This window comes from Palaemon carinicauda, chromosome 1, assembly GCF_036898095.1.
Source record: "Palaemon carinicauda isolate YSFRI2023 chromosome 1, ASM3689809v2, whole genome shotgun sequence".
Lineage (NCBI taxonomy): Eukaryota > Metazoa > Arthropoda > Malacostraca > Decapoda > Palaemonidae > Palaemon > Palaemon carinicauda.
The window spans coordinates 243,539,530-243,664,528 of NC_090725.1; the positions used below are offsets into that span (position 1 = coordinate 243,539,530).

At 42.7% G+C, this 124,999-nt stretch overlaps 3 protein-coding genes and 1 non-coding gene across 4 annotated transcripts in view; 3 read left to right on the forward strand and 1 right to left on the reverse strand.

Annotated features, from left to right (window-relative positions):
* LOC137638603 (tubulin polyglutamylase ttll-5-like) overlaps positions 1–8,259 on the forward strand; it is a 194,022-nt gene extending 185,763 nt beyond the window's left edge. Inside the window, exons 6-8 of the mRNA XM_068370826.1 lie at positions 5,520–5,638; positions 5,995–6,164; positions 6,441–8,259. Of these exons, the coding sequence (XP_068226927.1) occupies positions 5,520–5,638; positions 5,995–6,164; positions 6,441–7,445 (1,294 nt within the window). The 3' untranslated portion in view covers positions 7,446–8,259. The remainder of the gene's footprint in view (positions 1–5,519; positions 5,639–5,994; positions 6,165–6,440) is intronic.
* Positions 8,260–37,697: 29,438 nt separating this feature from the next.
* LOC137638608 (uncharacterized) lies at positions 37,698–38,456 on the reverse strand. Its single transcript, XM_068370854.1, has one exon. The coding sequence runs from the start codon at positions 38,454–38,456 to the stop codon at positions 37,698–37,700; it is 759 nt and encodes a 252-aa protein (XP_068226955.1).
* Positions 38,457–40,722: 2,266 nt separating this feature from the next.
* Positions 40,723–113,923, forward strand: LOC137654634 (transmembrane protein 208). Its single transcript, XM_068388439.1, has 5 exons — positions 40,723–40,883; positions 51,201–51,359; positions 73,747–73,883; positions 86,944–87,028; positions 112,692–113,923. Exons 1-5 carry the CDS (start codon positions 40,878–40,880, stop codon positions 112,830–112,832), a joined length of 528 nt encoding a protein of 175 aa, XP_068244540.1. The 5' UTR covers positions 40,723–40,877; the 3' UTR covers positions 112,833–113,923.
* A 546-nt stretch (positions 113,924–114,469) lies between these two features.
* LOC137659136 (U6 spliceosomal RNA) lies at positions 114,470–114,573 on the forward strand. The gene has a single exon (XR_011047466.1). It is a non-coding gene; the product is annotated as a U6 spliceosomal RNA (small nuclear RNA).
* The last annotated feature ends 10,426 nt before the right edge of the window (positions 114,574–124,999 follow it).

Genomic DNA, 124,999 nt, shown 5'->3' on the forward strand with positions numbered 1-124,999 from the left:
GTAAAAAAATATCCCCGAAATAATGACCCACGGGGCTAGCGTGCACAGGTCGACATGTGGCCCAGCGCTTGCCAAAACATAGGAGATGTAACGTTAATTTTGCGAGCATAGCGAACACGGCGAACCAAAAAACATTAGAAGGACGTGAAGTGAATCATAAATTATTATGATACTTTAATTTACAGCCACTTATTTTTCCAACTGGTTATCTTATGTTTGTTTGCATTTCGAGCCATTATTATTTTTGAAAATTACTCGGTTTTTGGGGGGGCGTTTCTCCACCCCAAAAGAGTAAACAACCCGGTTTCAAATTAATGTCCCCCATATTGTCTTTATATAATGGGGCCCAAAACCTCATAAAAGAATGGTTTGCCCCAATAATCATGGTCAGAAATTCATAAAATACAAGATAGCAAGTAGGAAAAATATATGGTTCATGTATTTGGATAGAAATTGAACTATCATATAATTACAAATTTGAACACTTGACAAATATATTTTACGTCAAAAGTACAGTCTCCTTACAGTTACTATATTATGCATGCAAAGGAAGTTCTATTTCCCTTGCCATATGTTTACGTAAATTCAAAGTTTCCCTCCCTATGAAGATATTCTAATTTCATTTTGACCTTTAGGCTACCAATTCTCTCTTGGTCTACAGTAGACAATATACCGTTCCCTGGAGAGAGAGGATAAGCTTGCAAAGTATTATTTAGTTCTACCTAAAGAGAAACTTTACTTACATTTGAATTCAAAACACAAATATAATTGCCAACGTAATGTCATGGAGTCAACCTGGTCTTGTCTCCCTTCCTGTGTGGCCGAAGTTACAGGGAGTCGTATTAAGCCATTATTTAATGGTAAACGCAAAAACTTTTTTAAATTCAAAACGTTAAATTTATTACTTATTACACTACAAACTTTCACTGCAAGGGTAATAATGTTGTGTCGCACTGATAATGATAAATATACTGCAAAAGTAGGCTACACAAACAATTGTTATTCCAATCAATTAAAGGTTAAAACAAACCAAAATAAACAAGCAACTCTATAAAATGGTGTAAGATAACTACTACGGAATACATACCTTTTAATTCACTGCCAGCTCTTACACGGAAACGCTAAAATACCGAGTCTTGCATTTGTCACTGTTTACACAAAATATCAAAATCCAAGAATGAATGGCAGTAGTCGTCTTTACTGCGTCCTTAACACTTCACGAAACGAACTGTAGATGGCAGCAAAATGGAAAGTGTTACACTATTGTGTTTTCCAATATTTACCTCCTTGATGTGATTAGAATATTTATACCAAAATGGTGATATTTATATTTAAAATTTACCATTCTGTTGAAATAACATCACAATTATTAGTTCAAGCGTAAGAATTTAGAGTATGTAACCACGACATACTATACCAAGTGTTTTCAGAAAGAGTGTCGGTCGCGAATTTAATGTAAGAGCATATTCCGCCTGTTATCACATTATCAAAATTTGTAGGGAATGTATTTTGCCACCTTTTCTTATTCATTTTCAATTAATAGTCGGAAGTAGCGTATTTAACCTTTAAGGAGAAAAGGTAATGATATTTTTCAAGTTGTCGCTAAAAGATTAATATATTAACTTAAACAATCGAAGTAGCTTGAATTAAACAAGCTATTTAACGGCATACAGTGTTCCAAATATCTAAGCCAGACAAAAATAAAATTTGTTTTGATATATTCCGTATAAAAATTTACTGTAAACGAATAAACTTTGTTTCTTTTGCATTACCATTAGGCCAAGGGGAAGGTATCTTATAATGGTTTGAATTTTCCTTTTAAAGAGCAACATTGGAAACAATTATTTTACGTTTACTTGGAGAATAATTGATGTTGGTCAAGGGAATGTTCAAGTTATTTAAATTTATAATTTAATTATATTCAACTCATTTTAAATTATGTGTGCTTCTTGGTTGCAAACTTACTTTCGGGACGTACATCCGGTCTGTTTCTTCTTCAATTGCACAAACAATGGTTTATTGAAAGACTTAATATTTTCGGTGATCAGTCTGATCTTGAAAAATGTTTCATTTAATCTAACCAGTTTCGAATAATGTTCTCATGTCTGGTCTTCAGCTGCTGACTCTCACCTTAATTTGTTGGATAGGAATTCGCGCTTTATCAATTTACTTATTCCTGACCTGGATATTAATCTGTGGCATCGCCATTCAGTTAGTTCATTATTCATGTTTCAAAAAAATTTTCATGCCTCAGGTCATCCATTGCATTTAGATTTCCCTAGACAGTACGATCCCGTATGCAGGAATTCTAACTGTTGTACCTTCTCCACCAAAAGGCACAACACTACACAAAAGTCTAGAAGTTTTATTCCATCTGTAACCAGACTGTAGAATGATCTTCCTAATCGGGTGGTTGAATCAGTGGAACTAGTAGTTCAAACATTTTGTAAATTCTTTTTTGTGGAACAGATTGACGTATGTCTCGTTTTATATTTTATTTATGACTGATCTATTTTAACGTTGTTACTGACCCTAAAATATTTTATATTTTTCATTCATCACTTATATTATAGTTTATTTGTCATTCCTTTATTTCCTTTCTTCGCTGGGCTATTTTCCCTGTTGGTGCCATAGGCTTGGGCTAGTAGCATGCTACTTTTCCAACTAGGATTGTAGCCTGGATAATGATAATAATAATGATTTTAATTTCTATTTTTCTAATAGGAGATAACAATGACAGATGAAGTTTCCATAGGTAAAATAGAAAGTGAGTCGATTCCAGGATAAGATGATAACAATGCCGTTAAACATTTTATTTTGATCATTTATACGGGAAATAGTTCCTCATGGATACCACGTGGATGTAGAGAATGATAGTTAACATTTGATAATTCCAAAAAGTATTTACATCTCATTCCCTACAGCTGATTTATAAACTCAAGCAGCTATTTCACCTATCTAAAAGCACATCTCTCCATTTTTATCAGTCTTAGATAAAAAAAAATTGAGTTAAGATAAAATTAGCATAATTACTAATATTGGCCATATTGTATCTCAAGAAAACTCTCCAAAGAATAGATTATCGCCAAGTTCTTCTTCTTCTTTTTCCTCCTCTTCTTCTTCCACACCGTTATCCCTACATTAAGGGGTCAGTTACCTATTGCGCCCACTCCAGTGCCCTCTATTAAAGGCATCCTCTTCCACCAAACCTCTTCTCTCCATATCATCCATCACCTTATCTCGCTATCTAATTCTCTGCCTCTCTCTTGATCTCCCCGAAGCCCTCCTCACTCCCTCTACACCTTTCATCCTCAACACGTGGCCACACCATCTCAGTTGTGACACTCTTATCATCTCTGTAATATCTACTACACCGGCAATTCTTATTTCATCATTTTCCAATCTTTCAAGCAGTGATATTCCCATAGTCTACCTTACCATTCTCATCTCTATTCTCTCGAGTTTTACTTCCTCTTTTCGTCTTAAAGCCCAAGCTTTTTTTATCCATTAATCATCTCTGGTCTTATTACTGTGCTATAGATCTTGACTTTTACTTTGATTTGCATTTTCCTATCACATACCACTCCTGCTACCTCTCTCCACTTTCCCAATACTGTTTCTATCCTATTCTCAACTTCAGCCTCACATCCTCCCTCTGATTAATAGTAGATCCCAAGTATCTAAATTGTTCTACCTGTAATATAACTGCTCCTCTACATTCATGTATGGCTATCCTGCCCCTACCTTCCTTACTGCACACCATAGCTTCAGTCTTATCCACATTTACCCTCAATCCACCCCTTTCCAAAGTCTCTTGCCACGCTGCCACCTTTCTCTGTAATTATTCATAATTTTCAGCAGTAATCACCAAATCATCATTTCTGATCCCTTCACTTACCCATCTAAGCCCAACACAAATAAAAAGCGGGCTTAATGCTGATCCCTGGTGTAACCCAACACTATCTTCAAAGGTTTCTGTTTCTCCAATAGATGTCATTACTTCAGTCCTTGTTCATTTGTATATTATCTCTACCATTCTAACCAACTTCTCCGGGACTTTCCTCTTCCTCAAGCACCAAAACATCATTTTTCTTGGTAGTCTATCATAAGCCTTCTCTAAATCTACAAAAGCACAGAAGAGATTCTGGTTTCCCTCTAGTCTCTTTTCCTGTTACTGCCTTATTATAAAGATGGCATCTATAATCCCTCTCTCCCTCATGAATCCATATATCTGTTTCCCAATCCTTACTCTCTCTCTCTCTCTCTCTCTCTCTCTCTCTCTCTCTCTCTCTCTCTCTCTCTCTCTCTCTCTCTATATATATATATATATATATGTATATATATATATATATATATATATATATATATATATATATATATATATATATATAAAACACTTTCAAACCATGGTCTGTTACTTTAATTCCCCTTTAGTTACCACATTCCATGATGCCACATTTCTGCTTAAATATAAATACCTATAGACTCTTCTCTCATTTTTTAGGCATTATTTCCTCTTCCCATTTTGCTCTCAATAAATCAAAAGCATTCATCCTTCCCCCTCTGTAGCTAGTATGTTGACCATTTCAATTTGAAACTCTGATGGGCCTGGTGCTTTACCATTCTTCAATTTACTCAATCACCGCTTCACGTTTGTATTCTATATCGCCATCACTGGCCCTTCCACTCTTTGAGTTTCCCCCAGCTCCTTTTTCTCATTTTCAGTTTTCAAAAGCTGCTTATAATATTTTCTTCATCTCCTTTTAATGTCATCATCCTTATACAATATGTTTCCATCTCTATCACTGATGCCTAGCAGTTGCCCAAAATCCTGTCTTTACTTTTCCTCGAGTTTGAAATAATTATAGATATCCTTTTTTCCTTCCTTTGTTCCTAGCCTTTTATTTAACTACTCTACCACTCTTCCAATAGCTATACCTACTTTCCTCCTAGAATCTTTTTCCTCTTATCTGTACTGTTCCTCTGCTCAATATGCCTGTCTTATTTTCCAGTCTTTAGATGCTTTTGATTTCTTTAATTGATTCTTGCACCTCCATTCCATCACCACTTTTCTCCTTTCGATACGCCATATCCGCTGGTTCTTCCCACTAATTACGCTGCTTCTCCTACACATATCCTTTCATACCCAACCAAGTACAGCATTTTCCACTCCGTTACCCTTTCCCATCTCTAAGCTCAACCTTTCCAGTCGTCTGTTTTTCACAATCTTCCTAAATTGCTCACGCTTTTCTCCTTCAAGGTCCCAAACCTTGATTCTAGATATCCTCTTTCTCTTCTTGGGTTTTCTACCTCTCATTTTAAAATCCATCATTACCAGTCTATCACCAAGATGGATGTTGACAAATACCTTCTTCTTCGATTAATTACCTTAACATTTCCATGTCATTTGAAAATAGAAAACCAGTTCTTTGACAACAAACTTCAGACTTTACCTAAATAGATGAAACAAAGAAGAAAACTGAAATGTCATCAAACTATCACTGATTTACTGTTTTTAGGTTTGGAACTGAAAAATACAACTTATCATCCCTTGACAACATCTTCAGCCATCTTACCAATACTTCACTCAATAAACTGGCTCCCGGATACAGAACCGAGAAGGAAAGAGTCGGGGCAGGTAAGAATCCATTTCTGAAAACATTACAAAGGATTTACTGTCAACGCTTCCTGTTTCAGATCTTGATTGGCTCTGGTGTTTTTTTCAGTCATACCAGTTTTCTGTCTTTAAAATTTTACAGGGTATGTTATTTAAAGATATTTAATGCAAATGGTGTTTAAATACATCGCTGCACAATAAGTACCATTCTGTCAACATTTTACAATAGAATATGCAGCGTCTGTTGAAGATGTCAAACTTAACGAAATTAAAAGCAGTACTTAGGAGCTAAAACGTTTGGATTTCCTTTGATGTTGATAACATCAAAAAAAGAAATGTCCAATTTACAATAACTATTAACATCGTCTTCCTTTCAGGGTGCAAATGGACAGTTCGAGAACTCCGGCGTTACTTAGATAGCACTGGCCAGCGCGACTGGCTGCTGTGGCAACGTGTATGTGTCATGGTTTCCCTGACCCTTATAACACAAGTTGGTCATGTTCCCCATCACCACAACTGCTTCGAACTCTATGGTTTTGATATTCTGGTATGCAATCCTCATCTTATGTAAAGCTAACTTAAAAAAATAAGTATGTTCATAAAATTTTAGTCAATAGGAAAGTGCTTTGAAATGGCACTGGCTACTTCAATAAAATACTTCATTATCTTTTGTCTCTACCAATGTGGTTTGATCAAGTCCTCTTGTGGTTCTACATTTACTACTGAATTCAATTTATCTACCTATAACATTATAAAAGTTTGACATAGCTGTCTTTAACTACAAAAATACTGCTTAAGATTATTTTCTTACTTTCTTCAATAGATTGATGACACCCTAACACCAACTTTACTGGAAGTGAATCGATGCCCATCACTAAGTTATGACTGTGACGTTGATCGAGTGGTGAAAAAACCAATGCTGCATCATCTATTTGATCTTCTGGGTCCGCCCAAAATTTCTGAACCACTTGCACGAGCACTTAAGCCTCCAGTTCTCATCTTATTGACTCGCGACAAAAATCATAACAAGAAAGACGCTGAAAAGGAGATTGCTGTTATAAATAGTGATGTTTATAGTGCCTTTGAGTCACATAAGTATGATAAACTTATGGACAACGTTGAAATTTTCAAGCCCATTAAAAAGAAAAGAAATGCTAGAAGCAGTGTATGTGAAGACTGTGAAGACAGCTCGTACAGAATTACGGAGATTCCTTCTGAAACACGGTTCTCCTCTTCAGCTAGTTCTAGTGTCGAAAATCTGAGAGACAACAAAAAGGAATCATCGAAATCCTCTAACTCCAAAGCCTTGAGTACATCAAGCAGCTCTCGTGGTGTTGGTAGCCGGCGCCGTCGCTCTATATCTTCATTTTCTGGAACGTCTCATGACCCAATGGTACCTGAGGAACTCAGCCTCGATACTTTTGTCCCCGTGACCTTCAACACAACCTTCCAAAGGGTGCGTCGCCAGTTTCTTAACAGCCAAGGGGGTAAAAATTTCTCATCCCTGAGCAAAGTGGGCCGAGGACAATTTTTGGACCTCTCGGGGCGACCGCGACCACCATCATCCAGACGCGGTGATGGTCGAGGTCCCCAGCGATGTCCAGCTCGATGTGGAGACTGGGTGAGAATATTTCCTTACAATGCAGCAACACTGCATGCAAGCAAAGATCCCCTCTATACCAAGACCCTGGTAGCCGAACTTCACAAATATAAACGCTTGTGTGAAAAAGTGTTCAGAGAAAATCCCAGTGGCTCTGATGACTCCCTCAATGCATTGGTTCAGAAAATCTTGTGGAGAGATAATGTTATATGGATTCCGAAAACGTAACCTATATTGCTCTCTAGCATCTGATAAATGATGTAACTAGATATAGTTTTAGAAAAATAGACATTAGCTTAATTGAAACATCTGTATTGCCCCTATCTCATAGTTTAAGCCATATGACCACTGCCAAACCATCTTACTTATATATGTAGCTTATATAAGCTAGATAATCTCACGTGATTTTGTGCCTTTCCATGGGAAGTCCATTTGAGAGATGGACTATTTAGTGATATTTTATGAGTTTCCCATTGAACTAGGTATTTAGGATATAGTGACTGATATTAAGTGTTGGTAAAAGCCATATTAGTTACTTACAAGTCCCTCATGATAATCTAACAATGACAGAGAAGCTAATAAAATGCTTTTGGAATCAACTTCATCCTTTTTTTTTCGAATTATATACAATGCAAATTAATTCGGATTTAACCAAAAGCATGTAACATTCTATAGGCATGAACCTGTTATTTGATATTTCTAGTGTGCTTCAAGGCCACAAAGATTTTTGGTGACTAACATTATGACGTAGCCTTTCTTCAGTTTGCCTTGGAAATTTCAGTATTTTACGTCATCTGCTAAAGTTGGTAAGAATTGAAAAAAAAGGTAGAATACTGGGACTGTTTTTCTTCTATACTGCCACAAACTTCCACTTTCTTCCTCGATATACGTATGTCAAACGAACAGAAATAGTCTAAGAGTTCACCATGGCTAAGTGTTCAGTTAAACAGCACTATGAATTGTGTTGTGAATGATAACGCTACCCTGTCTTTTGGGGGTGGAAGCTATGGTGTTAGAATTAGTAAAATCTGATTAGCCTATATCATAGTTACTCTGCTTTTTTCGAATCCTGTATGTATGACCGATTTTGGTGTCAAAGGTTACTGATGTAATTACAAATAGCTCTGCAAGACTAGAACTAAACTTCCTTGACATAGCTATAATAGACTGTAAAGACGGCAGTGCAGTATAGAAATTCTTGCATAATTAACAAATAACAGAGCGATTGCTTCTTTCAGTATATTTAGAAACAATGACAATCATTCACTCATTTTATTTATGGCCGCAATTGCGAAATCCACTGTATATAAATACATATAGACAATTTTATTCACGATAAAAGCTGTTAAATTCAAATTACTAGATAGAATAAGAGTTCCATCGACGCTATTTATGTATATTTTGCCTTTCAAAAGGCATAGTATTTCTTTGCATTGCTGCAATCAGGCAATACATGGCTTAGCTTTCTGAATGGAAACAATAATAGGTAATTGCCTCATATTCATCATTTATGATAAACAATACAATGTCTCCCATATATTACATGTTAAGAGTCAGTAAGCGTGTTATTGACTATCCTTAGATTTATTGTTTAGTTTAGCTAAATCACAGGATGAACAAACAGTAGATTTAGCTCTTTAGTAAACTACCTTATGATTTGCTGTAGTTTAGAATTCCATAAATGAGATAATCAGTTAGCAACACTAACCACTTTACACCAAACCCTACTTTCTTGCAGTCAGATCAATGGGATTATGAAAATTCCTAATTTCTTTGGAAGTTAGGGAGAGCCATTAAACAATATTTCTCTAATTAGTACAAAATATTAAGAGAAACTGTAGTCTTCATCAAGCCACATAGACAGCTATTTGATGCCTAAGAACCTTAAAATTCTGAAAGATAATACCATGATGTAACCTCACTGGGACAGTCCTTTCATGAAAATATTTCTTGACATCCGTGATTTTCAGAGCATTTTTCTGTCAGGGAAATAAAACAAAAATCAAAGCTAGATACAGCTTGTATGAGCAGACTTACTATTTACATTATTTCACTTTTGCAGAATGGTATAGAAAGGAAGGACTGCCCAGTCATGTCGAATTAAACTGCCAAACATTAGGCTACAGTATGTTCCTTTTATTCATGTCTTTCAGTCAACTATACTGTGCTTACCTGACATATACTGCAATAACTTTTCAGAGATAGCGTTTCTAAATTGTATCCAACACTAAGTTTTGAGACAGGAGAAATATTTGTGGCATTGTGTTGCCTGACACTGTAGGATTGCCACATTTCAGGGGAAGTTTGCTAAGATAAATTCATAAAAAATAAAGGTGATATAACGGATACCAGTCTGGATATAGTATTTGTGGAACCTCATAAATATGGTGCACTTTTTTCTCTCACTAAATCAATTTTATTACTTTTTTTATGGAACTTGTAAGCACACTACTGTGGCAAAGTATACAAAATCATATGCACTGACAATATTGGACAAATAAAAGAAATAAGCTGTCAATTTTGTATCATCAAACAGCAATTCAGGACAAAGTAATCATGATCTTGTCATCACCTAATCCAAATCACTACTACCGCTAGGTGATTTCGATACACCAATATGGCAACATTCACAACTAATGTCTTCAGAGGACAAACTGAATAGGAAATAAGGTTTTCCAAGAGAAATGTTTACCTTATTTTTTTCAAGTTACACTACATCAGTTAATTAGGGAACACCAGGCTTTTAATTGTAGTTGTCAAAGTTATGGGTAACTTCATGAATATCTGCAGCCACCATCAGCTAATTATGAAACATTGAATAGTTTATGGTTAATCAATACCATATATATTAATTATTTAATAGGTTACAAATACTTTGTTTAAACTCACGAATTTACAAGGATTATCAATTTCTTACATGTTTTTCACTCTTTGGTTAAATAACTTTCTCAATAATGTTCCCTACAAGCATTAGGGCGGCAAGAAAGAAAATAATCCAGTGAGTAAAGGAAATAAATATGAGAAGTAACCAATAATGAATATAAAATATTTTAATATTGTTAACAACGTTAAAATAGATCTGTTATATATAAACTATGAAGAGAGACTTGTGCAAACATGTTCAACATAAAAACATTTTCGGCTAGTTTTAATCTCTGAAATTTCTACTGACCAAATTATTGGTCAGACTCTATATCATTTGATAACTGATAGGTGGCAAGAGACTATCATTTGCATATGTTTAGTCGGTATTCTGTGGCATTTCAGTTCAATTCAAATACAGCTGTTTAAGATTACCGCATTGATGTCAAATTTCAAATGCAAATGGCAAACTATGTAGGTAATTATTATTCACTTCAAAAGTTAATTATTCAGTAGAATATATCTGTGAATTAGTAATCTGGAAGATTCTTTATAACAATTTGTTTATCTGTTGACAAATATTTGTTTCGTTCTCCGGAATGTACTGTTTTGCCTTGATGGAAATTCTCTGGCGATGCATTCCATAGAACTCATTTTGACAGCAGGTTTCCTCGTGCTATTGCATGTAATAAAATTGTTGTAGAACTGGGTGTTTTTTTCTATTCTATGCTTACATATACACAAACATGTATAGTAATTTGGTTATGATGTTTTTAAACGACTTCACTTTTAGGTAGTTAATTTTATATTTATTTTTTTTCCATCATGAAATGTTTTATTTTCTAAAAACAATAACGTAAAGCGTACATTTGACTTAAACTATGTTCCTAGTAAAAGATATGCAAAGCGAACCTTCTCTCTCTCTCTCTCTCTCTCTCTCTCTCTCTCTCTCTCTCTCTCTCTCTCTCTCTCTCTCTCTCTCTCTCATTGATATCAAGAAAAGCATTTTAAGAGAGGTTCTCCTGGATGGAAAAATGTGATATGGAGATACATATTTACTGATACTCATGTTACAACAACTAGTAATTCTCAAAAATACATTATCAGTAGTTGAATATTACCAATATGCCACTGCCTTACCGAAAACAATTCTACCAATGCACTGCACCCCAAAGAATCTAACCTTTACCTGATACACTTGAAAACAGGAATTAAGAACTGTACGAGAAGTTGCTACAGACTATTGTATTATTATTGTTATTATTATTACTAGCCAAGCTACAACCCTAGTTGTAAAAGCAAGATGCTATAAGCCCAAGGGCTCCAATAGGGAAAAATAGCCCAGTGAGGAAAGGAAATAAGGAAATAAATAAATGATGAGAATAAATTAACAATAAATCATTCTAAAAACTGCCTTGTCATAGTTACTTATTCCATTATGCAATGAGTATTTAAGGATATCATAGGTGCAATAAGGAACCAAGATTCTGACCAAATTGCAGTTCAATTTTACGAAATAGAAAAGTACTTGGAGGGTCAACAAATCCCCGTGTAGGGAGAAGGTGCATAGGCTACCATCTTACGAATACCACAGTAAAATATTTGGCTTTTCAATATTGCCATGTAGAATGACTAACTTACTCCATGAGTGTCTAAAAAGAGATTATTTTAACGTCATTAGGCTTTATATTGTCCAAGTTGAGACAACACAAAAATAGCAAGACAAGATCAAAATGATATTCTTCATATAAGCTGACAAGTAATCCCATCGTCGAACCTGCTTATATATATATATATATATATATATATATATATATATATATATATATATATATATATATATATATATATATGATTTGATTCGTTCGTGTAATAGGTTGACCGTTGTGGACGAAAGCCTATTTAAAGTTGTAGCCTAATAGCCTACAGGAGCAGACACAACGTGTCCCGGTCAGTTACTTACATGATGATCATCTGTCAACTTTCGACGAAGTTGAGAGGTTGTTTGATAACTCTTCTGGACATTGAAACTATTGGTGCAAGCAATGTAGTAATTCAACAAATTGTTTCATCAATAAAATAGATACATCTGATCCACCAGGAACTTTACCTAATGTTCAACGAAAACCAAGAGTGCTGCCAATTCAAAAGGAGTTTGTATGAATATTGAGTGAAAAGCTGACCAACCACGGAAAGCCAGATTCTTCAGAGACCATGTTCTTTCTCCCTTATCATTAAGCTGAACTTAGCGCATTCTGGGTTATACTAAGTACTTCAACTTCCTACAAAAAGGGTTCATACTTATCTTTTTTTTTTTTTTTAATGGAACATTTAGCTGCTATGGAGCAACGATTCGCTAGCCTCATCTGAAAGTAGGATCTGTACTCATGTAGCATTTTATTAAAAGAAGAGCACTGTAGACTTCAAATACAATAAATGGTATCATATTGGACTGCCATCCAAATAGGTTCTTGAAAATTAGGGCAGAAGTGCAAGACACATAACTTCTGAATTATGCCTTTGAAATTTGAGTAGGCTATACTTAGAAATACATTTAGCTCATCACACATGAAAAGACTAACCGTATTACAGAAGAAAACATCACAAAATGTGAACAATTGATTACTGTGGTAGAAGACATTATCTTCAGTGAAAATCAAAATAATCTGTTCTTTTCATAAATCCTAGTTGTTATACAGCGAACCCTGGCTGATATATGTAAAGGACCACCAAAAGCTTTTCCAAATGCTGTTAACTGACCTTGGCAGACTGTGAAATCACAGCTCCATCTCAGCAAAAACGAGACAAATTGTTATCATACACTTGAAAACCTCAAATGAATAGCAAGATACTTACTGCATAATAATTTATTAATAAAGGATATACTAGGTTTAAAAAAAAAAAAAAAAAAAAACTTGGTCATTTCTGTCAGCCCTACAGGGCTTTCGCTAAGCAGTGAATCTCAGAGAACATGTGTCAGCGACATGACTATCTGTGCCGAAATGATACAAAGCACTATGAGGGTAAAATGACAGTTCAAGAAATCTTACAATTTTGTCATTCTTAATCATTAAGTTTTTCATCATAAATGATTTATGACCTGAAAGTTGCTGAAAGTATATGAAACTGCCTGCGTCTTTCTGTCACAGCTTATTAATATTTTAGAAATAAATGTTGAAGACCCCTTCTGACTCGAGATAACTAAAATTGGTACGTTTGAAATAGCGTATTATCAGTGGTATTATTGCTGGTTTGTCTCCAGCTACTTGTTCGTATTTCATATTATATATATATATATATATATATATATATATATATATATATATATATATATGTATGTATATATATATATATATATATATATATATATATATATATATATATATATGAATTAAAAGTGTTTGAATAGATATAGCTTACTGTTTCTTCAAATCAATAAGCTATGTCCAATTTGAGGGAGCACGGCAATTTACAGCAAAGTGGAAAGATCATAATTGTGTTCTTGAGACAAAAGGACTAGTTATATATATATATATATATATATATATATATATATATATATATATATATATATATATATATATATATTACATAATCCATAATAAATCCTCCTGAAGTGATTGAAGAAATTAAGTTTTAGATTTTTCGATTTTTGGCAGCAGTATTTTGTCTGACTGTTTTGCATTAGTGCTATCCTTGAGTTTAATCTGTCTACAACTAAATCAGTGATTTTGCGCTATTTAATGGTTTCAAGGCCGCTCATGAATGGCAGAGGCAAGGGACAGTAACATTTCCTTATCAAGCTGGACAATGCCCTAGAATCTAACCATATATCATATGATCAGCACCCAAGCCCCTCTCCTTCCAAGCTAGGACCAAGGAATGCCAGGCAATGGCTGCTGAGTACTCAGCAGATAGACCTATAGGCTCCTCCAAACACCCCATCCTTAGCTCACAAGGATGGTAAGGTTGCAGCAACCAAAGAAGAAACTAATGAGGTTGAGTGGGACTTTACCCTTAGTCTGGTGTTCACCACTCAAGGACGTTACCACTTCGGCCACCACAACCCTGAGGGTGAATTGTTAGAACACTCATAGAATATGCCTGCTTTCTTATTGGGGTTCAAGGTAAATGCTTCAGTCTACCTTGAAAGTCAACGTTCTTGGGTAAAACTTACTCTTCCGCCTTTGAAACAACAATGTTGTTTTATGCCCTTAACGTTGGAAGACTATTAAAAATCACCATGTAAACCAGTGGTGGGCTTATATATACCCAAAGAACACCTAATGATTTGGGTGTTACGCATGCTAACTCTACTTTATGACACTAATAAAAACTACACACACCATGAGCCTTTTCAATTACTTCGCATAACATTGAATTGACGATAATTCTACTTGATGAGTCTAAAATGTTTTTATTGCAACTATTTTAATATGCACAGGGTGACCAGATTTTGAAAACTGAAATAAGGGTATATATATATATATATATATATATATATATATATATATATATATATATATATATATAGCATAAGCCAGTAGGAAATAACAAAAAGCTTTAGTACCAAGCGCTTTCGTGCATTTTAATACACTCCAGGCAACAATAAAAATTGAGACACAGTTGAAGGACGTCAATAAGTAAAATAGGATAAAAAAAAATTGAGCAATAATAGAAGCTATAGAAAAACCTTGTCAGCTAACTAGCATTGTCAGACAATCAAACAACCCACAGCCAAAATTTGTACTTGAACGTAAAGTGATCATAAACACAACACAGGTAAACTGAAATTACACAATTCTGAATTGTTGAACAATATTGGTCATGATAAGATTATCCAATTTATACAAACCAGCACTAATATTAAAAACACAATCAGACTTTATCTTTTTAATACTAGATTCGATAATATTTATTTTTACGAATCTCTACAGTAGAGCAGTTCTATTGAGTTCTTCTAGTCTATCAAATGATTATATTTATTCATGTGAACAAACAGCAAGCTCGGACTTCGTAGAAGTCTGTGACGCAGGTTAAAATCCGCAGCCGACCAGTCAGAGAGGCGGACACTTTGGTATCCATGTAAAAACCTCAGGATAAGTTTGCTTAAAGCAAATGGATGTTACAGACTAATAAACACACACAAAAAGCCACTCCAACACCTAAAAAATATAGAAGACACTTCGCACGTCTCGAACTGTCGATCTAACTGTGTCAGGACTCCTCGCTGCTGGGAGGTGGGCCACTAGTGACTGGTACAACACACCAACATATGCTACCAGGTTTTAAGGGATGTCAGGCAGGGCAGCCGATCAGGACTACGTCTTACCTCCAAAGAGCCAAAGCAAAGTTCTTCAAAAAGAGGGCAACCGTACTTAACCCATACAAATACGAAAAAAGACGTTAATAGAAAAAGATATATATATATATATATATATATATATATATATATATATATATATATATACCTGTGTATATATATATATATATATATATATATATACCTGTATATATATATATATATATATATATATATATATACCTGTATATACTGTATATATATATATATATATATATATATATATATATATATATATATACCTGTATATATATATATATATATATATATATATATACCTGTATATACTGTATATATATATATATATATATATATATATATATATATATATATATAGTAATACCTCAACATACGAGTATAATTTGTTCCTGGACCATGCTCATATATCAATTTGCTCGTATCTCGCGTCAATTTTCCCATATAAAATAACTTAGAAAAAAAAATAATCCACTCCCAGGTCACACCTTCTTAAAAACTCCCAAATCAATGATAATAACAGTGAAATAACATATTTTATAATTACTGTACCATATAAACATACTTTACATATAATCACAAAATTATATAAAATATTACTGTGATATGCAATAAGATGTATGGAGTTCTTACCTTCGAGATAAACGATAGCAGCTAATGGCAATGTGTGTGGTGGAGGAGGGAGGGACGAAGGGAGGGAGAGAGAATTGGACCTCGTAGAAGTCTGTGATGTGGGTTCAACTCCGCACCCGACCAGTCAGAAAGCAGGACACTTTTCTATCCGTGTAGACACCTTAGGATTAGGTATGTAATCGACGTATAGGTTTGCATAAAGCAAATGGGTGTTACAGACTAATACACACACATACACAGCCATTCCAACACCTAAAACATAACAGGGACCTCACACGTCTCGAACTGTCGACCTAACTATGCCATGACTCATCACTGCTGGGAGGAAGGGCGATGGTGGCTGGTACAACACAAACATACGCTACCGGGGTCTAGGCGATATCAGGCAGGGCAGCCGGTCGGGACTACGGTCCACCCCAAAAGACAAAGCAAAGTCCTTAAAAAAAAGGCAACAGTGTCACCCCATTCGAATGGGAAAAAAGCACGCTAATAGAAGAAGAGTATACTGTTCCTAACACAAAGCCTAACACTTAAACTTAAAATTTACTTAACTTACTGTATTTTTCTAAATTTGTTTTCTTATCTACTTTTTAATCTTTCTTTTTTTTTTTACTGTTCTTCGCTTGTCTTAGCTCTTTTTGCCTCACTTTCACTTGCTGCAGGCCTTTTAAAAAAATACCCTTCTAAGGAGTTTTGTTTCTGCCCCCATTCAAAAATGTTGCGGAAATGAGTCAGGGAAGTGTCTTTAAAAAAAAAAAGCTGAACTATGACCAGTAAACAATGGTGTTTCTATTCATTGAAATTGGAAACATCCTGCCACTTAGCTAACACTTCCTTAATCTTCCTTGAAATATAAATTCCTCTAATTTGACCTCCTCCTCTCTACTGATCTCTTGTAACACCTCTGAATGTTGCATCATCTGTAGCTTGATTAACTCCGCAGTTGTAAGTTCTTCTTGATGCTCCTCGACAAGGTCGTTGACATCTGCCTCATCTAACTCCGCCCCTATGGACATTCCTAGAGACACAATCTCTTCCAACACAATGGGCTCAGGGTCAGGCTGTGGATGGAACCCTTCGAAATCCCTTTCAGCTACAGAATCTGGCCATAATTTCTTTCATGTTAAATTTCAGGCTCTTCGCATTACACAGTGCCATACATCACTAGTAATTTTAAAACAATTTACAACATTGAAATGGTCCATCCGAAATTCATGAAGGGTGAGGTTGGTACTATCTGTGACACCAAAACATTTTTGGAACAAATGCTTTGTGCACAGCTTTTTGAAATTAGAAATAACCTGTTGGGCTGGAGGAGTGGAGTGGTGTTGGGGGGGGGGGATAGAGAATCTTAATGGAATCGAATTCATCAAGAGTGCCATCTTTAAGACCTGGAGGGTCGTCAGGGGCATTGTCTAGAATGAACAGACATTTAAATGGTAGGTTCTTTTTTTCATCAAATATCTCTTGATTGCAGGACCAAAGGCCCGATTCACCCAATCTGTGAAAAAATATCTGGTAACCCATGCCTTTGAATTAGCTTGCCACATCACTTGAAGTTTTTCTTTCAAGATCTTGTGACTCTTGAAAGCTTGTGGGTTTTCGGAGTGATACATCAACAGTTGCTTGATCTAGCAGTCACCGCTGGCATAAGCATATAAGGATAGAGCCAATCTAATCTTCATGGGTTTATGGCCCGGCATTTTCTTCTCTTCAGCCATGATGAATGTCCTCCGTAGCCTTTTTTTTTTTACAAAAATGCCAGTTTCATCATGGTTGAAGACTTGTTGAGGGATCTGTACCAACCGTGTGTCACACAATTGTACATAATTCCTTTTGTATATATTATGCTTGTATCTTCGCTCTTCCCTCGCACTAAAACGAACATGAAAATTCATGTCTGGTTTTGCTCTGTGACATTGTCTGTCTCTCGAACATGTTATGTCCTGTTGCCTTGAGGTTTTGTATATAGAGGAGAGTGTTCCTTAATAAACAACTCACTACTCAGTCGATTGCATCCTGCCTTTGAGTTCACAACCTTTTCTCGGCTCGTCACATTGGTGAGAGGCGGGGGGGGGGGGGGGGTGAGGAAGGCAGGAGGAGCGAGTCGCTCCGGGGTAACCAATGTGACGAGCCGAGAGAAGGTTGTGAACTCAAAGGCAGGATGCAATCGACTGAGTTGTTTATTAAGGAACACTCTCCTTTGTATACAAAACCTCAAGGCAACAGGACATAACATGTTCGAGAGACAGACAATATCACAGAGCAAAACCAGACATGAATTTTCATGTTCGTTTTAGTGCGAGGGAAGAGCGAAGATATAAGCATAATATATACAAAAGGAATTATGTACAATTGTGTGACACACGGTTGGTACAGATCTAACCTTTCGCAACAATTAATAATGCAAAACGTTCAACGTACTCCTCAGTAGCTTTCACATTTGAACTCGCAGCTTCTCCATGCATCACAACCAAGTGGATCCCAGTTCGCTTTGAAAATTATCGAACTATCCACGACAAGCTTTGAATGTCTCCACTGACGTTGATGTCTCCCCACACTCAGCTGCTTCTCCTTGTTTCAAATCTTCATAGATTGTACTGGTCTTCTCACAAATGATTGACTCAGTAACACTATCTCCGGCCAGCTGCTTTTCCATAATCCATATTAACAGAGGCCTCTCTATCTCATCATTTATATTAGTCCATAAATTAGATATGATGGTTAGGCCTTTGGAAGGCTTTGTGCTCTTGATTACATCCTTTTGTTTGAGGATTGTACATATCATCGTTGTATTCCTCTCGTAATGGTGGCCCAACTCACTAACACAGACACCACACTCATGGTTTTTGATAATTTCATGCTCCATCTCTATCATCATCATGCGTTTTTCTTCTCACTGCCAACCTTACCACTCCCTTTCTTGGGACCCATCACTTATTATGAAGAATGTTCACCAATATATGGTTAAAATCACGTAAATAACACAAACAACACAGGAGATGCTCAGAAGATGCGTACAGAAGTCGGACATCACACAAAATGAGCAAATTTACTCTTGAGAAACATATTAGGTCTGTGTCTTCTTCAATTGCAAAAAAGAAAAAAAAGAAAAAAAATTGGCTTAGTGAGAAAGTCTTTTAAGATTTTTGGTGATCAATCTATTCTGAAGAAGTGTTTTAATTCTTTCATTCTATCATGCTTCAAGTAGGCCTATTGTTCTCCTGTCTGGTCTTCAGCAGCTGATTCTCATCTTAATTTGTTGGACAGGAACTTATGGTCTATTAAATTTCTTATTTCTGATCTAGATATCAATCTCTGGCACTGTCGTTCAATTAGTTCGTTATGCGTGTTGCATAAGATTTTTCATAATTCCGATCATCCCTTACTTCCAGATCTTCCCCGGCAGTTCCATCCTGTTCATGATACTAGGCACGCAGTTAGTTCTAATATTCAGGCTTTCTCCACCATGAGGCTCAATACTACACAGTTTTCTAAAAGTTTTATTCTAGATGTAACTAAATTGTGGAATGATCTTCCTAATCCGGTAGTTAAATCGGTAAAACTTCAAAAGTTCAAACTTGCAGCAAATGTTTTTATGTTGAACAGGCTGACATAAGTATTTTTATAGTTTATATATGAAATACGTTTTGATGTTGTTACTGTTTTTAAGATATTTCATTTCAATTGTTCATTATTTCTCATATCATTTATGTATTTCATTATTTCATTTCGTCACTAGGCTATTTTTCACTGATGGAGTCCTTGGGTTTAATAGTATCTTGCTTTTCCAACTAGGGTTGTAGCTTAGCTAATAATAATAATAATAATAATAATAATAATAATAATAATAATAATAAAGTGATGCGGACTTAGAGTGCTCCCAAGTGCTTGGCCACCTAGCGTTAGCATCTGTAAGCATGCTCATACTGTATCTCAAGATTGTGCTCGTACCTCAATGCAAAAATTTGCTCGGAAGTGGCTCGTATTTTGGAACGCTCATATGTAAAGGTATTATTATATATACGTACATATCAATACATGCTTATGCAGACATATACAGTACATACCTTTATGCATAGCCTACACACACACACACACACACACACACACACACACACACACATATATATATATATATATATATATATATATATATATATATATATATATATATATATACACACACACACACACACACATATATATATATATATATATATATATATATATATATATATATATATATATATATATATATATATATATGCAGACATTCCTTTGAAAGTGGAACCATGGAAAAACAATTTTTTGGGCTCAAGCCATGACGTCCTGATGGAAGGTTCTGTAAGGACAGTGAGACAAGCGTCACCAAGATCAACTGATACTTTATTCAAATGTGCACGGAAGTATATTACAAGGTGCGGACGGAAAGGTAGGATGACGTTGGCGCCAATTCAGATTGAAGTGCCCGCCAAAATATATGTGTTTTCTTACACTTACAAATATATGAATTATGGGTTAACAGAAACATGTTATGAAACGATACATATATCAAAATGTAGCTCTGGTAGAGCGGAATATATATACATAGGAAACCACAGTGTGGCGAAGAGAGAATTTAAATAAATAAGTAGTTTGTCGATTTTCTGGACGACGAAGGGATCGGTGTCCTTACAAGTACTCCCCCCCAAGACATCGGGCGGTGTAGAGGGCTGATGATCAATCTTCGTATCTTTTCGGGCGTCGGAGGGCTCCTCTTTTGTTTTTGAACGGAGGGGCGCGCTGGCGGTCGGTGTAAGGATCTCTTCCTCTTGTCGTCGTTTGATGATTTTTCTTTCGTTGGGCGGCTTGTTTTGAGGCGGAACTCTGGGTCTGCCAGGTCCAGCGGAGGCGGTGTCGCTTCCTTCGAGAAACGCTGGTTTCACGCGGTCTATTGAGACCCATTCCTCTTGGCCATGGACGTCGAGAAGGAAGGCTTTCGTTGTCTTTTTAATTACCCGGTAGGGACCTCGATAAGGTCTAGTCAGTGGTTGTCGATGAGCGTCGACACGGACGAAAACGTACCTGCAGTCATCCAGACTTTTTGGCTTGAAGTGCTTGGTTCTGTCCTGGTAAGTTTTGAGACACGGCCTAAACTTCCTGGCGATGTCCCTTAGGTGATCCAGCTGCGTGTCGTCGGTTGATGAGGGAAAGAATTCGCCAGGAACTGCGAGCGCTTCCCCGTAAACCTTTTCGGCGGGCGAAGGCTCGCCGTCTGTGCGAGGGGCGGTGCGAAGGCCGAGGAGTACCCAAGGAAGTCGTTATTTCCAGTCCCCGTCGGTGCAGCTCGCCATCAGGGACGCCTTGAGGGCGCGGTGAGTTCTTTCCACCATGCCGTTTGCCGCGGGGTTGTATGCCGTGGTGCTGTGGAGCGTCGTCCCCATCAGGTTCGCCAAAGCGAGCCATATTTCTGAGAGGAAAGCGGGGCCTCTGTCAGTCGTGATGTTGTCAGGAACGCCAAACCTGCTCACCCAGCTTGACAGGAGGGCTTCGGCACATGCTTGAGTCGTAGCTTCGGTCATCGGCGATGCCTCCAACCACCTCGTGGAGCGATCGATGATCGTAAGTAGGTAGCGAGCGGATCCAGAAGGGGGCAATGGTCCCACGACGTCGATGTGTATATGGCCGAAACGTCTTTTTGGCTGGGGAAAATCGCCTACCCCCGATTCGGTGTGACGGCTGACCTTGCTTGACTGGCAGTTGATGCATGACTTCGCCCATTCCCGGGCGTCCTTTTTTATCCCTGGCCAGACAAACTTTTCAGACAGAAGGCGAGCGGTGGTGCGTCCTGAGGGGTGCGAGAGTCCATGGATGATATCGAATATTTTCCTTCTGCAGGAGGCTGGTACCCAGGGACGTGGGCGGCCCGTGCTGGTGTCGCAAAGAATAGTTACTCCTGCTGGTCCGAGGGGAATCGCACTTATCTTGAGCGCGGATGGCTCCGTCAGGTGATCCTGTGCTTCTCGGTCGGTGCGTTGTTCGGTTGCGAGATTGGCGTAGTCGATTCCCAGGTGGATCGCGTCAATTTTAATCCTTGAAAGGGCGTCCGCGATTGGGTTTTTCTTTCCTGGGACGTAATGTATGGTGCACCCGAATTCGGCGATTGATGCGAGATGACGTTGTTGTCGGGAGGACCATGCGTCCATCGATTTCGTGAAGGCGTGTACGAGGGGTCGATGGTCCGTCGCAATTGTGAAGGGGGTACCCTCCAAGATGTGCCTGAAGTGGCGGACGGCGAGGTAGACGGCGAGGAGTTCCCTATCGAAGGTGCTGTATCTTGTTTCGGCGGGTTTCAATTTCTTGCTGAAGAATGCCAGCGGTCGAGGAGAACCATCGACGAGTTGCTCAAGCACAGCCCCGCAGGCGACGTTGCTGGCGTCAGTCGTTAGTCGCAGGGGCGCGTTGTCGTCGAAATGAGCCAGGGTGGTGGCATTCGCAAGGGCATCCTTCGTCCGAGCGAATGCCTGTTGCTGGGGCAAACCCCACTCGAGTTTTTTTGCTTTTCCTTTCAGGACGTCGTCGAGGGGTGACAGGGTTTGTGCGATGTTGGGGATGAAGCGCCTGTAGTAATTGACCATTCCTAAGAACTCCTGAAGTTGGCGGATGGTCGTAGGCATTGGGAACTTCCTGATGGCGTCGACCTTGGTTGTCATGGGTTTTACCCCGCGCGAGGATACGCGGTGACCAAGGAAATCCACTCCCTCCGCACCGAACGTGCATTTGTCGAAGCGTACGACTAGGCCGTTCTCCTGTAGGCGCTTTAAGACGGTGCGGACGTGTCCCCGGTGTTCCTCCTTGGTTTTCGAGAATATCAGGATGTCGTCGACGTAGCAGACGCAGAAAGGTAGGTCACCCAGAATGCTATCCATTAGTCGTTGGAAGGTCGCCCCGGCGTTGCGTAGACCGAAAGTTGAGTATGCGAAGGTGTAGGATCCGAACGGCGTTACAATGGCAGTTTTCGGGATATCTTCCGGGAATACGGGGACCTGGAAGTAAGACTTGAGGAGGTCCATTTTGGTAAAAAACTTTGCGCCGTGCAACGCGTTCGTTAGGTCCTGCATGTTGGGCAGCGGGTAATGATCGGGCGTTGTGATGAGGTTGAGGCGCCTGTAGTCGCCGCAAGGTCTCCAGGACCTGTCCGGCTTTTTAACCATGTGCAGGGGTGATGCCCAGGGGCTCGATGCTTTCTTACAGATACCCATGCGTTCCATGTCCTCGAAGGCGCGTTTGGCATCCTTCAGCTTCTGAGGCGGGAGGCGGCGGAATTTGGCGTGAGTGGGAGGTCCTGTCGTTGTGATGTGGTGGTAGATACCATGCTTGGACGGGGAACCTGGCGAGTGTCGGAGCTCGGGCTTGAAAACCTCGGGAAACTCTCGTAGGAGGTCGGCGTAGGGGTGCGTCGTTACGGCGGATACGGACATTGTTGCAGGGCCGTGTTCTAGGGCACGAGACTGGCAGGTTCCCGTGTCGATGAGACGTCTGTTAGCGACATCGACGAGGAGTCCATGGTGGGCGAGGAAATCCGCACCGAGGAGGGGGCGATTAACGTCGGCGATAGCGAAGGGCCAAGAATACGAACGGCCCATGATAGATATCTTGAGGGTCTTGATCCCATAGCACCGTATGGGAGATCCGTTGGCGGCGATGAGTGAGGGAGCGTTTTTGTCGGGACCACGGTCTAGGTCGGACTTCGAAGGAGGGAACGTTGACTGCATTGCGCCGGTGTCCACCATGAGTCTACGGTTGGAAATGGTATCGAGGATACAGAAACCAATCTTGTTTTGGTTAACTGCGGCTGCGATGGTGGCAGGTGGATGCTTCTGGCATCATCTTCTAGGGAAACTGCATGGTGCTCTACATTTCTTGGCGTCACTGCCGAACTGTTGGTGATAGAAGCACCATGCCGGGTTAGGCCTAGGGTTCGGTCGCGTCGGTTGCGGTGGTTTCTTTCTTGATAGAATGTTGATCTCGTCGTCCTCAAGGGCCATTGCCGTGGAGTCTATGGAAGAGCAGCTGCTGAAGGAGGAGAACGGAGGCGGTGTTGACGATGATGCTCCGAGGCGAGATGCTTTGGAGGCCTCGTGGAGCTTCTGAGCCTTCGACAGGAGTTCGTTCATCGGGAGCGTATCGGCGTCTGTCAATTGGGCCCGTACGTCCTGTGGTAGGCGTCGAAGAAAGATTTCGCGAGATAAGCTAATCTCACGTCGTCGGCCGTTGCTGTCTGTTTCAGGGAGCATAAGCAGGCCGGTTAGCTCGTCCCACGCCTCGACAGGAGAGGTGTCACCCATGGGCTTGCCGGCGAGGTCCAGTACTTTCTGTGCCCTTGCTGAGACAGAGAGGGAGTAGATACCGATGAGTTTCGTTCTCAGGTCGTCGTATGAAACTTGGCCGGCCTGGGCGTCGAGCCATGGGGAAATCTTGTCAAATACTTCTTCAGGTATGGAGGTGAGAACGATGTCAGCCTTGGCGCAGGAGTGGCTGAGTCTAGCGACGCGGAAGAGTACGTCCGCTCTCAGGAACCAGGAAGCGGTGTTGTGTTGAGAAAAGGGCGGCAGTTTGACTTTGGGCGTGGAGGCGAGGCCGTTGGGTGCGATGGGCGTGTTGCTTCCTGCATCGTGGCCAGACGGCGAGTCGGCGAAGAGGTGAGAAGTTGATATGTCGGTTAAGCTCATCCTACTGCCTTACGTTCACCGAAGTGTGGGAGAACCAAAGGCAGGCTCGTGCCTAAGGTAACGGAGTATGTAGAAGGTAGCACGGCCGTAATAAGTCCGTTAATGGCAAAGCCAAAACCGCTGATGCTACTTTCAACTCCGGGGTCACCAGTTGTAAGGACAGTGAGACAAGCGTCACCAAGATCAACTGATACTTTATTCGAATGTGCACGGAAGTATATTACAAGGTGCGGACGGAGAGGTTGGATGACGTTGGCGCCAATTCAGATTGAAGTGCCCGCCAAAATATATGTGTTTTCTTACACTTACAAATATATGAATTATGGGTTAACAGAAACATGTTATGAAACGATATATATATCAAAATGTAGCTCTGGTAGAGCGGAATATATATACATAGGAAACCACAGTGTGGTGAAGAGAGAATTTAAATAAATAAGTAGTTTGTCGATTTTCTGGACAACGAAGGGATCGGTGTCCTTACAGTTCCTTCAGTAGCTTCCTAGGGTATATCTAACTACAGTGGATATTCCCAGAGAATTAAACTAAAGGTTATCACAGAATTCTAACTTCTGGTGCGAGTACCCTAAAGGTTTCCCTCTACGATATCGTATATCAACAGGGGACGCATGTACTAACACGCCACATAGCTATCTGCACCCCATATAGAGTTAACACTTCGATATGGAAAGGTGGCTGAGTAACTGAGGAGCCATTCCAAAGTTACTCTCATCCGTGGCTACTTTTGGTACTCGAGACGTAAACAAACGGGCGCCATTGCTAAATGACGTCACTTCCGTCCTCATCCTTTCGCCTGTAGCTTCTACTCTAAGTCGGATTTTTCCCAAGTGACTTCTTTATCTGCTTACATTGCCGTAATGTCGCAGCCTTCAGCCTCGCCTTCTTCTGGAAAGTTGAGTACCAGGTCCTAGTATTGTTTAAATAAGCTCTGGCCGTAAAGTAACTTCTAATTTTCTTAAAATTTAGTGTTTTGTGGCCGAGCTGTGCTGATACCGGACGCGCCAAGTCGGCGTCGCTGTTCACGTTGCATGCCTTATTTAGTTAGCCAGAACAGCCTTCCCCGGTCCTTTAACTAATTAATATTATTAGTTATTTAGTCTTCATAGCTAGGGAATCATTATATCGTGTTTTAGCGCTCAACAGACTACGGTTGCTGTTCGACCCCATACTAGATCGCTAGCTTAGCCCCTAGGCTGGACAGCCTAGTGCTTGTTTTCATGCATGATATATATTAGTGTTCCTAAGTTAAGTTATGAAGATTGTGGCATTGTTAAACATACTATTTACTGTGATGTAAGTGTTTTCGCCTTCGGGGACCATATAAGGGACTGAGTTGATTGTGTATCAACCCCTCCTAACCTAATGTAGGAACCCTTGTATGCTCCCTATTCCCCCTGCCTGCGGGTAATTCCCTCTGGGTAGACTTGCTTTCCCTTCTATATAGGGGGATCTCGTCTACAACCAGAGTATTTATCGCTTCTCTGCCTACCCTAAGGGAATGAACCCCCCTTAGGGTCGTGCCTGAGACCTTAGGAAGGGCCCTGCCCTTTCTCCAGTTGCACTTGGTTGGGTTTCCCTTCCTCCCTGCAACTAGCGATGTGTCTTTCAGACTTTCCTAGCCTAGGAATTAGTCCTCCTACTCTAGGTTAAGCTCTGGGGGTAGACTCTGTCTTATTATAGTTTGGGACAGTACATTAGTACTGTACTTGATCTGGGCTACCTATCCTAGGTTAGGGAGCGTTCTCACTTGCCTTGGTGGCCGCTCTCATACATTGTCTCCCCATTTTGAAAGACCCCTTCTTCTCCCTCCCCACTCTATCCCTTTGGTGTAGGCCTGCCTACACACCTCTGTCCTTGGTCCTACAACTCCGCCCTTGGGTGGAGTGGTAGGGCTAGCCTTGTTCTCCTGCTGAGCTGGCCGCTCTGGTACACATACCCTTCATAGCGTTTATAAGGGTGGTTGCCGGCGGGGTATTCCCCCTCTTTGAGTGCCCTCTATCCCTCCCTTGGGTTACCACAGGCCCCCGGCCATCTGCCGGCTCCCTGCCGCCAGATGTTAGGAGTATCCACTCCTATCATGAGTGCACTCTCTCCGGAGGGATGCCGGAGGGGTATAGGATATTAATAACCCCTTCCATCCCTCCTTACCTTTTTCTCTTTCTATCTTGGTGCCGGTCCCTTGCCGTCTCTACTGCCGGCGATAACTGCCACTACCTCAGGTGACCTTCATTCATAAGATGCCTTCCCCCTCTAAGATGTCAGCCTACCGAGTGCCGGAGGCTCCCGCCTTCCGGCGACATACCGCCGACATCCCACCCCTTATATTTACCTAGTAACAGCCGGCCGACTTTTGGAGTCTGCCGCCCTCATGCCAGCATTGATTGCCGGCAATCTAGGTATACACCCATATATATATATCTCTTATAAATTGATCCAAGGCTCACCATGCCGTCAGCCTTCGGCTGCCGGAGCCGCCGTCTCTGCCGGCGATCCGCCACTGTGGTATTATCCATCTCGGTTGCTCAGTGTGTCTGCCTTGATGCCTTCCACCCTGCAGGACCAGCCTCCGGTGTGCCGTCGGTCTGCCGGAGCCCCCTCATGAGACGTTAAGGAACATGTACCCCTTCCCTGGCTGCCGGCAACATGCCGGCAGTCAATATGTTCCAGCCAGATAGCCTGGCCACCTCCATTTAGGTATAGTTATACCAACCAAAATAGTGGCTATGCTGTTTGATTGCACATTACAACAATTCCAGCATATTCTGTGTATCTCAGTGCAGTCGATTGCCGGAACCTACATTCACTAAGTGGTTTATCCTATTTTCCCCTCTCCCCCAAGGCTCTGAGTGGTCTCAGACCCTGGTACACTCTGCGGACAATTCCTGTTAAAAGCCTAGCTTGGCTCATCCATACGGATTTCCCTCATTGTGACCCTCGGGTCCAAAGGAATTGTCTACGGATAAGGTTACGGTAACCGGCTGGGCAGGATTCACAAGTATGTGTCTATCTACTTCCTTTCCCGCTCATCAATCTTGAACATTAATATGCTTTTATAGATTAAGTTATTCTTAATTTTAGAGTAATGTAAGTCATTCTTATACCTTCCATGTACTCATGATCTCTTTCTTTTACAGGAGGAGTACATGAAGTGCGAGAGCAACTTCTGCGGAGTGAAGCGCCCGGACTTCTACGGGCACAAGGCGTGCCGGACCCACGCCCCCTGCGCCGCCAAGAAAGGCGACCTTAAATTTTGGGACCCGCAGAACTGTACAGTCTGCAAGAGTCTTCTTGTTGAGGCGTTCGACGATCCTCCTACTGCGGAGGTAAGGGACATCGCTAGAGAGAAGCTACGCAAATGGGTGCGTGGCTTCCAAAAGAACGCCACTGGACCGTATCTTCCCAATGAAGACTTGAGGGCTTTGCTTTTTCCGAAAGCATCCAAGGACTCGGTGGTCCCTCGTGAACAAATTCCCACCGTCCAGATCGTGGTCGAACCCGACGTCGTCATGGCACAGTCCATGCGTGAGTGCCATCTTGATTCCGACAACGTGGAACGTATGTTGGAGGTGTCTGAAGAGACGGAGAAGAACCTCATGGGCGAGGAGCTCGACTATGAGGAAGATCAGGTGGAATACCCTGATTCGGAGAACGAGGTCGCTCCTGCTCCCCCAGCAACTCCTGCACCGTCCGAGGAACCTGTTCCTTTGACTTCTGCCACCCCGGACCCTCTTCCATCGGCCACTCAAGAGGTCTTCAGAATGCTTGAAGCCCTCATGGACAAGAAGCTGCGCGAGACTCAGGAGCAATTCCGGACGACTCTCGTCGGCTTCAAACAACCGAAGAAGATTTCGGTTAAGGACCTCCCCACCTGCTCGGAAGCTAACCCTTGGAGATACGCCGAGCATATGCCAATCACAACTGGCAAGATCTATATTAGTGAAAGGGTTGGCTCTATTTTGTTGGAAGAAGTGGAGTTCTTCCCGAATTTCGAGGCTTATCCGGACTGTTATGTCCGGCTCAGGTCCGAACCAGCCTCAAAGGAAGAGACCGAACCGAAGGAAGTGATTGTGTTCGATCTCGCGAAGGCCCAAGCTATGTTAGCTCAGGCAGTGAAGAGCCGGGGTTTCACAAACTCCAAGATGCCGGCGCTGAGTAAGAAGCATCCAACCTTCGTTGCGCCAGCTACTGTGACCTTCCCCTTCATTGAAAAGGCCTTCCAAGCGGTCATGAAGGCTGTGGAGGAAGGGAAGCCTTGCCCTGCACTGGAGGAGTGTAGACCCTTCTCCATTACTCTTCCCCCCGATGATAGGCACTGGAAAGACATCCAGTCGACCTTCACGGTAGGAAAACTGGAACCTGATGTGGCCGGTCGTCAATTCAATGAGGACCTCCCACGGCTGAACGATCACCTCCTTCGTTGGGAACAGGATACGAAGGAGAGACTCGCCGCTTCGCTGTCCCATCAGGTACAGCTGGAATCATGGCCGGGGATACCAGAGTCCCGGACTTTTACATGGTCCTTGCTAAGTCCCACCTGGCGACCGTGACCAAGGACCTATACAGTTTCGCTAGGGCTTGTAGAGCCTGTAGAGAATTCGTATTCGCCAGTGCAACGGTGAAACACGAACCCCGGAGACTGATTTCCTCCAATATCTGGGGCAAACATCTCTTCCCGTCTACCTTGGTGAAAGAGATAGTGGATAAAGCTGCTACGGAGAACAGGAACCTTCTCCATAAGTGGGGCATGTCCCGGAAGAGGAAGTCCTCTCAGGACGATGGCCTTCAGCCTAAGAGGAAATCCTCGAAACCCAGACCCCAGCAACGTCAACCAAGACGACAGTTTCCGGGTCCCGCTAACCCCCAAGTGGCTACGCAGCCACAACAGACCTTTCAATTGGTCCCCCAGCTGGTGGTGTCGCAGTCGCCGGTCTTCACCCCTGCCTATGAGCAACACTCGACTACCTTTCGTCCCAGAGGTAGGGGCTCAGGCAGAGGTTCCAGCAGAGATTCTTCTCGCCGTCCCTCCAGAGGCAGAGGAGGAAGGGGAGCTAGCGGCCGAGGTGGCAAACCCTCGGGACACCAGAAGCAATGAAGTGCTTCCGGTGGGAGGAAGACTCCGCCAATTCCAGGATCGTTGGACCTTCGATCCCTGGGCACACAGTATCGTCAAGAAGGGACTGGGCTGGAGCTGGATTCTACCACCCCCATCCTTCCAGCAATTCTTCCAACAGTCAACCCCCCTCCTGGAAGAATATGTCCTGGAACTCTTGAACAAGAAGGTGATCAGGAGGGTAAAGTCAATCAGGTTCCAAGGGAGACTCTTTTGTGTTCCCAAGAAAGACTCAGACAAACTCAGAGTCATTCTAAACTTATCCCCCCTCAACAAGTTCATTGCGAACAACAAATTCAAGATGCTGACTCGGCAACAAATAAGGACCCTTCTGCCTCACAGGGCCTACACGGTCTCCATAGACCTGGCGGATGCCTACTGGCACATTCCAATGAATCACTATGCTTCCTCCTACCTAGGATTTCGACTCCAAAGGAAAAGTTACGCCTTCAGGGCCATGCCCTTCGGGCTCAACGTGGCTCCACGGATCTTCACCAACCTGGCAGACGCAATCGTCCAACAGCTACGTCTTCAGGGCGTCCAAGTGATGGCCTACCTAGACGACTGGCTAGTCTGGTCGACATCGCCCGAAGATTGTCTGAGAGCCTGCAACAAAGTCACCCAGTTCCTAGAGCATCTGGGCTTCAAGATAAACGCCGAGAAATCTCGCCTCTCTCCAGCTCAGAAGTTCCAATGGTTGGGAATCCATTGGGACCTTCAGTCACACTGCCTTTCCATTCCACAGAAGAAAAGGAAGGAAATTGCAGGGTCTGTCAGAAGGCTTCTAAAATCCAAACGGATCTCAAGACGACAACAGGAACAAGTTCTCGGCTCTCTACAGTTCGCTTCTGTGACAAACCCAGTGCTTCGCGCACAGCTAAAGGATGCCGCGGGAGTCTGGAGACGTTTCACATCCATCACTCGAAGAGACCTCAAGAGGCGGCTTCCGAACAGACTTCACTTACTTTTAAAGCCGTGGTCATAAGCAAAGGCCCTGAAAAGGTCCATCCCTCATCAACACCCGCCTCCATCGATCAACATCCACATGGACGCTTCACTGGAGGGTTGGGGAGGTCACTCCCACCAACAACAGGTTCAGGGAACATGGTCTCCCCTATTCAAGACGTTTCACATCAACATCTTGGAGGCCATGGCGGTTCTTCTCACCCTGAAGAAACTCTCCCCGCCTCCCTCGATCCACATCCGTCTGACTCTGGACAACTCGGTGATAGTCAGATGTCTCAATCGTCAGGGCTCGAGATCGCCCCAGATAAATCAGGTGCTTCTTCCGATCTTTCATTTGGCAGAAAGGAAGAAATGGCACCTGTCTGTAGTTCACCTACAAGGATTCCGCAACGTGACGGCGGACGCTCTATCAAGGACAAGCCCAATAGAGTCGGAATGGTCTCTAGACGCAAGATCATTCTCCTTCATCTCTCACCAAGTCCCGGAACTTCAGATCGATCTCTTCGCGACGAGCGACAACAATCAACTTCCTCGATATATGGCCCCATACGAGGACCCTAAGGCAGAAGCAGTGGATGCCATGTCCCTGGATTGGAACAGATGGTCCAGGATATACCTGTTCCCTCCTCCCAACCTTCTGCTGAAAGTCCTATCCAAACTAAGAACCTTCAAAGGGACAGCGGCCCTAGTGGCTCCCAAGTGGCCCCGGAGCAATTGGTATCCCCTGGTCCTGGAGCTGCAGCCCACGCTGATCCCCCTACCGGGCCCAGTTCTCTCTCAACAAGTACAGAAGTCGACTGTCTTCGCTTCATCACTGAAAGTCAGGGACCTTCATCTCATGATTTTCTCTCCTTAGCCGCAAAGAAAAGGTTTGGGATCTCGAAGAAAAGCTTAGACTTCCTCGAGGAATACAAGACTGAGTCTACCAGACGGCAGTACGAATCTTCCTGGAGAAAGTGGGTCTCCTTCGTCAAGGCAAAAAATCCTACGGAAATCACCATTGATTTTTGCATGTCCTTCTTCATTCACCTTCATGGACAAGGCTTAGCGGCCAACATGATTTCCACTTGTAAATCGGCTTTGACTAGACCACTCCTATATGCCTTCCAGATTGATCTGTCCAGCGATATCTTCAATAAACTGCCAAAGGCATGCGCTAGACTACGCCCAGCACCCCCACCAAAACCTATCTCCTGGTCCCTGGACAAGATGCTCCATTTTGCTTCTAGCCTGGACAACGATTCGTGCCCTCTGAAAAACCTGACTCAAAAAGTTATCTTCCTTTTTGCTCTCGCCTCGGGAGCCCGAGTCAGTGAAATAGTGGCATTATCAAGAGAAGAGGGTCATATCCTGTTCGCCGAGACAGGAGATCTTACCCTCTTCCCCGATCCGACGTTTCTCGCTAAGAATGAACTACCCACCAAGAGATGGGGCCCTTGGAGAATCTGCCACTTGAAGGAAGATGTCTCTCTATGCCCAGTGGAGAGTCTTAAGGTCTATCTTCGAAGAACTTCAGACTTCGGTGGAGAACAACTCTTCAAAGGAGAAACATTGGGTAGCGACCTGTCACTGAAACAGCTAAGAGCGAAAATCACCTACTTCATTCGCAGAGCGGATCCTGACAGTACACCCGCAGGTCACGATCCGAGAAAAGTCGCTTCTTCTCTGAACTTCTTCCAGAGTATGGATTTCGAAAGCCTCAAGAGCTTTACAGGCTGGAAATCATCGCGCGTTTTCTTCAAGCACTACGCAAAACAAGTGCACGAAGTAAAGCATTTCATGGTAGCTGCAGGTAGTGTTATGAAACCTGCTGCTTAAATCTGCATAGAACAGTGAGTTACTTGGGACTCGAACTCTACGGGTGCCTCTGTTGACCCTATTGTGATACATAGTGATTTAATGGACACTTAGTGTTTCTAATAGATTGTTCTTTACCAAGGTGAAATGTCATAGACTTTACATGAGTGCCACATGCCCTAGGGCATGATGTGTTTTCTTTGAATTTTAAAAGACTGGCGTTCCTCTGGAACTTGTGTTTCTAAAAAGCAAATTTTTTTTTTCAGAATCAAGATTACCGTCTTTCATTTCTATGTACATTATTCTTTATTATTGTAAATAAATTCTATATTCATTATTGTAATTACTGCCATAATGATCTGCAATCCTAAAAATAAAATGTCTATTTTATTTCCATGTGCGTCTCTCTTCGCTCCTATTCCTTATCAAGAAATATACGATTGTTATAGTTTCATTTACCTCTTTCCTGATGATCAAAAAGAATAATATAAGTAATTATGTTATATACTCACTCATGCCTTGATAATATTCCTATTCGAATATTAATCTTTGTCCTGTCTCCGAGACCAGCATGATCTCTCCTCCAGGGGGAGTAGTAGTTATGTTATATACTTACCTATGCTTGATAGTATTCCTACCCGAATATTAATCTTTGTCTTGTCTCCGAGTCCAGCGTGATCTCTCCACCGGGTGAGTAGCTCTTCAATGATTGCTTCGAGATGTCCTATTGTCCACCAGGACTTCCCTGCCAGGGGGGCAGGAAGCTAGTTTACCATAGACTCTCTGGTAAGGACATGTTCTATAATACTGTTTGAAGCCCTTGGCACTTGGATTAAAAGGGGAAAAAATCCACGATACATTAATTCTCTGGTACACTTCCATCAGGACGTCATGGTTTGAGCCCAAAAAACGGATTTTGAGCGAAGCGAAAAATCTATATTTGGGTGAGATAGCCATGACGTCCTGATGGACCCTCCCGTCTATTCTAGTTCAGCCTTTCAGGCCCCTCCCGGACCTACTGTATCGCGGAGATTGGTAGAAGCTGAGCTCAGGATGAGGACGGACGTGACGTCATTTAGCAATGGGGCCCATTTGTTTACGTCTCGAGTACCAAAAGTAGCCACGGATGAGAGTAACTTTGGAACGGCTCCTCAGTTACTCAGCCACCTTTCCATATCGAAGTGTTAACTCTATATGGGGTGCAGATAGCTATGTGGCATGTTAGTACATGCGTCCCCTGTTGATATACGATATCCTGGAGGGAAACCTTTAGGGTACTCGCGCCAGAAGTTAGAATTCTGTGATAACCTTTAGTTTAATTCTCTGGGAATATCCACTGTAGTTAAATATACCCTAGGAAGCTACTTAAGGAACCTTCCATCAGGACGTCATGGCTATCTCACCCAAAAACAGATTTTTCGCTTCGCTCAAAATCCGTTTTATATCATCTTAGCTAGGGAGATTCTTAACTGAGGTATCCTTTTACAAACTTTTATGCATGTCTTATCATTTATTATTGATTTTTACTCTTAGTAAGTTATTTCTTTAGGATGTGCAATAATACATTTTTTTTTTGTCTGCTCTGTTGCCAATTTTGAACGGCCGCCTTTACTTTACCTGTTAATTTACAAAATTTCGCTAGTATATTGTATTATTTTCCCTAATGTTGAAACATGGGACAAAACGCGTCCCAGGGAGAATCGATATGGGACATAAGACAAATGTACTAATTGTGGGACAATCCTGTCAAATGCGAGACGTCTGGTCACCCTGAGCATGGCTAGTGTTACGTGTATTTCCAGATTCCAGGTTCTTCGTTGCTCTTTGCACCACACTGTGATTGTGGGCACAGTACTAAATGAAGCGTAGTAGTTGCAAAGTGCAGCCATCTGCAGAAAATTCATTATCATTAGTTACCTTTTACTTCTAACTTCTAGGACCTTTGCAATATACCAGGCAACCTCTTTAGTAGGGGTGAAGTAAACCCGGTGTATCCAGAACTAAGGTTTTATTCAATTAACAATTCCACTGCAGTTGTACACTGCAAACAACAAAACAAACATCATCAGACAGTCATAAACATAAATAAACATTTGTGTTAACTAAGAAGGTACATACATTACAACACTCCTTATGAACAACAGGATAATATAAACAGGTTTATTTTTACCACATTCTTCCCTTCTGAGTTAAGTTCACGTGGAGTAATCCTGAAGGTACTTTGGAGGTTGCCTCACTCTCTCTGACCTTCGAAGTGGAGGAGGTGAGGCTACCTGTTGAGGCACTGTACGTGATTCGTGAAGAGTGTCATTCTGAGGAGCAGTATCCACATGGGAGAAACCACGTGCAATCTCCTGGGGAGCATTTGCAACTGACAATTCCTCAAGAACCTCGGACTGAGGTGCAGGATCCCCAGCATCTGAATTTTCTCTGTAGTCACTAGCCATAGGAGCAAGATGTCTTAATGAAACCGTAGTCGCCCTACCATCTGAAAGCTTCACATGAGCATACTCAGGGTTCGTCTCTACAATTTCAACCTCATCTACCAAGGGGTCGTTCTTACTGTGTCTTACATGGCGTCTCAGGAGAGCACGTCCTCCTTGGATAAGCCAAGTAGGCAACGATTGGCCGGTGGTGGACCTTCTACTATGCAGGAAAAGGCGCTCGTGAGGAGTACTGTTCGTGGAAGTGCACAACAAGGAGCGTATAGAATGGAGAGCATCTGGGAGAACAGTTTCCCACTGGGACACATCAAGGTTTCTTGTCTTAAGGGCCAATGTTAGAGTTTTCCATATAATTCCGTTATATTTTTCAGCCTGACCATTCCCTCTAGGGTTATAAGGTATAGTGCGACTGGTAGCTACACCTTTCTTCATCAGGAAATCCTTCAGCTCTTCAGACATGAAAGATGCACCCCTGTCAGTGTGGATGTATGCTGGCATACCAAACAAAGCAAATAGTTGCACCAAACAACTGATGACAGTTCGAGTGGTCATATCAGCGCAAGGGAAAACAAAAGGGAACCTTGAAAATTCATCCACAACCGTGAGGAAGTACTTGTTTCTAGATTGAGAGGGAACTGGGCCTTTGAAATCTAAGTTCAGCCTCTCGAATGGCTGGGTTGCTTTGATCAGTTGTCCCGAGTATTTGAAGAATCGAGGTTTGAGCTCTAAACACACTTGGCAAGAGGTGGTAATTTTCTTCACTTCTTCTATCGAGTAAGGTAGATTCCGCCCTCGGACGAAATGCATCATACGAGATATTCCTGGGTGACATAGGATTTCATGAAGTTCTCGAAGTTTATCAGAAGTAGTGGCACCACAGATGCGGGAGAGAGCATCAGCTGGTATGTTCTCTGTTCCTGGACGGTATACTATATCATAGTGAAAACATGAGAGTTCAACTCTCCACCTTGCTATTTTGTCATTCTTTATTTTACTGTTTGATTTAGAGTCAAACATAAACTTTACACTACGCTGGTCCGTGATGAGCTTGAAATGGTGTCCAATTAAGTAGTGTCTCCACTTCCTCAATGCCTCCACTATGGCATAAGCTCCCTTTTCCACTGCATAATGTCCCTGTTCACTGCGAGTGAGAGTGCGGGAGAAGAAAGCCACTGGGCGATTATTCTGTGTCAGAGTAGCTGCTATTGCATGACCTGAGGCGTCCGTTTCCATAGTGAAAAGAGAGGTGGGATCAATGGCTGTTACCACAGCACTAGCAATGTCTTTCTTCAAGTTCCCGAGAGCTTGCAGTGCTTCAGTAGATAAAGGAAAACCATTGGCTTGTGTGAGAGGGCGGATTTTCTCTGAAAAGTTTGGGATCCATCTAGAGTAATGTGCAAGCAATCCCATGGTCATGCGAAGAGAAGCTGCATCCTTTGGGGGTGAAAGATTCCACAGTGGTTGCAAGCGTTCTGGGTCGGGTTTGATTTCCCCATCCGTTACTGAATACCCAAGTAATTTAATGGTTCTGACTTTGAAGTCACACTTGCTGTGGTTTAGAGTCAGGTTGTATTCCTCAGCCACCTTCAAAAACCCTCTTAAATTCTGGTCATGCTCCTCCTCTGTCTCACCACACACAGTAACATTGTCTACATAAGCAAATGTACCACCTACTTTTTCTTTCTTAAGGATTTCGTCAAGCACACGTTGAAAAGCAGCCACTCCATTTTTCACTCCAAATGGAATGCGATTGAACTCGTAAAGTTTACCCCCAGCTTCAAATGCAGTGTACGGTCTCTCCTCTTCTCTTATTGCAACCTGATGATAAGCACTTTTCAGATCTAAGGTACTGAACACCTTGTACCGTGCAATGTTGTTCACCATCTCGTCGATATTTGGCAAGGGGTAAGCATCAAGCTCAGTGAACTTGTTTATAGTACGAGAGTAATCTACAACCATCCTCCTTTTCTGATTCTCCCCTGATGTCACCAGCACTTGAGCTCTCCAAGGAGAATTGCTGGGCCTTATTATTCCTTCCGACATCATACGCTCAATCTCCGCTTCAATGAACTTCTTGTCACTCAAGGAGTATAGTCTTGACTTATTAGCCACTGGTCTACAATCTGGCGTCAGGTTCTTGAAAAGGAAAGGAGGGGACACCTTAACAACACCTAGTGAACATATCTTCAAAGGAGGTTTCTCTCCTCCAAAATCCATTTCCAGACCAGAATGTTTCCTTAGGAAGTCATGGCCTAGAATCACATCACTACATAATCTTTGTAACACCTTGAGTTCAACACCGTGATAAGTCTCTCCTTTTAACTCCAAGTCCACACTGCACAGACCTAAGATGTTTGAGGACAGGGATTCATCAGCCATGGAGACTTTTCCATGCTCTGGAAACATAGTTAGTTTGTTTAGGTCCACTAAATTATGACGCACAAAGCTGTCCGAACTCCCAGTATCAATAAGGGCACTGACAGGGCTACCATTAAGCTTGAGAGGAGTTATATATTTTTCAAGACACTTAGGGGAGGCCCCCACTATAGAAGCTAGCATTGCTGAAGAATATTTTGGGCTAGAAGAGCCACTCGCCTATTTCACAGAGCGGCACACCTTAGCATAATGTCCTTGCTTCTTACATTTCAAACACACTGCGTCCTTAGCAGGACACTGAGTTCGGGGATGCCGGTTGTTCCCACAAAAAAAACATCGAGCACTAGAAGTAGCAGCAGAAACAGACACACTGTTATTTTCAGCACTAAACGATTCCTCCTCTCGATTCATTGCTGACACAGCAGCATTAACAGGTTCTGCTGAAGAGTAGGAGGCTGAATGCTTCTGGGCCATTTCTAGAGTGTGGGCCTGTTCATAAGCAGTATTTAAGTTCAGTGTCAAATTCTCCAACAGACGCTGGCGTATTGCACCAGAGACCAAACCATTAATGAAGGCATCCCGAACATAACTGTCACATGCTTCCTCCGCAGTTACACTTTTGAATTGACAGTCCTTAGCAAGTAGCTTCAGTGCCTGCAGGAACTGATCCAGGGACTCACCCGAGTTTTGCCTGCGAGTGGCAAGTAGATGCCTGGCAAATATTTCATTGTTTGGTTTCACGTACAAAGATGTCAAAACCTCTTCAGCGTTCTCATAAGTCTCACACTCAGAAATGTAGTCATACACACTAGGAGCCACATAGTTAGTGAGAAGAACCAGTTTGTCAAGCGTAGGGGTAGTCAGCTGCACCGCTTCAACGAAGTTTGTAAATGTCCTCAGCCAGTGTGTCCACTCCTTGGCAGCCTGGGCAGAGTCAGGGTCCACATCAAACCGGGATGGGCGCAGAAGCCGTTCCATGGCGACTGAATTGATTAATTGAATAAATGGAAGTAAACCCGGTGTATCCAGAACTAAGGTTTTATTCAATTAACAATTCCACTGCAGTTGTACACTGCAAACAACAAAACAAACATTATCAGACAGTCATAAACATAAATAAACATTTGTGTTAACTAAGAAGGTACATACATTACAACACTCCTTATGAACAACAGGATAATATAAACAGGTTTATTTTTACCACAAGGGGTTTCTAAATTCCTTATTTCTATGTTGTTATTTCTAAATTTCCTTAACTTTTATCTCTAGGTCTTCCTCGTATGGTTGTTGTAGCTCAATTACTTCATTCCTTTCTTTTCTATATTCATTAATTAACACAGGAGTCCTTCGTATTCTCTTCTACCATTACTAATCACAAACCTCAGGTAGGTCATCCTTGCTTTCTTTCCTGCTGTTTTTCTTTTCATTTCATTTACCACTTTACTTTTTATTTCTTTTTTGAGTTCTTGCTTTTTATGTTTTCCTCTTCTATTTTAATATCATATTTATTGCATATTTCTGTGATACTTTTCCCCAACATTCCCCATATGGTTCTCTTATTTGATCTTCCACTACCTCCTTAATTATCCGTTTGTCATCTGATGTTATGATATAGCATCACCATTTTATACTCTATTCTATTTTCAACTGGCCATATTCCTGTTTCAGCTATTAGCGCCAGTATGGCGTGGCAGCAACCTGTTCAAACATTCCTTTCATAATTTTGTACTGTATACTCTCGTTTTTTTTTTTCATTGATTTTTCTATTATTACACCCCATGCCTCAATATTTGTAAACATAGTAGGTACTACTACTGTCTCATAGATCTTTATTCTCAATATCAATGCTAAATCTCCTAGTCTGTTACTATCTCCATACTTCCTAACTTCCTGTACCATGTATTCTATTTTTGCTTCCCCTTTGCTTATGCTGAGTACCATCTCGTAAGTATTCACATTCCTTAACTGTTTCTATCCTTCCATTTCTGACCACTACATTCACCCTTTTAACCTCTTCTTTTTTGTTGATTGGATAGGGTTAGGAATAGTAGTAGGGCGAGAGCGGTTGTGAGAAATTAATCAACAGCTAAGGTGAATACGAACATGTTGAGGTAGTTTGACCATGTAAAGAGTATGGAAAATGGTCGTCTGTTGAACGTGATGAATGTAAGAGTTGATAGAAGTTCGAGAGGAAGGCTAAGGTTTTGGTTGAGGGATGGAGTGAAGAAAACTCTACAGTATATGAGAGGAGAATAGATGTGCGAGAGGCAAAAGAGCTTAATAGAAATAGGAATGGACGTTGAACAATTGTGACACGGTTCTAATAGGAACTACAGCAACCTCGGGTCACGTGCCCACTGAGGTAGCGGCAGTAGGCGAGTCAACATATATCATACTTGAAACTTCGTTTGTGGTGGAAAACGGGGAAGGATGAGCTGTGGGCCTGTGACACCTTCGCAGTACCAACCAATGTCTCCTACCTCCCAGAATTGAGGAGAGTGCCATGGTAGATAGAATAGAATAACCCTACTGTGATAGTTTTACTCCTAAAGGTTGTAGCCTACTGTTTAGTACATACACCAGCATAGACAAGAGTCAGGTTTGTGTGTGTGTTATACATACCTATCTAGTTGGATAAGATGTAGACAGTAGCTATCTACATTTTATCTAAAGAATTATTCGCCTGAATCTTTTAATTAAAATGACTCTGATGATTTAATTCTAAGGCTTAACGGCAAGACTGTAATATTTAAAATTTTCTTTGATATAATATGGACTAGAAAGGGATATATTATTATCATTGGTCGTTTGTCACCCAATCATTTGAAAAAAAAAATACTTGCGATAGAATCCCATTTTTATTCTATCTTCTTTTTTTTCTAAAATTACGTAGTCGTTTCAGTACATCTCTAGGTAAAGAGTTAACACTTTATTCAGGCATAAAATAACCATTTCAGATAGAACCAGCATATCATAAAGTCCATATTTAGGATACCACTGAATATTTATGCGATCTAGTTATTTAAATCACCGACACCGTGACTAAAATATTACTTGATCTCCACAATTGGAAGAATGACGCAATCGTTTACATGAGACTATTTTTCGTTGAAAAATTATATTATACTGACACCTGCAATTCAAACAATTCAAAGGGTAGAAATAAGACATAAAATGTTTAATTAATGTACACCTCACCTGCAGTTGTAAGAATTTACGTGTTCTGTAATGCCAAGCAATCGCACAGTTTTCATCAGGTAAAACTTCAAGTTACTTGAGTCAGATAACAAACGTCAGACACGACTGCAAACTACAAACTGCTCTACTGCACTGACTCTCCAGTCTCCACCAGTCTATCTTTCTCTTTCAAGTGTTGTTCATCTCCCAACAACCTTCAAAATGATGGTAAATATTTACTGTTTTTTATGTATCGTCCATAGGCTTTTCATCCTATTTTCTTCGCATCGGAAATGAGAATAACCACAAAAACTTGATTGCATCTTGGTTTTTATTGGAGAAATTAGATACAGATAGTAAGGTAAGCCTATTTATGCTGAAACTCTAACCCTTAGCCTATTGATTGACAGTGTTAAAATTATAAAGATTTTAATTATACTTTACCGACTGTATAGTTGTAAGTATGTCTTAGATTCATAAGCAAGTTCACAATTTTTCACCAGGGAAAACTTATTTCAGTCAGTCGAATTTTAAAAAACGTCTTCCTTCCGGCCAGTGTATTAGTTGATCTCTCAACATCTTTCAAAATGATGGTAAGTATTTACGTTTTTTATTGGCTTAACAGCATCCTCAAAAAGGAGAATGAACAGAAGTAACAGAATCTTACTTTTTTTCAAGAGTGAGAAACAGACTGGATACAGATGTTAGGATATAGGCCTAGTTATGCTGAACCCCTTAACCTGAGGAATGGACAAAGATATTATGGGTGAAATTATAGAACAAGACAGGACAGCTTTTGTATCAGGAACCACAGCTTTTCCTACAGTAAATAGTGTGTTTCCAAGGAATTTGACTTTTATTTCCACTGCAAATAAGCTGGTCTACCGTTATGGACCCCCCTTCTTGATAGACACAGGTGTGAACTTGGGAGGTTGGGTGTGCGAAGATAAGACCAAATGTGATTATATAACACTTTCGAGATTTGTTGTGGGCCACAAACTTAAAAAACCTACCTAACCTAACAGAGTAGTTCTCAGGTCATAGACCTAGTTATGGGGTAAGCTCTCCAGACCCCACCCCCTTCCCAGGTCTCAAACAAAAAGTCAATCACAAATAAATCCTTACATTATAATAAAGTAAATTAAATAAATCCTTAGGATCTTTTCGGTTTGAGTGCCTATCGAATTTAAAGGTTTTTTTTATTCCAAAGTATGTATTTTGATGTGGAAAACCCTAAAATGATAACCATTTTGTGGAGAAATTATTTATTAACACTTGAATTGGCTTATATCAATCAATATCTTACTGAAATGCTGCGATTTCTCTGTGCACTTTCTTGATTTTCAGGGCACTACTGAACCTAAGAAAACCCACCTAACCTAGCATAGGGGCCCTGTATCCCTACCTAGGCCTACCAGGGGGGGGCCTCCGCCCCCCCCCTGCGACCCCCCCTTAAGGCCACAGTGATTTTCGGGACACTACCGAACCTAATACAACCACCTAACCTAGGGCCCTGTACCCCTACCTAGGCCTAGCCCCTGCGACCCCCCCCCTTACAGCCACTACCTATCACATCCATCAATAAATAATTTCTCCATAAAATGGTTATCATTTTTGGGTTTTCCACATCAAAATACATACATTGGAATAAAAAAAACATTAAAATTCGATAGGCACTCAAACCGAAAAGACCCAATCCTTAGATTATGATAATGGTAAATATATGATACTTTAATTTCTAGCCAAATACATGAACCGTATACTTTCCCTACTCCTCGCTATCTTGTGTTATATGCATGTCTGACCATGATTATTGGGGCAGACCACCCGTTCATGAGTTTTTGAACCCCCTTACATAAAGACAATTATGGTGAACCCCAGTGGGAAACAGCTTTTTTGGGGGTGGGGAAATGCCAAAAGAAGAGTGATTTACAGGAATAATAATGGTCAGAAATGCCAAATAAAACACAAGTTAACCAGTTGGAAAAATATATGGTTCTTGTAAGTGGCTAAAAATTAAAGTATCATACTTATCTATGATTCACTTCACGTCCTTCTAATGGTTTTTGCTTCGCCGTAGGTTCACTTCACTCATGGAAAAATAAAAACTGCTAGATCGGTATATACTGGCAAGCGGTAATTTTGAGCTGCGCTCACAATCCCCGTAGCTCATTATTTCGGGGTTATTTTTTATTTTCACTTGAGTAGCAATAGTTATACACTGAACAGAAAGCGTTTCCATCCTACTTAATTGCCGACATAGATGAAATTTAGATTTTGAAATTGATTGTTCTTCCCTTAAGTTCCCTCTTGGAGACGTCTTTATGTGATGGTGGTATAACTCAGACTGAAGGGAAGGGTGGGAAAAAAATGGCTGTTGTAAAACAACATCGGGAACTTGGACATAAATTATTGATTAAAAAAGTCCCGTAATGATTGTCATACAAAAAAAAAAAAAACAGAAAAGCGGGCCAAAGAGAATGCAAGCAACCCACGCGCAGTAACTCGACATCTGTCTCCCAGATGTAAACAGTGGACTTAAGAGTGAGAGGTAGACTTCACATTTCAATAGACCGATACGTAAGTTATGATGCACCAGCCCCTTTTAAACATAGAGAAAAATACTAGCTAGCGCTTGGCCATTTCTCATAGCGAATTTCAGCTTCACTAGTAGGCTACTGAAAGTATCCTATATTTACGATCATAATCATCATCTCCTCTTACACCCAATGACGCAAAGGGCCTCGGTTAGTTGTTCCCATACTAACAAACCTTCCGTTATTTATGTGGATATTCTTTCAGAGGCAGCTGGAGGTAGCCATTAGACTTTATTTGTGAGGTGGCAACTCTGCCTTACCGCTTAGCGGATTGGCTGGGAGTGGCTGGGGGGTACCCAGCCGCTTCTATGTATACTCTCACAGCGGTGAGAGACGTCACTTTTTCTTTTGGCTTGGAAGAGATCAGACATGTCTGCTCTCCTCCTGAATATCATTGGACTTTTTGATTTTTGCTTCCTCTTTCCAGGTGTTCGTGTTCTCCTTCTGCGATCGCCTTCATCATGCGAATGTGTCGAGGGCGAGAGGGTGCCGTGTGCGGAACCTTCATGTCGTTGTTAGAGACCAACCCGCACTCTCTGTGTCCTACGTGCCTAGGGCATTGTTGCGTGCAGGTTTCGCCCTGCGCAGAGTGTAGGGAGTGGTCTGCCTCCCAGTGGGAGAAGTTTGGGCGGCGTAGAAAGAAGACGACTAAGTACGTTCATTTTCCCTCAGGGGTGAGCGGTGCGAGTTCTTTTTCTTGCACCCCTTAATCCAGTGGTTCCCAAACTATCTTACCTGACGCCCCCTTTTTGCTTCCAGTAGACCCGTACGCCCCCAACTCCTCTCTTTTTTTTTTTATATGAAATGATTCTTACATTTATTTCCAAGCATTGTATAGGAAAATAGATTTCTGTTTGTATTACATTTTAATAATGAAAGCCACTCAAACAAATAATAGTACATTCCAGTAACTAAAAACGAAACATTTGGTTCAAAGTGAGCGAAAAAAAAGTTTGAATATTAGCAAATTGGCAAAATTGAGTTGCAATTTTAAGAATAGATAATTTGAAAACATGGCATATAATATTTGGAAATACTTATGAGACTAAGTCACAATTTCTGGTCAAATTTAGTGAGATGGATGCATGTATGTAATGACAGATATTTGTTCTTTTAATGATTTTATTCTATCAAACAAGTAATTTCGAGCAGATGACTTCACGCCCCCTAGTGGGGCGCGCCCCCCAGTTTGGGAACCACTGCCTTAATCTCTCTCAAAAGCTTGTTCTTGCGCGTGCTCTCACGAAGCACGTGCGAGTAGGAGCGCTTATTGCTTATTTCCTTGGCAATCCCAGGGCACCGGGAAGGGGTTGGTTGTTGCTTCCCCTAGAGGAGCAGCTTCTCCTCAAGCCGCTGGCAAGCCTTTCTCCCTTTCAGATTTGTTTATGGAGACGGCAGACACGGTCAGAAAAGTGATAAGACCACAATACTTCGTGTACACTGGTCCTAAAGGACGGATACTTCCATATCCTAATCTCTCCGTCTTCAAGGAAGTATCTGAGAATCATGCTCGACAACAAGAATACCAGTTCAAGGTGCTTTGTTTCGGTCTTTCTTCAGCACCTCAATTCTTCATGAAATGTTCGTCCTACTGTCATCTTAGGCTCACAGAATCGGCATCTGTGTCCTACGCTATCTGGATGACTAGCTGATTCTAGCAGACTCGGTGGAGACCCTTCTTCAACACTGGGATAAACTTCTGAGGCTTTCCCAAGATCTGGGGATCATGGTAAACCTCAAGTCGTCATCACTGTCTCCCTCTCAACGACTGGTATATTTAGGTATGATAATAGACATTGATCTTCAGAAAGTCTTCCCATCAGATGACAGGAATGTGATACTGAAGAAGATTGCAAGACTGTTCTCAGACGAGAAGAACTCCCAGCCCAAAGGTGGTTGTGTTTGCTCGGGCACATTTCATCTCTGGCCCGTCTAGTTCCCAATGGCCGCCTCAGGATACGATCTCTCCAATGGCGGCTAAAGTCCAACTGGAATCAGGCCATCAATTCCCCGGACATCCTGGTCCCCATGGGACTAGGAGAACAGACGGACCTCAAATGGTAGGTGACAGACGAGAATATGCTCAAGGGCGTTGATCCTCTGGTTCCCCCGGACTTGATGCTCTTTTCAGTTACATCAGAAGAAGGGGTGCCCCACATGCTGCACCATACGACTTCAGGCCTATGGTCAGAATCCGAAAAGTACCAGCACATTAATCTCTTAGAGATGAGGGCGGCCTTCCTGGCCCTTCAATAGTTTCAACAGTTCCTGGCGGGCCACTTGGTTGTGGTATTAAGTGACAACACCACAGTACTGTAGGGGCTTACATCAACAAACAATGCGGTACCATTTCGCAGCCTTTATCCCATCTGGCAATAGAGATCCTGAGATGTACAGAAGACAGCTCGGTGACCTATCAGCTCGCTTGCCCAAATGTGCTCGCAGACAATCTGAGCAGAGCGACTCAGATAGTGGACTCCAAGTGGTCTTTGAATCATTTAGTAGCCAACAAAGTCCTGACTTTTTTGGGGCTCCTCGACTCTAGACCTGTTGGCAACGTCCCTAAATTTCAGGCTTCTGCTGTACTGCTTCCCAGTCCTAGACCCCAAGACTCTCTGGCTAGATGCATTCCTACAATGGTGGGACAACATCGATGTTTAAGCCTTTTCCCTGTTCTGTAATGATGAGAAGAGTACTCAACCAGACCAGATCATCCGGATGGTTCCCAGACCTCCTGCAGCTCCTGACAGAGCTTCCAAGAGAGCTCCCTCCACAAGACGATCTATTCAGACAGCCTCATGCCAACATATTCCACAAACCCGTAGCTTTGCTACAACTTCACGCCTGGAGACTATCCAGCACCCCCTCACTTAGAGAGGATTTTTGCAATAGTTGCAAAGTGGATGGCTGGGGTTTGGCAAAGGTCATCAGCATCAGTCTACCAGGCAAAGTGGAATGTCCTCTCGATGCCACTATTTCAGCAATAGTGGAGTTCCTTGTGCATCAACGGGAGGAAATGCTCCTCTCGGTTTCATCAGTAAATGGTTACCGCTCAACCTTGAGTCTCGCCTTTAAGCTGAAAGGAGTAGATATTTCCTCTTCTCTGGAACTTTCTCTCCTCATACGAAGTTATGAACTTACATTTCCCCAATCGGAAGTGAAACCTTCTCCATGGAACATGGTTCGGGTCCTTCGGTCCGTGAAGGGTCCTCCTTACTAACCATTATGCCAGGCAACTGATCGCCACCTCACTCTGAAGACGATATTCTTACTTGGCTTCAGCCAAAGGGGTGAGCGAACTTCATGGTCTCTAGTATGACATCGCCCATTCAAGGGGATGGGGAGAGATAAGCCTCAGCTTTGTCCCCGAGTTCGTTGCAAAGACTCTAAAATCCGGGATAGCGGATCCTAGATTTGTTTCCTTCCAGATAACGAGTCTGTTCTGTAACTCATGACCCAGATTAACTGTTGCTATGCCCTGGAAGGAGTTTGAGGTACTGTATTACCTCAAAAGGACATCAGCAGCTCGCCCCCGTTTGCCAGCACTCCTTGTCAGCATGGCGAAGGTCAAGAGGAGTATCACGAAGAACACCATCTCTGCCTGGAATCGCAAGGTCATTGACCTGGCGCTGAATCATGATCCTCCTTCAGCACGTTGACCCAGAGCACATTATGTTAAGGGCATTACTTCATCCCTGGTGTTCAAACAAAACTACTCTGGTGCAGGTTCTACAGGCGGGTGTGTGGAAGCGTCAGGCGACTTCACCGCCTACTACTTGCAAGACGTAATCCACAGGAGCATGGAAACTTTTTCCATTGGTCTTGTGGTGGCTGCCCAACAACTAGCTTAACACCTCAAACTCCTTGATCAACAAGTAGTAGGTGGTTGAGGCATTGGTTACCCGAGATTAGTCGGAATGAATGATTGAGAATGACAGGCTCCTTCTTTTCTTCATACTCTCCTCTCTTGGAACTTCTGCAGAGCTGACCTCAACCAACTGCCTGTAAACCATTGTTCCCTTGTGTAACATGGTATTGTGTCAATACTGTACTTTTACGTCCCCATTGGGGTGCTGATTTGCAGCGTTCGTCAGTGTTGAAGGTTGACCCTTTGGCCGTCGTTGATGTCGTGGTGTCAGAGTCTTCGTCTGCTGACTTGCCAGCTGACTCTCCAGTTTCGTCTGTTTCTTCCGCCACTGCTGAAGACTGTGCCTTCCCGTGCCTTCCCCCTTGCTGACCATTTTTCAGGGGTGGGCGAGAAAAGTCCTAAGCTTTTCCTCTTGCACGTGTTTCCTCCTCCCAAGGGTCCACTCATAGACTCCTCTTTGGAGGCCTGCTGCTGCTTCTTATCAGCTTGCTGATCCTCCCTCTCCTGTGGTCGTAGACCCGCTGTACCTGTCCGCCACTTCGCCTTAGAAGTGTTCCTTCACCATCGGTGAAGAGATATCTCTTTGGTACGTCAGCCTCATCTTCGCATTCCTCCTCGAAGGAGGAACCTTTTCGTCCTGCCTCCTTGGACTTTGCTGCTAGTCACTGAACCCTCGTTTGTATGTTGAAGGATCGTTAGCGATCCTCTTCTGAGTATGTTCTCCCTTCCAAAGGGCACATCCAGTCACCTGACCCACATTCGGTTGTTCGCCGACCATCGACTCGCCGTTCGCCTACTCGCCGACCTCATGTTCATAGCTCTCCTGGTTCCTGACCTACTGCTCGCAAACCTATCACTTGCCAATCACCTGCTTGCCGATTATCACCGATCCTTTGATTGGATTTTACCATCATTCCCATCGCATGATTCTCCCGTTTGTCATTCATCCTCCCATCGCAGTTTACCAACGTGCCGATTCCTTATGTGTCGTACTCACGTACTGTTCTCGCCATTTACCAAAGCAATGCGTCACACCAGAACATCATTCACCTGCTCGTGTTTCAGGTACACTACATCCTCCCTCTCGTAGGGCGCCTACGGTTCCAGCACCGACTATTTGTCAATGCTCGCCTAAGCGTTAACGCTTGCCTATGCGTCATCCCTTGCCCACGCTTCAGTGCCCGCCAACGCACCAGCAGTTTTCACCTTCACGTCAGCGTTCACCTACGTGTCGGCACTTGCCATCTTGCCAACATGTCAGAGCTCTCCAATGCGTCAACGTTAGCCGACGCTTGAATGCTGGGCAACGCGTCAACACTTGCCAACATGCCAGCGATTGTCAATGCTCCAACAACCTTTGGTTGCTCAACGCCAAGAACATCGAGGAAAGGAGAGTGGACAACGTCAGCCTTTGACTTCCAAGAAGTCACAGAAGGCCTCTCGGCCACAGTTAGGTGTGCACAAGGAAACTGAACAGGAGCGTAAAGGTAGGTCGGTCATCTCCTCCAAGAACTTTAGTCCTCTCTGCGAGGAGAAGTAGGCTTCTTCTCCACAAGTCACAGTCGCCCCATTCCCTTCCCCACAAACACATAACAGCGCGACTGCTGGGGAAGTAGGAAAGGGGCAAACTAGAAGAGTTCAAGATTCCAAAGTTGCCTGCCCCTTGGAGGGTTTCAACTCAACCTAAGACTTCTGCTTTAGACCTCAAGACTCCTCAGAGGGACCCTTCAGCTTCAACCCTTCAGGGGATCTGTCAGACAGCGCCACCGTCAGCAGACAACCATAATTTGGAACCGTAGTCAGAGCAGTAATGCAGGTTTTCGGACCCCCTCTTTCTTTACGTCTTTCGGAGGCTTCCGGGAGCCTCCCGAAAGAGTCTTCGGTTCCCTCAGACACATGGCAAAGGACCACGGTTGCTTCCCCACGGAAGCGGAAAAGAGGAGTAGCAGAAGTCATGGAATCTTCGAGGGTAAAACTGACTCTGGTGAGAATATCTAGGGTAAGGGCTAACCTTTCTGGTTCCTCTTCCCCTCATTCTCTTGGCTCATCGTCACCTCAGCCAAGAGGCTTCCGCGAAGAAGAGTTTATGCCAGACTCTCCCTTACCAGCTCGGGAGGGAGATTTCCCACGTGACTGTAGTGTCACAGCTTCAGAGGTTTCCAAGAAGGTCGGACCATCTAGGCCTTCAATGCTGGAAACATCTTCCTCCCAGAAAAGAGTCAAAGACTGAAACTTTGCCAAAATCCTCTTTGAGGACTGGTACACCCACAGATGGGGTCAAGTCTGCAGTCAGTCAACCCAAAACTGACCACGATCTACCCCGGGACGAGATCTCGGCGATGGATGACGAAGATCTCGCTGTTAGTCCTGGATCGGAAGGAGAGCAGAGAGAGTCAGAACATGTCTTATGGCATGTTCTGACCTTGATGAGGGCCCTCAATGGTTTATCAGACCCAGAGATGGCTCCTCAAGAGGGCAAGGACACGGTCTTGGATCGTGTCTTCGGCACTTAAAAGCCCTGGAAGTCCAGTGCAGCTTTGCCATGGTCTCAGGGGCTGAAGAGTGCCCAGCGTAAGGTTGCCTCCCAACTCTCTGAATTCTCTGCTTCCTTCTGATCAGACTCTTCCTCCAAGCTACTCCCACCTCCGGGTATCCAACAGAGGAGATATTACGAGATCTTGGAAGAGCCCCGCCCAGCCCTTCCTCTTCACCATTCGTTAGAGAAACTGACAAAGAAGGTCTCTCTAGAGAGGCTCTCCGGCCGTCGGTCAACATTCTTGGCTGCAGAGATTCTATACCAGGATAAGGTTGCGAAGTATGCCATGCGGGAAACTTCTTGGCTGTATCTTTGGTTGGGATCCTCAGGGATCCTGGTACGGACGGAGGATTTTTCCAAAGAAAGTGCCAGGAAGGAGATGGAAACCTTTCTTCTCTCAGGTACCCGTACCCTGGAGTTCCTAGCACACCAAGTGGTGGACTCGTTGGCAAACACCATCCTCAAGCGCAGGGACTTGGTAGCCGAGAGATTCCATCACCAAGTTCCTAATGTTGAGATTGCAGGGCTCCGGAACTGCTCTCTGGAGGGTTACTCTTTGTTTGAGCCCAGGGATGTCGAATAAACTGCGGAGAGATGGAGGAAGACCCATCAGGACTCCCTCCTCCATTGGGCCTTGACATCCCGGCCCTAGAGACCACCTGCTCCTCCGCAGACTAACCAACCTAAGACCTCAACAAGTAAAATGGCAGCGAAGAAAGAGTGTTTAAGAAACCCTTTCATACCCAGGACAGGAAAAGACTAAGTCCTAACGTGGAGGGAAACGGCCTAGAGGTGGCGGCCGCGACCGCAATCACTAGGACAGCCAATCCCCCTGCCTGTTCATCATTGGGGGTATGCCTACAAAGCTGCTGCAACATGTGGATGCACCTGAGGCCAAACCCTGTAGCTATTTATACAGATTGGCCTACCTGCACCAGTCCCCCTTGAAGTCCTACTTCCAAGCAAAGTGAGGCTCACAGCCCAGGTGTGTGAGTGAGAGGGTTAGTTACTAGTCCCCCCCCCCAATAACTAAAAATCTTAATGGCAAAAGTAATACCCCTATAAATAGTTGCAGGTTTGTATACTGTATTTAGGAAAAAATACAAATTACTTCCAAATTAGTAATTTTTACCATGTTTTGAGCATAGTTTTCCTGTTGGTCTTGAGCTACACTTTCATATTAATTTCTTGGACAAAAATTTGCGATCTATGAAATTTCTTGTTCCCGATGTACATATTAATCTCTGGCACTGTCGTTCAGTTGGTTCTTTATACATGTTGTATAAGATTTTTCATAATTCTGACCATCCTTTGCTTTCACATTTTTCCATATTTTACCATCCCGTACATAGTACTAGGTATGCAGTTTAACTTAATTAACAGTCCTGCCTTCTCCATCATAAGGCTCAATTTTGTACTACACAGTATTCTAGATTTTTTTTATTCCAGATACAGTATATTGTTTTAAATTTATAACTTTGAGAAATTGCTTTCATAAAAACAGAGTTGTAGTAAAAGCATAATTCATTGTTCCTCCTTTTCAGACCACTAAACCTGGGAAGCAAGGAACAAAGGGCCAGAAACAGATTCTACAGGAAAATACGGAAACGCTGAATTTCTATCGATTTATGATTCTTGGTGCAGCTGGTATATACTTCATTGTTGGAATGATTTGCTTTGTTGAGTTTCCTACACTTGATTTGGTAATGATAATTATTTTTGTGGTTTCTATCTTGTTCTTGTCCTTGTTCACCTAACGTAGTCTTTTATATTAATGTTTGTTCATTCACAAATGTAAACCTTCATCTTTTAAAAGGAGTATGTTTTTAGAGAAGCTGAATACGGTTGATCAAACTTTTCACAAGGTTGCGGTAGTTAGCTTTGCTTTTCAGTCCTTCTGACACCCCTTTCTGGCGTTTTTAATCTTTTGTTTATTCTTTTAGATGACTGTGTTGGCAATTTGTTACATGTGATGGATTTTTAGAAGGAAGGAAGGATTTGTTCCGTAACTGGAATACAAACCACGCTACTTAATAGGGGGTATTACTTTCGGCGTAGCTGAAATGACGAGCCATTAATTTTTAACGAGGGTTTACTACCCTCACCGCTAGTTAGCGGGGTTAGGGGTGGGTAGCTTGCTACGCCCCCCTCTCACACACCTGTGCTTGAGCTCACTTTGGTCTCGGCTCGGTTGGTGGTCGGACGTGTCCGCTCTCATCTTTGCCGTCATTTGGCAGCCATTTAATTGCTTTTGTCTTTTCTTTTTCTATTTCTGTATATGTGAAGTTGGCCTCTGTGATCATGCACACCTGCCCTGGATTTCCTGACTGCCCCTGTAGAACATTCATGTCGGTGGTTGAGACTGATCCTCACGCCCTTTGTCCTTCTTGTAGGGGCCAACAGTGTGATAGCAACAAGAAGTGTAGTGAGTGTAGGGAGTGGTCTACCTCCCAGTGGGAGAGGTTTTCGCGACGACGGAAGAAGAAATCCAAACTGGATATTTCTCCTTCGAAGGTTGCTTCGAAAGGAGAAAAACCCAAGGCCTCTCCTTCCGTTGCCCAAACCTCCTCTGAAGCTCCCACTCGGTCGGTCTCTTTCGAGAGACCGTCGAGTGGTAGCGTAGACCGATGTATTGTTTATCAACCTCGGGACTCGAGAGATGACGTTGCTTCCCCTAGCGAAGCAGCTCCACCTCTCCCCCCTGGGGAGGATATGTCACTAACCTCCCTTTTCCAGCTTTGGTTTCCTTGGGGCTTACGGGTTCGCCCTCCAAGGAGGTTTTGCTTAACTACATCCGATTGGGTGCCGCTGTCAAGCATTCGTCGTCACCGTCAGAGGTTGATCCTCTGTCTCTTGTTGACGTTGTGGTGTCAGAGGTATCGAATGCGGTATCACCCATCACCTCTTCCACTCCAAACTCTACGGTACCTGACGGCTTAGGTTCTCCCGTTCCTGTTCAACCTACGAGGGAGAAACTAAGTCCATCGTCAGTCTCTCCTGCTAGTGTTTCTTTCCCTCGGGGGAGTTCACTTATAGAGACTCCTCTTCGGAGGACTGCAGAAGGTCAGCTTGCTGATCCAACGCCCCCCAGAGGGCAGATTCGTCGGAAGGCTCGCCTTCCTCTTCGCCTTAGAGGCCTTCCTTCACCTGTGGTGAGGAGGCGCCTCTTTGGTTTAACATCTTCGATGTTGTCCCCCGCAGAGGAGCCTGTAGACAAATCATCCATCACTGCTCCTGCATTGGTCCTGGACCTCTCTGCAGATCGTTCGCGATCTCCTTCGGTGGATGGTCGTCTTTTTGAAGGACACGTCAGCTTTCCACCCGACAGACCTGCTGACCTGCCGTCTCCATTTCTATATGGGCCTAACAAGGCTCCACCTAAGCACGCTGTTGCGCGCCAACAACATATCCACCCACAAGACCTGACGATCGCTCTTTAATAGCTCCATCACTACCCGCGGATTCTCATCATAACCCTAACATAGGGCATCAAGAGCATATGCGCATACGCTCCAACATAAGCATAGCTCCATCACGCGCTATGCGCGCCCTCATGCGCATATGCGCCCACATTCTCCTGCCCATGCGCATACGCGCCCAACATCTGACATAACTGCGCGCCATGCTGCGCACCACCTTATGCGCCAGGTAAAACCTGCGCTCCAACTGTCAATGGAAAGCAGGACTTCCGGGAAGTCAGCAATGCTGCCTTCTCCCACGCGTCAACCAGTACCAACGCGCCATGCTTCTCCCATGCACATCCACAAGGATGCGCGCGCGCCCTGTGCACACGCGCCCATCCTCTCCTAGGGATGCGACCGCCCCCCCTACGGCCGGCACAGGTCGCGCACTCAACGTCATAATCCTGCGCGTGCGCCAACAGTCTCATGTGCGCAAGGCCCGATATTCTCCCTCGCGCGAGCGTCAATATCCTCACGCGTCCGAGACTACTGAACAACGTACGGCAAGGTCGCCATCGCCTCATTCCCCTCCCCGCAAGCGCATACCACCGCGCATTGTGCGGGAAGGGAAACTTCCAGAGGGGTCCAGGATCCAAAGCTACCACAGGCAAACCCACCAATGGTAGTAACTCCTCCCAGGGATCCTTCAATCCCTTTCCCTTCAATGGGTATGTCTGACAGCGCGTCTGTTAGCCAACAGCCCTGGTTCAGTGCCCTGATCAGAGCCGTAGCTCAGGCTTTCAAGCCTGTCCTCTCTGAATTGGGACACAGAACCATGGCTTCTTCTACCCCTGTGAAGAGGAAGAGGGGAGTTCCAGATGCGGGCACTTCCCCAAGGGCGAAACTGATTCCATGCAGACCTTCGAAGGCAGGTTCCTTCTTTTCCTCATCTTCCTCTCCTTCCCTTTCGGCCGAAGATTTCCCGTCCCCAAGGGAATCACGCGAAGAGAGACTTTCCCCCATCGCTCCAATGGGGGAAACCTCTCTTTGCGCTGAGGGTTCTACTCAGTTGGGGATTGAAAGGAACATGCCACCCTCGTCAATGCTGGAGTCCAATATCCTTCCCAGGAAGGAATCTAAGGACTCCAAAACATTGCCTTAGTCCTCTACTAAGACTAGGATGGAGCCAGCTAGCCACTCAGGGAATGTCCGCGACTCTCCCCAAGAAGAGCCTTTGGGGATAGAAGGAGACTTCCCTGCAAGTCCTACAGCAGGAGGAGACTAGCAAGAGTCAGAACATGTGTTTTGGCAAGTTCTGACTCTAATGAGGGCTCTCAACGGGTTTTCCAACCCAGAGATCCCTCCTCGAGAGGGCAAGGAGACAGTCTTGGACCGTGTCTTTGGTACTCAGAAGCCCTCTTAAGACCAGTGCAGCCCTGCCCTGGTCTCAGGGGGTTAAGAGTACCAGGGACAAGATTTCACAACAGCTCTCCGAGATGTCCTCCTCCAACCGTTCCGGTGCCACTAACAAGCTCCTCCCACCTCCTAGCATACAGCAGAGGAGGTTCTTCGAGATCCTGGAGGAGCCTTGTTTAGCTCTTCCTCTTCACCACTCGCTGGAAGAGCTAACCTGGGGAATCCCTCTTGAGAGAAACTCCAACCTGCAGGTCTCATTCTCGGCAGCCGAGATCCTCAACCAGGAGAAAGTTGCGAAGTGTGCTATGCAAGCCACTTCGTGGCTCGATATCTGGTTTGGGACCTTAGGTATCCTGATACGTTCTGAGGACTTCTCCAAGGAACGTACCAGGAAAGCTATGGAAACCTTCCTTCTCTCAGGTACTCGCACGATTGAGTTTCTGGTCCACCAAGTCTCAAACTTGTGGGCAAATACCATCCTGAAACGTCGGGATGCAGTAGCTGAGAGATTCCAACAGAAGGTCCCTAGCACCGAGATTAATAGTCTCAGACATTCCTCCTTAGAGGGATCCATCTTGTTCGAGCCTAAGGATGTGGAGCATGCCACTGAGAGGTGGAGGAAGTCTCATCAAGACTCCCTCCTTCATAGGGCTTTAACATCCAAGCCCTATAAGCCTCCAGCACCATAGCATTCCTGTTCAGTCAAGACCACTACGATGACAACAGCAGCGAAGACCTTGATGTCTAAGACCTTTCCTGTCAAAGAAAGGAAAGGCAAAAAGTCCTCCAGGGGAGGCAAGAATCCTAGAGGGAGCAGCCGAGGCCACAAACGCTAGGATAAGCAGTCCCCCTGCATTGCCCCCAGTGGGGGGATGCCTACAAAGTTGCTCAAACAGGTGGAAGCAACTCGGAGCCGATTCCTGGACAATCTCCGTGATCAGTCTTGGATATCGCGTCCCGTTCATAACATCTCTACCTCCCCTAACGACGAATCCTGTGTCATTGAACTCCCTTGCTATGGGATTGGCAAGGGGGCAAGCCCTTCGGGCAAAAGTTCAGACCCTGTTGAAGAAGGGCGCTCTCCAAGAGGTCCTCGACGGATCCCCAGGCTTCTTCAGTCGACTCTTTCTTGTAAAGAAGGCGTCTGGAGGCTGGAGACCAATCATCGACCTCTCAGATCTGAACAAGTTTGTCAAACAAATTCCGTTCAGCATGGAGACGGCGGACACTGTCAGACAAGCAGTAAAACCGTAAGACTTCATGTGCACACTGGACCTAAAGGACGCATACTTTCAGATCCCAGTCCATCCGTCTTCAAGGAAGTACTTAAGATTCAACCTAGACAACAGAAAGTACCAGTTCAATGTGTTGTGCTTCGGTCTCTCCACAGCACCACAAGTCCTCACCAGAGTGTTCACCCTAGTATCATCTTGGGCACACAGGATTGGCATCCGTCTCCTCCGTTATCTGGACGCCTTGTTAATCCTAGCAGACTTGGTGTCAACCCTTCTTCAACACCGAGACAAACTTCTGAGACTTTGCAAAGATCTGGCGATCATGGTAAATCTCAAGAAGTCTTTACTGCTTCCCACTCAAAGACTGGTATACCTAGGCATGATTATAGACACCACTCTCCACAAAGCCTTCCCATCAGACGACAGGATAGCAAGGCTGAGGAAGGTCGCAAGACCTTTTCTCAGACGAGTAGAACTTCCAGCCCAATCGTGGTTACTCTGTCACCTTTCATCGCTGGCCCGTCTAGTTCCCAATGGTCGCCTCAGGATGAGATCCCTCCAGTGGTGACTCAAGTCCCGGTGGAATCAAGCGTACGACTCCCCGGACATCCAGATCCCCATGGGACCTGCGGAACTGACGGATCTCCAGTGGTGGGTGGCAGACGAGAACCTACGAAAAGGAGTGGATTTTCTCGTCCTACCCCCGGATTTGATACTGTTTTCGGACGCTTCAAAAAAAGGGTGGGGAGCCCACGTGATGCACCAAACGACCTCAGGCCTCTGGTCAGAGTCAGAAAAGTACCTCCACATAAATCTCCTAGAGATGAAGGCCGTCTTTCTAGCCCTTCAACAGTTCCAACAGTACCTGGCAAGTCACTCTGTGGTGGTGATGAGCGACAACACCACAGTAGTGGCCTACATCAGCAATCAAGGAGGTACTTTTTCGCAGCAACTATCCCATCTAGCAGTAGAGATACTGAGATGGGCCGAAATCCACTCGATACCACTATCGGCACGCTTCATTCCGGGCAAGAGGAATGCGCTCCCCGACAACTTGAGCAGAGCATCTCAGGTAGTGAGTACCGAGTGGTCTTTGGATCATCTAGTAGCCAACAAAGTCCTGACTTTGTGGAGTTCTCCGACTGTGGACCTCTTCGCAACGGCCCTGAACTTCAGGCTCCCGCTGTACTGTTCCCCAGTCCCAGACCCCAAGGCTCTCTGGCATGATGCTTTCCAACAACGGTGGGACAACTTCGACGTTTTCGCCTTTCCCCCGTTCTGTCTGATGAGGAGGGTACTCAACAAGACCAGAACATAGGTCAATCTCTCAATGACCCTCATAGCTCCGCTATGGCATCACGCAGAATGGTTCCCGGACCTTCTGCAACTCCTAACGGAGCCACCAAGAGAACTCCCTCCACGACACAATCTACTCAAACAACCACATGCCAACATCTTCCACAAAGCCGTTGGTTCACTACGACTTCACGCCTGGAGACTATCCAGCATCTACTCTGAGAGAGGATTTTCGCAACAAGTTGCGATCAGGATGTCTGGACACCTGCGAAAGTCTTCAGCAGCAGTCTACCAGGCAAAGTGGAAAGTCTTCTGGGGTTGGTGTCTTGGAAGGGGTATCTCTCCACTCGATGCCACTATTCCAACAATTGCGGAGTTCCTTGTGTATTTGCGTGAAGAAATGTGCCTTTCAGTCTTGGCAGTGAAAGGCTATCGCTCAGCCTTAAGTTTTGCCTTCAGGCTGAAAGGAATGGACATTTCCTCATCGCTAGAACTTTCTCTATTCATACATAGTTATGAACTTACCTGCCGTCAGTCGGAAATGAGACCTCCCCCATGGAACGTGGTTCGAGTTGCATTGGCATCACCATCGCCTCACCCTTCTGGGCCTTCTTCCCCTGATTGCCGTTCGCGACGATCGGACGATCGTGACGATCGGACGATCGTAATGATCGTCGGTCATCATGATCCGAACGTTCTTCGCCTAGAAGATGCTCACGCTCTAGAGCTTCATGCTCACGAGACCATAGGTCTCAATGCTCTCCTCGGAGAGGACAAGTCTCGCGATCGCGTTCTTCACGAGCAAATTCTAGATCTAGGTCCAGATGCTCGCGTTATAGATCGTGATCACGAGGACGATACTCGCGCTCGTGAGGATGACGCTCACGTTCACAAGGGTGGCAGCACTCACGAGGGTATCGTTCACGAGAGCAACGTTCTCGTTCATGAGGCCAACACTCACGAGAGCGAGATTGGCACCTGCTGCGTTTGCGCTGTTTTCGAACATGAGGTAGATGCTTCCATCACAAACATCACGATCACAAACCGCATGCTTGGGATTAAGGTCTAAACGTTCTTCATCTAGAGGTAGAGGTAAGCGTAAGCGCAGTCCATCAGCGCGTAGCCCCTCAACCAGAGCTTCCAAGCGACCTCGGACCGAACATGATGAGAACGACCGTTCCTCAGAGAGGTGTCTAGCTAAACCCTCAGTGCCTTTCACAGCATAGGGAGTTTTAGCGAAGCGCTCGCCTACGCAACGCTTGGAAACGCTTCCTGCTGTGACGTGTTCTCCATGTAGAGTAGTCCCTACTCAGAGGCCTCCTCTGCCGACTTCGTTGGACGTAGGTGCTCCTCTGGGGCAGCAGGAAGTCGCTAGACCTTCCTCTTCGGCTCCTAGTTCTCCTGTTTCGAGCACTTCTGTTTGCGAATCACGTCCGTTGATGCGTGAAGTTTTGGATTTTGCGCGTGAATCTCTCGATTTTACGAGCAAATTGGCGAATTTTGCGAGCAATTTGCGAGTAGATGTGTCGGAATTGCGAGCAAGTGCATATCCAACACCTTCATCTCCCCCTTCTGTGTCTTCTACCTTGAGCGGAAGACCGACACCCTTCCCAGAAGGGTTCAGCGAGCCTCCTAATAGGTTCACAAATGTGCCTGTTAGCCCGGACCTTCCTCCGCGTTTGAAAGAACTTGTTCCTCTGCCTTAGAGGTTATCTCCTCTGTTGACTGGCAATCTTTCTGGAGTTACACCCAAAGGACACACTTCTACAGACCTCTAGGGTGTACCAGGGGTACAGAGCTTCCTCTATGGGCATCGACTTTGATGTCCACCATCCTGAAGGCTCTGAAGGTGGCTCCTCTAACTCCCTCCTAACTGTTACAGTCAGGGCAACCCCTAGAATTCCTGTGGAACCCTAGTCGACCTCATCAGTTGGGAGTCAAGAGCCTAGAAGGAGGTCGACGGCAGACAAAGCGCGCAGATCACCTCCATCCCGATCGCGTGCTGAAGGCCATGTCCCTTCTGATTCTCATATGGCCAACTTACCTTTCACTCAAACGAAAGCAAAGGAAGTCATAACCAAGAAGCAGCAGAGACGGAAGAGAGGCATAACTCCACCTCACGCCGACATCATCCATCCTAGGACGAGTAGGGACATAGGCTCGCCCAGGGAGATCGCGATCCAACCCTTCAACCCTCAAGACATTGAGGTTTTGCCTCTGGACCAGTGTCCAGTTTCTGTATCTCTTCCAGAGGAAGAGCCTCCAGCTCCTGCTGCCAAGGCTTCGTCTAAGTCCTCGAAGACCTCCCAGGTTCCCCCTCTAAAGACTGCGGAGGAACGTCCTGTGTGTAGGGAACCGAAGGACACAAAGACTAAACCTAAACCTAAGAACGCTGCGGCACGGGAAGTAGAGAGGCTGAGGCACAAAGGCGGGCCCATCCACATTTTCAGTTGACGACCTTTACCTACTACAAGCTCTGGAAGTGGAGACCCCTTAGACTTGGAGGATGAGAATCTTCCAAAGGCGGCCAGTCCGAACTATCACTCCAAACAGGAGAGACGTGAGTCGGAACTTGCCTTTTGGAAGGTCCTTGCTTGTATGAGGGCCATCAACAGGCTGTCCACTCCTGGTTCCACCATCCAGGAAGGAAAGGATATGGTTCTTGATGAAATATTCGAGACCCAGAAGCCTTCCAGTGCTGTTTTGCCCTGGTTCAAAGGTCTGACAGCTGCCAAAAGGAAACCTATTCCTCAGATAGCTGGAACTTCTAGTTCCTTGAGGGGAAGTCCCTCCTCTCAGTCCCTTCCACTTCCTTTCTTGTTACAAAGGAAGTACTACAAGAACAAAGGGGGACTACTTTCCACCATGACCCTTGACCCTCGGGTAGAGTCCCTAACAAAGGGCGTTCCTACTCGACCCTCTTTGCTCTGAAGGCAGTTGAGCTCCTAAATATAGAGAGAGGCACGAAGTACACCATGCAGGCTGCTTCTTGGCTGGATCTATGGTTGGGATCCTTAGGCTTCATGGTTTGCTCCCACTATCCTTCGAAGGAGTCGGCTAGAAAGACGGAGTCCTTCCTGTTGTCAGGTACCTGGACTCTTGAGTTTCTGTCTCACCACATTATCAACCTGTGGGCGAACGCTATCCTCATGAGAAGGGGTACCGTCGTAGGTTGGTTCCACAAGCAGGTGGCGAAAGTGGAGGTCTTCCGGTCGAGGAATTTCACCCTCGAGGGTTTTTCTCTCCGTTCCGGAAGAGATAGAAAGGGCTGCTGAGCGATGGAGGAAATCGTCCAACGATTCTCTCCTTCATAGAGGCATGACATTGCGGTCCTATGCTAGACCTTCTCAGTCTTCCCGGCCTCAGCAAGCACCTTCCTCTACTCACCAGTCAACTTCCAGGTCCTCGGGCCCTTCCTAGGTGTCTAAGCGGCCCTTTCAGTCCAAGGATAGAAAGTGTTCAAGTCCTTCAGAGGAACGAAGGGAGGAAAGGGAGGTGGCCCAGGTGGTCCCTCCCAGTAGGAATGGGATTCTTCATCACTCACCACCTGTGGGAGGATGCCTACAGCGCCGCTGGTAGAGGTGACAGCTCCATACGGCAGATCCCTGGACGGTTGATGTGATCACCCAAGAGTATCGCGTCCCGTTCATTCAATCTCTCCCTCCTCTGACTTGGGACCCAGTGCATCTAGGCTTCTATGCAAAGGGATCCGCAAAGGAGCTGACCCTCAGGGCCGAAGTCCAGACTGTGCTGCAGAATGGTGCTCTCCGAGAGGTGGTAGACAGGTCTCCAGTCTTCTACAGTCGAATTTATCTGGTGAAAAAGACGACTGGAGGCTGGAGACTCGTCAACGATCTCTCCCCTCTGAACAAGTTTGTTAAACAGATTCAGTTCAGAAGGAAGACAGCAGACAAGGTCATCCAAGCAGTACATCCAAGGGACTTCATGTGCACACTGGATATGAAGGATGCATACTTCCAGATTCCAATACATTCCTCTTCAAGGAAGTATCTAAGATTCATTCACGAGGGAAAGGCATACCAGTTCAAGGTTCTATGCTTCTGTCTCGCGACAGCTCCTCAGGTATTCATCAGAGTGTTCGCCTAAGTGTCATCTTGGGCTCACAGGAACGGCATCCGTCTTCTCAGGTATCTGGACGACTGGCTGGTCTTAGCAGACTCGGAGACGACCCTTTTTTGTCACCGAGACATGCTTCTCGAGTTTTGTCAGGATCTGTGGGTCCTGATAAATCACAAGAAGTCATCACTGCAACCCTCAGAGACTGGTATACCTTAGAATGATCATAGACACCGTCCTAGAGAAAGTCTTCCCATCAGACGAAATTATACACAGGCTGAAGGAAGTGGCTGCACCCTTCCTCAGGAAGATGCTCAGATGGTCAGAAGAACATTCAGTGGCTCCATCAGCTCGATTCATTCCCAGCAAGAGGAATGTGCTCACAGACAATCAGAACAGATTGACTCAAAAAGTAGGCTCCGAATGGTTTTTGAATAGTCAGATAGCCAACAAAGTCCTGACTTTGTTGTGTTCCCTGACTGTAGACCTGTTGGCAACATCTCTGAACAGCAAGCTTCCACTGTACTGTTCTCCAGTCCTGGACCCTCAGGCTCTATGGCAAGATGCATTTCAACAACAGTGGGACAACATCGACGTGTATGCCTTTCCCCCGTTTTGTCTGATGAGAAGACTGCTTAACAAGACAAGAGCGTCCAAAGATCTAATGATGACCCTTGTAGCTCCACTATGGCATCATGCAGAGTGGTTTCCAGACCTCTTGCAACTTATAGTAGATCTACTGAGAGAACTCCTTCCACGACAAGATATACTTAAACAGCCACACACGAACATCTTCCACAAGACCGAGCAGTTGCTTCGACTTTACGCGTGGAGACTATCCAGCGTCTCCTCTCTCTGAAGGACTTTTTACGAAAAGTTGGGGAGTGAATGTCCTGACACTTGCGTAGGTCCTCAGCCTTGGTTTACCAGGCAAAAAGGAGAGAGTTGTGTGGTTGGTGTTGTGGAAGGAATATCTCCACTCGATGCCACTATTCCAGTAATAGCGGAGTTTCTTGTATACCTTTGGGAGGAAAAACTCCTTTCAGTATTGGCGTTGAAAGGCTATCGGTCAGCCTTAATGCTTGCCTTTAACCTGAAAGGAGTCTACATTTCTCATTGGAGCCTTCTTAACTCATAAGGAGATATGAGATCACTTGCCCCTAGTCAGAGATCAGGCCTCCTCCTTGGAACGTGGTTTGCGTCTTGAGATCCTTAAAAGGACCTTCCTACGAACCATTACGCCATGCAACTGACCGAAATCTCACTTTGAAGACTGTATTTCTGCTTGCTTTAGCCTTTGTAAAGAGAGTCTGAGAACTTCATGGCCTCTTGTATAACATTGCCCATTCAAGGGGATGGGGGAAGTGACGCTCGGCTTCGTCCCTGAGTTTATTGCTAAGACTCAAATTCCGGGGGTACTGGACCATAGATTCGGACCCTTTCAGATTGTGAGTCTTCGTTCTGTAACCAACAACCCAGATCAGTTGTTACTATACCCAGTGAGGAGTTTGAGATACTATCTTAAACGGCCCAGACTGACATCTCTGTTTGTTAGCTCGGGAAGAATGAAGAGGAGGATCACTAAGAACACAGTTTCCTCCTGGATTCACCAAGTGATCGAAAGATCCTTGGCCTGATCCTCAGGCTCGTCGACCTAGAGCCCATGAAGTCAGGGGAATCGGTACTTCCCTAAGCAAGGAGGCGTAGCCTCTCTCCTGCTATGCAACCAGCAGTAGAGATTCTCAAGTGGACACAGTCCCCGGCGATCTCTCTCTCGGCAGCAAAGTTTATCCTCGGGAAGAGAATTGTCATTGCAGACCATCTGAGCCGTTGAGGAATGACGGTTCAGAATGGTCTTTACTTCCTCTAGTAGCGAAGAGACATGACTTTGTGGGGTTTCCTGTCTCTGTACAGGTTCACCACACACCTGAATCACAAACTCCTGGTGTATTGCTCACCAATCCCAGACCAAGCTGGAGTGATGCAAGATGCATTTCAAAGTAGACCACAGAGAGAGAGAGAGGTAGAGAGAGAGAGAGAGAGAGAGTGTGTGTGTTGATTTAAATGTAATAAACAAAAAAAATTGATAGGTTATAACACATTGGTGCTTATGTAATATCAACTGTATACTGTAGACGGTTTGAATAAGTTAAGAAATGGTATAAACGATACTTTGTTAGTGTATTCGTACGCTCTCAGAGCGGCAGCTAGACGTCAGCTGATCTAATCACAGCCAAAAGTAAAACTAAAAGAAGTCAACAATACTCGATTTTTAAAACACACCCGAAATTTGAAAACAAAAGTACACGCTTTCTTAATGTGCAATTAACTATTTAAAGAGTAGCAATTTTCTAGAATAAAATGATGTTTCCCAAAAAATGGTGGTTTGCTGATGAAATCGGATGCCGTATTTTTAGCAACGATTGAAATGGATGTAAACTCGGCATAATTTTTTCGTTTCGTATTTGATTGACACTAAGAAAACTAATTTTAGTTTCTTCATCTATATGTAAGTATTGTATAACACGAAGAGTGAGAGAGAGAGAGAGAGAGAGAGAGAGAGAGAGAGAGAGAGAGAGAGAGAGAGAGAGAGAGAGAGAGAGAGAGAGATGAATCAGCTGTTGTAATGGAATGCCGTGTTATTGTTTCGTGAGAATTTCATCGCCACAACTATAACAACAACATACTGTACTGAACTTTACAGTATTATACAGACTACTGTAATATGATAAAGTAAAATAGTTGTAATACAGTAACCTATTTTATATGAAATGGGGCTATTTTTTTTGTTTAAAATTTACATTTACGTACGTAAAACAACAATCTCTCTCTCTCTCTCTCTCTCTCTCTCTCTCTCTCTCTCTCTCTCTCTCTCTCTCTCTAAATTGTTTTCCTGCTTTGCTACGTATGTATGATTTTATATAGATACGGTAAATAATATTTGTAATAACATATTTTCTAAAAGCTTTAACTGTAATATCATTACAGTATTTATCACTTTCATCATGCGCGTTAAATGCCTTCGTTTGTTTACTGAGCGTACTTTATGACGCCGTCGTTTCAGGCGGCGTCATAAAGAAAAACATTTCATTTGGAAGTCCTAAGAAAAATTAAGTAAAACATTGGTAGGTAATAACAAAATCAACATACTGTACTGAATAATCAATATAATCGATGCAAAAACTAACCTATACAGTACACAGATGTGTAAATGCGTTTTTTTCAATATTAATCTTACCCGATAATCATGTAGCTGTCAACTCTGTTGCCCGACAGAAATCTACGGTCGGGATACGCCAGCGATCGCTATTCAGGTGGGGGTGTACACAACAGCGCCATCTGTGGTCAGGTACTCTAGTACTTCTTGTCAACACCACCTCAATTTTTCCTCTGTCGTGCCTCCGGCTAGACCTACATGGATACGCTGTTGATTCTGGAGTTATTGCTCACGATTTGGTGATGTATTTGCTCTAGAGTTTAGCCTTCGCTATTCAGGAAGCTATATCATTAGCTTAGCAAGTTTTTAGAATTAATTTGATTTAATTTTTTATTTAATTTTGGTACGAAGAGAGTATGAACTCTCTTTCACTTTTAAATGGCCGACCCTTCCCTTAGACGGAAGTGTTGGTGTCGAAGAGAGTATAGACTCTCTTAATTTTGCTTAACAAAGTTATAGAATTATTTTATATCTCTCCGCCTTTTATAGGCCTCTTTGATTAACTTCCTTTTATTATAAACTTATTTAAATTAATTTTTATATTTGTTTATATTCGACCTTTCCTAATAGTAGGCGGTCTTTTCTTGGTACCGAAGTTAATTAACTTTGAGCCCGTCATTTCGTTTTTACCTGTTAACATATTATGCTATTTTAATGTTTTTGAAAGAATTTCTTTGATAGTCTTGTACTGTTTTCAAAGTTGAACTAACGTTTCTAGAGTGTCTCTGCAGTTGTTGACGTTCAGAACGTTCAACTTGCGCTCTATCGTTACGATAGAGAGAGAGTCTATCACGGTGTCACGTTGCAGTAAGAGTAAACCGATTCTAGCGTTTTGTTCATTCTTTCTTAGCTTAAATGGTTCTATTCTAATAAGGAACTTTTTATTTGCGAAACCTTTCAGTTTTTTTTTCCTTTAACAATAATATGTTTTAACGATATATATAATTGGGCTCTTCTCTCAGATGCTAAGTCAAGAGAGAGAGAGAGAGAGATAGAGACGGAGGGAGAGAGAGGAGGATAAACGTTTCGTTCAAGCGGGTAACGTTGTTATCGTTTTTGTTCTTCTCCCTAGTCTCTTTAGGGGAAGAAGGTAAACGTTTCTAGAGTTTTATTCTTGTTCTCAGACTTTATGCGGTGAGAGATTTTAAACGTAGTTTATTTGATCTAGTGTTTAATCTCTTTTCCAGCCACTGAATTATTTATCTTTCATTATGTTTTTCTGTTACATTGTAATACTGTTTTCGCAATTACTAACTTTTAATGAAGGATAGAATTGCGTGTTTCAGGTACAAACCACTTAAAGTTTCGAGTTCAGTGAAATAAGTGCAAACAGAAAATCAAAAGTGATAAAGTGATAAGCGCAAAGTTTTACAGTGTTGCGTTCGAGGGTTCGTCTGTTCGTGCCAGTTGTTCGCCTAGTCTGGGACCTCTTACAAGCTCCCAAGCCCAGGGGAGAAGTAATGTCGAAGGACTTATGGGTTCAGCAGGCCTTGATCGACGAACAGACGTTTCCCTCCGTGGTTTCGGGTGTAACCTACTCACGTAGCCGACGTGATCACCCCACCCACACAAAGACGAGAGAGCCCATTTATTCCTCGTCTGCGGAAGAGGTTTCTCGCAGAAACCATGGACCAATCTTGCAGCTTTTAAGTGCAAGTCGGTCCCTTCCGCGCAAGTCCAACTCCTAGGTGGTGCTATTAGCACTGGGTCAGTTCGGACTTGCTGCAGTACGACAACTGCACACCTCCCAGAGAGGCAAGGTGGTATCGCAGCAGACAGTAACTCCGTCTGTTGCCGCACCAGCTGTTTTAGACCCTCAGTTTCAACGGACAGTAGCTCCGTTTGTTGTTGTCTTTCTTAAACTCTAGTGGTCTTTGCTGCTGACAATGCAGTCTCAGCTTGCGGTGTTGATGCAGGAGTTTCAGGCAGAGAAGGTTAACACACCTCCTCCTGCGAGCGCTCCTCCACCTCTACGCAGTCCAGCCTGCCAGACGTATGTTGTTGAGGTTCCTCAAGCTACCTCCATGCGTGAGCTGCCGCTTTGGGAGTTGCCAGATACCAGCTCTGTGCAGCAACTCCACTTTCCTTGAGGCAGGAGCCTCTTGCCACGCGGCAACCTCCTCAACACTTGAGGCAGGAGCCTTTTGCTTTGCAGCAACCTCCTCTACCCTTGAGGTAGGAGCCTAATGCGTTGCGACTACCTCCTCCATCCTCGAGGCAGCTACCTCTTGCGTTGCGACAACCTCCACCATCCTCGAGGCAGCAACCTCAACTCCACCTCTGCGCAGTCCACCCTGCCAGACGTATGAAGTTGAGGTTCCTCAACCTACCTCCACGCGTGAGCTGCCGCATTGGGAGTTGCCAGATACCAGCGCTATGCACCAACCTCTCGCGTTGCGGCAACCTCCACCATCCTTGAGGCAGCAACCTCAACTCTTGCGCAGTGGCGATTCTAGGACTCTGAAAGTGGGGGGGCCACTTCAGGGCCAATATAATTTTTGGGGGGGCATTTATTGTTGGTGGCTAGGTGGCACTCTGAAGACAATATTATGTCATTAATGAAATAACAAATGACAATAATAACACCTCATTACTTTCATAACTTGCATTTGTAAAACATATACATGTATGCCTACACAAACATTATGATAATGGAGGTTATTCGTATTACTTAAAAAAAAAAAAAAAAAAAAAAAAAATATATATATGTATTTCTTGCAATATATTTTTAACAAAATCGCAAAAATATGGCAAAAATATCTTCAAAACAAAAATGAATCATGAGTTATGAATGTAATGTAAATTTTATGTTGATATTAAAACCCCATGCAAGCATGCATGAAGTAATGCAGTGTTGCCAACAGGGCGAGTTTCCCTTTCCTGAGGTGAAGTACCTCAACGCATGCGGCATAAGCCTCATCCCTTGCAGCTTGAGCCTCATCCCATGCAGCATGAGTCTCATACCATGCAGCATGAGCCTCATCCCATGCAGCATGAGCCTCATCCCATGCAGCATAAGCCGCACGCCATGCAACATGCTCTGCTTACCTTACAGCATGCTCTACATACAGCATGCTCTACATACAGCATGCTCTGCATACCTTACCGCATGCTTCTCAGTCACACATCTTTGGTTGTTGCCAACTCACTAGACTGTCAAGCAGTTTCATAACGTTGCCTTCTAGTCTGCTGCTTTTGCACCAGTGAAACCCTCACTGAGAGAACTTAGCTTTTCTCGGATATGGTTCCTGTAGATGAGAAAGTGCTATTCTCCCTCCTTCTGATTTTCCCTTGAGGACTCTGTCATTTGGAGAGGAGCCTTTAGCTGCTTAGCCTCCTATGGACTTTTATTTAAGCATAGCATGCTTCCAGGGAGGGTAATGGTTCCACTTCAGTCGCTAACCCCGTCTGTTACCACACCTGCTCCCATAGACCTTGAGCTGTGTTGCAAGACATGCAGTCCAAGCTTAGTCCTTGTTAGAGGATTTTTTGTTTACGGAGTCAGTGTGTCACTGGGAAGACGTTCAACAACCAGCAGAAGTGACTTGTTGTGACGCAGTGCGGCAACCTCAGCAACCCGATAAGGAGTTGTCTGTACGACCCAGACAGTCTAGACAGCTTCGGGTTGTCACTGTACTTCCTCGCTTCCCCATGGTTGACAGTTCACAGACTGTGCAGCAGTACCATGATCTTGTGTCCGGCTCCGTCAGACGACTAGCTTTTAAGAGCTCCCACAAGTCGTCGCTGTCTGGAAATTCTCAGATGGACTATGGATCTGACCAAGGAACTGGGCCTCCTGGTCAATTTTGAGGAGTCCCAGCTCGTCCCATCCCAGACCATTGTCTACCTGGGTATGGATCTTCAGAGTCGAGCTTTTCGGGCTTTTCCGTCGGCCCCAAAGATATACTAAGCCCTAGATTGCATCCAGAGCATGCTGAGAAGGAACCGATGCTCAGTCAGGTAGTGGATGAGTCTAACAGGGACACTTTCATCGCTGGCCCTGTTCATCGAGTTAGGGAGACCCCACCTCCCCCCCTTCAGTATCATCTAGCGGCTCACTGGATAAAGGACATGACGCTAGAGACGATCTCAGTTCCTGTTTCCGAAGAGAGGAGGTCTACTCTCACGTGGTGAAAGAACAGCTTTCTTCTCAAGGAAGTCTACCTTTGGCTGTTCAGAAACCCGACCGCCGTCTCTTCTCTGACGCATCAGACACGGGCGGGGGTGCGACTTTGGACGGACAGGAATGCTCGGGAACATGGAATCAGGAGCTAAGGACACTTCACATCTATTGCAAGGAGCTGTTGGCGGTTCATCTGGCCTTGATAAACTTCAAGTCCCTCCAGCTTAACAAGGTGGTGGAGGTGGACTCTGACAACACCACAACCTTGGCTTACATCTCCAAGCAGGGAGGGACTCATTCGTGGAAGTTGTTCTAGATCGCAAGGGACCTCCTCATCTGGTTAAAAGATCGAAAGCTCACGCTGGTAACGAGGTTCATTCAGGGCGATATGAATGTCATGGCAGATCGCCTTAGCCGGAAGGGTCAGGTCATCCCCACAGAGTGGACCCTTCACAAGAATGTTGGCAGCAGACTTTGGGCCCTGTGGGGTCAGCCAACCATAGATCTGTTCGCTACCTCGATAACCTAGAGGCTCCCGTTGTATTGTTCTCCGATTCCAGACCCAGCAGCAGTTCACGTGGATGCTTTTCTGCTGGATTGGTCCCATCTCAACCTGTATGCATTCCCGCCGTTCAAGATTGTCAACAGGGTACTTCAGAAGTTCGCCTCTCGCAAGGGACACGGCTGACGTTGGTTGGCTCCGCTCTGGCCCGCGAGAGAATGGTTCATAGAGGTACTGCAATGGCTGGTCGACATTCCCAGGACTCTTCCTCTGGGAGTGGACCTTCTACGTCTACCTCACGTAAAGAAGGTACATCCAAACCTCCACGCTCTTCGTCTGACTGCCTTCAGACTTTCGAAAGACTCTCAAGAGCTAGGGGCTTTTCGAAGGAGGCAGCCAGAGCGATTGCCAGAGCAAGGAGGACATCCACTCTCAGAGTCTATCAGTCTAAAGGGGAAGTCTTCCGAAGCTGGTACAAGGCCAATGCAGTTTCCTCATCCAGTACCACTGTAACCCAGATTGCTGACTTCCTGTTACATCTAAGGAACGTAAGATCCCTTTCAGCTCCTACGATTAAGGGTTACAGAAGTATGTTGGCAGCGGTTTTCCGCCACAGAGGCTTGGATCTTTCCACCAACAAAGATCTACAGGACCCCCTTAGGTCTTTTAAAACCTCAAAGGAACGTCGGTTGTCCACTCCAGGCTGGAATCTAGACGTGGTCCTAAGGTTCCTTATGTCATCAAGATTTGAACCTCTCCAATCAGCCTCTTTTAAGGACCTCACATTAAAAACTTTTCCTCGTGTGCTTGACAACAGCTAAAAGAGTAAGTGAGATCCACGCCTTCAGCAGGAACATAGTTTTCACATCTGAAACGGCTACATGTTCCTTGCAGCTCGGTTTTTTGCTAAAACGAGCTTCCTTCACGTCCTTGGCCTAAGTCGTTCGAGATCCCAAGCCTGTCCAACTTGGTGGGGGACGAACTGGAGAGAGTACTTTGCCCAGTTAGAGCTCTTAGGTACTATCTAAAAAGGTCATAACCTTTACGAGGACAATCAGAAGCCTTATGGTGTGCTATCAAGAAGCCTTCTCTTCCTAGGTATAAGAACTCAGTTTCTTACCTATTCAGGCTCCTGATTAGGGAAGCACATTCTCATCTGAAGGAAGAAGACCTTGCTTTGCTGAAGGTAAGGACACATGAAGTGAGAGCTGTGGCTACTTCAGTGGCCCTCAAACAGAACCGTTCTCTGCAGAGTGTTATGGATGCAACCTATTGGAGAAGCAAGTCAGTGTTCGCATCATTCTATCTCAAAGATGTCCAGTCTCTTTACGAGAACTGCTACACCCTGGGACCATTCGTAGCAACGAATGCAGTAGTAGGCGGGGGCTCAGCCACTACATTCCCATAATCCCATAACCTTTTTAACCTTCTCTTGAATACTTTTTATGGGTTGTACGGTCGGCTAAGAAGCCTTCCACATCCTTGTTGATTTGGCGGGTGGTCAATTCTTTCTTGAGAAGCGCCGAGGTTAAAGGTTGTGATGAGGTCCTTTAGTATGGGTTGCAGCCCTTTATACTTCAGCACCTAAGAGTCGTTCAGCATCCTAAGAGGACCGCTACGCTCAGTAAGGAAGACGTACTTAATAAAGGCAGAGTAATGGTTCAAGTCGTCTTCCTTACCAGGTACTTATTTATTTTATGTTATTTTTGAATAACTAATAAAATAAAATACGGGATACTTAGCTTCTTGATTAACATGTACACTGGTTTTCACCCACCACCCTGGGTGTGAATCAGCTACATGATTATCGGGTAAGATTAATATTGAAAAATGTTATTTTCATTAGTAAAATAAATTTTTGAATATACTTACCCGATAATCATGATTTAATTGACCCACCCTTCCTCCCCATAGAGAACCAGTGGACCGAGGAAAAAATTGAGGTGGTGTTGACAAGAAGTACTAGAGTACCTGACCACAGATGGCGCTGTTGTGTACACCCCCACCTGAATAGCGATCGCTGGCGTATCCCGACCGTAGATTTCTGTCGGGCAACAGAGTTGACAGCTACATGATTATCGGGTAAGTATATTCAAAAATTTATTTTACTAATGAAAATAACATGTTTCTTCACTATGATCAGAGATAAACGTAAACAAAACAATGGTTGCCATTTTTTATCGTGCTTTTTGGCGTGTTTAGGAAACGCATGATATAAAATCGCCTTAAATATTTGTGCCTGTTTTAGTTTAGGGTACTGTAGTACAGTACATGCATTAAGTGTTCTGTACATTAAAGGGTAGTTTGTTAAGAGTACTACGTACAAGGGAAGGTTTTAAAAGTCTGAATATACGTGTTAAATAAATAGATAAATATGGTGTCACTACTTCGCTGATTTTCACTTATCGCGGTCGGATCTGGAACCTATCTACCGCGATAAACGAGGGTTCACTGTAGACTTTTACGCCTTCCCACAATTCTGTCTGATTCGTCAGACACTGAACAGAATCAAAACATCCAAGGGAGTCATGGTAACACTAGTGGCCCCAAGGTGGCCAGCAGCAGAGTGGTATTCAGATCTGCTGGAATTTCTCAGAAATACCAAGAGAACTTCAATAATGGCCAAACCTGCTACGACAACCTCACAAAGAAAATTCCACGATGCTGTACATTGCCTATCCCTTGACGGTTGGAGACTATCCAGTGTCTCCTCTGAAAAAAAAGCGTTTCAAGACCAACTTTGAAGCAGCTTTCCGGATTCCTCCAAAAGCCTTCCGCAGCAGTTTACCAGACAAAATGGAAATCTTCTGTGATTGGTGTCGTAGGGTGAACATTGCTCCACTCAAGACCACAATTCCCCTGATTACAGACTTTATGGTTTTACTAAGGAATAAAGAGGCCCTTTCAATCACTATGAAGAAAAGCTACCTCAAGGCCTTAAGCCAAGTATTCAAACTGATAGGACTGGAACTCTGATTCTTGGGAACTCTCAACATTGATGTGAAGTTTCAAGTAGTCTTGCTCTCCTCGAAAACTGGGACGTGATATGGTCCTACAGGCCTTGAAGAAAGCCCCATACAAACCTATGCATAAAGCCTTAGACAAAGATCTTACCCTGAAGGCAGTCTTCATTCTTGCCTTAGCTTTGGCCAAGAGAGTGAGTGAACTGCATGGTATATCTCACCTTGTGTCACATTCCAGAGGGTGGAGAGAACTATCTTCTTATGATATGAAGCAAAGTATGCAGCAAAAAGCCCAACATCACTATTTATTTCATTTACAACAGCCTGCATGTAAGAATCTTTAAAAAGTAGATTGAAATAAACATGTGGGGGGGCTTCAGCCTGAGGAGAATGCATAAGTCCCGTGGTGGCACTAAATGGCACTGGAGTAGGGCCAGCATCCTGACTAAAGAGGCACGCCCACACACCATTGATGTGGAATTTTGAGTAGTCTTGCCCTCCTCGAAAACTAAAATCCCCCTTCTGGGATGTGACTATGGTCCTACGGGACTTAAAGAAAGCCCCCATACAAACCTATGCATAAAGCCCTAGACAAAAATCTTACCCTGCAGACAGTCTTCATTCTTGCCTTAGCTTTGGCCAAGAGAGTGAGTGAACTGCATGGTATATCTCACCTTGTGTCACATTCCAGAGGGTGGAGAGAACTATCTTCTTATGAAGCGAAGTATGCAGAAAAAAGCCCAACTTCACTATTTATATAATTTACAACAGCCTGCATGTAAGAATCTTTAAAAAGTAGATTGAAATAAATGTGTGGGGCCTTCAGCCTGAGGAAAATGCATAGGTCCCGTGGTGACACTAATGGCACTGGAGTAGGGCCAGCATCCTGACAAAAGAGGCATGCCCACACACCACCTCATGCACAGGCAATAGTGTCAGTTTCCTTTTCACTAGTAGTATCATAGAATCTGAAACTTCATCACTCATTTCATAAAATAAAATGTCAACTATTTCGATTGAAACTAGGCGATGCTATAACTTTCAACCTAAAATAAATACTTCAAGGTAGCAACATTTTACAACTATTCCACTGATATGCAATGTATTTATACAACTTACAGCTCCTATTACAGTAACTCCATTTCTCTATACAGTATTACGTTTTCTCCAACATCACCATGTAATACTGTAATAAAAGAAAATAAGAACTATGATAAAAATTATCTCTCGAAATAAACACGACAACCATATCACAACTGTCGTTAAAAAAAATTGCTTTTGCTATGAATTCACTAATATATACGTATTCTTCCATTACTGGTAATTACTATTATCACTTAAAACTTATTCTTTCTTGTTTTATCGCATATTAACCGGTAATGATTACAAAGATAATAAATATAATAGTTATCATGAGCTGGTCATGGAATATTCAAAATCAACGACGAGAGTAAAGTTATCCCGGGAATTCTTCCTTTTTTCCACGTCTTGAACTTTTTAACCAATTAGGTAATGGGATTATGATGATGTCATTGTAATGTACAGTAATAACATTTAGCCATTGACACGGAAGTATTGGTAAGTCATCAGATAGCAAGCTACTGGCGTAGGAAACCTGTCTCTGAAAGTATGAGTGTGCGGTTCAAATGGAACCACTAAAATTGCTCAGCATTGGGAGTAGGGAAGCCAGAAAAGGGGCTCTTCGTCTTTAAGTGATTAAAGTTTTGATAGCTGTATCCAGCTTTGCTGAAAGCATATTCTCCTATTAAAAGACTCAAGTTTGTATAATTGAGAAAAATACAAATTACTTAAAAAATCTGTGATATCTGGTTTTTTGGTTAATATTCATGTTCATTGCAGGTACTTGTGGGTTTGGCAGGCCTGGTATGGTTTGGCTGCTTCCGTTTTATGTCATCTATGGCCACACCTAAACTTGGTGCAGATGGTTCTATCCTTGATGAAGGTTGTGATTTGAATATAGAAGGTGGAATAGCAGAGTAAGTAATAATGTAACATTCATACAATATGTACTATTACTACAGTATACTGCAGGCATGGGGAACTGTCTTCAACTGGGGACCACATTTTACTATATCCCAAGTGATTGAGGGCCACATGATAATACTCGTTTGCAAGAAATATTACTTGCCCACTAAATACTGATTTTTGTTCTTCCTTGTTTTGTCATACTATGAATTTTTACAGAAAACTGACACCTCTTTCATTATTTCATATTGATAATACTGATTACTGGTAGAAATAGATGTAATTCAAAATCTTTCAGTTACCTAGAAAGTCTTGGGCCCTGACAACACTAAGTTGACTGCTGTAGGTTGCCCATGACTGCTGTACTGTATGTTTTGATATGTTTACCCAGTAGTTACATAGGTACAGTATATCTTAGAGCCATAGGTTTGAATATGTAGGTGAAAATTCAAAGCCAGATGGCAGCACTGCTCAAAGAGGGCACATTTGATCATCCACTAACCAAATGTAGACAGATGTATTCCTCATTCTGTTTGTTTGATCAGAAAGTGAAGTTTCTCCAGCTGATTGATTGGTTATTTGTGAATTACCATATTGTTTATTTTGCTGTTTTCCCTATCATTGGTTTGTAATTAATATTTTTTTTACCTAGAAATATATCGGGTAAGTCATCCTGTGATTTCCCACCCTCAGTGAAACTGTAAATTCCGGAGAGTATACGGTATGCAGAAACTTAGGAAATTAGATAGTCAATTAGTTTCTGGGGTATGAAAATAGGCTAGCCGTAACTAGGGATAGAAGATGAGTTGAAGGGGCTCAGGATATTAGCATAATTGGTGAAAATAAGAGCTAATTTAGGTACTACTATTGTAACATTACCTCTTCCTATTATCTTTACTGTTCCACATGTTTCTTCTCCTACTGCCTTTGTTTCAAATGCTGCTTCTACTAAAAGCTCCCAGAGTTTTCATGCTACCTGTAATTTTTAAGATCCATCACAAAGTACCAAAACTCTCCATCATGATTTTCAGTTAAAAAAAAAAAGTGGTAAAGCTCTTGTCTCTTTCTCAAGGACGACTAAAATTCTGTCTACATCAGCCTTTAAATGGATAGATAAGTTGATGAACAGAGACTAGATATTGGGATATTCTCACTGTATTATTCTTCTCTGCCATCCTCTTGCATGTTCCCTTGTTTTGAGGCGGTGACTTGCAGTGCCAAAGACCAGAATTTTCCTTGCTTACTCTTTGGATCTCGTAAAGATGTCCATGGGCGCATCAAGAATAGACGAGATGTTTCGCCTGAGGGTAGGTTAGGTAGTTATGGCCAGTTTGAACTACCTAATATGCTCTTTAACATTTCTTCTGATTTGTCTTCCCCTTCATGACAGGCCAGTAAACACACGTTTCATAGAATGGTTGATTACTACTCTCACATAAAGAAAGGAAAAGATTGACAAAATTAGTGAATTGAAATTCTATCGGGAATAATTTAGACAGAATTAACCTAATTTCAGAAAGATCTAAATTCAACAAAGATTTGACATAGTTTCCTCCATATCATGAAAAAAACAGATAGGAAGTATTACATGACTGGAGAATGATAAAGCCGAGTGACTTCTCCACAAAATCAGACTCATTAAGTTTAAGGAAAGGCTCTTCATCCAGCCAAAGTATCTTGAACGAAGCAAGAGATGAATGTTTTAGCAAATTAATTCTACTGTCAACTAGACAAACTGGAATCCAGGAACTCTAGCTTTCAATTTAGCTCTTCCTAAGGAAATGGTACACCCATCGGCTCAAGCTAATATAGACAAGACGATGAAATTTCTTTCTTATACAGACAAGGCATTATTGGATGCCCTTAATGAAAACAAATTCTTATGCAAATTTAATCTTGAAGAAAAGAGCTATTCCTTCACTAACAAACCTTATGTTATTTATAGGGATATTCATTCGGAAAAGTTGAAATTAGCCATAAGACTTTTTAGCGAAGTGGAACTACCCTAGGTAGTGAGTAGGAGGAGGAGCCGGTTTACCCGGCCACCCATCTCACACACACTTATGTATTCTGATCACTTTTGTCTTTTGGCTCCTAACTGTTTTACTGGCCTTTAACTTTTTTCCATCTTAATTGTGTTATACAGGTATTGCTCGACTTACGACCTATGCGACATACGACTTCGACTTTACGACCATTTTTTCAGGGTGATGACGTCGTAAATTTATCGGAAATAGGACGAATATTTCCTTGAAAATAAACTATTTTCTTGTATACATATAAACTGATTTATCTTGGTAAATTATTATTTTCTTTTGTTAATATTCAGTATTTATTTTCAGTTAAAAATACATTAAGCAAAGTTTTAATATCTGTCGAGTTCATGTTATGTCTGGTGACGTCACATCACCGGCGGAAAGCGTCCGGGCAATACAGTGATTTCCTTCCAATAGGCTAACGATTAATATTAGTATTTCCATTATCGAAATATAAAGTAACGATCCAAACTATTTTGTGGGTCTGTATCGGTTGTCATGAGTACTGCGTAGCATAAATTTTACTGTACGCTACTTTTTTAATCTCTGATAATGGATCGATGTTTATCTAAAGAAAATATACAAATAGGGCAAATATTTTCTTGAAAATAATATATTTCCTTTTACATTATTAAAATAAAATACTTTTGTTTGTTAAGTTAGTATTTTCTTTTCATTTCTTGCGCGAAACAAAAAAAATGAATTTACATATTTTGCAAGTCATTCTTCGTAGAGTTTACTGTACGTCACATGTCTTGTGACTTCATGTATCTGGCGGAAGTGCGCTGACAAACCGAATGATTTCCTTTCATTGTTACCGAGTAATCTTATTACAGCATTCCCGTCATCGAAACACCCAGTAACGATATCAAGTGTTTTAGTTGTCTGTATCATTAGTTATAAGATTAGTACAACTTACCGTAAATTTAAGAAAAAAAGTCTGATGACGTCATATTTCTGGCGGAAGGCGAGAGGCAAATCAAGTGATTTCCTTCCGATGCGTTACTATTCCCATAATTGAAACATCGAATAATGATATATAGAATTTTTTTTAATAATTTTCAAAAAAAAAATGAAGATACAACTGAATTAAAAACAAAATACAGAGAGAGAGAGAGAGAGAGCATATTCCTTTTATAACTAATAATAAGGTCTATAAACGAACTGTATAGAAAATGTGATACCCTATAACATATTGGCGCTGATGTAATATGCATTATCAAGAAATTTCGAATGTCAAGAAAATTATATAAATCATTGTTATTCGCACTATATATATGTGCTCATAATAGTAATACGGCAGCGTGACCTTGAGATCAGCTGATGCCAACCGAAAGTAAATCAAAAGTATTTGTTGATTATTGATATGCTCAAGAAATTGAAAAATAAAATATAAACCCGCTTTAATAAACCACAATTAAACACAGTAATATTGGACTAGAATACTGTATGAAGCTTTAAAAATGAACTACCCGTATGCGATTGCGAGAGCGAGCGCACACACACACACACACACACACAGAAAGAGCTACAATGATTTCGCATTATACCTAGTGATTAGACGAATTGTATGGAAACTGATTTCCTGTAACATATTGGTGTTGATGTAATATTCATCATGAAGATATTTCTAATAAGTTAAGAAATTATAAAAAAAAATATGCCATACGTATGTATGCCATATTTTGATACGGTAGGTAGCGGCACTTTCAGATCAGGTGATCATAACCAAAGGAAAACAAAATTTTCAGTGCTCGATTGTAAAATGCTTCCAAAATTGATAAATAGAATACAAAAATGCATTTATAGAGCATATGATATCCTATGAAACAAGAAAATGGAATAATGATAGACATTAAGAAAATATTGACAAAATATGATCCACATGATTGCCGAATCATAACGTATCAAAATAAATCTACGGAAACTTCACTTTTCTAGTTCGACATACGGCGAACTCGACTTACGACTCATCTCTCGGTCCCTATCTCGGTCGTAAGTCGGAGACTACCTGTATATATATTTGAACATTATTGGAGTGTTTTTATTTGTATATATGAAAATTTTTTCTTTTCATTACAGAGTAATGTTGATGTATTTTGTTAGCGTGCGGCAGTCCTCGAGAGCTGAGAAACCTTTTCTTAATGTTCTTCCCTCCGTTAATGTCGGACAACTGTATATTGGTGGCCTCCCCCGCTCCAAGCGCAGCAGCCTGGCCTCTGCCTTTGGGGGAGGTCTTCTTTTCCCCTCCGTTCAGATGTTGATGTCGCTTACCCCTGCGAGTTAATCGGAAGGAAGACCTCTTCGCTGACAGCGCCTCTCGGGGGTAACCTCTCCTGTCTACGGTTGGACGTTTTTCCCCCCTTGAGGGGAAGAATTTTTTATTTTTTGTTTCAGTTGCTACTGCTGCAGCTGATGCCTTAACTTTCTTCGAGGTTTGCCTCTCGCCTCCATTTGCGCATCCGACGGCCTCCTGCTGATGACGAGTCCTCTCGCCACGTGCTGATCTCGTCGTCCCCAACAATCCGTAATCTCTCTCTCTCCATATAGGGAACGCTCCAGCCTGCGTGAACAACGTTGGCCTGCTGCGGATCATGAAACTACGAATGATTTTCAGCCCATAGCCAGCTCTCCATCTGCTCGCCAGTCACCGGTACGAGACCGATTATCTTCTCTTCCTTCCTGATAGACCCCCTCAGGACGTCATTCTCGACAATCGGATGATCGCCACAGAGATCGAAGGGTTCATGATCTTGATGCTCTTCTACAAGGCATTCACGATCACAAGATCAAAGTTTATCACGATCTCGACACTTCTTCTAGAAGACGATCACAGTCACGAGATTGAAGGTCATCACGATCTCGACGCTCTTCTTCTAGAAGATGTTCATACGAACTAGATGTTCACGATCATAAGGAAGACACTCATAATCATGTGCAAGACGCTCACGATCACGAACAAGACGTTCCTCTTTATGAGGCAGATGCCTTACAGATTTCTGTTGCCTCCCTTCTGCGGGAGAGTCTTCCTTCACCTGTTCAGTCTCCCTCGGGGTATTCCTCCGGCAGGAATTGGATTCGTCCATTTCCGTCCTTTATTCGGGTAATCCCTTTTGGGGGGGAACCCAGAAACAAGTCTCGGCTGTGTTTCTCAAGCAACACCTTATGTAAACCTTCAATTTGAGATAGAGCTTGTTGAAGAGAGCCAGAAAGTGCTGCCCTGAAGTTTGCCTCCGGGTGTTGCGACTTCCCCTTCTGAGAGAGAATCTCTTCATAGCCGCTGTTTGGAAATTTTCCTGTTTGTGAGGAAAATTGCTTACGTTGGCAGATGATATTGGTTGCTCCTGTTTTGATCGCCCATTTGGGGAATTCCTTCGACGGGAAGTGGATTTGTCCTTTTTCCACTTCGGAGCAGATTATGAACTAGACACTCATTTTCATGAGCTAAACTCTCATGAACATGAGCTAGACACTCACGAACATGAGCTAGACACTCACGATCACTAGTGAGAAGCTCACGATCACAAGCTAGACGCTCACGATCATGTGCAAGAAGCTCACGATCATGGGCGAGACGCTCACGATCACCGGCGAGACGCTCACGATCACCGGCGAGACGCTCACGATCACCGGCGTGATGCTCACGATCACGGGCGAGACGCTCACGATCACCGGCGTGATGCTCACGATCACGGGCGAGACGCTCACTATCACGGGTGAGACGCTCACTATCACGGGTGAGACGCTCACTATCACGGGTGAGACGCTCACGATCACGGGCGAGACACACGATCGCGAGGCAGATGCTCTTCCTTACAAGGACGTCGATCACCAGCTCATCTATCGTCAATTGTTAACTTGCTGATCTCCAACCCGTCTATCGCCGATTGGCAATTCGATTCCCACTTCGCCAATCATCAGATCTCTGATCACCAGCTCGGCGATCTCCGATCACTAGCTCTCCAATTCCCAACTGTCAGCTCTCTGATTGCCAATTGTCACCCGCCAACCGCTAATCGTCACTTTGCCGATTGCTAATATAGCTAATCGTTAGCTGAGCGCCGATTCTAGTTCAGCCATTGTCAGATAGATCACTGATCACCATATCGCCGATCCTTCAACACCCAAACGCCGATCGCTAGCTCGTCAGTTGCTGATTGTTAGCTTGCTGATTGCCGATTCCCGATCAACGATTCCCAAGATAGGGATAAGTTTTAGATAGTACAACTAGCTTAGCATACATATACCCGAATGAAGAGAGGGGTTCTCCCAAAGTATTTTTTTCTCCATTCTTAAGTGTCTAGAACTCTGGAAGTAGTGGGGAATGCCAAATGTGGGCTTGTTTGCAATATGTCGTTATATTGGTAAAATTATAGTTTAACACGGGACAATATTACTAATAGAAAAAACAACTTTCCCTACAGTAAATACAGTTATGTACTTTCAATGAATTTGACCTTTATTTCCACCACAAATAAACTATTCTCCCATTATTTCCCCCCCCCCCCTTCCTTATGGACACAGATGGGAACTGGGGCCTTGGGTGAGGGAAAACAGGAAAAACATGATTATTTACGACTGAAAATGAGATGAAATTCATTGCAAACACACTATAAAATAGTGTGTCTCGTAATGACAATTTTCCTAAATTAAAATATGAATTTCAAGATTCATCAAAAGGCCGCAAAACCTAATACACACCCCACCTAACCTAACCTAGTAGTTCCCAGGTTATAGATTGACTGGGGGGGCCAAGTCCCCGGACCCTCCTTTCCAGGCCATAGACCTAGTCGGGCATGTCCCCCGATCCCCCTTCCCAGGTCGCAAACCCTAAAAGTAATTAACAAATAATGCCCCATCTTATTTTGTTTGTTTATATGCACTAACATTGTAATTACAACGGGGTTCTAAAAGTGAATTACAAATAATAGCTTACCTTACACGTGGATACATGCGAACAGTAGGATGTAAAGAAAAAAAAACTTGAAATAACTCGGGAGCATAAAATGCCAATATCTTGTGTTATTTTTCGTGGATTTTTATGCATCCCACAGAAAAAATGTTTAGAGAAGAAAAGGTTAGTTTTACCATTGTTTATTGATTCCCCAGTAAATTTTCCCCACCCAGTACCCTCAGTTCCCAAAGGGTGGCCCCCATTACTATAGGGTATATTTGTTCCTACACCGATACAAAGCCTCATTCTTTACTATAGGAGATATTCTAGCGCAAGCTGGAAAATATGCAGAAAAACCTTAACAAGGTCATTAACGACCGGGCAGGTACAGTAGTTATCCATCTGTTAGAGGTGGGGGACCGCTGGTCGGTAGCTACTGTTTACCTTCAATCGAATTCTAGCCATTGCAGTGGTAACACTGCTGCTCCTGCTTTTGTTTGACTGGCAGACTAGCCTTTCTTTTTTGTGTTTTTGATTAATTCTTTTTCTTTTTCTTTGTTAGATGTGATGTCCTATATTATGAGGAAGTGTCCCGGGGTACCCTCGAAATCCTGTGGCCCCTTTATGTTGCCGCTGGAGGTGGATCCTCATTCCCTATGCCCTGGGTGCAGAGGTCGTAGGTGTTCCGAAGGCTCCCCCTGCCAAGTATGTATAGAGTGGTCGCCTACCTCCAGGTTCGCCGTCGAAAGGTAAGGAGTCTCGGGCCTCTTCTTCGGCCTCTCGTTCTCTCCCTTCAGGATCTTCCTTGCCTCCCTCCTCCGGGGGAAAGTCAAGGAAGAGTGGCACCCTTGATTTAACTCATTCCTCTTGGTCAGGTGGATCCCGTTGCCTCCCCTTGTGGGGCAATGTTTTCTGCCACCGGGAATGGCCCCGTTACCACTTCCATTCCAGATCATGTACGAACTGTATGGCCTTCCCTTAGACTTCCTGGTTCTCCTTCAGAGGAAGTTTGGAGCCATTTCCTTGCAGGCAAGGTTGTGCCTCAGGTCCTTTCTGTTTTGGACCCCTCGGGAGTTCCGGACCTCGCCTACCTCCCTTCAACTCAGTCGGCGCCCGCTGAAGTTTCAGTGGATGTAGTAACTTCAGCTCCGGCGGCGCCTACTTCTCACACCGTTTGTGCTTCTACAATATTACAGCGTCACAAGCGCAAACATCGCAGTACCTCCTCCTCATCCTTCCTGCCCTCTTCGGAGGCTTGGAGGGAGAGAGAGATGAGGAAAAGGAGACCTCAATCTCCTTCGCCTAGACGTTATCGCCGGAGAGACAGGCGATATAGAAAGAGACATCATCGTTCTCGCTCTTCCTCGCCTTCTGTCTCTTCACGAGATATCTCGCCTCGAGACTATAAGCGCTCTCGGTGCAAACCTAAAAGGAGCGCTTCCTCTCGTCATCATTCTGCCTTGCTGTTGTCTTCCTCTCGCGAGGAATCATGTAAGCGCTCTAAGTGCTTAAAAAAAAAAAAAAAAAGTGCTACGTTACGTTCTCTCTGTTCTTCGTAAGAGAGCTCTTCAAAGCGTAATAAGCACTTCCCTAAGAGAAGTGCTTCCCACGATTTTTCATCTAATTGCACCAGGAGCGCGGCCAAGGGCAAAGCGCGTCCTGACCTAGAATCCTCTCCTTCACATATTAGTTTGAGGGTCTCCGATCGCTCTAGGAAAGTCCGAAAGAGTGCTTCTCCTCGCTCTCGCTCCTTATCATCAGAGAGAGATCGCTCTCGCCCTTCGACTTCTCGATCTCGCAAGTCTCTGGTCATATACTCGCGGAGTCAATCTCCTCGCCCTCTTTTTTTCAGACAGGACAACCTTCCTGGTTCCCTTGATCCCTAATGAGTTAGGGATTATGAGCCTCTCGAAAACCTCAGAAGAGGACGCAGGGGTTCAACCCTTCTTCTCTTCGGTTGAGAGCAGAAGGAAAAGGCCAAATCGCCGATCAATTCGGCCTCTTCCACCTCGTCCTTCAGATCTTTCAAAGAGAGGAATCTCTACAAATTCTGCTAGGTCAGCGCCGATAATTCGGTCGCCTTCTCCTAGACCATCTACATCCACGCAAGGTCAGGCACTTGCAGCGCCATTATCCAGCGCTCAGCATTCCCCTGCAACAACGGTAACATGGTCTCCTACTTCACCGTTACCTCCAGACACTCCGACTTCTATCGTTCTCCAGTTCCAAATCATCAGGCACCGCTCCAGGACGCCCTTCAACATTCCTGCGACATCCTGGACGCATACGCCTTTCCACCCTTTTGCCTGCTGAGAAGGGTGATCAACAAACTCGGTACCTCCGGGAACTGCAATCTAACCCTAATAGCTCTCTCATGGCCAATCAGAGAAGGGTACGCAGACCTTCTTTCCCTTCTGGTTCAGGTTCCAAGGTTTCTACCTCTGGAACCCCTAATGCTGACACAGCCACACAGTGGTGTCCCCCACGGGAGAATACCCTTGCTGAAGCTTCACGCCTGGAGGCTGTCCAGTCACTCCTCAGACACAGAGGCTTCTCAGAGAGAGTGGCTGAGCACATGTCCAGGCACCTGCGCCAATCTTCCACAAACCTCTACCAAACAAGATGGAGTGTGTTTGCAGCTTGGTGTAGAGGGTGAGGCGTGTCTCCACTCGATCCCTCTCTTCCTTTAGTGGCGGACTTCCTGTTGTACCTCAGGGAGGAAAAGCTTCTTTCAGTCTCGGTGATTAAGGGCTATCGCTCAGCCTTGAGCCTTATCTGTAGACTGAGAGGGGTTGACCCTCCGCCTCGGAAGATATCGTCTTGTTGAATCGAGGTTTTGAGCGATCTTGCCCCTCAGTTGAGATTAGACCACCACCTTGGGACGTGTCTTTGGTCTTACGTTCCTTGAAGGGTCCGCCGTATGAGCCTTTAAATTGGGCCTCAGACTACTTTCTGACCCTTAAGACCATCTTCCTGGTACCTCTGGCCTCGGCCAAAAGGGTCAGTGAGCTACATGGTCTGTCTTACGATGTCACCCATTCTAGGGGATAGAGGGAAGTCTCTCTCAACTTGGCACCAGGCTTTATGGCTAAGGCTCAGAATCCTTCATCTGCCGATGAGAGGTTTCGAGAATTTCAGTTTTCAGCCCCAATAAGGTAACACAGGATACAGACCAGTTGTTACTGTGCCCAGTCAGGGCGCTAAGGAAATACCTGAAGCGCACCAGACCTTTCAGACCACGTCTCCATCATCTTTTCCTTAGTACCAACAAGGTAAAGAAGAGAATCTCTCGCAACACCATCTCTTTCTGGCTCAAGAAAGTTATTGTGAGGGCTATTCACAGAGACCCAGAGGCAGCACAACCCAAAGCCCATCAAGCTAAGGGAGTGGCTGCCTCACTGGCAATTAAGAGAAATTTCTCAGTCTCCCAAGTCTTAAGAGGTGGGGTCTGGAAACGGCAATCTACATTCACTGCTCACTATTTGAGTGACGTGACACATAGGTCTCTTGACACCTTTTCTATAGGGCCTATTGTGGCAGGTCAACAGGTGCTGTAGCTACCGGACGCCCTTTCAGGGGACAGTAGCCATTGGTTGAGGATCCTGTGTTACACTAGGTTTCAAGAAGGACATCCATCTATCTTCTTTGTTTCCTTCTCCCTCCCATCTGAGGATCCTAGTTTGTAGCCAGTTTCAGCTGGACTTGCTAATGGAAATAATGTACGAAACTCATCTGATTCCTCTCACAGGATATAAATTATATTCGTTGTCACGAGGTTTCCCCTTTTCAAGATCGGGTGAATCCAAAGTATGAAGTGGTGCGAGTCAAATGTTCCTGACCCACTTCATCCTGAAACATTTGTTTCCATGAAGCTACAAACTTTCAGTTGTGCTAAGATTATGGGGATCTACAAAGAACAAAGATTTACGGGAGATTTTTTCTTCAAGAGAGTCTAGAACGAGGACTATCTTCCCTATGAATAGGGATCTCCTTGGCCACCCTAGCCTCAGGATTAAGTCTCCTATAGTAAAGAATGAGGGTTTGTATTGGTGTAGGAACAAATGACAAACTTATAATAGAGTTTGTATTTTTCCTACATACAAACCCGAATTCTTTACACAAATCTTCCCTCCATCACCGCTCTTTAGAATAGTCCTAGCTAGAATCCGATTGAAGGTAAACAGTAGCTACCGACCAGCGGTCCCCCACCTCTAACAGGTGGATAACTACCTAACTTGTTAAGGTTTTTCTGCCGTGTTTTCCAGCTTGCGCTAGAATATTTCCTATAGTAAAGAATTCGGGTTTGCATGTTAGGAAAAATACAAACTCTGTTATAAGTTTGTCATTTTATTAACTATTTATTTGTGACAGAAAAGAGGTCCTTTTTTTTTTTTTTTTTTTTATAAAACTCCATTTCTTTATTAGTAAAGCTTTTTCTGTGTTGTTCTATAAGGATAGCGTTATAACAAGATAGGAGCCTTCTGCCATCCAATACCAGATCCCGGTACATGGGCATTGGATGCAGTATTGATAGCTTGAAAGCTTATAAATACTTGTTACCTTTCCTCCCAACGCCCATACAGCTGATCCAAACTGTAAATATGCTCAGTAAATCTCTGAATGAAAGGATATCACACCTAGCCCCTCCTGGCCTCTTTAGAACTTGTTTTGTATCCACCACAAATGTCAGCAATACCAAATACCAAAGTGTTAAGACTCGAACAGGATTGATCCAAACCCTGACATCTCGTGTACAGCATCCAGTGTCCCACATGCTTCGTTTAGCTCCAAGGAGACTTTTCACTGCGTTTGGAAGGATGGGTGTTCTCAAGGTACTTAAGGCTATTGATTTTGACTTCAGAATGAAAGTCAAAGGACAAACCTTTATAGCTCCAGTGACAAACGTTTATGTTTGGTGAATCAGTATGGGTATTGCTGTTACCAAGAATAACTTTGATATCTTTTTTTAACTTCTTTTTTACCTTGTTTGTATGAGAAGAAATTGTCAATTTCAGCTATTATGGGAAAAGCAATTGTCAAGTTCTCCTATCAAAGGAGATATTGGTCTTTGTTTCTGTTTGAAACATATTGAATTTTTTTATATCTACTGATAATGTTGTAGCACAGGTATTTAAAGCCTTCATAATTAAAAAGCCTCCTCCAGGTAATGATGATGTAAGAAAATTAGCAGTCAAAATTCTTTTTCTGGTGGCATTAGCTTATGGCTTAGTTAATGGGAAAGCAATTGTAAGTTAAATCTTCTCTATTGACTAGAGGCCCAAAAATTATGTTACAGTAAAGATGCTACTATGGAATGGTACCTTCCCATCTTGGGTGTTGTAGTTGACAGGGAATTGGAATTAAGGTTTTCATGACCTACTAGATCTGTAAAGGTATATTTCGTATAACTCCTGATTATGAAAGGCACAGTACTAAATCAGTTTTGTGGGCTATCTTTTATTAATAGACTATTGTCCAAAACTTAAATGTCGTTAATAAAGATGCTCATAGTTCAAGAGAGACATACTGATTCGAGATGTGATGCACAAAAAAATTAATATTTATTAGAATTACAGGTATCACTTAAGACTACTGAATAAATTAAAAAGAAAGTCAGTCTCTCTCTCTCTCTCTCTCTCTCTCTCTCTCTCTCTCTCTCTCTCTCTCTCTCTCTCTCTCTCTCTCTCTCTCTCTCTCTCTCTCTCTCTCATATTTGATACATATCTGATAAAGAAAATTAGTTAAATTTGGGATATGTTACAAAGAAAATTTATACCTGAATTTAGTAAATGTAATTGAGATGTAGATGCTTCAGATGCTGTGTTTTTCAGTTTTTTTCCATGCCAGGGTCCCTTATCTTTATTCCCACCTGATGTTCCTGAGATGATACAGATAGTTGATTAAAGGCTTATATCAAGTACTGTAGGACCATTACACTACAATACTCAACAAAGAATCTTATGATAAAGTAAGCAGATATTTAGCAAACTAATATTATCTGTAATGGCAAAAGACATATCCATTACTGGGGATGCACTATGAACTTTGATTCACAAATTTGTTAAATGTGTTTTAGCACAGCTCTAAATATTTCACTTTTCGAATAATTTTATTTTTCTCCATTTTTACTTTCACTTACAGACATGTGAAGGATCTCATAATCCTGACATCTGCAGTTGCCATATTTTCTACATACTCTACATATTTTTGGCTGATGTGGTTATTGGTAAGTTAGTCTTAATTTTGTTTTATTTGTTTTTCCTGTGTAGATACTGTATTTAGAATTTTATTAGTTCTGTTGCTTGCTGCTTTACTGCACAATGCATGAAATAAGTATGTAGATGTTAGCTGTAATATGTAAAATTTTCATGTCTCTTATATCCTAGTAGTTATTATAATTAGAAAGTATGTTATGCATACAGTATAGTATTAACTATGGTATTGTATCTGTTAATAGAATGTTGTTTCTGGAAACTGTTTATTAATGGGTATAAAGGTAATTTGGACAAGATACTAGCTACGGAGGGGAAGAAGGGATTCTGGATTTATTAAGAGCAAATCATGCCTAAAGACCTGGAGGAGAGTCTAATAGTACCTATATTTAAGCTGAAAGGTAATGTCAGAATGTGGTAACTACAAGGGAATTAAACTAAAAGAGCATGGTTTGAAAATTTTTGAGAGGGTCTTAGATGAGAGATTGAGAGATATTGTAAAGATTGGGAAACAGCACTATGGATTCATGAGGGGAAGAGGGACTGTGGATGCCATCTTTATAGTAAGGTAACTAGAGAGAAACCAGAAGCTCTTAAGTGCTTTTGTAGATCTAGAGAAGGCTTATGATAGAATACCAAGAGAAGGGATGTTTTGGTGCTTGATGAAGATGAAAGTCCAAGAGAAGTTGGGTAGAATGGTAGAGATGATGTACTAAAGAACAAGGACAAAAGTGATAACAGCTACTGTATTGGGAAAACGGAAACCTTTGAAGTTAGTGTTGGCTTACTCCAGGGGTCAGCAATAAGCCCATTTTTATTTGTGGTGGTCATGGATGTGTTAAGTGAAGAGATCAGAAATGAAGAATTGTGGGAGTTGCTATATGGAGATGAGTTGGTGATTACTGCTGATAGTAGAAAGTTGGCTTGAGAATAAATGCGTAAGATAGGGGCAGAATAACCATAATGTACATGAAAATAGAGGTTCGGTGATGAAACAGGTGGAACAATTTATATACTTAGGATCTACTATAAGGCAGGAGGGAGGATGTGAGGCTTAAGTTGAAAATACGATGAAAGCAGCTGCAGGGAAGCAGAGGGAGGTAGCAGGAGTGGAATGTAATAAGAAAATGTCAATCATGCTTAAAGTAAAGATCTAGTAATGAAACGAGTGTTAATGCAGGGTTCGGAAACGTGAGCTTTTAAGAAGAAGAGAGGAAGCATATCTTTAAAGAACAGAGATGAGAATACTGAGGTACATTATGGAAATATCACTGATTGAAAGGTAAAAAAATGATGAAATAAGAAAATGGCAGGCATAGTAAAGATTACAGAGGTAGTAAGAGTACCACAACGGAAGGCGTGGGCATGTATTGAGGTTGGATGGTGGGGAGGGAGTGAGGAGGGCTTGGAAGGAATGTCTTAGGGTGAGAAGATTGAGGGGAAGGCAGAGAATTAGATGGCAAGGGAACCTGAAGGATAATATGGAAAGAAGAAGTCTGGTGGAAGAGGATTCCTTTGATAGAAGGCATTAGAGAGGCCGCGTCAAGCAACTGACCTGTAATTGTACTGGTAACGGTGGGAAAACAGATGATGATAAGGATGATTTATTAGTAACTCTTGAGAAACCATAAACTCAGTTAGGTGTGTATCTTCAGTTTGAAATGACTATATATTACTTCCTTAAATTTGTCTTAAAATCATGAATACAGTATGTTCCTTTGAAATGTATGATGTAACCAGTCCTGATTTTAACACATGAAAGGTTTGAATTACTACCTACAAGTTAACTTGAATTTTTTGGTTATTAGGTGCCCTTTAGACTTGTGATTCTTATGGACTTTTCTAGCTTACAAATAGTAGCAAAGGGCAGTTAGTTCATCTCTTGTAATTGTATTACTTTTAATCCGAATTTGTCAGAGTTTTCCTTTTTATCTGTTAAATTGAGGTACTGGCAGTTTGTGAACTACTTATAAATTTTACTGCTTGATAGAAAATTAATGTAACTAGTGAATGGGATGCCTTTCCACCCGTAAAACTAAAACTACTGCAAATGATCTTATCAGGGAAACTTATGGTTATGATACCAACTTTGCATCTAGTGTTGTGTCCTATCTCAATAGACTGGTGATCTCAAGCATTAAAGGTATTGTATCATGTTTAGTGGGTATTGTATTTGGAGTAATCAGGAAATTAGGAAATTATTTCCCTTGATTAAAACTTCTATGGCATGAAAGTCCTCTAATGACTGGAGTTCAATATAATTTGGGAAATTAAGATACTGTGCAATTTTTATTATTAAACATTGTTGGTTTGTAAAATAAAATGGTTTCACAAGAAATCCATTATTTACAAGTAGCTCACATTCTTGGTCTACACTAATCCTAGACATTTCAGTCTAAATGGGAAAGAACATCATACTGTATTTTGTTGTTAGGCAGCAAAATGCATGTGGCTTACAGGTTTTGAGATCCAGGCAGCCAAAAGCTTCTATATGCCAAGCTTGTTGATAGGAAGTTTATCCTTTTAGACCTTATAGATTGATTCTTTTGCCCTATTAAGGTTTTTTTTGCTAGTCATGCAAGCAAATATTTCTTTCAAGACTCATCATTTGTTTTCACTTGTGCATGCTAGTACAGATACTACATGTTAAGACAATTTTATTGACATTTAGGCAGTGTTACTATTGTTGGGTGAGTGGTTTTTCCCTGCTGTCTCACTACCATCATGCATGGTACAAAGAAAAAAAATAGTATAACAACAGCTTTTTCTGGTTAAAATCTTTTTGTTTTGTATAGGCAGTGTAATATTTTTTTGTTGTGCATTTAGTATATTCTAGATAATGGTGAGTGATATGTTAGTTACTCTCAAGGGTTAATTTTGTACACTCCTTACTGGCATTGATTCTATGTATAAAGTAAGTCCTTGATTTAGTAAACTGAGTCAGCCAAGAAATTGTACAGTATATCCTTTATTTAGTCAACTGATTTAGCCAAGGATTTGTTCTCTAAATTTTTACTCCTAAATCATTGAAACACTTGAATAACCTTTTTCATATATTTCTCTACTTTTGGGACATTTGCTAAGGTAACAACTCTATTACTTGGTTGTTTCCACCCCCAATCATGCTTTGTTTGGGGATCAAACATATCTACAATACTGTATTGGCTTGTCAATCAATCAACTAGTTGCTTAAGACTCCACTTGATTTCGTGCAAAGGAAATTCATATATATGTAGTTTATTCTTTTATGTGATTATTTTTTATCTAAGTATTACCAAGTTTATATTTATTAATGAATACATTTACCTTTGAAAGGATGGATTCTTTTATTTGTAGGCTTTACCTTGGCAAATCCTGTGCATTTTTGGACCCTTTTTGTATTACCTAAATATCAAGGTAAAAACAAAAACATATTAGTGGAGAATTAGTGTACAAATGAAGCAATGTATTTCCCATGTCATAAAGTGCTACAAGTGCTAAGAAATTTTTGGAAAAAAAGAAATTGAGGATTTTACAACCTATCATAGATGCAATTCCTAGTCGGCGATTCTACAGTGTGATTTCTTGGCTGGCACAGAAAATTTTCGTATTTGGGGTGTATAATGAAATGTGATAGGTAAATATTGATTAGTTGTACACCTGTTAACCCAGTTTTATTACATTTTCATATAAAAAACCACTAAACCAGTTGTAGTTGCTACCATTGTAACAATGTTTTCAAGTGTTTGTTTACTTGAAAGCAGTGTTGTTAAATGCTTCTGATCAAATTTTGGTAGAGAAGTAAAATTCCAGTGATATTTCCCAAATTCATCATATAGAAATTTTTATACAAAATCAATTATTGGTCAAATAAAGAATTCTTTAGAAATTTCACAAGTTGGAATATATTTTTCTGTTGCTTGTGTGACTCTAGGTCTTGTTAGTTTACAGCTAACTTGGTAACACTGCACTCAATTTTCAGTGAGATGTTTTTTCAAGTTTATGTTCAGCAACAATTATCTCTATAATTTTGGAATCCATGCAATGAATTCATTAACAAAAAACTGATTTATTACAAAATATCAACAAAATATGAGATAATAGATAAATACAGCATAAGCAATTACTTGGATACCATCAGTTGGCATGGTTGCATGTATATGGCATTGGCGAGTCATCAGCTGACTGACCACCAAAAAAAACCATTATCTTATAATGTTCATTTATTAAAGAAAGTGCATTCAAATTAATTTATTTATTACATATCAATGGTAATTATAGGCTTATATTGTATGTCTGGAGAGTGTCAGTATTTGTATGTTATTACTGGGGTGTTTGAGGGTTGTCAAACTCCCATATACAACTTCATCTTATTTGTAGGTAGTAGGTTGGCTGGAGCACCAGCCACCTGTTGAGAAACTACCACTAGATAGTTATGGGGTCCTTTGACTGGCCAGACAGTACTACATTAGATCCTTCTCTCTGGTTACGGTTCATTGTTCCTTTGCCTACACATACACTGAATAGTCTGGCCTATTCCTTACATATTCTCCTCTGTTCTCCTGCACCTGACAACATTGGAATGACTAAACAATTCTTTTTTACTCAAGGGGTTAACTTATCATCTCCTACGCCTATTAACTCAAAGGGCCTCGGTTAGATTTCGCCAGTAGTCTCTATCTTGAGCTTTTAATTCAATACTTCTCTATTCATAATCTCCTACTTCGCACTTCATAATCCTCAGCCATGTAGGTCTGGGTCTTCCAGCTCTTCTAGTGCCTTGTGGAGCCAAGCTGAACGTTTGAAGTGCCTTGTGGAGCTCAGCTGAACGTTAACTATTTTACTGTAATTGTTCAGTGGCCACTTTCCTCTTGGTAAAGGTAATAGAGATTCTTTAGCTATGGCAAGCATATCTTCTAGGAGAAGGACACTTGGGTACCCTCCCAGATGCTGAAGCCTTGATGAGGATGGGGGCATACGGATTAGCAGCTGGGCTCTAATGAACAGTGGGAACTACTTTCCCACTGGACCTCGGTGCCCAACTGTTGATCCAACTAAATCAGTCAGCACTTTCTTTTTTCCTTTTGGTTATTTCTTTTTTTTCTCCCATCTCTTTCTTTTGGGCTTGAACTTGTTGACGAATTTGGCTTGTTTGATTATGCTTTGGTTGCTTCTCTGGATTTGGCAGTGTGGGATGGACGGCATTTCATCTCAACCTGTGCCAATTTAGACGCCATCACCCTCTGGCAGACCCCATTGGGCGCAGACCAAGTCTGTTAAGAGTCGGGCTCCAGTGATCCGGTTTTAAGTCACCCATATTTGTGGGTAATGGGTGACGCCAGGCATTGGAGTCGCCGGTGGGAGGGGCTAACCACCCCCACTGACCAGTGTACGCCCACCTTAATAGAGGACTGGTCCCTGCTGAAGCCTTTTCTGGTGTTTGGTCACATGGGATAGGAGGACTGACATCCTCCGATAAGAGGTGGATAACCCGGTTTGCTCTTACCAAAAAAAACCCACCCCTCTGTTGACGACCTGGAAAATACAAACATGGACCTCGGTACAGACAGCTCCAACTCAGGTTCTAATATTGTAATGTTGGAAACTTATATGCGTTATGTAAAAAATGATAAGAAAATACTAGAGAAGAGGACGAGAGAGAGTGAGAAATGATGACAGTACTGAAAAATATAGAAAAGTAGAAGTATTACCTGATCGCTATAAAGTAGTGAATTATGAAAAATTTTTCATCTTAGAATTTGAAAACGTAAGAAATGAGCGTGTAAATGTTTTAAAGCTAACTGGGAAATAGTCACTTTATGTGGAGGGCAGCCAAAAATTCTAACCCAGGGAAATGGAAGTCTCTTGATAGAGACACTATCCTCATTACAAGGTGAAAGGTTAAAAACACTTACAACATTGGATGGTCACAGTGTAAAATGCATTTCGCACCCTACTTTCAACCAGAGTAGAGGTGTGATATGTGCTCCAGAATTGCTGGATATAGAGGAAAAAGAAATTGAGGATGAACTGAAAAGTCAAGGAGTAGTAAAAGTAGTCAGAATGAGAAAGAGAGTTGGAGAACAACGTATTCCTCTTGCTACTTTGATTATAACATTTGATCAATGTAGATTACCAAATGTTATTAAGGCTGCTTGGCTTTTTTCAATGGATCTGAAGAAAAACTTGCCAAAGCACAGAGTCGAAATTTATATTCCCACTTCTAATATAAAGAAACATATGAAAGTAATTAAAGAGGTTGAAAGTCCCATCGAAAATTTATATCCAGAAATTGTAGAAAAATCTAAACAGATACTTAAAGATCTGAAAGGTATTCAAAAACCATCTACTCCCATTCTAAACAATAGTAAAAACCTCTCTCAGGCCGTGTCCTTGCCTGATCTGATGGAGGTTTCACTTGAAACCAATTTACCTGGTGAACCTGTAGTGGGGAAGGTGCAAAAACCTGACAGATCGCAACCTTTTAATAAAAAAAGAGAGAGACCTCCATTTCTCTCAGCTCCTACCATAAGAAACATTAAAGTCACTACTTCAAATGAATATGATGTCTTGTCTGCTTATGTTTCTGATCAACTGGAAGGTGAATTGAACAAATCAGAAATTCAAGTAGAGGTCCACCATCCTCCTTAACAATTAGATCAAAAGGACACAAAGAAAAAGACGAACACATAACCCTCTATATCAAGATCCTCTCTAGAGATAACACGGGGTTAATATTGTTATATCAAACATTGCCAATGGGAAGACTTCATCATAGGTGTCTTCCAAAAAATAAACCATAGTTTTTCTTCCATTCTGCAATGGAATTGCCAGGGTTTAAGGGCGAAATATGAACAACTTAAGCTCCTCATACGTGAGTACTCCCCTATAACTGTATGTCTACAAGAAAGCAAGCTCTATGCTAATACTCCTTGTCCTCGAGAGTATGTTAGCTATAGGACACCATATGATCAACGAGCAGGGAGCCATGGGGGAAGTCTTATATACGTTCGTCGAGATTTTCCCCAAATATCTTGTACAGATTGATATAGGGAGTAAATACACAAGCTGTTGTCTTTACTTGCCTCCAAATGATAACATCTCATATGATAATATAGTAAAGGTGATTAAACAACTCTCACAACCTTTTCTCTTACTAGATTTTAATAGTAGACATCCTTTATGGGGTGATGTTTTGGCAAACGCAAGGGGTAATATTATATCATCAATTTTGGAGAATAAAGATGTAGGACTTCTTAATACAGGAGAGCCTACACACATTCATGTTCAGATAGGTACCTTGTCCTGCATTGACCAATCAGTTGCAAGCTCCAACTGTTTTCTAGATTTTAATTGCCGAACATTAGATGATTGGCATACTAGTGATCATGCACCAGTTATTATAAACACCAACAATGGTCCACCTTTACAGAGATCGCCTCGATGGAATCTTGATAAGTCACCTGGGATAGATTTCGGGAGCTAAGTGAAATTGAAGGAAATGCAGAACAGTTTGAAAGTGTTGAAGATGTCATAGACTTACTTAATGGAACTCTTCACACAGCAGGAGTCAATTACATTCCCAAAACAACAGGGATATTCAGACGACGACCAGTCCCCTGGTGGTCATCAGAACTAACTGCCCTGCACTGAGCCACAAGAAAGTCTTTAACTCGATTGCGCATGCGCTGTACTGAGGCGAATTTAGTCATATACAAGAAATGTAGAGCAGAGTTCTGTTGTACCCTGAAAGAAGCTAGGCGCCAGTCTTGGATGTCATTTGTTTCCTCCATTAACAGTAGAACACTATTTATTCAGTCATTTCTTTCACATAGAGTTTTTCAAGTGAGAATTGGGGAAACTCTATCAGAGAGTAAATGCCAGGAAGGAGGAGTTCCTTAGGGTAGTGTGCTAAATGTAACCCTTTTTGCACTAGCAATTAATAGGATATCCTCAGTCATTCCACGGGATGTTCTCGCAACATTATTTGTGGATGATCTCTCCATATCATTTGCTGGAACTAGAATGGCAATGGTTGAGAGAAAAATACAACACTCTATTGACAAAATTATCCAGTGGGCTGATATGAATGGGTTTAGGTTCTCATTAGATAAAACTACAATTGTCCATTTCTGTCGTATCCGGGGAGTACAGTACATCCAGACCCAGATATATACATCAAAGGTCAATGGATCCCATGTGCAATTGAAGCTAAATTTTTAGGGTTGATATTTGATTGTAGGCTTACATGAGTTTCACACTTAGAAGCATTAAAAGTAAAATGTCTTGAGGCTCTGAATCTTTTAAAAGTATTGTCCCATACATCATGGGGGCAGACCGCAATACTATTTTAAAATTATACAAGGCCTGGATTTTATCCAAAATTAGTTATGGATGCAAATTATACTCCTCAGCCACCCCAAGCTGGTTAAAAATATTAGATTCTATACATCATGCAGGTATTAGATTGTCCACAGGAGCGTTTAGAACCTCGCCTATCACAAGTCTCCTGGTTGATGCTGGGGAGTTGCCTCTAGACCTTTACCAAATGTCCTCTATTATTTGGTATTGGTTTAGATTGCAAAGACTCCCTAATTCTTTGCCTTTCAGACTGCAAGCCTTGTAAGGCACTCAACATTCTTTGAGTTGCACCCAAAATCTCCTCAACCTTATGGATTTCGTGTGAAAAAAATTAAACAATCTGGATATAATTAGAATTAAGGTGCTTCCATTCAAGGTATCATCAACCCCTCCATGGAAATTACCAGAGGTATTTTTTTGTAAGTACTTTATTGGAATTAAGAAAAATATGACTGACTTAGAATCAAGGTCTCTTTTTATGGAACATGTTGCAGAACATAGGGGATCGACTTTATATATACTGATGGCTCCAAATCTGATGCTGGCGTTGGATGTGGAGTACATAGTAGTGATTTTAATTGTAGAGGTGCACCTCTACTGTATATACATAGCCTCTGAGGGATGGATATGTTGCTCTTTCTCATTCACTTTCAATGAACTAAAACCAGGGAAATACTGTTAGCTTATGCTATGCTTGTCCCTAGATCAGTTAAAGTAGATAAAGGTGATTTTAAATCTAAGTCTCAGACTAGCAGAGAGTTTTGAGAGGAAACAGGCAGCTGAGCCCTACCCGTCATTTCCTAGTGTCACATCAACCATTGATTTTTGAGAGGTCTTCCACTAAGAGACGGATGTCAACTCCTGCCATGTTATTCAATGTAGAGATATAAATGTTCTCGGTGAGATACACAAAATCAATCCTTTTCTTCCCTAAAGGCTGCTAGTTCAGAGAAGAGGAAACCCTCTCTCCCTTCTCCCTCACATTATGCCCATGAGTCTCGCACTCATTTTGATTGGACCCCTCCTCTGTCTGGGCCTATTGTTTCATTTCGCTCTTCAGGCCTCAGGCGAGAGAGGAAAGATATTTTTGGCAGAGTGATGAATACACGACCTTTCCTGAAACAAAAGCCAAGTACTTTCGTAATAAGTCAGAGTACTGGAGGTCCTGATCTGACTGTGGTCACGATCGAGGACTCTCCTGAGCAAATTACAGAGACAACAGTAGATGTACTCCAGGGCTCCCCCGTTAGAAGTCCTAACATCAGGTCGTGGAGAGGTCTCCCACATTTTGAAAATTAGGAGCCTGGTTAGGTCTTTACATAAGCTTGGCAAACCACTGAGTTCTCAACTATCAGGTAGGAGTTGTACTATTGACAATTTTTCAAGTGCATCAGAGTATGCACTATGAGTTCAACATACCATTGTCAAATCAGGCAAAAGACACTTCAGAATGGTTTAATAAACACTTGACAGATTCAGAAAAAAAAAAATTTATAAGAATTCTGAGGCATACCCAAGCCCTCTTCTGATTGACTCAGACATCGCAAAGTTGACTCTGGGAACCTGGGGTGAGGAATTTCCTCATCTCAATCCTTATATCCAGCTCCTGAGCTGCAGATTATTAAGGGTGCAGCCATGTCAGTATTCTAAGTATGTTCCTGGCTCACCCAATGGTTATGAGTCGTATCACTTTCTGTCATTTCAGGGGACATTAGTGATGCTGAAATTAAAAAGCATTATGAAGAATTAGCATGTTCAGGGGTGAAAACCCTGTACAGTAGTTTGTTCTTTACCAGACAGCTTCCTTTTGGGGTACCTACATCGTTAATAGAAGAAATGCAGTACTTGCCAAATGTACTAAACAAATAACACAGAGGGAAGCTCTTTACCCAAGAAACTCAACATTATAGATCTTCCTACACTTTTTCACATGCAGAAGTAACAGCATTGGTGGAAATATTTTAGAAGAACAGCTAGTCTTCTTTCTTAAAAAGGTCTGCGGCTTGGCATTTTCTAACTCCTCGTCAAACTCGTAGACCATCTCCTTTCAAACAGATAAAATTCGAGCCCGAAAATAATTCCTTCTTTAAAAGACAGGATATAGCAGCTTCCTTTCTTTCCAGAGGATACTGTATATCTAACCGAAGGGGCAGAGGTTTCCATTAGGGAAGGCATGTCCCCCAATTTACCACTGGTGCGTGAATGCCTGCAAGTTTGTTGGACTTGGTGGCAGTTCTTCGTGGGTGGATCCATGGGCAGTTGAAGTAAGTACTTCGCTCGGGGTATTGCATCCCATTCGCACACTATTGCCCTCCACAAACTCTAACTCCGACGATCCTGTCCTTTTATATGAAGGGATCTCAAGAAGATCATGCTAGAGGAAGAGGTGTCTCAAATGCTCAGGAAGAGTGCTATAGAGGAAGCCTTAGACAGGTCTTCAGGTTTCTTAAGTAAAATCTTTCTCGTAGAGAAACTGACGGGAGGCTGGAAACCTGTCATAGACATTTCCTGGTTGAACCAGTTTGTGCTCCACATAAGGTTCAAGAGAGAGACGTCAAGTAATTCAAGTCATCAGAAAGAACTATTTCCTGCTGACCATAGACCTGAGGGGTGCTTACTTCCAAATCCCTGTCTATCCAAGGTCATGGAAGTATTTGTTTCATTTTCAGAAAGAAATTGTACCAATCCAAGGTGTTATACTCTTCCGTGTGGTTTCCTCATGGGCACACACCGTGAGAATAAGACAAGGTACCTGGACAACTAGCTGCTTCTAACAAAGTCAGGATCACAGCTCATTCATCACAGGGACCTCTTACTTTATTTTTGTCAAAAGGTGGGGTGCAGCTATACTAGAAGTCAAGCCTAGTTTCTCAGCGCTGCATACAGTACTTTGGCGTGGATATACAGTAGAATCGGCCCAAGTCAGAGTACATTCATCTTCAGACAGGATCCAGAGGTTGAGATAGGTTGCACTTCTTTTTTTGGTAAAGGATTTCCTTCCAGCTCACCCATAGCAGAAGCTCCTGGGTTATCTATCCTCCCTAGAGAAAATACAGTAGTACCCTTTGGGAGGATGCATCTTTTCTCAGCAGAGGACACTATGGAGCTAATGGTCACAGATAGCAGATCTCCCATCAGCTCTTTTGAAGATCCTCAAGATCTGAAGACAGACCTCTCTTGGTGGCTAAAGGAGAAGAATCTGCTTGCCAGATTATCTCCTACAGGTTCTAACTCCAGAGTATCTTCTTTTTTCAGATGCCTCTCGCCAAGGCTGGGGAGCCGATTTAAGGAAGGACCAGATTTCAAATACTGTACATGGTTACAGGAAGACGACAAGTCCTTCCACATAAATTACTTAGAGTTGAAGGCAACTTACTTATCATTACTTCAGTTTTCCGAGACAATCAAAGGTCTCCTATTAGTGTTAATGAGCGACAACACAACTGTAGTGACATATCAACAAACTGGGATTTTTTATATCAACAAACTGGTGGGCTTTGTATCCCATCTGCTATGCCAGCTAGCAGTGGGAGTACAATATTGGGTCCAAGTAAATGCCTTTTAGCTTTCAGCATAGTTCATTCCAGGGAAGAGGAAGTAGTATCAGGCAATCTGAGCCAACTACAGACAATAGTTAGTTCAGAATGGTCTTTGAATCCTCAAATGGCAATGAGTCTCCTGGCTTTGTAGGGTTCCCCAATTATAAACATATACTGTATGCCACCCTTATGAACAACAAACTCCTTGTTTATTGTTCCCCAGTTCCAGACCAAGCTGCAGTAATGGAGGATGCATTTCATCATGTGGGATGGAATGGATATTTATGCCTTTCCTCCTTTCTACCTGATGGTCAGGTGTTGAATAAAATCAGGTCATCAATAACATAAAAGTGGTACCCAGGTCTTCTATATCTCATAGAAGTTCCATTGGTTTTTGCAGATTGGCCAAATCTTCTAAGTCAGCCTCATGTGAAAAAGTTTCATGAAGCAGCTCACTGCCTATCTTCACGGTTGGTGGTTATCCAGTACCTCTGAAAGAAAGGCTTTTTGAGACCGACTGCAAAACAATTTTCAGGTTACCTCTGAAAAGTCCTCCACAGCAGGTTGTCAGGCAAGATGGTAAAATTTCTGCAGGTGTCGTAGTAGTAGTATTGCTCCACTCAAGGTTACTATTCCACTGATTGTGAAATTTATAGTTTTCCCACAGAAGAAGAGGGTTCTCTATCACTACGGTATAGTAAAAGGCGATTGCTTAGCCTTAAGCCAGGTTTTCAAACTGAAGGGAATTGATCTCTCCTCCTTTTGGGAACTCTCATTATTGATGAAGAGTTTTGAGCAGTCTTGCCCACCTTGGAGTGTGATTAAGGTTCGGAGTTCCCTTAAAATTGCATCTTACGAACCTCTTCACAAAGCTTCAGATCAAGATCTTACTCTCAAGACGGTCTTCCATCTAGCGTTAAAGCCTCTTCAAAGAGAGTGAGCAAGTTACATGGCCTATCGTATCATGTTGTACACTCCAAGGGATTGAAAGATCTGTCATTCTCTTTTGTTCCAGAATTTATTTACAAGACTCAAAATCCATTAATTAACGATAAAAGATTTGACCTCACCATCTCTACGGTCAAGGAGGTAACTGATGATCCAGACTGTCTTTTTACTTTGTCCCATAAGGGAAGTTTGTTGTTACCTTAAAAGAACTGCTCCCTTATATCTGTCCATCTCTAACTTGTTTGTCAACAAAAGTCGAAATGAGGGAATAACTGGAAAAACCACATCCTTTTGGTTACGTGAAGTCATACTTAAAGCTTATAAATCTTTGGGAGAAGTGCCAACTATGGCCCCCCTTATAGCTTATATATGTGGTGTTGCTGCAACCATAGCAATCTGCAAGAACCACTTAGTAGCTCAGGTTCTTTGTGCAGATGTTTGGAAGAGACAAACCACTTTCACTGCACATTACTTCAGAGACTGCACCCACAGATCACTGGATACTTTCTCTTTGATCCCAGTGGTGGCTACACAACAAATAGTCTGAAACTTATGCTTTTGCTGGACAACTAATTCTTTTTCACAATCATCAGTTATTCTCAGTATAAGTGTGTATGAGAACTGAATGAATTATTTCTTTCTTCTTCTCTTCTGAACATCACTTCCTTAGGAGTGTTAGCATAGAATATTACTTATTTTTAAGTTTGAACATATGATTTTTAAAAATTGTTCATATGTTTTCACAAGCTTGCTGGGGCTGAGACTCAGTCACTCACCTTTTATTTATGAGGTTGACATTTCGACCTTGCCTCTCATATGAGCCGGTCAAGATTGTCTATTATTATTTTTTAGGTGAACAATGTAGCAGGCTCCCTATATTCCACTGAGACTTCCTCCCTCCTAAGGAAGACTTTTTCAATGACAAATGATTTGTATTTTTCCTGGCTATACAAACCTGAATCATTTATTTTAAATGTCCCACCTCATCCACCCCTCAAGTCTTGACCATGAGAAAGTAATGCAAGGCCTGCTGACTCAGCTGCTCCTACTCTGCTCAGGTGGGATGCTGGCAACCATATGATGTTACCAGAATCCCACGATTTCCTTAATTCTGGCCGTAGCCAAACAGCTCTGAAGTAAACCCCCTTTTAAATGTCTAGCTACAAAAACTAAAAAATTATTTTTAAAATTTGTAGTTTTATATCATCTAACTGGATCAGTAGTGTCATAATTATTATTATTACTTGCTAAGTTACAACCCTAGTTAGAAAAGCAGGATGCTATAAGCCCAGGGGCCCCAAGAGGGAAAATAGCAACGTGAGGAAATGAAGCCACGAAAAAATATTTTAAGAACAGTAACAATATTAAATAGATAATTCTTATATAAACTATAAAAACTTTAACAAAACAAGAGGAAGAAAAATTAGATAGAATAGTGTGCCCGAGTGTACCCCCAAGCAAGAGAACTCTAACCCAAGACAGTGGAAGACCATGGTACAGAGGCTTTGGCACTACCCAAGACTAGAGAATAATGGTTATATTTAGGAGTGTCCTTCTAGAAGAGCTGCTTACCATAGCTAGAGAGTCTCTTCTACCCTTACCAAGAGGAAAGTAGCCACTGATCAATTACAGTGTAGTACTAAACCCCTTTGGTGAAGAATAATTGTTCGGTAATTTCAGTGTTGTAAGGTGTATGAGTACAGAGGAGAATATGTAAAGAATAGGCCAGACTATTTGGTGTATGTGTAGGCAAAAGGAAAGTGAACTGTAACCAGAGAGAAGGATCCAATGTAGTACTGTTTGGCCAGTCAAAGGACCCCATAACTCTAGTGGTAGTATTTTAATGGGTGGCTAGTGACCTAGCCAACCTACTACCATTAAGTAATTAATTTTTATTTTCTATAATCTCAATAATTTGCACAGTGATTAAATTTTATATATAAAAGTCGATAAAGTAACCTCAGTATAGCAGTAATGTAAATAGGGATGAAATGTAGTACCTCACTCATACCCCATCGATAAAATAGAAGACTATCACTTGGAAGTTGATACTTTATATTGTCAAATGTCATCACAGAATTACTTTTATGCAAATTAAAAGACAAATGAAAGCTTTGCTTAGAGATTTAAAACTTTTTTAATTTTTCTTCAAAACATTGCATGGCCTTTAGGAGTTTTTTTCATCTTTCAAGTTAATGCTTCATCTTTACTATACAGTGTAAACACTGAACACTGCTACACTTAATTGCACATAGATTGCATTAGAGTAGATTAACTCTTTGAGATCTATTGAACTTATTTTTCATATGACATTTCTATTCCATGTGGTATCATTGGATGTATTTTATGTCCAATTATTACCATTTTTATTTTCTTTTTTACTTAAGTGAAAATTTTACAAAGTGGGTAAAATTATATATCAGTGGAAACTTGATTAATAAACATAAAGCTATGCAATAACTAGTGTTATAAGTCTTATCTTCAATAGTTTTTGTGCTAAGGTAAGACTTTGGTAGAATATCCAAAGAGTGCTTGGAGCTTGATTGCCAAATTTTCTCAGTCAACTGGTCTGAATCTTGAGTTTTATAGCTTCAAGCAATTTTTTCCGTAATGAATATCTTCATTGTTTTATACCCTGAGACCTGATGGTTATAATGATGCTGATAGTGGAGTAACTTGTAATGAAAGGAAAAAGCACATAAATACTTTGTTTGCAGTGTGGAAAGTTAGAGCCATTAAATCAATTAATTTTAATCAATGATTTTTTTTCAAAATATTTAGTTTTAAAGTTGTGTACTTCCGGTTTGGGATATCATATTAGCATTTCTAAAGGAGGTTGCGTTAATGTAATGTATTCATATGCCTGTGTTCAATGTGGGGATACAAATATCCCCCCAATTAACCTTTGTACTTCTCTTCTGTTTAGAGTAAGAGATAGTTGCTCATTAACATTTAAGGATGTTCTTTCGTTGAGGCTTGTCACCTCTTAGAATAAAATTGTTCCGTAACTGGAATACAAACCACGCTATTTATTAGGGGTACTACTTTAGGTGGAGCTGAAATGACGAGCCATTAAAATTTAGCGAGGGTTAACTACCCACACCACTAGTTAGCAGAGGGTAGGGGGATTAGCTCTTGCAACCACTCCCATTCACACACCTGGGATTTAGTTCACTTTACTTTTGGCTCGGATGGAGAGCGGTTGTTTCCGCTCTTCCTCCTTGCCTATTATGGACTGCCATTAATTTTTGTCTTTTAACTTACTTTTTCTTATGTATATATATATATATATATATATACAGTGATACCTCGGTACTCGACCATAATCCGTTCGAGATCCGTGTTCGACCTCCGATTTGTTCGAGTACCGAATTTTTTTTCCCCATAAGAAATAATGGTATATATTCTATTCCGTTCCCAAGCACTCGAACAGGCCCAAAATATTAATAAAACGTGTACCTAAACAACAATAATTATCTAAATGTGTATGAAATTGGTCAGAAAATCCTATAAAACAATTTTAAACCATTTACTGTACTAAAATAAAACAATTTTAAACCATTTTCTGTACTGTAGTGAACATACCTTTGAGCAGCGGTTCGATGGCATACAGGGATGGATGTGGAGAGGATGGAAGGGGGAGGTTACTGCTTGGAAGGAGAGTCCCTTTCCATGATGTGGCGGGGTAGTTCTCCTTCAGGAGTTGTTTCTCTCTCCAATGAAAGGGTGGGCAGATCTATTTCAGGGGTTTCTTCTCTTCTTTGTCTCTTCTTTGGAGGAGAAACAGGCTTTGATGTAGCAGCTTTCTTTTCTTTTGTGAAAAACTGGTCTATTGTTAATTGTTTCTTCCTCCTCTGCAGTATTCTTCGAAAATGATACATGACACTATCATTAAACATATGCACTGCCCGGTTTGCTACTGCAATTTCTGGGTGGTATTTTTCAGCAAAAGCCTGCACATCTGCCCACTTGGAACAAATTTCATTGATGAGAGAACTTGGAACATCCTCCCTTACCTCATCCTCTTCTGAAGATTCCTGCTCCACAATCAGATCCTGCTGCTGTTGTTGTTGCAGGTGCAACAATTCCTCCACAGTCAACTCGGTAGAATGGCTTTCTACAAGCTCATCAATATCATCCTTGTCGACCTCAAGCCCCAAACTCCTGCCCATGACAACAATTTCCTCAACGACATCAGTGTCATCAGAAATTACAGGGGTAGCAGTGCTTGGACCCGCCTCTGGTTGGAAACCTTCAAACTCCCTCTCTGTGACACATGATGGCCACAGCTTACGCCAGGCAGAGTTCAATGTCCTATAGGTCACACCTCGCCAAGCTTGGTCAATCATGTTAACAGAGTTGAGGATGCTGAAGTGTTCCTTCCAGAATTCCTTTAGGGTCAACTTCGTGTCACTGGTCACTTCAAAACACTTTCTGAAAAGGGCCTTGGTATAGAGTTTTTTGAAGTTTGAAATGACCTGTTGGTCCATGGGCTGGAGTATGGGAGTAGTATTGGGGGGCAAGAATTTGATTTTGATAAAGCTGTATTCTTCTTTCAAGTCATCCTCGAGACCTGGAGGATGTGCAGGAGCATTGTCCATAACCAGAAGACATTTCATTGGCAAGCTCTTTTCAATGAGGTAAGCCTTAACCTGGGGGGCAAACACTTCGTTTATCCACTCAGTAAAGAATTGTCTTGTGACCCAAGATTTAGTGTTCGAGCGCCACATAACTGGTAGTGCACTTTTACAAATATTATTTCGTTTGAACACCCGGGGGTTGTCCGAGTGGTACACTAACAAGGGTTTGATCTTGCAATCGCCACTTGCATTTGCACACAGCAACAATGTTAGCCTATCTTTCATTGGCTTGTGACCTGGCATCTTCGTCTCGTCCTTGGTAATGTACGTATTGGCTGGCATTTTCTTCCAAAATAACCCAGTCTCATCACAATTAAAGACTTGTTGTGCGATCAAATTTTGTTCATTTATGTACCGATCGAATTCCCCCACGTATTTATCGGCTGCAATTTGATCCGAACTAGCTGCCTCCCCATGCCTAGTAACACGATGAATACCTGTTCTATTACGAAACTTTTCAAACCAACCCCTGCTCGCTTTAAATGTAAATGAATCACTTTCACTGGTACTCGGACTTTTCTTCACTAATTCTTCATAGATATGCAACGCTTTTTCACAAATGAACGCTTCACTAACACTTTCCCCGGCCAACTGTTTTTCTTTAATAAATATTAAAAGCAACTTTTCCATCTCCTCAATCACTTGTGGCCTTTGCTTAGTTACCGCCGTAACTCCCGTTGCAACATTCGCCTTCTTAATCATTTCTTTATGCTTTAAAAACGTAGAAATGGTCGACTTCGCCATTCCGTATTCTACCGCTAAATCGGACACTCGTACACCATTCTCATATTTCGCTATAATTTCCTTCTTCAACTCGATCGTTGTTCGCACTGTTTTCCTCTTCTCCTTCCCCTTAACACTCATTACTTTCTTGGGACTCATTATGAAAGCTAAAAAAGCAATTAAAAGCACTGAAAATCACTAAATCACAACGAATGCTGATCGCGCGTTGTCTGAGTGACGCTCTCGAGAGAACTGATGCTTCCCGAACAAGCGAGAGTGGCCGAGATGGCGCGATCATCACAAAGCCCATGCGGTCGTCACGTGTTCGGCTGGTCGAGTACCGAATTTTTGGTCGAGCACCGCAGCAAAAATTTCTCGAAAATTTTGGTCGAACTCCGAATTGTTCGAGTATAGAGTCGTTCGACTACCGAGGTATCACTGTATATATATATATATATATATATATATATATATATATACACGTATATAAAAACATTTGTAATGTTTATGTATACGTATGTATATATATATATATATATATATATATATATATTTATGTATGGAAATGTTGTAAGTTTCCTTTTCAGTGTTTATGCTCTGCGTCTGATACATATACGACAGGTTCTTATGACACTTGCGCAAGGCCAGGACACTTCCCTTCGTGGGGAACGACCTCTCCCTCTCTGGTCCATCAGTCTTCATGTCGGCATATATCCGTTGACTCGGCTGCCGCAAGGGAATCGTCATCGTCTGTACCCTCCTCATTCAACTGTTGTCTTCCCCTTTTCCCCTTTTCCTACGGGAAACATGGATTACTGAGTGAAGGGAGTGTGGCCTCTCAGAGATTGACTACGGTCTTTCTCTTCTCAAGGTCGTTCACCTTTCAACGACAGTGAACTAATGGGGGGAGCCCCTTTCCCGTTCGGGGGTTAGGTTGCGCTTCTGATTGTTTTTCTCAATTATTTTAGTGAAATTATAATTGTTTATAATTTTAACTTTTCAGCTTCTTCTTCCTGGGGAACACTTCCCTTCGGAGGATCAGTGGTTCTCACTATTAATGAATATGCTTAGCTGATGTCGACTGGGGAAAGGAGGGCGCAATACTTATTTTATGTTGTTCCCTCGGTGGTCCTCTTCGGAGTTCCTCCCTAGGGATTTTTCTGTTTCATAATTTATTTTATTTTTCTCTGTTAGCTTTGCAGTTTTCTTCGTTCGTCTAAGAGTGCCGACGAAGCAGAGCTGTTCTGTTCATGCCTGGGGAATCTGCTGTCACTGCCGTCCCTCAGAGGATGTCATCGTGGGCGTCATCTCTTCTCTTAGAAGTACGCCCGTGACAACATGATCAGCACTTCAGATCATCTTAGAACACTACAAGGAAGTTCGCCTTCAGGGTTTTACAACTTTCCCTTCTGAGGAAAAGTTTCCTCCGCAGGTGTGAGGTTGTTTCTCCCTTCCGAGGGAGAACTTCCCACATCTTAATCACTTCATCGACTCCAACTGCTGTTGCTGCCTTCGCCTAGACTACTCTCCCCGCTTGCTGAGTCTCTCTTCCTTCAGGGGCAGAGCATAGTCTTACGCAAGTCTCTCCTGCGAAGTGATCACCTCTCGTTCGCGAGAGGGGCCACTCATAGAGAGTCCTCTTGCTGATCCACCGGCCCTCATGGGCGTCATCCCTTCTCTCAGAAGTACGCCCATGGTAACACCTGATCAGCACTTCATCTTCGAGGAAAGGTTGTTTCCCCCTTCCGAGGGAGAGCTGCCTGTATCTTAATCACTTCACAGACTCTGAATGCTGTTGTTGTCTTCGCCTAGACGACACTCCCCCCTTGCTGAGTCTCTCTTCCTTTGGGGGGGGAGCATAGTCTTAGGCAAGTCTCTCCTGCAAAGTGATCACCTTTCTCGTTCGCGAGAGGGGCCACTCGTAGAGACTTCTCTTCGGAGGATCACTACCATCCAAAGGGCTAATCCCAGTTCCTGCCTCGTCCTGCCAGCTGACCTGCCGACCTACCAGCGCAGCCTTGCGCTGCATCTTAGTCCGTGGACTTCGGTCTTGGACTCTTCTGTGGACCTTTCTCGGTTGCCGTCGGTGGATGTTCGCCTTCCAAAGGGCACATCCCGGTTCCTGATCGTCCTAACAGCTGACCTGCCGACCTACTAGCGCAACCTTACGCTGCAGTTAGTCCTTGGACTTCTGTCCTGGACTCTTCTATGGACCTTTCACGGTCGCCATCAATGGATGTTCGCCCCTCCAAAGGGCACATCCCAGTTCCTGGTCGTCCGGCCAGCTGACTTGCCGACCTACCAGCGCGACCTTACGCTGCAGTTAGTCCTTGGACTTCGTTCCTGGACTCTTCTGTGGATCGTTCCTGCTTGCCAACGATCTCCTGCGCCTGCGTCCCAGCACTCTCCTGCACCTGCGCGCCAGTGCTTTCGTACGCGCCCACGCTCTCATGTGCTCCAGCATTCTCATGTGCGCCATTGCTTCTGCGCGCTAGCACCCACAGTCTTCCGCGCGCCAGCACCCACAGTCTTCCACGCGCCAGCGCTCATCTGCGCTCTCAGTTCCAGCACCCTCTTGCTCATTTGCGCTCTCAGATCCAGCGCCAATGCGCCAACCCTTCACAAAGAGCCAGCGCTCCCAGACCAGCGCTTGCCTGTTTGCCAGCGCTCCCAGACCAGCGCTCTCCTGCGCAGTTGCGGTTCCAGATCCAATGCGCCAGCTCTTGCCAAAGAGCCAGTGCTCGCAGATCCAATGTTCACCAATGTGCCAGCTCTTGCCAAAGAGCCAGTGCTCGCAGATCCAATGCTCACAAATGCGCCAGCTCTTGCCAAAGAGCGAGCGCTCACTTGCGCACCAGCACTTGCCTGCTCTCCAGCGCTCTTTTCCGCATTCACCGAAAACTGCTCTTCAGCAGAAACTGAGCACCAGCATCATCCTGTGTGCCATTGCTCCAGTACTCTCCTGCCCACTCGCGCAATAGGCAAAAAGAATAAAGCTTTTTGGACAGGTCACCATTGCCCCATTCCTCTCCCCGCAAACGCATAACATGGTCACCGGGAAAAGAGAAAAGAGGCTTCACAGAAGGATACAAAATCCCGAAGATTTCATCTTCCAAGGGGAATCAAAACTGGGAATCCTTGGTCTCTGTCTCTTCTGAAGTTTTTTTTCTTGACAGTACCACCGTCAACAAACAAGAAAACATCAACAGACTGATCGCTAGGTCACTGTTTGCTGATGGCTAGTTCACTGTTTGCTGATTGCTAGCTTGCCAATCACCAGATCGCCAATTGCTAGCTTAGCTTTGATCATTGACCTCTAGTCCCTCCAATGACTAACGATCCCCGATTGCTAGACAATAACCAATCATGCTGATCACTAGATCACCGATGGGCAGCTCATGTTCCTTCGATCATCAAACTAACCAGGAGGGACCATAGTCAGCTTGCTGATCTCTAGTCACCGATCACCGGTCCGCGATCGATCACTGATCATCAATGGCTTACCATCACCAACTGACTATCATTAAACCATTCTGCTGTCTCTCAGGGTTCTCAAAGCAGATTACCAACTCATTTATCGCCAGCCTACCTTGGCTGACTGACCAGACAGCCTTTATCTGCCTGTCAGTTACCACCTTCGCCTCACAGACCGCCGATTCACTGATTATCGACAATTCTCCAGCAGTTTGTGACTCGGAATTAATTACTAGTCAACCTCTGGCCGTAGTTCCTTAGATCAGAAGATATACAACACACTTCTCACTGCTGACTGTTCGCCATCACACCAATCCACTAAAGTGATCGGCAAATGATCGACAACCCTCGTCAGCGGCTTGTCAACAGGGGACTACTTGTGAGCACTCTCCAACTGCACTGTAACCACGATACCCAACCGTTAACCATTGATTAACATTCGCCAGACTGATTCTACTCTAAGGAGTATCATCAATCCCATCAGGGCGCATGGTAGGGTTAAGCATTGCCTTGCTTCTATCAGTTAAAGGAATTCTCTGTCAGGGAAGAATCCTTACACAGGGTATCGCGTCTGATCCTTTACGCCACGAGTCAAGACCCCAGCGTCAACAATCTCCCATGCGAAAGGATCCGCAAGGAGCTGTCCCTTTGGGTCGATGTCCACACCATGTTGGAGTTCGGACAAGGGCTAAGACCTCAGGTCTTCATTTGCACCGGACCTAAACGACATACTTATATGCCCAATCCATCCAACTAGGAAGGTTGGAAGATTCAGTCTAGACAAACAAGAAACACCAGTTCAGGACACTGTGCTTCGGTCTTTCCACTACACCCATCCTGGTCTCACAGGATCGGCTTCTGTCTCCTCCGTTTCGGGACGACTGACTGACCTTAGCGGACTCAGTGGCAACCTTGCATTAGCACCGAAATTTCTGAAGTCTTTTTTACCAAGATCCAGTGATCAAGGTAAACCTGTAGAAGTCTTCCCTACTTCCCTCTCAGAAGACTGGTGTATCTGGGAATGATTCTAGACACCAATCTCCACAAAACTTTCTCAAACGAGAAGAACTGACATCCCAGAGTGACTTGAGTCTGATTGGAATCAGGCCCTCGATCCCCAGACATTCTGACCCCCATGGGACCAGAAGTTTGGACGAACCTCAAGGCATGGGTGTCGGTCGAGAATCTACGGAGTTGTATAACCTTCTCATCCTTCCCCACCCCTCGGACTTGATGCTGTGCTTAGAACACATCAAAAGAAGAGAGGAGGGACCGTAGTGCTGCACCACACGACCTAGCCCTGTTGACAGAGTCCGAAAGTACCTTCACTTAAATCTCTCAAAAGATGAAGACCAATTTTCCGGTCCTTCAGCAGCCTCATTGGTTCCTAATGGACCACTCAGTGATGTGATGGGCGACAATACCACACATCACATAGAGGCTCACATTGACAAGCAAGAAGGAACTTGCTCGCAGCCTCTTCCCATCTAACAGTATAAACACTAAGATGGGCCAAAGTTCGTTCTGTGCCACTATCAGCCCGCTTCATTCCAGACTAGAGGAATGTGTTCGCCGACAATCTGTGCACAGCATCTCGGATAAGATTTACCGAATGGTCTTTGGATCACCTTGTAGCCAACAAAGTCACGACTTTACGGGGTCCTCCAACTAGGGATCTGTTTGCAACACCCCTGCACCTCTGGCCCCCTTTGCTCCCCAGCCCTAGACCCCAAGGCTCTCTGGCAAAAAACAGGCCAACAACGGTGGGTACAACAATGACGTTTAGGTCTCGTCTGTTTTGTCTTTAGAAGGGCACTCAAGAAGGCTAGAACATCGGTCAGCCTCTCAAGGACTCTCATAGCTCTCTTGTGGCATTACACAGAACGGTTTCCAAACCTTCTGCAGCTCCTGATAGAGTCTCCAAGAGAACTCTCTCCACATCACAGACAACCCACTTCGACACCTACCACAAGCTATAGCTTTGCTATGATTGTACGCCTGGAGACTACCTAGTACCTCCTCTCTCTCACAGGCTTTTCGCAATAAGTTGCTAAAAGGTTATCCGGATATCTGAAGAATTCCTCAGCATCAGTCTACTAGGAAGTATAACGTCTTGTGTGGTTGGTGTCATGGGAAAGTGTCTCTCTCTACTCGATACCTCTATTCCAGCAATAGCAGAATCCTCGAGTATATGCAAGAGGTAAAGACCCCCTTTCCAGTTTCAACAGGTAAAGACGATCGCTCAACCTTGAGCCTTCGCCTTCAAACTGAAAGGAAGGGATATCCTCTCATCACTAGACCTTTCCTAGCTCATACAGACTTACAACTTGCCTTTCCCCAGCTGGAATTGAGACCTTCCTCTCGGAACATGGTTCAAATTCTCCGCTCTTTAAAGAGACCTCCTTGTGTTCCACTTCACTAGGCAACAAATTTTCACCTGGTTCAAGAAGACAATGTTCCTACACACTCTGACAGCAGCCATACGAGTCAAGGAACTTCATGGTCTCCCTTTTGACATCGCCCATTAATGTGAAGGGCGAAAGGCAACGTTCAGTTTCGTCCCCGAGTATGTCGCTAGACACAGTCTCCAGAGGTGAGAGATCCTACACAAGTCTCCACTTGGTAACGGACGGTCCAGATCATCCGTTACTGTACCCAGGGTAAGGTATGAGACTCTACCTTAAGAGAATGGCAACAGCCCACCCGAGTCCCTTCTCTTGTCATCAGCACTGTGAGAGACTAAAGGAGGATCACCAAAACATCATCCCTGCTGGATTTACAGAGTCACCAATTATGTCCTGAATCCAGAGTCCTGCCCAACATGACGACTCACGATGTCAGGGGCATAGCTACTTTCTCTTGTGAGACGTGACCCACAGGAACTCGATACAATCTCTATCGGTGCGGTGGTGGCTGCACAACAGCTGGTTGTATACCTCAAGCTCCTTATTGGACAAGTAGCAGAAGGTTGAGGACACTTGTTACCCGGTTTTAGTCTGCGTGAATTAAAAGATTTGACTGGCTCTTATTCTTTTCTTCTTCCTCCCCTCTCGTGGGGAAAGCAGCATCCTGGGTTCTCTGCATGAACTGACCTCAAACCACTGCAGGTAAACCATGCTCCCTTGTGTACCTAGTATTAAGCTAATACTGTTGCGTCCCCATACCCTGGTGAGGTGGTATTGGGAAAGTGTTGGTTACTGTACAACAGTTTTTCCTACAAGAGACTCGGCATAACTTTACCTAGACAGTCGCACTTCAGCATATCTCAACACACAGCTTGCGTAGCAAGGTTTTAGCGAGGTGTAGGGACTCCTTATTTTTTAGTACTAACATACTCAGATAAGGAGCCCCGGGGTAAAGCCAAAAGCCAGATTGGTAGGGACGTCCACCCTTCATAATGGGTGAGTCACCCCTAATAAATAGCGTGGTTTGTATTCCAATTACGGAACAAATGACAAATTCGTAGATGATTTGTATTTTTCCTAACTATACAAACCTTAGCTATTTATACAAACTTGCCCACCAGCCCTATCCCCCTTGAAGTCCTACCTCCAAGCAAAGTGAACTAAATCACAGGTGTGTGAGTTGGAGTGGTAGCAAGCTACCTCCCCCCCCCCCCCCGCTAACTAGCGGTATGGGTAGTTAACCCTTGCTAAATTTTAATGGCTTGTCATTTCAGCTCCGTTGAAAGTAATACCCCTAATAAATAGCTAAGGTTTGTATTGTTAGGAAAAATACAAATTGTCTACGAATTTGTCATGTTTTTTTTCGTCAAAACTTCTTAACTACTCGTGTTGTAGGCTATCATAATGTGTGAGTAAAGGTACTTTTGTAGCTCATAGAGCCATATTTCTTGCTGTTGCTTAAAAAAAAAAAAGAGGTATAAGGTACCATGAGAATTTAATTTTGCTTTATTGCCTCATGTTTCAATGTGTGTAAGGATAGGTTAAAAAAATATGTATAAATTAAGGTAATGAGTAAAATGCCCATCTGCAGTAATTTTGACATTCCAGGCACCAATACGTGGCTTCCAAATGGCATGGACCAATTTCATTGGTCCCTGGATCTTCCAGGAGGCTCCTGAAGAGTCTAAGGAAGAAATGCTAGACAAGAAACAACAGAAACTCAAAAGAAGAATGAAATATCGTGCTTAGTGATACAGTAAATGTTGTTTTTGGTTAATTTTATTTGAAATTTAAAGGAAATTTCTCAAATGTATTTCATTTTAATAAAAATGTTATTTTGTTTGATAGTATTTATTTGTTAATGTATTGTCCTTCTTGAAAGAGAGGTGGTACTGTACTTTTATACAGGTGGTAGACATGTAGAAAAGTAGTATTTTGTGCCAAGTTTCCAAACATGTACAACTCTTATTGGATTACTCTTCTTAACATTGCTCAACAAAGCTTGTCATGTTTCAGGATACTTGGGTATATAATTAGTCTGTGACACTAATGGATTTTTAGGTGGAAATACTGTATGGTAGTGTAGTGCTAATCTAAGGAGAGAGATTGGAAAAAGACTGGCAGTATTTTTTTATCCTCTTTCATTAAGGTGGAATTTATTACACCAATATCCTATCAAATCAAGTCACAGGAATTCTCTCCTGGTATTTTAGGAATGAAATATCAAATATTGCATTAGTTTCATAATTCAGTTTTGATTACTTGTTATACTTTCCTTATTACCTAATGCAGTCTAAAGATTTTGCCCTTTGATATGATGTCACATATTTGCTAGAGCTGATTGTAGATACTCAGCAATCAGTTGTTACCCTTCAATACTATGTACTCTTTGGATTATCAAGGTACTGTTTTATGTGGTTGATCTGTGCAGTATGTCTATTATGTGTAGAATCATTTTTGTTTGCATGATAATTTCACTTGATAGTTTTTTATATATTTTAGATGCTCTCTGGAAAAATTAATTAAAATAGTGATGTGATTGCGTCCTTAGTATAGTATGAGATAACTTTTTATTGACAATTTTGAATATGATTCTAGTAGCTATAAATTTTACTGCTTTCAATAAGTATGCATTTAAGTGATATTCTAACTCCTGAGTAGTAGTGTTTTAATACGTAGTTTGTTAAATTCAAATCTTTTAAATGGTTTGTATATTTTCTCACAAAGTTTAGCTTTTGTGCTATATTGAAAATGGAATGTGTTGCTTGTTTTTTTGGTGATTTTTCAAGTTTTGTAAAAGGCATCATAACACATTTAACATGTTGATCATGTTAGTTACAGTAGTTGTTTTTTTTAACCTGAAATAGGAAATTTTGTTAAGCAGTGAGGGGAAATTTTGTAGTGCAAAGATTCTTTAACATTCTAAATATCTATTAAGGTGTTGAAAGTCACTCTTTACCAGGAGAGCTTGTGTCCTGGTTTTATACCTTCAGGATTAATATAATCCAAACTTGCCCTCCGAGAATTTTAATTCTACAGTATAAAACACTTCGTATAAAAGAACATTTAAAAGTATACGCTCTCTGTAAATTCAGGTGCACATCCTCTTACCTGGTCCCTATCTTCTCACTTGCCTGCTAGGTTGCTCTTTCATGTGAGTACCAATTCGAACCCTCTCATTTGCTCGCAGAAGAATGTAACCTGAGGGAAGGATGCAGGATAGATAGTGAAAAGAATGCGTGTCTCCTACATAAATACAAATGTGGTAAGAGTGCTCAGGTTTGTATAGTTAGAGGAGTGCAGTTACTTCCAATGGACTAAAATCAACCATGGCAGAGCAGACAGGGTCTAAGGTGCAACTGACATGCCAGGAAGAAGGGCCAGGCACCTGCTTCGACAATGTATATAAGAAAATTGCAACAACCCACACAAGCTTAGTATGGCCCCGAACAAGGATGGCATGCAAAATACCAAAGCATTCCACAATTTTGTCCTCTTACACCGGGGTTGGCAATCCTCTTACCATGCTACCTGGGGGAGAATGCTGGTACCCTGATAGGCGAGGGGATGATTCACACAACGGAACTTGGGACTGTGGATATGCTCTAGTCCAGGTTCCACCTCCCATTAATGAACTTCCTCATTCCTGTTTTCCTGAGGCTAAACTAACTAGGTTAGCTTTTTGATCTCATGAAATTAAAGCTCTCTTCATGGATTTTGATGCTCATGGAGGTGTAGACCCAAATGGTATTTTTCCTTTGTTTCTTGTGAAGACTACAGATTTCTTAGCTCCAAAGTTATCGGTTATTTTGTGCAAGTTAACAAGAAGAGGAGCTTTTAGCACTTGTTGGAGAATTGGTAATGTTACTCCAGTATGTAAATGTGTTTGTGGTAGCTCAAGTCCAACTGATTACCACCTAATTTCCATAATTCCCACATCTAAATCTTTTGAACGTCTTTTGGTAAAACGTCTTAATAGGTTTACTGAAGGTAATCATCTGTTCCCTAGTTTGCAATTTGATTTTCGTAAAGGTCTTTGAGCATGTGATGCCCCTCTTACAATGTCCAATGCTGTACAGAAATCCGTTGATTGTGGTCAGGAAGTTTGTATGATTGGCCTTTTGACCTTGCTAATCATGAGGCCCTTTTTTTCAAACTCAAACAGTTAGGAGTGGGTGGGACATTTCTTAGCATCATTATTGAATTTTGAAGTAAAAGATCGCAAAGAGTTGTTGTTGATGGGCACCATAGATCGCAAAGAGTTGTTGTTGATGGGCACCATAGTGAGTGTAGGAATGTGATATCTGGTGTTTCTCAGTGTAGTTTTCTTGTCCCATTACTTTTCATACTATATACACATGACATGTGGTTTGGCCTAGAAAACAAGCTTGTTGCATATGCAGATAATGCTACTCTCTTTGCATCATTTCCATCTCCTGAATGTAGATCTGGGGTTGCTGAATCCCTTAATAGATATCTAGCTAAAATTAGTGAATGGTGTAAATTATAGGTTATGAAGTTGAATCCTAACTAAACTCAAAGTATTATTGTAAGTAGGTCAAGGACGGTGGCTCTTCAACACCAGGATCTCAGCATCGATAATGTTTCTTTAACTGTGTATGATTTTTAAAATTCTCGACAGCAAATTTGCTTTTGAGAAACACATTAGGTCTGTGTCTTCTTCAATTGCACAAAAAATTGGCTTACTGAGAAAGTTTCAAGATTTTCAGTTTTCAATCTACTCTGAAGTGTTTTAATTCTGTCATTCGACCTTGTTTCGAGTATTGTTCTCCTGTCTTTTCTTCAGCTGCTGATTCTCATCTTAATTTGTTGGACAGGAACTTCGGTCTATTAAATTTCTTATTCATGATCTAGATATTAATCTCTGGCTCTTTCGTTCAATTAGTTCATTATGCATGTTACATAAGATTTTTTATAATTCTGACCATTCTTTATATTCAGATCTTCCCGTACAGTTCCATCCTGTTCGTATTAATAGGCATGCAGTTAATTCTAATAGTCAGGCCTTCTCCATCATGAGGTTCAATAGTACACAGTACTCTAGAAGTTTTATTCCATCTGTGACCAAATTGTGGAATGGTCTTCCTAATCTGGTAGTTGAATCAGTAGAACTTCAAAAGTTTGAAGTTGGAGCAAATGTTTTTATGTTGAACAGGCTGACTTAGTGTCTTTATAGTTTATATGTGAAATATCTGTTTTAATGTTAATGTTTTCAAAATATTTTTTATAATTGTTCATTACTTCTTATATAATTTATTTTTTCTTTATTTCCTTTCCTCACTGGGCTATGTTTCCCTGTTGGAGCCCTTGGACTTATAGCATCTTGCTCTTCCTACTAGGGTTGTAGCTTAGCTAGTAATATTAATAATAAAAACTCTCCTCCTTGAATTTACTACCATTGACCTCATCAGCCTACTACCAAAGGCAGGAGAAGGATTTAACCTTCCAGGCAGAGGTTTAGGTCATTTGACAGAAGGTCAAAAGTACCATATTGGATAAGGTACTATGCAATATTGGCTTACAATGTTAACCTCTCCTCCAGAAGGTTAATGTCAGCTCCCTAAGTTTCTTCATCTGACTCTTTCTTGTAGAGAATGTGTCTGGGGATAGGAGACCAGTTGTAGGCCTTCCAGACATGAACGAGTTTGTTTGACAAACTTTGTCCAAGATGGAAATTCCAAACAGTCAGGGGACGATAAGGCTGTTTGGGCATCATGATGTCAAACAATCTGCAAGATGCATACTTACAGATCCCAATCTATCATAGTTCCAGAGCAGGGACATATCCCAACGATATTCGTCTCCTGCACTACCCGGACTATTTCCACCGGGAGAAACTCCTCTCATTCAGTCATGACATTGGATTGTGATGAATCAGAAAAGTCAGCCTGGTGCCCAAACAAAGACCAATTTATTTGGGAAAGACCTTAACACCTTCCGGTAAGGAGTTTTCCCACCTCAGGATGAACCAGTATCTTTAAGAGGTAGCTTTTCCTCTCCTTCAACAACCCCCCTCTACCAATACAGCTTTAGCAGAAATTGGCTGAAAGACGTATTCTCCCTGGAACGTCTTGTTCTAAGCGGTCGTCTCTACCTTCAGTTCCTAGAAAGGTATATGAAAAGACACGTCAAAGACAGCAACCCTCCTCAGGCAGTAGTCTGATGGGAGAATCCCAGTCTCAATCGGCAATGATGACGTTCAGGACCAAACCGTTGAAGGGCTCTTCCTCCTGCTAAATGGACTAGATCTTCAGTAGTTCACGGGCACGTCAAAAGAGACGAAGGGCAGGGGCTTTACCTCCTGCAACACCTGGAGTTGGTACAAGGTCTACCGAGTAAGCCAATCTGATCGCAAAGTGTAGAGGTGTAACAGCACCAGTATAGAGACAAAAATAACAACATACGCAGTACTGTTCTCTTGGTAGTCTACCAACTAACGATAGAGATCTACCAGTGGAAAGTGCTTGACTTGGTCATAGTAAGCCAGGCGAAAGAATATCAGTTAAGAATAAACTAAGCAGAAGGATACTGATTATAGGCCTAAAATGGGCTTTGGATCATTAGATAGAAGTTAGGGTTTTTCAAGATTTGACCGGTTCACAACCTTGCTAATCAGGAACTTTCGAGGTTCTGGTCACCAATACATTCAAGGAGGCCTTCCATCCTGCTTGGAACATCATCGATGTCTAAGTTTTCCGCTGTTCTACCAAATAAGGAATATTTTGAATAGAGTCCAAGCCACTCCCAACTCGGTTAAACTCATAGCATTGAGAAGGCCCCAGGTAAAATGATACCCATACCTTCTGCCCACTCCAGATGGAGGCTCTGATGGTATTGCCTCCTTAGTTTGACATGTTCCATCAACCCCACACCCAGAAATCCCAGAACAAAGTGGAATCACCTTGGAGTCACAATTGGAAGTGATCCAGTATCTACTCTCAGAAGAGAGACTATTAGCACAAAGTCACATGAGAGATGTCGGGATATTTTGGGGAATCGTCGACTACATTGTGCCAAATCAAATGGACCATCTTCTATGGTTAGAGAAGGGGACCTTTCCTCTCAGGGCCTCAATGCCAGAGTTAGCTGAATCTTTATTTTACCCCCAAAAAAGTAGGGCTCCTCTTGGGATTGGCAATGAGAACTCTTACCTCAGCACAAAAGTCAAGGCTTCAGGCTGAAAGCAGTTGATTTTGTCCCTTTGGCAGAAAAACTCCTTTTTCACACAATGTTGAATGGACTTGTCCTCTGAGAGAGGTGTTCAGGATGCTAGAGAACTCTAAATCAATCAATCAATACGAGAGGGGTGACGCCATTTTTGGACATTGTTAAGGTCCTAGAATTTTTTGCTGCAGCACTTTTTGCCACAAACTTTGCAGCAAAAAATTTCTGCCACAGAAATGTTAGTGTGTCAAAAAAATTTTGAATTAAAGGATAATAGAATTGCTTATTTTCATTCATTATGATAATAGTTATTTTTTAAAGTACATACATATACCAAGGCACTTCCCCCAATTTTGCGGGGTAGCCGACATCAACAAATGAAACAAAACAAAAAGGGGACCTCTACTCTCTACGTTAAAGGATAAAAAAAAATGAAAGTAATGTAAGTTACAATTAATTTCAAAATGTTGGAAGATCATTGGAGTATATACAAAATGAAAAAGTCAAAATAAAACTCACTCGAGTTTACAATAAATGCAAGTTCATTGCAATATTCCATAAATAACGAAATTTACGTTTAGAATTGTACATCGAAACAATCCTATGTATTCGTATGCATATATCTTTTGACTGTTTCTTCATGTAAGGTGATTCGCCACGCTCGAGGTCACCTCTTTTCTTCTTTACCAGACACTTTGTTTTTTTAATCTTAGTCAGTTTCCAGATGTTTGGCTGTTTGTGACCGAACTTTGTAAAGCGTAATAAAACCACTCTACACTCTTGTTTGTGTTTAGTAAATTATTCACTATCTAAAATTATGTCCACTCTTGCTTACAAATTTTGACTTCACACTTCTAATACTTTTTCATTTTCAAGGTTCTGTTAATTTTGTAAACGATATTAGCATCGTCAACTAATTTTTTGCCTCCAGAACTAATTTTCACATTGTGCGCCATTATAGAAGGGCTTGAATAATGATTCATTAATATATTCTCCACTGACAAAAATATTGTATAACTTAAGATGTAGATACAATTACATGTTTTTATTTAAAAATTACTTTTTTAAATGTACAACTTCCCTGGTAGTTATATATATATATAGCTTAAATCCCGCGTTTCGTCACGCGCACAGTAGAAATTCAAATTTTGTGGCAATCGCCGCCATGACAGTAGGTGGTCATACATGAGCGCCATCTCTCATAGGTTACTAGAACCATTCCCAACATTCCTCAGAAATTCCCTGCCGTTGATCGAGTCAACACCTAGGAAATTCGTTTCGCTGATATATTACTTTATTCTACAATTTGGTGAAGTACCTTTTGTCTGATTATTGTTAATGGCTTTCGCTGCCTTTCATCTATTGAAGATATTGGATTTTCCTTTTCACACGAAATAAGTTAGTTTTTGTTGGTCCAACTTGAACAGTTTAATTTAATTTGATTTTCAAGATGGCTTCTCTGTTGTTAAACTTTGTGTGTAGGGCTAGACCGGCTTTCAAGCTGCTCTTGATTCCCACACAGTATGTAGCAGAGGGCATGTGTGTATTTGTTTTCTTTTCTATGTTCGTAAGATTGAAATGGATAGGATCAAGGAATTTTTCCCCCACTTTATTAACTAACGAACAACTCTTAAAGATATAATGGAAGGAAAAGCATTAAAACATTAAAACATTATGACGTCACAATTATGTGACGTAAACTCTTAGCAGGGCGAGATCTGAATGCCTTGAAGGAAATCAGTCTGCCATCGCGATGACGTCACAATCCTGTGACGTAATCTTCTTAGTATGACTTGCAAATATGTGAATTATTTTCTTTTTCTTGCAAGAAATGTTTAAAATATTAACTTACTAATCATAAGTATTTTAATTTTTATAATGTAGGGAAATATATTATTTTTAAGTATATATATGTCCTATTAGTATATTTCCTTTAGTTAATTTTCGATTTATATAGACGATCGTTATTGTTTCACAATACTTTTACGTTTTCCCTTCCCGCTAGACAAGAGAGTTGCTCGTCATGGGACCGAGCGTCGAGATCGCTCCCTCACAGCGATCTGGACGCGTTTTCGGGAGGCGGCATAGATCTTGTCGCTCCCTCACAGCATGCGGGACGCATGCGAGCGGGCCGCTTCCCTGTGTCAGGTTCGCGAATGTCATAGTTCCAAGCGCGCTCTCGCGGCAAGAACGCACGCGAGCTGCAGCGCTCATGGACGCTTTCTCGCAGCGATCTGGACGCATTACGAGAGGCGGCAAGGATTTTGACGCTCCCTCACTGCATGCTGGATGCACACGAGCTGAACGCATAATGTACACACGCAAGCAGGATGCTCCTCCGCGTCAGAATCGCGTACGTCATAGTTCCGAGCGCGCTCTCACGGCAAGAACGCACGCGAGCTGCAGCGCTCATGGACGCTCCCTCGCAGCGATCTGGATGCATTACGGGAGTCGGCAAGGTTCTCCCTCGCGGAATGCTGGACGCATGCAGTCAAGACTTGTCTCCGCAGCATGTTAGACAAGCAGTTGTCTCTCCTTTGCGACATACTGGACACGCATTCAGCATGCGGGACGCACGCGAGCAGGACTTACCCTCGTAGCATGCGGGTCGCTATGTTGACGCTTCCTTGCAACATGATGGACATATGCTGGAAGCACTTGAACATTACTCTCCCTCGAGACATGCTGGACGCAGCATGATTCTTCTTCGCAGCATGCTGAACGCATGCGGGACACAAGCATGCAAGGCAAGGTGTGTGTTTTCTCCCACTCGTCCTCCTTTGGAGATCGCTAACCCTTAAGAGATGTGGCTACCCCACAGAGACTTTTACAGCCCCCTGGGTGGATCGCTGAGTCTCTCAAGGAATGCTAGCAAACGAGGCATTTAAACCTTCCTTATCATGTATGCCAGCATAGATCTCAGAGGAGGAAACGCAGAAAACTCTTCATGCAGCAGATCTTAAGATTACTTGCAGTTCTGGCGGACTTATATCCAGAGGATTTTTCAGCAGGCTGTACCTCGGAGCCCGCCCTCGCAGTTTTTGAAGGGTAGACCCCCGGAATCTTCCTCTTTTAAGGAAACAGTGTTAGCCAGATCGGTTTAGAGGTCTTTTTCGACTGAACGATTGGATTCTCAAGAGAAAGTACAATGAAAGACAACCTTTTCCTTTCCCCATACGAGATTGGCTTCTAGATCCTGTGTGTGGTACAATCCTGGGGAGGTTCTCAGTTTGGAAGTTCCTACCTTCTCCCAAGGAGACTTCTCCTTTTCGTTGACGCCTCACGTAGTTAGGCCATGACTAAGGCTAAGGTGATGCGGTCCATGTCGGAAATGGTTCACTTGCTGAAGGACATCTTCAGAACAATCGAGGTCTTGGGCTTGATGGACTGGACTCTAGGAGTCCTCGCAGACGACACAGATGATTTTTTCCTGTCTAGATAAGCCATGAGGAACGGGTCGGTTGAATTCACAACCCTTTTTACAACAGGTTTTATTGAGAAAGAGCTATGCGGTTTTTCTTTCCTGTCGTCAGGATTGACTCTCGCTCAGAAAGCAGAGCTCTTGTATGCTCCCTTGACCAAATTCCTCTTCCCTTCAGAGCTAGTGAAGGACTTACCGGCAGCTATTACGCACAAGCAACGTAAGATTGCTTACAAAGGACTACGAGGTAGTGCTTCCGACTAACCTTTTAGCCAGGAAGGAGAAGGAAGCTCCTCCCACGCGTCAGCCCTTTCGTGGTAAAGCTTGTCTAGAAGAAAACAGAGAATGGCTGCTGGAGGTCAGTCTCTTTACCCCAAACAGCAACCTAAACCCAAAAGTGATCTCAATCTCCAGACACAAGTATTCCACTACTGGCAGCAGCTCTTACAAGAGCAGGTTAACCAGATGCTGTCAAAAACAGCAATAGAAGTGGCAGAAGTCCTCTCGTCAGAGGGATTTTACAACAGACTTTTTCTAGTTCCAAAGAACTCGGAGGGATGGAGATCTGTTCTGGACGTCAGTCCCTTGAACAAGTTCGTCAGCAAGTAAATTTGCCATGGAAACTTCTGCGTCAGTCGTAGCAGGCACCAGACAGGTAGACTGGATGGTGTCATTAGATCTGCAGGACGCATTTTTCCACATCCCAATATACCTGAACCACAGAAAATTTCTAAGATTCATGTTCCTAAAACTACTTATCAGTTCAAAGCACTCTGTTTTGGACTGAGCACGGCTCCCTACGTTTTTTACCCGAGTGGTTGCCAACATGGCTCGCTGGCTACATCTAAGGGAGTACGGATATCTATGTACATGGCAACTGGCTACTCAGAGCAAGGTCGCAAGAAAACTGTCTGGAGGCTCTTCAAATTACGATGTCCTTGATGCAGCAGTTAGGTCTGATGGTGTACCTGGCCAAATCTCAACTGACACCCTCTCAGAAAATTTTTTACCTGGGGATGAGAATTCACATTATGGTTTTTCGGGCTTTTCCAGCCCCTAAACGCATTCTAGATTGCCTAAGTAAGGTGCGACACTTCCTAGACATACGTTCCTGCTCAGTGAGAGAATGGATGAGTCTCCTGGGTACCCTCTCATCGATCGATCAGTTCGTTTTCCCTGGGAAGACTTCAGTTATGGCCTCTTCATTTTCATCTTGCAAAGTTTGGACGCGAGGTCAAAGTCTAGAAAAGTGGATTCCGATTCCTCATGGGGATCAGGAATTACTTGAGTTGGTGGCACAATCCCATCAAACTCCTAGAAGGCCTCAAACTTTATTAGAGGAACCCCGACCTAGTGTTGTATTCCGACACCTCAGGCATAGAGTAGGGTGCAACACTGGGGAAGGCCGAGATATCGGTTCTGTGGGAAGAGTCTCAGAGGGAATGGCACATAAACATCAAGGAGCTAGTGGCCATTCACCTAGCACTAATACACTTTCAGGAGGAAGTCCAAGGAAACTTAGTTCAGGTCAACGCTGACAACACAGCGTTGGCCTACATCAAGAAGCAGGGAGGCACTCGTTCAGACTCACTTTACGAGACTGCGAGAAATCTACTACTGTGGGCGAAAGCGAGGGACATAACCCTGATAAAACTCGCTTCATAGAAGGGGAAAGAACGTCAGGGCGGACCTTCTCAGCAGAGGAAGATAAGTTCTAACTACAGAGTGGACCCTACATCACAAGGTGTACACCAGCCTTTGGATGTTGTGGGGTCAACCCTCGATAGACCTCTTCGCTACACAGTTGGCATTGAGGTTGCCAGTGTATTGCTCTCCAGTCCCAGACCAGGAATCAGCTGCAGTGGATGCTTTTCTCTTGGACTGGGGGACATAAATGGGTACGCTTTTCCACCATTCAAGATCCTGGACAGAGTCCTGAAAAAGTTCAAGGAATCGCACAATGCCAGCATGAACCCGATAGCTCCGTTTTTTTGGCCCATGAGACCTTGGGTTGCAGAAGTGATGGAGTGGCTGGTAGATACCTCCAGAACGTTACCAAGTCGGAGCGATCTACTCAAACAGCCACACATAGAGAGGTACCATCAGAATCTCGCCGCTCTCATTCTGACTACCTTTCGACTATCGAAAAGCTGGCAGGAGCGAAGGGCTTTTCAAGGGAAGCTGCATGAGCTATCGCGAGAGCTAGAAAGATATCCACTATTAGAGTTTACCAATCTGAGTGGGACGGGATTAGAGAATGGTGCAGGACTAACACATTTTCCTCTAACAGTACCTCTATAGCCCAAATAGTAGATTTTCTGTTGCATCTGCGAACGAAAGAGAATCTGGCTGACCTTGCCATCAAGGGTTACTGCAGCATGCTAGCCTCTGTCTTTCGTCACAGACACATTGACGTGTCAGATAACAAGGATCTCTCGGATCTCATTAGAACTTTTGAGACCGCTAAGAGAAAGGACAATCCAACCCCCTCTTGGAACCTGGATGTAGTCCTGGCCTTTTTTGACCTCAAGCAGGTTTGAACCCCTTGACAAGACTTCTTGGAAGGATCTTACCAAAAAGACTCTATTCCTAGTTACATTGGCTACAGCCAAAAGAATAGGAGAGTTACAAGCCATCAGCAAGAAGGTGGGCTTTAATGGAGACAATGCAGTTTGCTCCCTTCAGCTAGGCTTTCTTGCCAAAAACGAGAGTCCTTATCGACCCTGGCCAAGATCTTTTACCATCCCAGAGCTATCTCACTTAGTTGGACAGGAGAAGGAGAGAGGCTTTGTCCAGTGAGAGCTCTGAAGTTTTATCTGGACGCGTCCAGACACCTGAGAGGACAAGCAGACAACCTCTGGTGCTCAGTTAAAAAGCCTTCTTTGCCTTTATCAAAGAATGCCCTGGCTTTTTTCATTAAGGATTTGATAAGGGAAGCTCACCAGAATTGAGGAAAGAAGTTTCCCTATCCTTAAGGTAAACCACATGAGGTTAGAGCTGTAGCAACTTCTATGGCTTACAAGCACAATAGGTCAATGAAGTCAATTTTGGAGGCTACTTTCTGGCGAAGTAAATAAATCTTCGCAGACTGTTATCTCAAGGATGTCCTGACACAATATGAAGATTGTTGTTCCCTGGGTCCTTTTGTTACCTCCAGCGTCGTCGTTGGAGAAGGGTCTACTGCCTCTTCCCTATAACCTTTTTTATTATATACCCTTGCCTTTTTTCTTCTACTTGTGTTCACAGGCTGTCTGTGAAGGTGGTTGTAGCCTTCCTCAGTCTGGGATGCAAGTCAAGTTAGTTTTTTTAT

Coding starts and splice junctions, on each gene's coding strand:
- LOC137638608 (XM_068370854.1), bottom strand. CDS start 38,456: ATGGAACGGCTTCTGCGCCCATCCCGGTTTGATGTGGACCCTGACTCT.
- LOC137654634 (XM_068388439.1), top strand. Junction 51,360..73,746: donor AGTTTCCTACACTTGATTTG/GTAATGATAATT, acceptor TGTTCATTGCAG/GTACTTGTGGGTTTGGCAGG. Junction 73,884..86,943: donor ATAGAAGGTGGAATAGCAGA/GTAAGTAATAAT, acceptor TTTCACTTACAG/ACATGTGAAGGATCTCATAA.